This window comes from Opisthocomus hoazin, chromosome 1, assembly GCF_030867145.1.
Source record: "Opisthocomus hoazin isolate bOpiHoa1 chromosome 1, bOpiHoa1.hap1, whole genome shotgun sequence".
In the NCBI taxonomy this organism is placed as follows: Eukaryota; Metazoa; Chordata; class Aves; order Opisthocomiformes; family Opisthocomidae; genus Opisthocomus; species Opisthocomus hoazin.
Genome location: NC_134414.1, coordinates 18,593,144 through 18,737,322, shown reverse-complemented (window position 1 = coordinate 18,737,322; position 144,179 = coordinate 18,593,144). Strand labels below are relative to the sequence as shown.

Below are 144,179 nucleotides of genomic sequence, written 5' to 3'. Positions count from 1 at the left end.
TCTTCCTATGTAATTAGGCATGACGAGTCTTTTGTGTTGCTTATCTCTATTCCATTGGAGATGAAGAGCCAAGGTACACACAGCAGCGACCCAGGGAGCTAATTAGGTTTCCTGGCTATGGGATTTGCAGAGGTGGCACTATAAAGCGGTGACTTGAACATCCCCCAAAGAGCGCAGACAACCCTCCGCTTGGCAGTGGGAAAATGTCAGAAAAGGGCTGGTGTTGTTTTAGCACCACCGAGTGGACAAATCTGGGAAAAAGAGAGTTCATTTTTGAGACTGGATGCAAGGATGTCCTGGGCAGGCGATGGTCCCACCGTGGAGCTGCAGCCCCGAGCAGCACTCCACCTTCACCCCCGTTCTTCATATCGACAAGTATCTTGGGAGGCTTTCCTACACCTCATCACCAAATCAGGCTTTTTTCTCACACTGCACATGGTCCTGGAGTCTGGAAAGCCACTCCAGAAAACATCAGATCTGTAAATACAAACGTATATCTGTAATAAATATAACTGTAACATAAAGCCAAACAAAATCTGTCATTTGTAATACAGAATTTCAGTTGCCTCAGAAATAGATCAAACACTGCTCAGCACTTTCTACCAGTTCTGTGCCTCCCTTGAAATCAATGCCCCATTAGGTAAACGAGTGGGTCAGTCCCTAAATCACAGGGGAAAAAAACTCTTAATGTAATGTTTAAAAATGTTGCTTATACCCCAGCTGTTCTGTGGGGCTTTGGACAGTGAGTCTTGTGGGTGGCTGGACTTGGACAGCTTCTAATGCTGTTCACAGAAGATCTGTGAAGACACGTAGCAGCTGCAGCTATGTAAGAACTGCTTTCCCCTGGCACCAGATAAGATAGTTTGTTGAATTAGATAAAACTGCACTCACCCCTCCACCTATATTCTCTGTACTTTACTGGCATACTTCTGCCTAAAGCTTTGGCCAGCACCGTCTCCCGCGACTTATCTGTTATGGATCTGTTATTTGGATTACACCACAGCCTGGAGAGCCCTTTGTGCTACTCCACAAATGCTCCTGCGGTCTCTGTACCCAAGCATTTACCATCAGCCCAGATAAGCCAGGGAGAAAACGAAAGCACGGCCGCTTCCGCAACAGCTCCGGAGCAGGACTGCGACCGTTGCCTGCGCCGTGCAAGGGGTCTCGGTGTCCTCCCCCACCGAGCGGTAGAAAGCAGGCAGAGGTGGCTCCTGTCCAAGAGGAGATCTGCATGTTGGTGTAGGAGACCAAGACAGGGAGAGGCAACACTCCTGAAATACTTCCTATAAAAGGTTAAAGCTTGGAGGACTGGTGTACCCTTTGGGGTACCTGACCGCACCTCTGCAGCTGACAGAGCTCCCCTGGAACCAGCACCCTGGGCAGACTTCACACACCCCTCCTGCAAATTCCACATTTAACAGAACGTTTGCTGCTTGCTTATCATGTACGGCCTGCTTAAAATAGAAGCATTTGAGAGACAGCTGACATCTCAGGTCCTCTCAGCTTTGAATGAAGGGGAAAAAAAAAACCCCTTCAGAGATTCAGAGGCTACAAATTCTAGTTGTTGCTAACCTTTGTCGCGTGCTTCTCCTCCTTCACCCCACCCCACCCCTCACTCAAGCGAACACTCAGAGCCGGGTCTGGCAGTAAATTTCTCAGCTATTTATAAGACATTGGAGCACCTGAGTCCAAAATAATGCAGCCAAAGACAACTAACTAGTCATGGGTCTATAGAAAGCAAGAAGAAGCCTGACTACTACTTTGCTTGTCATTAGCCTAATATTTCCAGTGTTTATCTTGGAGGCTTGAATTCCAGTCCTTGCCCTCAAGACTATTTGTGTTGTACCTGATGGCTGTTCCTATGTTTGATATTAAGCTGGTTGGGTGGAGGAGAATCCACCTCCTACCTGCCTGCCACTTACATCTTCAGCCCAGAACTCTGAAGTCCTTGGCTGCTTGATAGCCCAAGCACGTACAGGAAGATTGGCAAATCATGGCATTATTCCAAGTTATCTATGACCCGGACATGTTGGTTGTACTGGTTTAACCCTTCAGAATAAGGAGGGAATTCACAACAGGTCCTCCACGTCCTGGGTACAGGAGCTGCGCAGCAGGCTACTAGGTCAGGTGGGCCAGCGTGATGGCCCAGGTGCCAGGGCTGGGTCATCTCCTTCAGCTGATGGCACTGATTCGCAGTCACAAGAGCACAACCTCTTACATGCTCATGGGCACTGCGCAACTCATGGGGCTGGAGACCTGAACACATGGGGACACAGAAATTACTCAAAATCAGCAGGGCTACGGAATAAGTGTGTTTGTTAGATCCCATGCAATATGCCCTATCACAACAACCTCAACCACCTTCTTTCTTCTAAAATAAGCTTGAGCCTTTCTTCCATGAAAGAAATAAACCACAAAGACAACTGGGCTCAAGGGAAGCCTCTGGTCTATGGACCCTCAGTAAAGCAAGGCAATGAAAACCCTGAGAGGCAAAATTTTAATCTATGCTTGTCCCCAGGACTTCTTGCTGGTTTATCCCAAGTAGCTTCCCACAAAACAGCTTCAGGTGGGTCTTGCTCTACATGTTGGCCTTTTGGATCCCTTTGAGATCATCTGAGTCCTCCTAAATGTTGCAGGCAGGGAAGGTGGGTGCCTAACGTGGGGTCCAGCTTCCATTCCACTTGGGGAGCTCCTTAAAGTCCAGCTTTGCAACATTCAATTTGTAAGCTCATAAATCATCTTTTACATCTGGTTCTCAACATCTGGGACATCTGTTACCGAGCTTGTTTAGAAGGTACATTTGACCTCAGTTCTGGCTGGAGCAGAGCGTCTGCATTTCGTCTCTCCTCATTCTGTGTTGCCCAGATGTTTGTGTACCAGCTTTCTGTGTAAACAAACATGCTCCTGCCTGATTCATTCAGCAGTTTCCCAAGCCGGCATCTGTGACCTTGCAATTCCCAGGCCTCCTTGGAACAAGGCTGATTAAAGGAGAGCTTGTACTACCCCACAGCTGTCCCGGTACCTCACAGTAATGGGAAAAGGGATACAGAAACCTAGGACCACGTATGCATTTGAATACAATGAGGATATTGTTCCAGCTTGCCCAGCTGTGGCCATGACATTAAGGAAACCAAAGAGTTTGTGCTATGATTTTCATACTAGGAGTACAAAGGCTTTAAAAGCGCAGATACAGTATATGGTTCGGGTCTCTCTTGCCCCTCCTGCCATGTGAAACAACAACAACCTGGCTGGCTCAAGCCCTCAGGCTGACTTAGCTACTGCAGTGCTTTTCAGAGATGTAGCAGTGCGTTTTGTTTCTAGACTGAACTTAGGTGGAAATACAGCCTAGAGAGATAAACCCAGCTGACTCAGCAGCACCCATCATCTCCCTGCCCCTTCCCTGCCTCTGGGGACCAGCTTGTCACCTTGTCCCCTCCTGACCTTCCCTGGGCTCTGATCCTCCCCAGGAGGCACCAACGAGCCATTAACCATTCTCCTTCACAGCATGTTTCTCACAAGCACCATCCAATAATGACCAGTCTCCATCCTGCAGATTGTATAAATGAATCTATAAATGAGATTCAGTGTCCACAAGCACCATCCAATTCAATAAACAGACGTGGAAAGGAAGCAGGACGAGACCCAGCCGACAGCTCCCCACACCCGTCACATCATCCCACCGAGCCACCAGCTAACCAGTGGTGCCACCTTCCAAAGCACCCGATTACACGTGCCTTCTCCCGAAGACAGTGAATGGAGAAACCGGGAGGGTAAAGCATGTGAAGAGGCTTCTGAATCATAAAACCCAGAAAGAAAAACGTGGATTTCCTGCAGTTCTGATCCTCCTGTCTGTCGCCCTTCCGATGACGCCTGCAAACTTCTCCCGAGCAGGATTCACCAGCTGTGCAAAAGCAAACACCTCCTCAGCGCAGTATACTCTCCCTCTGCTCCAAGTCAGTGGGAAAAGAGATTTTTCACTAATAGAAAACCCAGGTAATTTCATTGATTAATAGATTGTAGATTAGTTTAACAGCAAATTATGTAAACGAGCCAGCTATTGAAATGTCATAGACTATTTTCAAAACAGATGTTCCTTTTTAACATCTGCAGCTGGTGGAACAGTTCTCAGCCCAGAAAGGAAAAAGTTTTCCTGTTGGGTAACAGAGATGCCCATTAGTAGGACCCTGATTAAACTGCTGGTGTGACCTAGCAGCTGCGTAACTCCACCTCACAGGGATTCATCACCATTAAGAAGGAGCCAACTCTTCAGGTAACTTTAAGTGCTCACAAGTTACACCCATAGTAAACCTGAAAGCATTACAGATGCAAAACCTGGGGGCTCGTAACTGGGAAGTGTGTGTGTGTGTGAAGCACCTGGAGCTACCAGAAAATTGTGCCTGCGTGTTGCTTTTTCAAGAACATTCTGGTCTAATTGACTACACATCAAACCAGGGAAGCCCCACCGCCTGTGTTATGCAAGATAACAGATTAGATAACAAACCTGTCTTCTGGATTTACAGCTGTGAAACGGCTGAATCCTTCCTACAACTGACTGGGCAGAACGTTTGACCCCTTGTGAATCCAAGCAAGAGCTGGCTGAGCACGCTGATGTGGACAGTTTATCCTGTGTGGCTGGTGAGGAACATGCTCTCCCAAGTATGTCACTTGTACATATTAGCTTATTTTTAAGCTTCTATCTGGAGATTGTATGAGTGAATCTATAAATGATATTCAGTGTCCACAGATGGGGTTACAGACTATCAATTCTTTTAGTTGGCTTTATCTGAAGCTCATTCCTATGCTAAATTCTAAATGAGTACTTCTTCCTTGCTTCTGATGTGGAGATTTCTTTCAACATCAGGATTTTTTTTTAAATGATTAAAAAATAGGTAGTGAGTGAAAAGAAGTACCTATTAATACTTCTGATTTTGGGACCAGATTAGATTTTACTAAAAGTGTCTTTTTAAGATGGAGCTAATCTAATCTAAGATACCCATGGCTTTTGCCCACTGATTTTTTACCGCCTTCTAATTTAAATAATGGTTCATGGTCAGGAAATAGCTTTACATAAATTGCCCAGTGAAAGTCGGTATCGTAAATGTTAATGTATTCAGGATCAGATGTATTTGTAGATTTGCCTCCTGTTTAGAATTCTTTTTAAAACAAACCTCAGCGATTCTGAGTAAACCATTCCAGAGATAAATATTAGCAGAATAAGGAGAAAAGTAAGAGCAAAAGACAAGGGATCCCAGCTATGTCTTTAATCAAAAGCCGACGTTAGAGAGTTGATAGAAGAATACAAGAACGCTGCTCAGATGGCAGGAACTGCAGAGGAGGCAGAGCATGGCTGCAAGAAGCAACGAAGGGAAGCGAACGATAGGTGAAGCAGGATGAGAAACAGACACTCCGAGGCATGCATCCAGCTCTTCAGGTTACGTAAAATTATCTTCACCATTTATGCACTTCCCTCCTTTTCTGGGTGATGCACATTGCAGATGGAGCTGGTAGCACTGCTTGTAATTACCACCGCCTGACAGTTCTCGTTATGGGATGCTGCTTTCGCTTGCTGGTAAGTTTGTTAGATGTTACTCATCCAGGCTGAAAAGTCTTCTGCCAAGGCTTGGCCTCGGGCTGATTCTTTCACCCTCCATTTTCGTTTAGGAGGAGGAAAGGGGAGGGCAGTTTCAGTAAAAATGGTTCTGTGGTTTTCAGGGCAAGATCAGGCAACCGTTTATTTGAGCAGGAGCTTGAAACTTGCCAAAAGGGAGGGGAAGTCACCCCAATGCCAGAAGATGTAGCCAAGTTATACATGTATTTTTAAAAAGTCTCAGCTCACGTACTTTAGCAGAGACTTGTCAGCTTGGCAGATGCCTTTGCAGAGGGCTGTGTCAGCACAGGGCACACTGCGTCCCCTGCCAGCTTCCAGGCCCTGGCAGGACCGTCCCCGGCAGGCAGCAGAGCCGGACGCTGCCCACAGCCGGTGCCCGGGCAGGGGCAGCTGCCTGTCCCCGGGCACCCAGGCTGTGCCACGCCGGGGTCTCCAGGCTGGAGCTGGGGGTGCGCAGGGAAGCGGGGCTGAGTTAGCAAGGTAAAGAACCCACTTGATCATAAACCCATGAGAATAAAATGGTGGTGACATAGGGAACTGGAAAGGTAAATACTAGTGCCCCAGCCTAGCACAGGGCCTGGGACCTGAAGCAGAGTGACTGGCAGGACAAGAGGAGCAGGGTGGTCAGGAGGAGGAGGAAGAAGAACAGAAGAGAGAGGGAAGAAAAACATCTCTGTGACAACTACCACGTCCTTTCCAGAGCCCAGGGCAGAGCCAAGGTCACCCCCTTCCTCTACTACCAGCAGAAGTCTGGAAGTCAATGGGCACGTGAGGGTCTTTCTGCTTGCAGGGGCTTCCTGCACTGGCTGCAAACCTGTTACTCCTGTTCCTTGGTTAGGTCTAAAGCTTGGATTTTGCACCACGGAGATGCATTAGCACTTCTCCTCGGTGGAGCACCTCAGCTGGGGACCAGGGCAGACTCTGCCATGCACTGTCCCCTGACACTGCAGGGCAGGCGAGAAGTGAGACATGGGGAACAGCCAGACTCGCTGTCTCTCTGCTCCCTTCCTTGCTGCTTGGGGTCAAAGAAGGAGCAGCTGTAGCCAAGCTGGGCTGCACAGAGGTGATAAAAGGCCCTAACACCACGTGTTGCTACAGGCCCCAAAGCATAACATGGAGCAGTTACAGAGGAAGGACTCGAAGAAAGGCGAGAAGCAGTGGGCATTAACCGTACCCTTACTCACATGTCCTAATGGTCTCTTTCTCCCCCAGCCAAGTCAACAGCCAGTCTCTCCTCACACCCCCACCAGCTCATCCCCCAATATTTTCAATCCCCATAAAACTAAACCTCTGCCCCAGTCATACCAGCATGTCCTCCTTCTGCACCTCAGCATCTTCCTAACACCATTGCCCCCAGTGACTGGTATCCCTCAGGCCTCTTAGTCCCAGTATCATCTGAATATCCCAGCATCCTCTCGATAACTCAACCCAAGCAACAGCACCCTGTAGCCCTTCAGGCTCTGCCATTAACCTTGTTATTCTGTACCCTCTATACCCTCATGCCCTGGTCATCTCTGTATCACCAGTGACCCTGCTCACATTCAGATTTATCTGTATCACCCCAAATGACTATTTCTACAAAAACTTTCTCATCCCTGCTGCTGCCTAAGTGTCCAAGGTCTAGTTCCCAGTCTCATCCTGAACCCCTTCTCCAGCTGCTGCCTCATCTCCATGTGAGAGGAGCTGGATGCAGAGACCTCACCAACAAAGAAGCACAATGCCTTCTTGTCTTTTCTAGGCAGAGTTGACTCAGTCCCCAGGTATGGGGTTCCTCCCAGCTGACCTTAGACACCTGCATCCAACCAAGTGGACAACGAGGCTGGTGTAGGGTCTAGAACTGGGGCTGTTTAGTCTGGAGGAGGCTGAGGGGGGACCTTCCTGCTCTCTACAACTACCTGAAAGAAGGTTGTAGTGAGGCAGGTGTTGGTCTCTTCTCCCAGGTAACTAGCGATAGGATGAGAGGCAATGGCCTCAAGCTGCGGGAGGGGAAGTTTAGGTTAGATATTAGGAAAAATTTCTTCACAGAAAGAGTGGTCAGGCATTGGAACAAGCTGCCCAGGGAAGTGGTGGAGTCCCCATGCCTGGAGGTGTTCAAGAAACGTGTAGATGTGGCACTGCGGGATATGGTTTAGTAGGCATGGTGATATTGGGTGGATGGTTGGACTTGATGATCTTAGAGGTCTTTTTCAACCTGTGATTCTATGATAAGTGAGCATCGGTTTCCTTTACAGTTACTGGAGATAACTGGACATTTCTAGGGCACCGCTGATCTAATTCAGTTTAGACATTTACTTTAACTGCCCCAAAAGCACCATTGTCTCTCTAGTAACTGTACCTAGAGAAAACGATTAGCTCAGTTTAGGTATCACAGAATCACAGAATCGTAGGGTTTGGAAGGGACCTCTGTGGGTCATCTAGTCCAAACCTCCTGCCGAAGCAGGGTCGCCTACAGCAGGCTGCACAGGATCTTGTCAGGTGGGTCTTGAGTATCTCCGGAGAAGGAGACTCCACAACCTCCCTGGGCAGCCTGTTTCAGTGCTCCATCACCCTCAGAGGGAAGAAGTTCTTCCTCATATTCAGACAGAACTTCCTGTGCTTCAGTTTGTGCCCGTTGCCCCTTGTGCTGTCGCTGGGCACCACTGAAAAGAGTTTGGCCCCATCCTCCTGACACCCACCCTTCAGATATTTATAAGCATTTATAAGGTCCCCTCTCAGCCTTCTCTTTTTCAGGCTGAACAAGCCCAGATCCCTCAGCCTTTCCTCATAGGAGAGATGTTCCAGTCCCCTCACCATCCTCGTAGCCCTCCGCTGGACTCTCTCCAGTAGCTCCTCATCTTTCTTGAACTGGGGAGCCCAGAATTGGACAGAGTACTCCAGATGGGGCCTCACTAGGGCAGAGGAGAGGGGGAGGAGAACCTCCCTCGACCTGCTGGCCACACTCCTCTTGATGCACCCCAGGATCCCATTGGCCTTCTTGGCAGCCAGGGCACACTGCTGGCTCATGGTTAACCTGTCATCCACCAGCACTCCCAGGTCCCTGTCCACAGAGCTGCTCTCCAGCAGGTCCACCCCAAGCCTGTACTGATGCATAGGGTTGTTCCTCCCCAGGTGCAGGACCCTGCACTTGCCCTTGTTGCATTTCATCAGGTTCTTCTTTCCCCAACTCTCCAGCCTATCCAGGTCACGCTGAATGGCAGCACAGCCTTCTGGTGTATCTACCACACCTCCCAGTTTGGTGTCATCAGCAAACTTGCTGAGGGTACACTGTAACTCTTCATCCAGGTCGCTGATGAAGAAGTTGAACAAGACTGGGCCGAGTACTGACCCCTGGGGGACACCACTAGTTACAGGCCTCCAACTAGACTCAGCGCCGCTGATGACAGCCCTCTGAGTCCCTTCTTGACTTAGTTTGTTGAGATGATTGCACCCCAAACAACATTGCGTATTCACCCTTATTTCTTAATTCTTACTCCATGCCGATCTTTATATTCCTTCAAAACAGCATTTCAAGTCTCCAGGGGAGTCTCCTGCATCGTGAGCTTGCCCAGCGAGGGGTGGCTCAGCAGCAGCGCCCTTGGCTGATCAATGCCATCAGCTCAGAACCACACCACACAACAGTAAGAGCTTGGATCTCAAAGCGTGTGTAGAAAAAAAGTCGTAACACAGTTGCACAGAGAAATGCCAGGGTGGTAAGCGTTACTGAAAAGCAGGAATAAGGGAGAGTGCCAGGAGTGATTTTTCAACCATTTCCATCCTTGCTCCTAGAAAGCACTGTTCTCAGCTAGGCATTGCTTAGAATTTAAGTGACATCTTTTGTTAAGGTCAGCATGTTCCAGTTTGATCCAGTTTCAATCCAGAATGGGTTGAAAGTTATTGAGACTGGAGAACAGAGGAGACACACTGGAGAAATCCAGGGTGGGCTCATGTCTGGAAATCTCTGGGTGGTTTTCTGTACTGAAAATGATAGTGTAGAAGTGGAAAGGCTCTCAGAAGGGCTACAGGGGCATGGAGGTTTGGGACCAATTTCTCACAGGGAGTACGTGAACAAGCTACAGGCTTTCATCTCAAAAGCAGAGAGGACTAAGGAGAGAAAGGTGGAATATAAATACGAAGAAAGTGAACAGGAAACTACTCATCATCCTCTCTTCTGACACAAAAACCAGATGACATCAGATGAAATTAGCAGGGACCAGGTTCAAGACAAGTAAGATGCAATAGCTATTTGCACAACAGTTAATTAGGCAAAGAAGGGTGTAACTCTGCCAGATGATGCAGCGAATACTGAAATACCACGTGTCAGGGGAGAATTCAGGGCTCCTACACCGTAGTCGCGGAGTGCAGTCTGTGGTAACACGTCCGTACTCTGTACTGCCAACGCTGCGCGTCTTCCAGAGCCCGCAGACTCTGCTGTTGGCCACGGCTGGCAATGGCGTTCCTGCCTCAGCCGAGCTTTGCTCCGGGAAGGGAAGCTGTTCCTAGGGAGAAAAAAATAAATGTATTAAAGTATGAAGCAAAATTCAGAAACAAAAACACAGTGTGCAAAGATATGTAGATAAATATATCTAAGGGTTGTTTTAGTTGATCTTCAACAGTTGTATTCAAAGTTTTACAACAGAAAATCTACAAATTGTTTTCATTGTGCAATGAAACAAGAGAATCTGAAGTAACATTGTCTTTCAAAAGAGAATCTTGGCTCCAAGCTCCTTTTACATAGTATAGGTTGGTTGCTCATTCACTGAATATTTTCATTATGTGCTTCTGTAGGGAAGATGATTTGTAGCTCTATTTATTTGAAGACTATATTACAATGAATAAGCATAAATAATGTATCTGAGAAGGCAGGGTAGGATTGCCTAGCAGCCTTCAATCTGTCATTCCCATGACTGCTAATTTGGCAATCTTAACGTAGCTCTTTGTGTGGGACAAATTATAAACCAAATAATCCTGAGGTAAGGCTTTCATTGCCTACACAGTACTGAATGTATTTATTTCTCAATTCCGTTCAAGTCCCGAGTGCTGTCAGAGTGCCAAAGTTTCAGTCAATACGATTTTTCATACTGCAAATCTTCTTTGTTTAGTTTAAAATGGAGCTGTCTCATGTCTCGTGATGACTGGGGCAATGGTATTTACAAAGATACCAAAAATTATTGAAACTTTTCAAGGTCTGCTGAAAATTTCTACAGAGAGACGATCCCGTTGAGGTGCACCGAGACACAGAGCAACAGCCTCTCTGGAAGCTGACAGAGGACCTTGTCTTCTCTCCAGCCTTTCTCTTTCAGCCTGGTGGTTTAGTAGGCAACATGGTGCCCAAGGAGAGCTGCAACAAGCACGTCACGGAGCCCAGAGCCCAGAGCTAACTGTGCCAAGAGCATCACCTGAAAGCAAGGGCTCTGCCCATTCCCCTCAGCGTGCGCCTTCAGCAGCGCCAAGCGTGGTCACTCTTCACGGTGTCTCAGCATCGACTCATTGTGACGGAGGAATATTACTCCTCAAAGCACACCGCCTGCCTTCCGAGGTGCTTTCAAAGGTTTTTTCTCTACTTTGGATGTGGGCAGGCAGTGGTTTGCCTGGGAGCTGGGAGGAGAGCAGGTCTCCTAACGCTCCCCAGGAGTTCATTCCCTCCTTGTTCTTCTTACACAAGTGAACAGGGAGAGTGAAAGAGGAAACTGAGCCCACTTCTGGGCATGCAGCAGCTGAAGATCCAGTTTAAGCTACCAGAGAGATTTCTTCTTTATTTATTACTGCAGAACAAAATACAATTACCAAGGATTTGATTATCACACACACAAAAAAATCGATTGACCTAGCAGGCTGATGCTTTTCTTTGTATCACTATAAATGACACATCCTTTTGCTGTTTCAACACTGGTGGTGTGACAGTTTTAACAATTAAAAAAAAGCTAAAGTAACCACATTACATTTGTGAGTATGCACCACGAACAAAATAAAAATAGCTTAGGATGCTGGAATTGTGCCAAAGCAAACACAACCTAAAAATAATGAAGCTAAAGTTAAATTTAAAAGAAATCAAATATATTATGATCCAGGAAATCTTAAGCTAAAAAAAACCCCGCTTTGCTCTGACTCTAAAAAGTTATTTCAGGATCATAAACACTATTCAGATTTATACTGAGCTGGGATTTTTGGATGCCTTACCTATGTATTTTCTTCTGTTTGAGATTCTGGCCTTCACAAGGGTTTAACATTGGGTATTTATGAAACAATTAAGCATTTAGAAATGGACATTCCCAACTGACTACTAAGGCTAGATTATTTTCTAGGAGGCAAAGGATTGAGGACAAAGGAAATTCCTCAGTTTAAGGCATAATCAGTTCAAAAGTTGAGCACTGCTCTGCATAAGAGAATTTTCATTGAATAATGAAATTTTTAAACAAAACTAAGAGACATATGCTCCCACTTACTTCCCCCTCAGTAAAAATAGCATTGAAGCACACAAGTAAATGTAATCATCAATGAGAATCTCTTCTGGTTTTCAAAGCAGCAGCAAGAGGCTATTCAGGTTGTACAGTTTGGGTCCATGCTGATATACCACCTTTTTAAAATGAGCGTGGCTGCTACCGATACTCCTCCACAAAGCACCAAGGTCTCTGAACTGCTTTTGGGGTGGTCTTACTCACCTGGAGGGCTATGGTTTGGTGGATGCATTAGCTAGCAGTGCTACATAGGATACATTTCCTTTTTCTTTTTTTATGGAAGTAGCTGATACAAACTCCATCTCTCTCAAAATTAAGTAAGTCTCAAGTATTTTCTCCTTTTCTGGGAGACATCTTTTCTTTATCTCATTATTTTCCATGAAGGTGGGTTGAGGGGGCCATTCAGTTTGGGGGAAGGAGGGGAAAGACTAGTGTTTAGGGTAGGACTGGCTGCATCCATTTCAGATCCATTTGGCTTGGAAAAAGCACCAGAGTTAGGCCAGAAGAAAAAATGGTAAGGGCCAAAAAGCTCAAGAAAAAATGGTTATAATTTGTAGACCATTCCATTTATGGTGAACGAGAAGAAGAGATGGATTCCTAACTTTTTCTGTCCATCATTTAGTAACTGAGATTATCCCAGCTCTAACACAGCAAAATTCACCCTGAGCCTGACGCTTAAGAACTCTTCCTGCCTCTCCCCCAACCAGCCATGGACTTACAAGCTGCTGTTCACACAAATGCCACAAAATAACAACAGTCAGCTTCAGCTGGAGAGCAACCGCCCTGATGGCCAATCTCACAGAATGTTTGGGGTTGGAAGGGACCTCTGCGGGTCATCCAGCCCAACCCCCCTGCCAAAGCAGGGTCACCTACAGCAGGCTCCACAGGACAACAGCACTCGTGTCATAAGGACCATCTCACCAGCAGGAGTTCGTTGGTGGCTTCTCCAAACCCATCAAGTCAAATCTCTCTGCGCACACTTTTCAGATCTTCCTAAAGCTATACGGATACCTCAAAAAAAAAAAAATTCCCTTGTGCAGATACAGCACTGCCAGAGAAGACCAACTTGTTGGGGGGATCCCTGTTGTTACTGGAGTTAGTGGGTTAATCCCATCGCCAGAGGATCTTTTGGACGTGTGGGTTTCCGATGCCTTGCTCAGGCAAGGACACTGGGGCCTGGGTCACCGGATCACTGGTGGGGCAGGAGATCCCAGGCTGTTCCACACGGTCCCCTCTGCTGAGAGGAGGAGAACGCCGCAGGGCTGTTGGAGTATCTGGCACCGTGGCAGGAACACGGGTGGCTCAAAGCAGACCAGCATTGTAGCATCCCGGTTGCTTTTCAGTTTCTCCCAGATCTTCTAACGCAAAGGTGGAATTTACACTGCAAAGGGGAGGTTCAAGCTGTGGAAGTATTCATCAAGCAAAACTGGATTCAGTTTGTTGGAGGTCCAGTATGCAGATCTGTGATTTACTTGAGGCTGGGAACAACGTTTAGTGTTCCTTGTCATGGCTCTTAATTACGTTGCACAGAGCTCCAAGCTTATTTAAAGTTGTAGCAGACAAGTATAATTTGCGTGCTTAGGATCAGGGTGATTCACTGCGCCACACAAAAACCCGTGGCCTGCACTGGCAGGGCGACAGCTCGAGGTCTGCTGAGAAGGGGCTCTGTGGGTATCAACTTCAGCTATTCTCTTACAGTATTTAAAGCCAAAAACAAGGAGCAATTTGAAAGTAATAGATGTAAATCAATTACTGCTATAAATCAGGGAAAAAAAACAGTTAAATGGAGAAATCATTTTTAGAGGATGCACCTCATACTCCCCCTCAGCTGTGCTTCACAGTAAACATTTTTTTTCCCCAGACAGAAAATAAAATAGAAGCTAAAACAACAATTGCATTATTAATTTGCAATTTATGGCATAGCAACAGCCATCCAAAAAGATTCTGGATTAGCTGACTCTGTGTTCACTTTTATCTATCCATATTGTGGAAGGATGCACTTTATTCAGTGTTCCTTAAGTTTTAACTACGGTTGTGCTCTGATAATTGAACTAAACCCTGGGAATGGATTTATATGTATATCCGACACCTGGCCATCACACCCTCCCCTGAAGAGTCACTGCAAAGGTAACGTAATGAATTTTTTTGTAAATGATGTAGAGACTCCACACACCTACTGAATGGATGAATCAAGCAACTTACTTTTCAGCAAAAACATTTTCAGGTAGCTTTACGGGATTAGTAAAACTCATGGGAAATAACAGCTGAATGACTGTGCCCTCATTGATGTAATTGTACTGGGCATGACTACAGGCTTGCTTACACCCTCGCAACCGGTTTTTTGTCAGTACTGAGACTGACTACAGATTTCTGTTTACCTCATCTCGCTAGACGAGCATTAACATTAGCTAGAATAGCATTAACAGGTTGTCCTGGTTTCGGCTGGGACAGGTAAATTTTCCTCCTAGTAGCTGGTGTAGTGCTGTGCTTTGTAACTGGGACGAGAACAATGTTGATAACCCACTGGTGTTTTCGTTGTTGCTAAGCAGTGCTCACACTAAGCCAAGGAGTTTTCAGCGTCTCCTGCCCTGCCAGCGAGGAGGCTGGAGGTGCCCCAGCAGCAGGGAGGGGGCACAGCAGGGACAGCTGACCCAAACTGGCCACAGGGAGGTTCCAGACCGTATGACGTCGTGCTGAGCATATGAACTGGGAGGAAGCAGCTGCTGCCCACGGACAGGCTGGGCATCGGTCAGTGGGTGCTGAACAACAGCATTGTGCATCACTTGTTTTGTGTATTCTTTTATTATTATTATTTTCCCTTCCTTTTCTGTCCTGTTAAACTGTCTTTATCTCAGCCCATTAGTTTTACCTTTCTTCCAACTCTCTCCCCCACCCCACCGAGGGGGAGCGGGCGAACGGCTGCGTGCAGCTTGGCCGGGTCACACCACAGCACGGTTTGCATGGATCAGCACGTACAGCTGAAGAACACCCCCAGCAGAATCTTCCCAGGACTGTACTACCTGCGACAATTCACTTCTGCGCCTGCGATTACGACTTAGCGGCATTTTGCTCCTGCTTTTCCTAGAAAAAGCTGCACAGTACCTAAAGCACCCCAGAGTCCAGGCACCCGCCGGTAGCGACAAGAGATGCCAGGCTTGCCGGGCAGTTTTCTGGCAGGCCAGAGTCTTGTGGCAGATGCACGCCTTGCCAAGCCTGCGAAGGTGACACCGCTGGTGAGCGAGGCTCCAGGAGAAGGCACTCGGAATACCTCTGGAGAGCAGCAGGCCAAGTCCACCTCGGTTCCCAAGGAATCCTTTCTGGGCCAGGTTTTTGCGCTATCAGGAATTATTTGGGTAGTTTTTAACCCTACGTTTTAGCATGAATGCCTTTCAAGGGTGGCTTCTTAGCAAAGGGGAAAAGAAATGCTTGAAATGACTTGCTAACACAAGTTACCTTCATGGTGACCAATGAACTATGCCCATCTCACAGGTGAGGCGGGTGAAGGGAGCAGGTCTGCCCGAAGTCTGTGCTGTGTTGCAGTTCAGGGCTTGGCTCATGATCCCCTACCCATCCAGTCATGAGTGACTACTTCACTGCTCAGAAGTATCACATTCTGGTTTTGCCGTTTGCCTTTCCACACAAACTGGAAAATCTTGCTTGTACAAAATGACTATATTTTTAATCTCTCTTTTTCCATATCAAGGGATCAAGAGAAGTGGTGCATTCTGCAGATCAGGCATCCTGATCGCTGGCCTCAGGTGCAGGCTGGGTATCGTCCAGTTCATAACCTCGGAAAGGTGCTGTGCTGTCTTTTGTGCAAGATGGGGGCACATGCGTGCTAAGGGGTTCTCTGCTAACTGGACTCAAATACTACTCCACAGAATCACAGAATGTTCGGGGTTGGAAGGGACCTCTGTGGGTCATCTAGTCCAACCCCCCTGCCGAAGCAGGGTCACCTACAGCAGGCTGCACAGGACCTCGTCCAGGCAGGTCTTGAATATCTCCAGAGAAGGAGACTCCACAACCTCCCTCGGCAGCCTGTTCCAGGGCTCCGTCACCCTCAGAGGGAAGAAGTTCTTCCTCCTGTTCAGACGGAACTTCCTTTGCTTCAGTTTGTGCCTGTTGCCCCTTGTGCTGTCGCTGGGCACCACTGAAAAGAGTCTGGCCCCATTCTCTTGACACCCAGCCTTGATATATTTGTAGGCATTTATAAGGTCCCCTCTCAGCCTTCTCTTCTTCAGGCTAAGAAAGGAACAAAGCGTTCCCATCCCTCTGTCCAAAAATAGAAGAGGGAGAGACAATAATTCTTCAGGCATTTGCCAAAATGATAAGGGAGATGAACAAAACCCACTCCTAGCTCCAAAGCTCTAGTTCAAGCTCACCAAAATGCTGCTTCACCTACTGCAGTGCTGACACTGCTGATCCCAAACTCCCACAAGTCCCATCCCTTCAACACGGGACAGAGCGAAGCAGCAATACTACGTTGTCTGCATTTTAAAATAAAATCATTTGAGCAGGGAAAAAAAACACGCTAGTGAATTTACAAAGCAAGTGACAATCCCTTTGATGGCATCACCTAAACTGGCGTGCCCAGGCTTGAAACCCCACGGCGTGCGTGTTGTTGGCTGTACGTTTAGTTCACCAGAGCAGCTCTTCAGGGAGGGGCTGTGTCCTGCAAGCTGCAGGATCTATTGCTTCCTGCCTCCCTCCTCAGCTCTGCAACAGGGTAAATTTAGAAACAGAAGGGCAGCGCAGCAGCGCTGGCAAATGGGTTCAGTGCACATTGAAACCTGTTTTGGGAAAGTCAGAACAGGTCGTGCGTGTCTCCAGCTCAGGCAGAACTGGCAGGCTCTGAGCAAAGTAATAAATGACTCGTGTACATTTAGGACCTTTCACCCCGAGAGCCCGAAGTACTTCACATAATGGGAGTTATCGCCTCCCCACCCCTGGGACCGGCACCTGGGGAAGGCAGGCTGCGCCAGCCCGACAGGGCACACACGTCGGACAGGGGCACGTGAAGACTGTCATCTCCTCCAGTCAAACACGCAGGAGGAATTCAGGTGGGCACGCCAGTTAGCCAGGTTGGAATTTAGCCAGGAAAACAGCGTATGAAATAGTCCTTGCTTGGCAATAAGGACAGTGAATGATTTAGCAGCCCTGAGCCAAACACGGAGCATTTCATCTTAACTCACTGAAATTGCTCCAGAGTACCAAACAGGTTTATATTCCAGAAAATTCTCTTTCGAGTCTCATGAAGCTTATTTATTCAAAGGGCAGAATTGCAAACAGCAGAAAGTCAACTCCAAGGAAGGCCTTCCTCAATATGAAAAAAAGAAAAAATGTATGATAAAGTTTTGAGGTGAAGGGGGGGCAGGAAATATGCCGCTCCCTTAAGGGAAATATATACCAGTAAACAAATGATGTCTAAGTCTGCAGGCCATCATTTTTACCACAGTGCTCTGCACGGAGAACGTGCAGAAGACTGTTCCATTAGCAAAGACCACACACTTCTGTTGGATTTTTTCCCTTCCTACCCAGTTTGATGCTTTTGTTTTTGCCAAGACTGGTATCTGGGCTTAGCTTCAAGCTCATCAGTAGTTTCCTTAGAGTTTCAGCCAAAAATACATCTTTTCCACAAAGGCTGGATGATTTTCAGGATGATTTTACTTCTCCGCAGGAGGTTTTTCTCCTACTAAGCGGGAGCTGTGCTCAATCTATTGTATCTCGGCCACACTCAGACTCGACTAGCTGGGTGAACTCACAAACAAATTGAACACATGCAGTACATTTCGCTAGAAGACAGACAGCACTGAAGCGCCCTTCACCACAGTGGAAACATTTTCTCCAGTAAGCAGTTCAGCTTCATGAAAGCATGTAAATATTTTCAATAGAAGAAAAGAGCAGGTATTAAAGGACTTCTCAAGCAGAGAAAGCACCTATGTTTGGAAATCAAAACTAGGCAAGTGTAAACAGCAGATAAGTTTTTTTCCATTTTTACACCAGCAATGTGATCATCCATCATGAGGAATTACCAGAGGCAGTGGCAGATCCTGGTAGAGTCAAAACTGCACCTTTCTGAGGTGTTTACCTTAGCTACCAACAAATTAGAGGAGCGCCAGGGGTTACTAGGTGAACTAAAGATGGAAGGGGTCTGCTGATCTGAAGCTCTAGGAACTTGCATTTATGAACTTTGTGCTTGAGCTCTAACAGTGGCCCTAATTCTTTGAGATGGTGCCCGGGAGCAGACCTCAGAGGTCAGCTAGACCACCCAGCCACCCCCTGGCTGGGGCACCTCTATCCCACTTCTGAGAGATGCTCATCTAACTCGTTCTTTGAATTCTCCCATGACGGAGCTACTACAGCCTCCTCAGGCACCTCAACAAGGCATCCAGCAGAGGAAAAGAAGGTTTTGCTAACCTAAGGTTTACCTTACTGCAATGTAACTGATGACTTCTTATCCTGCGATAATACATTCTTAGTAGCAGTTGCTTTTTACATGAAGATCATCTTTAACTATTTGATCAGCTTTTCTCTTGATAAGTGGCCCAACTACTGTAGTCCTCCTCTCTCACTCTTTCCTCATCATCACTGCTCTCCTCTGCACCATCTTCAGTCCGTGTCTTTGTCAGCTGCTGCACCCCAATGGCTGACCAGTGCTCCAGCTGCTCACTCACATGAGCCAGTGCAGAGCTGCTTGGTGTCTGTCGTATCTGCATTTCTGCACCTCCTGAGAGCGTGTGCATTTTTAGAACAGCAAAAAACTGACAGATAAATCAATTTTGTTATGTTCTCTTGAGTCACAAAAGCAATTTTATCTACTGAGCTACCAACTCCTAATCTTCAGTTCCCATAGCTGGCTATTTCTGAGCGCATGCTTGTGTATCTGTCTTTATTGGTTTGCCTCCGTTTTTTCTCCAAACACTTCACTGTCTGATCTTGTCTTGTAGCACATCCAGAGCCCCCCCAAATTCTGTGTCGTTATTCTAAATACAATTCACAGATACATGCAAATGTATTAGTACATATAAATGCATGAATTGCAAACATCCCTGCTGAGATCCGAGTATTTGAACAACACGGAAAGTATATCATGTTTTTACAAATGACACAATGGAAAAAAGAAAAAAAAAAGCCTAAGAGAGTGGCCACCGGAGCCAGTGCTTAGAAGCAGTCAGAGCACTCAAGTTTGCCTATTATGGGATACAAAAGTCTCCTCTTTGTTCCATTAGCAGGCGAGATCCTATGCAAGCACAGCACACAGTGCAAAACGCTGACTGAAAACCTAAGGTCAAAGACTTCTGACTTCAAAAGCAGCACCCTGAAATCAGCTTCAAACAGCTAGGCAGCAGCTTGTCATCTCCTGTTCCAGTGCTCCTGTCCTACCAAAGAAATACCTAGCAACCAGAGTTGTGACACAGAAATAGTTATATTCCAGTATGGAATAAATCCACATGTTAACACATTTTAAAACAGTTTAGGTCCACCCATGGAAGCAGCTTAAATCTTCAAAAGCAAAAGAAACCCCAGCAACTGTCATGGGATGTTGGTGATCGGGAAGAAATTCAAGAACATCTTATCTCTATTTAAAAAGAGTAACTCCAGCAAGTAGCGTAGTATCTGTTGTGTACCAGTGGAGCATGGCACTCAGTTGTATTTGGCACCCATTAGGGGTTTCATCCCAGCTGTGAGTAAACATTTTGCTCCATAAAGTGCCAGTTCTCCTTAGCCACACATACACATCTCTGTCTGTGTATGCACGAATATGTGGTCACAGAATGTGCATACGCTGAGATGCTTAGCTGCGATCACACACTAAACTCGAAGGCAAAGTTCAGTGCAGACAAATCTTCTCTGAAGCCAACTGCCCTTCTGCCCCAGCTTAAAAGCAACGGATGCGCTTTCACAGGAGAGGGGAGTAACTGGTAACCCATCTTCTCTTACCCCAACCCTTTGGTTTTGGCTTTCAGGGTTTTGTGTGCAAGGTGCACTGAAGTCCCCAAAAGCTAAACTAACTTACATATGGGTGCTACAACTACTCCAGACTGGTTTCTTGAGAAATAGCGGAGTAACATGCGCATTCGGATTCTTTCTCATGATTGATTTTGGGTTTGTGATTGAAATGCTCCTATATCACAGTTAAAAACCTGAAGATCTGGAAATAAGCAACCACCATATAGACTTTGCAACTGGGATAGCACTTTCATTGCTCTTTCCGTATAAGCCTAGACCAAATATCATCATGCTCATGAGAACCCAAGTTGTCTTTAGGCAGGAAATCAGTGTTTATATATAGTGTGTCTATATATAGTTACACACACAAATGCATGCAGCATTACTCTGTGTGTATGTATGTATAATGATGCAAGATTTTTCCCTCCTCACACTCATAATTCATCAATATATTTTTACACTTAAGAGATTACTCTGGTTTTCCAGAAAGACCAGATAAAATTCAACAGAAAAGCTGAATCTAAAAAAATAGCTAAAAAACTAAGGACAACTTGGGCACAGAAGTTTCCAGACAAGGAAGAACTGGTGCACTCTGTCTGTGTCAACTGTTTGTGCACTCGGCTGCCAGTAAAGACAAGGTAATTCCAGTTAACTTTGGGGAGCAGCAGAGGAGGGCAAACTCGAATCAGCTCACCCTTCCTGCCGACTGCCCACATGGCAATGAAAACTTTCATATGACATGTACTTACATATTACTTTTCTATAATGTATTTGTGGGTTTAAGTTAGTAGAATCAGATGCATGCCTCATACTATACTACAGGGATTAGACTCTTACTTCTTGGTGATGCCACCCAGAAGGAAACCCCCCCAAAATAGCACGGTTTGAGAATGAACAAGTAGGAAGCACTTAAATAATGCTTTACCCTCAAAGCATTTTGCAGACATTAATATTTCAGTGCTCCCACGACGCCAGTAAACCCACGCCACACAGCTTTCCTGGGAAATGGTAAAATGCCTCACCTAAAGGCTAAGCAGAAAGTCAAATGTGCCACTACAGGGTGGGAGTCCTCTTCATCCAGGACAGTGCATACCCAGCTGGAGCGTACCTGACACTGCTTTTTAAAAACACATCTTTATCTTTGGTTTCAGTTGTCAGCAATACCCTCACTTCAATAACGTGACCATCCGTTGGAATTTAGTGACATTAAAAATAAAATGCAAGCAACTGCGAAGCCAGTTGCCACAAAGAGACAGGTCCACCAGACCCCTTCACTGTTAGGAGCGAGACGTTTTCCAAAAGCAGCCGAGAAACTCTGGCCTGACAGGTCAGTGCCGATCCGCTTCCTTGGTACTGCCCCGAGCCTCTCCAGGCTTCAGGAGGTTATCTGCAAGGTGATGATAACAGCAACATCCACGTATCACAACAGTGAACTCCAGCAGCAGAGATCACAGTTGTGAGGAACCTGAGCCTTACTGCAATCACGGACTTGCCTGTAAACCCAGCTTCTTTCCGAGCCAGGGCCAGTACACGGAGCAGAGGAACTCGTACACCGGTGTTACTGTTGGGCTGACAGGTTTTCTAGCACCCTTGCCACTAAGCTGCAGAGGGAAATTTCTGTTTCTCAGTGATCTGTTGGTGCATATCACATTCACATAATTCTTAGAGGAATCTACATCCGTATAAAGATTAGCAAATTCAATTCATCAAGTGCCTTGAAGGACTGAGTTAAATGCCCATGGGTCAAACTCCTTGCTACTGGAGTAAGAATGCAGAGAATGCCAAGAGGAATGATCTCCGTCTCTCTTGCTATTTTGAACTGGAACCAGGTACATGTTTCAGTGTCTAACAATAAACGTGCTTTTAGGGAAAATTCTGGGCTATTTCTCATTGTAAGCTCAGCTTTCCCTGAACATTACTTCAGGCTCAAAAGGCTGCAAAATCTTGTATTCCAGAAAGACCCTTAAAAAGCTGTTAACAGGAACTAAGCCCTTTTAAAGGAGAGTCATGATTTAAGTGAAAAACCACAATTAAGAAATAAAGGAAGTCACAGTTTTACATACCGGAGTATATTAATCTAAAAGCCAGGGCTTTAAAGCAGTTGTTAGAGTCACCTGAGGGTAGGGATGAAGGTGGTGGCAGGCACAGGCGGCAGCAGCAGCGGAACTTTAGCAAGTCCGGCAGTTGTCACTTTTTGTAGATGCCGAAAATTCTCTCAGCAGCAGTCCGAATCTCTCCTGTACGGGACGTGCAAGGCAGCTACACAGGCTTTGCTTTCGCTAGCAACTTCTTGGACTCAGCAGACATCCATAGCACCTTGCAGAACACAGGCTGAAGGCCCCTGGTCTAGCCAGAAGCCATCTCACTGTTACCGCCATTTGCTGTGAGGTATCACAGAATGGTAGGGGTTGGAAAGGACCTCTGTGGGTCATCCAGTCCAACCCTCCTGCCGAAGCAGGGCCACCTAGAGCTGGCTGCACAGGACCTTGTCCAGGTGGGTCTTGAATATCTCCAGAGAAGGAGAACACCATCTAAACCACGCAGTTTCTTGGAAGCGTGGGTCCAGGATGTTGTCACACAGCCACACAACCAGTATCTTGTTTTAACTGTGGACTTTGAAAGTCCAGAACCCTAGCTGGACCTCTCGGAGGCCTCCAGGTCACACTCTTCACCAGTGGATGATGGGTATGAAAGGATTATATTGCTTGGTGAAGTCTGAAAAGGGTCCCTCGTCAGTCAAGAGAGCCCAGACAATTGTATTTGCATGCCTAACAATGAAACTAGGAGTGAAAGACTGGATAAAACTGTCAGCTTCAAAACAAACAAACAAACAAAATCTCTGTTAGCATCAGGTGGAAGTGCTGGCGCGGGGTCCTCCATCAGGCCCAGTGGCCCCAGCGTGGGGAGGACGCCTGTCCCGGCTGCGACAGCCAGCGTGGAAAGCAGGGTAACACTGGGGGAAAGCTGAACTTTCCCAGTGTCTGGGAAGTCAAACCAGACCAGGAATCCACCATCGTTCAACAAATCGTGCTCGCCATCGTGTAAGAGTGGCTGTGTAGCACGCCTGGAGTCCGACTGCAATTTCTGCGTTATGTGACAGACTTTAAACAGGACGGCAGCTGAATGCTGGAGAGGAGGAACTCTGCTCTCCTCTGGGGGCAAACAGCACCCAGCACTACAGTCCCAGCCTTCCAGTGTCAGACAAACAGAATTCACAGATGGTAAATATGATAAATAATTTAAAAAACACTAGAGTAGCTCAGAAATAACATAAGGGACAAGGAGCAAGGGCATTTCAGGCTAGATACACCACTGTTACGGACCTCTGTTTTGTTGCTGCATAACATCGAAGTAAAAGCCTCTTGGGCTGTTCTTGACTCCCCCCCTCCCTTATTTTTTTAAATCACTTGCTAATAAAAAGACAGGAAAATCTAATAAAATTACTGTGCCTCATGTACTAATATGAGCCAGTTTAATATAGAGAATACTATAATCAGTGACCAACTTCATTCCCATATAGAGAAAGTAATACCAGTCAGTAACAGTCTAACATCTGAAGCATTCACTGTTACAACCTTGGCACTGAAGAGAGAGGAGTATGTCAGGAAAAGTAAAAATCATAAGTTTTGCACACAGCCCATTAGGCAGCTTTGTCAGGTGTATTGGTATGGATGTTTCTTACTCAACACGCTTCCTCAATCCTTTTTCCTTCAAGAAAACCATGGGTTTTTTGTTTGAGAGACATGAAGTACTGGATACAGCAGTTGGTACAAAGCTCCCCCCTATATTCTACAGACAATTTGGTTCTTCGCTTAGTGTTAGTTTTACCGTTTCACGTCAGCCGAGATTTCTGATGCTGTACAGATGTCTTCCTATTTTGATGACATCTAAATTTAGAGGGTGTGGGTAACTATTGTTAGCAATAGTAAGTGGCGAGGACAAGGGTCAAGAAGCACACCTTTACACTTCAACAGGAACACACAAAACTATGGATGCTGATGCTGTAAATCAAATCGATGGCCCCACTTTATCTCCAGATGAACCTCCAGAACAGGAGGTGCTAGACAGATCATAGCCTGTTCTCAAGTAATTATTAATGATCCTAGGTGAAAAATGTTTTGTTTGCTGCTAACTTGCACATTAGCATCGGGAAGACTCCAAGATTCCTTGGAAGCATACTATTTCTGGCTTACCCAAACCAATACTTTTTATTTTTAACTAAGTGTTGAAAATATTTCAGAAAGAATTGCCAAGAGAGCCTGGAATACCTGGACCAGATATCCTGCTTTGCTGTAACGCAGTCTATTTAGGGCTGCCTCAGAAGGTCACTCATACTTCAGCTACTGCAGTATGTCACCACCTCATAAATGGGAGAGAGTGATATCAGCAAGTAAAACCGGAGCCTTGTCATGCCCTGGTGCTGGCTTGCTACTCCCAGGTGCAAGGTGTGATGTTCAGTTCAAAGTTGAAGGACCCAAGTGCCCAAATCTAGCTCTGAACTAAAGACAAACCGATAGAAGCATCAAGCCCTGGACCTTTAACTCAGAAAACACAAAACTGCACCGAGTTTCACAGGGTCGAGGCATTTCCGTGCCCAACAGTAGTAACTCTAAAATGCAAACAGTGCATGACCTCAGCCATCACAAATTGCATTACGTTAAAAAAACACCTTTCAGAGTTTGTTTCACAGAAGGTCAAAATAAATGAATCCTGTCAAGACTTTTTACACTAAAATCTTCAGACACTTTCAAGGTATATCATTACATATTTCACAATTCATAAGTCAAAACTTGGAAATGAAAATAGTGTGTCTTTATTGATAGGCTGCCACAAATTGTTGTATAAACTTCAGTTAGCAAAAAAAAAAAAAAAAAAGTATCTGCAACTGGGAAGACCCTGAACATTGCAATCTGCAAAAAGTGGATGCTTTCTTCCAGCAGATAACAGATGTTCTGTTTCCAGCTCTCACTGTAGGGCCATATGCAATCAAGAGTATTGTTTTACACAAACCGTACGAGGCTCAGCAGAGTCACTGTCTCTTCATTACTGCAAACACACAGAGGTGTATACGTTAATGTTACGCCTTCACCGACTTCAGTGGCACTCCTTCGTCTCTTAGGTGAGCTTGTACACAATGTTTGCAGGACTGGAGTTTATGACTACAAAAGCAGTGACAAGGGGTACGAGAACAGACATACTACAACAGGAATTCCAACAATTCAATGCATCCACCTCACGGAAGGAAAACACTATCTTCACATACTATTGAATGTTAAAAACAAACAAAGATATTTAAGCACAAAGTATATATTTATACCAAATAAAACAACTGAAAAAGTATTACATAAAGAAAAGTAATGTAACAGAATGTACTTAAGTACCTAACTTACAGTCATGCTCATATCTAAAAGTAACATTGGTAACTAATATATATAATTTTTGACAAGGGTGCATTTAAGAGTTCTCTAACATACAACATTCTAAATGTGGAGAGTATTTTTTCCAAGATACAGAAAACAAATTATTTTACACAGGCACACCTGTTAATTTGTATAAAAAAAAACATGCTTGTAAGTGAAAAGGTCACTTTAGTACTAATTTACCAGATGTGTGAAAGCTACGTAGTGTTAATCATGTTGAAATCGTCTCTTCTCCTTTTGCATTGGTGAGCGCCAACACTGAACGGTACAATATTTCATCCATATGGTTTACTGACACTGCAACCTGTTTCCCAGCAGTAGCCCTGCCCGGGTGTTGAACAGCGCAGTCCTGTACAGCCCCATCTGCCTGCATGTAGTGTATGTATACCTAAAAGCTATTACAATTATTAAAATGATTTCTATTTCAATATATACATCAGTATAAAATACTACCCAAAACACTTTCGCATTTCAAACAATTTTAACCACTTCATCAAACAATGCATTTGCAGAATCAAAAAAAATCCAAATTCATGTTGATTGCCAACAGTACAGCATCTCTATGGTATGTTTCCTAATACATGAGAGAATGGAAATGTACTAAAATCAATTAAAATAAGTATCACAAAAGAGAATTAATGTTAGAGCAGTTCAAGGATTCTCAGTTTGTCAGTATCTACCCTAAGCAGTGCTACCCAAAAACAGTATAAGTCATTTAGTGTTTCTACAACAAGAAGAAAACATTCAAATATTAAAGCTGCGACAAACACACAAAAGCAAGGAAAGAAAATTTGTTCTGTACTCCTCCCTGTTGTAGCAAGGTACAGCATGTCAGGAGTCTGCACTCAGTGCATTGTATGTGCTATGTACCTGGATACAACTGCGGAAGACAACTGAAATGGAATCAACTCTGAATTTCCTTGCTGTTGTGGTTTTATGTCAGACCATTCAAGTTATAACAACTTAGTGTCTTTTTTTCCTGAAGGGAAGAAGAGAGAAGAATTCATAATGAAACCGTAAAAATGCTACTAAAAGCCCTATCTTGGACACAATATACTGCTTTAGGAGCTACTGTGTCATTGCACAATATAAGTGGCCTATTAATCGTTGAATTATTGGTGTAGCAGAATATATTTGTCATTGTGGATGTGTTTTGAAAATTGGTATTTCAAAACCTGCTTGTATTCCATCACAAACCACAAACAATTTTGTGTATTTCAAACACTAATATCCTTACATGAAGTAGTAAATGTATATTTATAGTGGCAAATTTTGAATCTCTGCCTCTGCTGCTTCAGTTTTTAAAATGAGACTTAGTTCAGTTTTCATTCTTTACATTACCCTAAAAACGTTATCCTAAAACAGTACTATTTCTGAAGCATAGAAAAATCCAAATGATAACAAAAATACAGGGGTTTTTTTGTTTTGCTGATTCACTCTTAACTTGAAAAATAATCAATGTCTTTAAAAAAACACAAAACAAAAAACCCCCCCCAAAATCTCTCCCCAGGAGAAGTCCCTGCTAGCTGAGATTTTTTTTCAAAACCAAGTTTCACACTTACAGTGTCTTTATAGTCATGTTATACATCCTTGAAAATAAAGGCTCACGTTGACAATGGTCACAGGCCCTTAATTACAGAGGTGTTAACTGGTGACACTCTTTTTCATTGGAAAAAAACAAAAGCCCCACAAAAGTTCATAGCTTATACGGAAAGTTTGATTCATGCTCATTTTGTTCATTTAAAAATACTCTTTGGAAACTGTGTCAACTCCTGCAGACAACTTAGTAATACATCTTTTCCTGTTAAAATAAAGATAATTCATATTCACCTCTACCCCATGCTAAGCTCTACTACTAATATACACTTCATTACCTGCTCATGTCACCATCTAACACATATCTTTACATTCTTCTACATATAGTGTCCAGGGCTTATTTTTCACCAAACAGAATTTGATAACTATTACACTTAGGAGTTTTCTTTAAGGATTTTTTTTTTTGGTGTTCTAGCCTTTTCATTGCAACTTAGAGTGAGATTAATAGTTCAAACTTTTTCCACGCTAACTTAAGAGAAACTTTTATAAAGTTTTTTTCCCCATTAACAATTTTAAAATCTAAACTCACTTAGATATCAAAACTAAAAACCAGAAGAGAGATTAGATGCATCTGTCATTTTAAAATGGTTTCTGCTACTTTAAAATGCATTTAAAAATTGTACATACGATCCCTAGCATTCTAACTTTTACATTGCTGCAATCAAATTCTAATTCAAAATCATGCAAATAAACATGAAAAATAAGCCACTGGTCATGAATTCTAATGATTACATTCAAAGCTAGCCTTTAAAAAAATAAAAAAGTTACAGGCAAAACATACTGGTTTATGTACTCACTAGCTTATCAGGCTATAATAGGCATGTTTTAAGTATAAAAAAGCAGACAATTCAGATTTAAATAAGACTATGTGAAATCAGAAAAAACTCTTAGATTTCACTATTTAAAAAAAAGAACACCTATAATTACTTCCCATCCTACAGCTACAGTTAAACCAACTAACAAAAATAATCAAACTATTTTTGACAAAGTTAGGCTAGAATATGTGGCAACAATCAAAGTTCATATATCTTTCTATGTAGAATGACTCATGATTTACTATAACATATGAACAAGAGCACTTTGTGACTAATGAAAGAGCTACTAATAGAAACACTTAATGCCAGTCTTCAGCCCTCCTTTAAGTCATATCTCCAAATCAGTATTGACTTCTTTTGACCAGATACATCATTTTTGGCTTGTCACCCCAGTATGTCATGTTTTACCACTTGCCACAGGCAGCAGGAGACAACTAGCTGAGCAAACTACAAGCAGTGACATGCAGAAATTAACTCTCAAAACTGAGTAATTAGATAAAATGATATGCAAGTGCACACTAGGACAAAAGGAATGGCATTCGTCATCCAAATAGGCTCATCATCCCTCCCCACCCCCCTTGAACAGTAGTTGCAACAGCAATAGAAAAAGATCAAGAAGATGGCGGTTCTTCAGAGTCAACTGTGGAAAAAAGTCAGCAATATATAACAGCAGCGATGGACAAGGAAGAGCAAAACGAAAGAATCTTGTTGAATATTTGTTCATTTACTTTTTCTGAACACAAGCCAAAGTGTGCCACACTGGCTTGTTCTGAACTTCAGATACAGTTCTCCTTAGATCCTTCACAGATTTAGAATTCAGTCTCCCTGAGGCCCCTATAACCAAGTAAGAAAACTCTCTTTATCTAGCTTGGTGGCTGCCAAGACAGATTCCATGTCATTAAGGATGTCAGAGCTCAAAGCCTCTTGCAGACTTGGCATCAGTTCTTCTCCTTCTATATTCATCCCATCTCCTTCCAGTGTCCCAAGGTCCACATTTGTCCCTGGAATGGCTTCAAGGTAGTCTGGGAAACGGTTCTGATGGGACGGTATGGTACTTTGGCTGATACTGTCACCTAGTTGTAACACAATGCAAGATGGATATTAAAGATACTGAAGTACCAAACCCACAATTCATCAGGACAACCGGTTAAAGGTTAATCCTGTGTCTCTTGCATCATACAAGCAACTGGATTCATAGAAGTCCACCATAAAACCCAAAGATTACTTGACTGCATGCAGATGTACAAAAACCATGCCTTTGTTTCGACCTTCCACCTACTGATCCAAATCTCTACAGATCTTTGATGTCATTTAGCATATTTTAATTTTTACACTTAAAGGAAAAAGACAACACTGAGTCAAATACTGTTTTGGAGCAGTATTAGTAACACTGGATGAGGTACTACTCTTAGCTCTCAACAAACAGTATCACTTTAAAAAGCAAATGGACACTCAGATTCCATATAACAACAGGAGTGATACTGTTTATGAGTGATCCCCCATCCTCCCAATAGAGTTGATTACAAGTATGTTTTTCACAAATCTAACTACAATATTTCTATTACAGAAACAGAAGAAGGTAGAAAAACAATGTGAAAAGTATCACAGCTTCTCAGAATTGCTTCTTTTCATTGCAAATGGACACAAGTATATTTAGAAGACACGCATTAAGGATGTACACAAAAACGGACCTGTATCCATCTCATCAACGCTGTTCAAGAAGTCATCGGGCGTTCTGGGCACACTATAACTGCTCATGCTAAGTCCGCTATCTGTGCTTTCATCTCTGGAGTGATATGTTCCACTGTAACAGAAGAAAAGAAACACAAAAATGAGCGTAGAGTACTGAAGAATTAAAATGAATGCTTGATTTTGAACCAATTCAAGGGCTTTGAAAACATTCTGTCACGAGGAATGCTCTATTCTAATCAAAAACTGAAGCCTTTGTCTGTCTGAGATACCTGGGTTTTATTTTATGCGGACCTTTTCCAATTAAAACCGTATTATTTAGATTCAATTTAACTTGATGAGAACACAGCTTTAAAAAACTGCCTGTGTTCTGCATGGTTTTAAACTTTTCACACCCACCCCCAGCTAAAAACCATTAGCAGCATATCACAGGTAGTCCCTAATGATTATAAAAATAATATTAATGATTGCATATCCTTTCATATTTCTATAAGGATAATAAAAATAATCCCAACTACTAATGTCCCTATGTTTAATCAGCCACTGAAGCGTATTTTTAGGTCACTACTGTTACAAACAGGAGCTACAGTCGGAACTCCTTTAGCAATTCTTCCATTGCTTTCCACTGTTGCATTACTACCAGCTCAGTCACACGTTGTGGCAAGAGCGTGCCCCGGTATAAGTCGCATACTGGCACAGAAGCTACCCTGCAAACAAACCCTGTTCTGAACGATCTTGTTGACACAACAGTTAACAAAACAGCGATGGCACGGGACCTTCCATGCATTCTCTTTCTTACTGCCATCCTACTGCCAGTGGAGCAAGACCAGGAAAGCTGCAGCAGAAAATCTGGGATGGGGGCTGGGGCGGGCAGGCCAAAGTACTGAGTTTACATAGCAAGATTTTCATAGCAGGGGAGCTGAGGGATGGCCTCTATCGAGAAGACACCAGGAGATGACCCCATGTCAGACACAGCCGGTTCCAGCTGGCTCCAAAATGGTCCTACTGCTGCCCAAAGTTGAGCCCATCAGTGACAGCGACGGTACCTTTGTGATAACGTATTTAAGAACGGGTAAAAAAAAAAAACCTGCAGCAGCTGGGAGAGAGGAGTGAGAAAATGTGAGAGAAACAGCCCTGCAGACACCAAGGTCAGTGAAGGAGGAGGAGGAGGTGCTCCAGGTGCTGGAGCATAGGTTCCCCTGCAGCCTGTGGAACGGACCATCGTGAGGCAGGCTGTCCCCCTGCAGCGCACAGAGGACCATGGTGGAGCAGACCTCTACCTGCAGCCTGTGGAGGACCCCACGCCACAGCACGAGGACATGCCCTGAAGGAAGCTGCAGCCCATAGAGAGCCCAAGCAGGAGCAGGCTTCTGGCAGGAACTGTGACCCGCGGAGAAGAGCCCAAGCAGGAATAGGTTTTCTGGCAGGAACTGTGGCCTGCATAAACAGCTGTAGAAATACACCATTACCGCCCTCCCCCTGCACCTCTGAATAGCCAAGCTTCACAAAATATTTTCAAAACCTGTATTTCTTCAGGTTGTGGCGGCATTCACTGAGAATCCTTACTGATTTTCCAGCTTGAATACTAAATGAAGATCAACTTGACTTACTATTCAAATTAGCATTTGAAGACATACTGATCCTTCTCATAATGTGCTCATGAAACTTACAGCATACGCCTTTTTGTCAAGTATGAAGAACAAAACAGATGATGGTCGAACAACTATTCAACATCAGATGCAAGCAGAATGCCAGTAGTCATGAATATATCTATATATTAGATTTCATGAAGACATCTTTGCCGTACAAGAAAGAAACCTAACATTTCTTCATAGTTAAATCATAAATATTTCTCTTTTTTTAGACTAATTTAAAAATAGCATCACCACACATTTGATAACAATCCTAATAATTAAGCTATTTAAAACTTCTATGAAAAAAATGCTGGTTTACTTTGTGGGATAAAATACTAAAAACAGAACTTAGACTACGCTGAACTAAATCACTCTAGCTGAGAAGGCTTTTTGGCTGCTGCTCTCACGCTTGGAATGTCCAGCCCTTCCCTTCAAATCACTCCTTAATACACATTTCCTCTTTCTTCAACAAGAATTTCTTCATCTAGTAGTCACACGACCCAACATTACTGCATGCAACTAAACTGCATTACCCAAAATAGAGTGGATGCTTCTTCAACTAATACTTGTTAAAATATGTGTATACAGAAGAAGAAATCCCAATTTAGCAGTTCAACAGAGAATTACCGTCAGTACCAATATAAATCTTATGGACAAAAATATATAAACAGAGTGGCAAACCAAAAGGTGAAATAGTCTAATAAAGTCTGCATTGCTGGATGTCCCATTCAAAAAATAAAATATACCGCAGTGACAGTAAGTACTGAAGACAGCAGGCAGAAGATTGACTACATAAATGAAAACACTGCTGCACATTTTCTCAAATTGCTCAATGTAGCAATTATTCTCTGAGATTTTTTGGATGTTCTGATTACATAGGCAGTGGAATATTTCAACTACCTAAACTTTGGTACCTAAAGTTGGGAGGCCCATCTCACCAGGAACTTTGTATCTTTGTAGGGTATACATAAAGTAGCACTTCTCTAAGTCTGAACTTTAACATACAGGACATCAAGGAGATCATTAGAGCGCAACTATTGGACTGCTGTATCTAATTCAGAGATAGCAACGCATATCCACAAATGTCCTTTTTAAAAATTCCTTTCCCTTACCCTCGTGCCAGAATTAAGTGCAGTGATGTACATAAAATTACCAAGAAGGGGACAATGCTCAGACCAAAATGCAAATTAAGATATTCTGAACTGAAGCCAGGTATGGGTTTTCAGTATTTTGCATAGGGTAAGTGCTACCAAAAAAAGCCCAGTGAAACATATTTGCAACTAGGCAAGTAGTATCATTTTGCACTTTAGGGTAAATAGTCCTTGCTAATTATCAACCTGCCAAAAAATTACAAACAAAACAAAATTGCCCTTTCTAGCTTTTTTTCCTGTTTCTAATTAAAGGTAAAGGTTCATCATTTTATGTTTCATGTGTGTAGACTCACAATGGATAAACTGCATTAGTCTACTGCCATGGCCATTGGAAACCTGAAGATGTATTTCTTTCGGGTCAGAAAACAGGTTTTGGAAATTTGGGGATTTGATATCATTCAAGAACACATTTCAAAATATACCTGGGCTCAATGTATGATGGCAACAGCCTTCCAGAAATTCCAGCTAGTATGTTAGGGTAACACATCAAGGCCATCTATCTACACAGGCTTCTCACAGGACAGCAGGTCAGTTTTAAGATTTCTTGCCCTTTTTATTCCTTGGGACAGGGCCCGCACAGTTAAGGCTCACACCGAATCCCAGGACGAATTCCATGGAGGACAATCCCTCCCTCTAACAAAAAAAAAAATAAAAAAAATGAAGTTTTCTAATCAGATTTGTCTGCATAGGAGATAAGTCTTCTTGAAGAGCTCACCCAAAACTTGGAAATACTGCTTACTTCCTTAGGGAATTTAAGAATAAAACACCACTACTTTCTTCTCCACTTGCAAGGCTTTTTTATTTTTTTTCTTTACTTTGTTTTCTCCAATATATACAAAGCACTGCGTACCCTGAGACAGAAACTTCTCTCCTGCTCTCACAACAGTACACACAACACTAACACAGACAATACCTCATGCAGTAGGAGAAAAAGCTTAAGGGCAACAGATGTTATTTACATAACCTAAACTATATGAATGACAACAGATTCCACTGGCAAGACAGAGGGTATGTTCTTGAACCAACTCGCTCAACTTTACTAATTTTGAGAATTAGAGTGAGGATAGAGTATACGAGATGATGAAGATGTCTCCTGAAAACGGCAGAAAATGAAACAAACTTCAGCTAAGCTGACAGAGTATCAGCAATTGGAAGAGTTAGGGATAAAGAACCTAAGTATGAGATATTAGCAACATTAAATTATTTAAAAGAATACAGGAAGGGATTTATAATTGCAGCAAAGGTTTACAAAGATTTGAACAGTTTTCAGTATCTAAAATTACAGCAGGTGCTAAGCTTGCCCTACTCCAAAATCGTGCCAGTTCTAATGTGATGTGCACTTCTTACCTTACGAGCAGTTTTGAAACTGTATTGGTGGCAAAACCCATGGAAGTTAAGACTTACATTGAAAGAATCAAGATGAATTTTATGGGGTTTTCCATGAGTATAACAACATACCATTAACGAGAAGGACGAGCAAGTTGTTATACTTCATGAGCGCTTACATTAAGCGTCCTAAAATTAGGCTAACATTTCAAGGTAACGCAGAAAAGAAGTGATGAACTCTCACAGAATATATAATTTTTCTCTTTTACGGTATGGGATACCGAGCTGGTATCAGTTCAGAATGCTGAAAAAATATAGTCCAACGAAGAACTACAAAATTAACTATTCCAGCTTAAGATAAGCTACCTGATACTGCTGATATGTTAGTAGATTTTTACTCCATTAATTAAGAGTTTATGCGGCTTAGAGATTTGACTGGTTTACCATTTTCATCTTTTCTTTCCAGCATGCTAAGCAAAAAATACAGACACGACTTATCTTAAGCTGCAGCACTTTCTCCAAAGTTGTAATGGTTAGCATGAAGCATTTTTTAGCTGTAATTAGAACAGTATTTCCAACAAAACAAACACTCCAACTCTGAGGGATTAAGGAAAAAATTATATAAAAAGACTAGTCTATACTGTGAAATTCTAAATCTTGCATTAAAGACCAACATCAAAATAATACGGCATTTAAAATAAAACATGCCACTCTATTTGCAGACGTAACATTAACAGAGTAAAAATATTGCTAAATTAAATGCCTGGAGAGGAGGGGTGAATGAAGAAACATTAAAACGAACCTCAAGGTGTAGTCCTAAACGTGCCTCACAGTTCATTTGATCTCATAGCAACCTATTCACAAATTCTTCTGAGTCAGTAATTTGAAATGACTGTTAGTCAACAGATTAATGCAGAGGCAAACATGTTATGACTTTGAATAAAAAACCTTCCTACAAGTCTGAACAGACTACTTCCTCCCACAGGAGACAGCTTTTAATCCTCAACTTTTACTAGACTTGCCATATAAGGAAAGATTCATTTACAGCTGTGGCTTTTGGCACAGACAGATGTTCAAAATAAGCTATTACATGTACCAAACAGAATTTTAAATGATTTTTTTTCTCCTCTAGTAGCTACTTCTACTAACCTGTTAAGAAAGGGATCAGAACTATTTGTTGTCATTGTTCTGAGTTCCTGAGACATTCCAGGAGATGACACGGGATTTTGAGATCCACCGTCTTGTTCCATTGTGGGAAGCTGGCTGCGGAGAGCTAATTCCTAGAACAGGGGGAGGGGGGGAAAGAAAGATCACGTTAGGCATCTGAATGCACTTTTCAGATACATAAACACATGACATCACCAGTAATTCATGCTTTTACCATCTCCAGTTATAAGACTTAAATGAAATTAAGTTTCTGAAGACAAGGCAAGAATTTTTACCGCCTTCAGTGATAACGAAAGTTCCATCAGTCAAGCCCCCTATTACAGACACTTCACTGTAAATGTATTTGTGGATGTAAATATCTGTATGCTTACGTAAATCTTTTCTAGTTCACCTCAATATCCTTTTGCTAGGTCTATTTTTAAGATCAAAAAAAGAATTGTTAACACTATCCAACCCCTAAGATATGTCCATCTAGCTCTACCGACTAGCACTTTCCCCCCCATTTCTTTTAAGTTCTGATTTAGTCCCTGGTTTCCTTTTCATCTTGCTTGTTTCATTCAGGAAAGTTTAAAGTCTTTCCCTACAAGTTCCCATTCACTCCTGTTTGAGGTATGCATTTTGACATTTCTGATTAAATCAGTGATTTGTCCCATACATAAAACTTCCAAGCTCTTCGAATCCCTAGAAATTTATTAGCAAAACAAAGATACTGCACTTCTGCAGTTATGAAACTAGATTACATATACATTTTTACGCACCTGACTGCCCATCAACTTGAATCAATCCACCCATTGAACTTGTCATTACTATTTAATGAAAGTAAGTTTTAACATAAAATGCACAAAATTAAAGGTGGCTGGAGATAAGCAGCATTTTATATAATTTCCAGTGCCCCCTTCTCTCCCTTTTTAAGCAGGTAATCCATGAGTTACACATGTGAAAAATATAATCACTTTCTTCAAGCAGCTCTCCTAAAACATCATCAATGGCTCACCAAGTCTGTGCTTTGTTAATGTAGAGACTGGTAAAGAAATCTATTGACTATCTTGTTACCATTATTAGCAGTATGTGATTTCCAGGCTGTGCCTGGGAAGCTAATCTCCGGCAAAACCAATTTTGTCAGTCTTCACAATACTCAATATTTCTCACTTGTAGGATGAGAAGTCTCCATCCATTCTCAATTATGAGCCTAAGGACCACCACAGGCTTTTAATATGTATGCATAAAAAAAATCTCTTCAATTTTTCTTCAAAGTGATTTCTTTCAAAAAAAGTCTAAGGTTATTTTATTTTCCAGTAGATTGTTCCAAATATTGAATGCCTCCCTACCACCTGCTTTTTTTCCTTTTCTAATCTGCATGTGCTTCACTCCCATTCCTGTGGATTATTATTCTACATATTTCTTTAATACCAAGTTTCATGTCATTTACTAGCAGGTTTTCTCATTCCAGTTGATTAGACTTTTGCAGAAAGTGTACAAACATAGCATTGGTTTTTGCGTTTGTCACACCCAAGTGTCTGCTCCAAGTAAATCCAGTCCTCTGCTCACCACCACTTAGTTGGCCACTGTCCTAATAAATAGTAATACTACTCCTCCTCATTTTCAGATCACAGGATGGTAGGCACCTATAATAATTTCTGTAGGCTTATCCATATGATTTTCATTTGCTTATGTAAGAAAACCAAGTGCAAAGTCTATATAATGAGGTCTTACTTCACAGCTAAGTTTACAAACATCTGTCATTCACATCAGCCTTGACACAAGAAGGCTGATATACAGGTGGGACTCCATTCATTTAAAAAAAAAAGAAAAAGAAGAAAGGTTTTCTTTCCTGGAATGCTTCCCAAATGGTGATCTGAAGAAGGCAGGAGGTCTCAGAGCAGCCATCCCAGAGATGGCTCCAGAACTGCTAGCTCACCTCTCAATCTTTATGCCGCTCCTCTGGAGACCAGAATTCTCCAAAATGTCACCTGAGCCTTCCTTTCTCTGAGAAACTGTCTTCATGTGATGTAGCTACTTTTAATTAATTCCATCTCACTATTTGTGCAATGAAAAAGGAGGAAGGGAACATTAAAAAAAAACAAAACACACACACTTGATTCTGCACCACTGCTTCTAGAATCTTTTCAGCCTTGAGTTCATACCAGGAATACAGCACACGTTCCTTCCCCGCTCTGACAGCAGAGTTGCCAATCAATCAGTGCTCTCTCTGTTCCTATGCAGCTACAACTACCTGGCTGTGGCGAGAATGTCCTGTCCTCATCCCCATCCCTCTTGCTTCTGATCTGTGTGTTGCATGGTTATTTCCTTGGGCAGCAGTCCCCAGCTAGGACAAAGAGGAGGGGCCCAAAGGGCCAGCAGCCTGCGGAAGCAGCTTAATCACACACCAGTGCCCCGAACAGTGATGACAAAGCAAAACTAACATGGAGTCATTTCTGTATATAAAGCACTAAAGTGACGTTGTATCTCGTTGTGTGGTAGGCCTGGTCTTTCCACTCACTGCCTCGTGATGCGATAGTTTAAAAAGAAAAAAAAAAAACAAAAAACAAGAGAGCGGGAGAGAACAGGAATCCATACGGGTCCACCTTTTCAAGAGCCACTGACACCAGAAAAGAAAAAAACTACAATTTTCTCTTCTGTACCTTAAGAAAAAACATCAGTACAAAGGAATAAGCAATTTGGAAAAATGTGAAAGTTACCTTTGTATTTTCTAAATCCTTAGAGAGCAGGTGAGTTTGAAGTTTCATCAATTTATGAATTTAAATGGTATGGTAAAAATAAATGTAGCTTAGATACTACCCAGCTAAAACAGAAAAATCACATTTCACTGAAGGCTTGCTAAGAAGAGGTGTATTAAGCCAGGAGAGAGAATTGTATTTTGCCTATTCTTTGGCACGTACAACACAGTGAAATAAGTCTTTTTAATATTATATTTTTATTCTTGTTTTAACAACAACAGTGCTTAAAGTGCAAAACTACCACTTTTTAACTATTTATAATAGGCATTAATGCTACTTATTCAGAAGGCAGAACTACACCACTTCCCCTACAAAGAATGTTATTCCATTACTCATTCAAGTAATAAATTTATGTCAGTCTGGGAGTCTGAAAGAGAAAGGAATTACCAAAAAAGACAAACTATTCAGAAACAAATACGGAGCAATTTTTAATCATTCCGTAACATAAGCAAAGTTTTCTACAAGCCCTAAAGAGTGTACTAAGACTATTTTTCCTAAAACGTGCATACAATGGAAGCTAATGTTGTGCTGCTTGACGAATGATCCTTTTATTTCTTCTTCCTTATAAAACCAATTTTCAACAAAAAAAGTTATGTGTTTCCCATACTTAAAAAAAAAAAACAACAAAAAAACACCATATGGGAGTGTACAAGCCTCTCCCAGCTCCAAACAGAGCAATGTGAACTCTAGGGTTTTAGTTCATGCTTTAAAATACAACCTTTATTAGAAGTATTTAAAGTCTGGAGGCAAAAATAAAACCATGACAAAATCCTGGCTTAGACTGCTATAACTTGATCTCATCCTATTTTTGTAAGTATGTAAAACTTTTTTTTAAGTACCTCTGGGAAAATAAAAGCTTAGCATTCCTATTGTTGACACAAAAGCTGAATTTTGGTTATTGCATAAAAGACTAAAATGATCTGTCATCTCCTTAAGCAAAGTAATTTTAAAAATAAGGTCAGCATTGTGTAATTTATCTGGCTGACCTTATCCAGTTTGGTGTTTTGTTTTTTTTTTTTATAATTGCATACAGATTAAGTTTCACATGAAGTTCCAGGTCATTCACACCTTGTCCAAATTAACTTTATAAAATTACTCTTTCCAGAGCATTTTTATCTTCATCACCCTTTTGAGGAAACAGAAAAGACTCCCTCGTGCAACTCACAAACCATCTTCTTACTACATTAAACATACGATACGCTACTCAACTGGAATTGATATTTCCTTATATCTGTGTGTGGGGGGGGGGGTGTGTGTGTGTGTGTGTAAACTTACTTTAAAAGGGCTAATTGTAACATTTCTGCCCCAAATACTGCTCAGCTACCAAGAAATCCACACGCTTCACTGGGATGGAAGAGAAATGTTAGGGGAAAGAGAAGACCACGATGCTTATGGGCAGACTTTCAGCACCAGTTATTTCTTCAGACTAAGTATTTACGTTCTTGTTTGAGGGCCAGAAAGTTACAGCATATGCACGAAAGAAACAGGGAAAACGCACAGACAACGAAGACAAATGAATTCAGCAATGAGGAGTTATGCAATTAGCGAAGAGTAAGGGGGAAACAAATCATTCAGTGTTGCAATCATGAAAACCAGCATGAAATTTAAGAGGTGATACTGATAGAGTGATAGTTAATTGTGTTGTATACACTTGGAGAAGAACTCAATGCCACATACTATCTTCTGCATAAACATTCTGTGAACAAAAGCTTTTAAGCGATTCCTTTGCAAGCACAGATAGAGCAGCACAACTTGGAATAGACGCTTGTAAATGAAGCCTGGCTTCTTGTCTGTTTTTTCCACAGAATCACAGAATGTTCGGGGTTGGAAGGGACCTCTGGGGGTCATCTAGTCCAACCCCCCTGCCAAAGCAGGGTCACCTACAGCAGGCTGCACAGGACCTTGTCCAGGTGGGTCTTGAGTATCTCCATAGAAGGAGACTCCACAACCTCCCTGCGCAGCCTGTTCCAGGGCTCCGTCACCCTCAAAGTGAAGAAGTTCTTCCTCATGTTCAGATGGAACTTCCTGTGCCTCAGTTTGTATTTGTATTGTTTTGCACAAATCTCTCTGCCACTGCTTCATACTCCTCCTGCTATCTACCTGCCCATGGCTCCGGTACTGCACTTCCCAGCCAGGGTGTCTCAGAGCACGAGTCAGGCAGGTACGTGTCCGCAGGAGTCAGCAGTCATGATGGCCATGCAGAGCTGCATGGCCCCCCTCTAGCAATTTTTGTTTGCTTCCAGCACAAGCTGTTATTCACGGCCATCTCGTACTGAGGTCAACATGACTCACATCTTCTGTTGACCAGTTGCTTTAGCAGTACTTCTGTGATTAGGTTTTGCAACTGCAAGCAGCACCGATGACTCCAGGAAATCCATTGCAGTGAGCTACGCCTCCTATACAGACACAAAATGTGTCCTGAAGCAATTAGGGGGATAAAAAACAGACGAAGGCGACAAACGCAGATCTACAGACTTTTAGACAGTGTATTTATCCATAAAGATCTACATTCACAAGCAAGCAATACAATTATTTTGTTAATCTGTAAAGCTTAGGTGCTGCGAGTGGAATCAGAGCTTCTGAATTTTCAAGTTACTCATGTAATACAAGTAGCTTTCCTACTGTGCAACTTCTAGTTAACAATGCTCAGCATTTCCCACTTAAACCAACAGAGTGTGAAACTCAAATTCTACAGCTCTTGCCACAAAAACTAACAAGGTTTCACTTAGATCTATGGTTTTCAACAAGGAATAAAGCTATACTATTTCAGAAGCTGAGGAACATTTAAAGCACTTAGCTCCCAAGATGGCTGAACAGCAATGTTGCTTTTGCAGTAAAACTAGTGAATTCCACATTTTGTGTATTTTGATGGCAGTCAACATACCCTTCCCCCGACACATCTAGCCATGCAGGACTCCCTTTCAATAATGCCTACCTATTTACGTCCAATCATGCTTGCATTTTCTAGGCAGTCTTTAAAGTAGTACTGCTCACCAGAAACACAAAACACAGAAGTAGTAATTATGTCAAGGAACATCTCCATAATTTCTATAAGACATTCAACTCCAAGATGAAATTCCTGATGCTCTGACAAAACCTTCCGTTTTATTTAATAATGTTTAGAAGAGGAAGCAGAGTTTGTTACTCAGAGCAGTGGAAGACGCGTGCCTTGATCTCTTAATCGCTGCAGGTCACAACCCAGGAGCAATTCCATAGTGACTTTTTACTGATAGTTGCAGCTGGCCTTAGACTGCATGTTCTTAGCCCTCCCTTCAGTCGGAACTAGCATTCATATGGCCAGACACTAGGCCAAGTCAGAAAACCAAACTAGCTGAAAAATAATTTTTCTGATAGATCAGGTGTCTGATCTGTCTTGCTGTGTAGCCACACCAATGCTTCAGCTACCAGATTATGAAAAAACAACGTTAGACACATCCTGTTCTGCTGCCTTATTATTACGGCAATCTCTGGCAGACAGCTGAGTTTGTCTTAAACTGCTGCAGTTCAGTTTGCCAGAACATGTCCACCAGACCTCTCAGTCAGAAGTTACTTTATTAAGAAGCAAATGTTTTGCTTAAAAAAATACCACACAACTCTCCAGCTGCAGTCTTCAGCCCCACTTTGGAATGGCTCTAGACAGTTGGCTAAGTCTTCTCCTGAATTAATTTATAAAGTCATGGCAGGGCATAGATGTGCTGCCTTACCTGTAAGACTCGTGGGTACTCTGTAACAAAGCTCTGTGCAACTGATGCAGAGTAAATGACAGGTACTTGACAGATTATCTGAACTAACCTTTAGCTACTTAAAATACAAGTGCTTTCCTAGAAACAGATGTCTATATAAATAGAGGCAATGCACTAAGATTTGTTATTACATGCTGAATTTACTGCCACAGACTAAAGTAGTCAGTCCATTAATTACAAAGATTTTTGGAAGGTGATGCAGTGAGTAACAATGGTTTGTTACCTAATGAAGTAAAACATTCCTGCTAACAATAACGTAGCAACAGATCAATGAAAACTGAGATAAACGCATACAAAATTCATTTCTGCCTGCTTGGAATCTTCAAGTTACTTATGATATCGTACACGCTGCTCAGCTCCCTTATCTGAGTGACAGTTCTCCAGTAACATTGTTAGTGACTTTGGAGAGTAAGAAATCAGTAAAATTTTCTGTTCATTCCACAAAAGAAACATCTAACAGAAAACTTAAACTATGAGGGACAAAGCAAAACTTGATAGCTCTTTTTATTAGTACTGAGTAAAACACAAGAAAAGGAGGGATACCGTATTTACTTCCAATAAAATGAGAAGTTTCAGGTATTATTTGTGACTCTTGAGTAAAATGTTCAATCGGAAGCAAGATTTTTAAATGGGAAAAAACTTGTTGGAAAGACTCTTCACTGTGTATTAGCTACCGCTCCTCAAAACTTTTCACATAATGGATCTTTTCTTAGAATAAAACACATCACAGACCATTTTCTCTACCAAATATCAAGTAATAAGGGAAATCAAAACCAAAGGACACACAGCTATGAATTTGCTGCGACTTGTTATTTTCTTCCTGCATCATGAAAAATGTATTTTTCAAAAATGTTTCTGTATACCAGTGGTCATATCTTCATGGGTCAAAAAAGCCACGTTCTAAGACCAAATGGCGGGCTTCAGTACCTTATCTCTTGTTAAGAAAAAAACAAAACAACAAAAAAGTGACCAAAACCAAACACCCCCCCACAAGCGAATGCCCTTGATGCAACCAAGAGAAGTCATTTCTCTTGTTAATCTAGGTCAGCTTCAGATAATACAAGGAAGGATGGGAAATGAAAGCTCTGAGACAAAGCTGTTTGGGATTCACTAAGAAACTAAAATAACTATTGCCCACCATTTCCACTAAGATGTGAATACAAGTATATCTTGTTATTGAAAGACATATTACAGGGGAGGGGAAAAAAAAAACCCCAAACTTAAGTCCTCAGTAAAACCTTCAGCTTCGCAAACACCATGGACATTCAAAGGTACAGAATTCAAGACTGTGCTGGTTTTTAATGATGCTTTCCTTACTTTCTAGAAAATGTCACAAATCTGACAGTACCATAGTTTTGTACTGGTGTACATGCAAACTGACTGAAAAATAGTGTCCTAGGGAACCAATACTTTCCTGGAACACTGGAAGTCTTCTCGACTAAGCTGATGAAAGGTGTCAAACACTGGTTATAAATGAACTTTCATTAAAAAAAAAAAATCATAGTAAACTAAAATAGTATTTCAAACCCAGCAACTATTCAGTACTGTAAGTGCTTATATTTTATGCAATAAGATCAAATATGAAAAAAATATGTAACAAAACCCAAGTGATTCACAAAACAGTGACAGACTGGCCATATATCTTTGCAGATTCTTCACCAAGTAGGGGAGTTTCCAGAATGTCACTCAAAAGTTGGCAAGAAGTAAGTCCAGGGCAACAGGACAGAGAATATGAGTGGTACTTCATAAAATAAAAAGGACAAAAGAATGGAGACTATAAACAGAGAGCACATTCCAGGTATGCAGAACTTCCAAGAAAGCAGCACAGAGATAACAGAAAAGCAAGTTGAAAAGCACACCCCAGCAGAGTAGCAAGGAAGCAGGGCTGTATCTGGCTCTCAGACAGGGATCTCTGTTTAGTGCTAGGAAAAAGCAGCAGACAGGAATGAGCAAGCATACACAGAGGGAACTATGATGTAAACGGCTATGCAGGACGCGGATCTTACCAGCAAATACCCTAATATTAGCGGCAGAAAAATACGAAGTCTTCCAGTCTTAGCACAAGAAAGTAGCCTGCACAATGTCCAAGAATAATGCCATCAGCACCTCAACATTATTTGCCTCTATCTCTTTCCATCGTACACTGGAAGGCAAGAAATCTGTTCCCTAACATCTAGCCAATTTTATGATTTCTCTAAAAGCTGACTGAACATCTACTTTAGGTGAGACATTGTTGACAATCAGATGCTAATTGCAGGAAAATGGGAGGAGAGCTACTGGGGATGGAGAGAAAGTCAAGTCACTCAATCTCTTAACTAAGACAGGTAGGCATCTTTAAGGTGTTCACACACATAATTGATGATGATGAGCGTAAGTAACTGCACAGATGCTTAGTGTTTTCAAATTCCCTAGATGTATCAATAGCTCGTGTTTATACACAGTAAATATGGAAGCTACAACTTTTGCTTCAAATACCTTTGACTAATTTTTATTAGTCTTTTATAGTACTTGGTACAGATGACGAGGCTAAGCAATTGTTTAATCTTTCCAGGAGGTATTTAAGTGCTAAGGCCTTCATACGTAAGACTTTGAGTGTTAGTGTTACTACAAGAGACCACAATTTCATGGCAGAGAGATAAGAACTGACAAGGACAAAATGTTTGCCCAGTACCAAAAAAACCTGACCAAAGATATGAATACAACTACAGCACTGTATCCAGGTTATGTGGACAAAAATGTCAAGAAGGAAGAGGAGGTTGTGCTGGATGCAGGATGTTGGACTAGCTGATCTCTGCCACTCCCTTCCAACCTATTTGATTCTGTGATTAAGTAAAGCTCAGAGACCCAGTTAAAAGGAACATTCTCAGGTTTTTTTTTTCCATATAGAAGAGATACTTCATTAAAGGCAAGCTTCAAGAATGCTGGTGTGATATAATTTCTTTACAAAAGAAAGATCTTGACAATCCCTCTCTAAAATAGACTTAAGTCTTCCCAGTATTAAGAGCACTGAACATTTGAAGATTTTATTTTCAGTATTTCTTAAAAGAACACCTACAATTTCGCAAGAGAAGCTATTATTCTTCCCGCAAGCACATCTTTATCATCATGAAAGCAGATAATTCCTCTAAACTTCATTAGTTTTATTCACAAAGGAAAAGATCTGTCAAAAAGAAAAAGCTGACTGAAGAAATGTTCGTTGTTTCTACAGATTTTTCAGATTCTCTAGGTTGAATATGACCTGAATGGATGTACAGATTAGGACTTCAATAATAGCATCATTGGAGAAGACAGACAACATTTGGCTCTATGCTACAAAGCCTCAAGAATCATTTAGAGAACAATTTCCAGAAGCAGTTTACTAAGCGCCTTCTTCCACGCGGCTGCTCGCTACGTTCTTGAAGTGACACATGAAAACACAGAAGATGCATTTAGATGCTACGACATTAATAATGTAGTATTACAGAACTTCCAAGTTCACAGGACTGCCTACTTTTCTATCCACCAGATCACTCAAACATAGCTTGACTCATTAGCAAGTGCCGACTAATAAAACTGATCCCAGGCAAGTGAGCCTGGTATGAAGCCAGTTTAAATGTAACTGAAATACTGACTCTTGCACAAATCCTTTCATCAGTTCCCATCCCAGACAAAGCAGAGTGACCACTACGTATACATTTAACGAATTATCAATAAGGTCCCTTTGAGTTTTTGCAGCTTTTTAGTGTTTCAAGCCAGAATTTCAAGAAGTTCCAAAAATCTGATCTTATTAAGTATGAAGCTGATCCCAAAGTTCTCCATTTGCTGCGCATTTCTGAGTTGGCAACAGGAAGAAGCTACTGGGGAGGAGTGACCAAACGTATGACAGGGCTTCAGCCATACAAGAAAACACAGACTACGCTTCTGGCATTCAGTAAGCAAACCTTCCCTTCTGAATGACCTAATTGTGGCAGAAGATGAGGTGTTTCCAACTGATGTGGAGGAATATGCTGCCCTGCTTATTTCCCTTGTATACCAACTATTCTTCAGTAATTTTCTCCTCCTTCATAATTGGATCTAAGAATGATCAACAAGATCATTATGTGGTTAATGCTCTGTAAATGAATCAAATTATTACATCTCAATTAAAATGCTTCAGTTTTAGAGCTTCACTTACATTGACAAACAACATCTTTTTTCCAGGGTGTCAGTACTATTTCTAAGGTCTGAGGTTTCTGTTTTGAAGATGATCTCAGGAGAACTAGTAATGTATAAACTTCGTGGTACTCTTCAGAATGCAATAGTACACCAGTACTCACGGCTTCCAAACAAAGGATTCTTTTTTTTTTTTTTAGTTCTGTTTTCTTGCCTAGTGTGTATAGTGTTTTTCTTAGAAAAACCAAGTACAATACAAGCCAATATAAATATTGTCCTAAGAATCGGTAGATTATGAATACTGTTAGCAATAGCAAGAAAGAAGCTCTCTGAATATATCCATAAATCCAGCCTTTTCGAGATTCATTCCACGTTCAACTTCTTAACAGCCTGAAAGAAGTCCGCATTAAACTGTTTATTATGATTCACATTTTGACCAATTTTATTTTGGTCTGAGTTTGGCAGGCTTTTCAGAATTGTTGTTTCCTACACAGAAAATGTATCTGTGCAGGAGCCTATTAAATGTCAGAATGGAATAATTACATACTATATCGCCATAGCAATCATTTTGTTAGCCTAATCTATTAAATAATTCTGTTACATTGTACATGCTTAAAAATCATAAATATTTCAAGTGACTTTTTATTAACAGATCACAGATAACCTTCTTTAAGATCACACCTGTTGAAACAAACGATAAGAAAATTCATATGAACAGTACTTAAAAGTCACAAGCTACTACCTTAGATATAATGTGAGGTTTGCTTAAAATACACATCTTGATGACATCAGGACTGGAAAGGCAGTATCCTCAAGAATGCTAAACAAGAAGGTTGTTCTTAATGCAGAAAAACATGCAATGAATTCCTCATTTGCTTTTAAATATTGATATAAAGTTGTGGTAATGCAGCACTCTTAAATTAGGGTCGTGACCAGAGAAGTGGTTCAAAAATGTGTATGGCAGAGCTTGATGGGTTTTTTCGGTTTTGTTTTTCTTTTTTAGAATGCCTTTATGTAGCAAAAAGTTCCTCTGCTAGCCTAATTTAATGGTTTCATTTTTCTAATTACGCTGAAACATCAGTTAAGAGCCTACCTGATGTTTTGGAGAATTTGCTGTGCTGGGATTGATATTCCGCAATGCCTAAGAGTAAAAATAAGATGGATAAAAATTACTTTAGCTGCATGGTTTGACTATGCAGGCTGTCTTATAAACACCATCTTGTAGTATCAAGCCCCCAGGACAGGCCAGATGAGACAGAATAAGGGAGTTAAACTATGAAAACCATGACACAGTGAAACAAAACTCACAGATTTACCAAGGATGCATATTTGACAGATAAGCTTAACAACCAGGGAGAACAACATGGAGGGAACTGGTTGTCACCTGGTCCAAAGTTAGTCAGGTTCTCAATGACAACTGAGGCAAGAAGACAATTAGAAGGCCTACCTAGAAGCATGCTAGCACAGGGTAAAATGTTTGTTGGTGGATTAATAGCAAAGCAGGAACAGCAGAAGCCCAGGTGCTTAAGCAGAGAGAAAGTCCTGATGCCACCCTTGCAATGTATTCTTACCTAGAGTACTATAAAAAGTAACAGCTGTAAAGATGACCCATCTTACACCAAGAGATGCTGAAGATTCCTACAAAACAGGCCTTGACTACAAAGGGGATAACGGGAGTCAGATTCCAGACAGAATACTGCAGGTGACGAAGAAAGAGAAAAGCCGTCTTCGAGGACATGAAGATGTTATCCTCTCCTGATATAAGGCCCATCACCCAAAGTGAAAACAGGGTAAGACTTTAGAAGGTTTTCCTCAAAGAGATGATTAGTGCTTTCTCTGGCAGTGCCAAAACGCCAAAGAATATCCTAAGTATCTAGCACAGATGGTAGTAACTCTTAAAACATTCAGATGGAAAAATTGAAGCAGAAGGCTTAAAGTCAAGAGGAAGTCAAGCCCAAATTAAAAATCCAGAGATTCCAATGTCCTACACTTCAACATTTGCTACAGCTATATTTACAGAGTAGAAAAATACTGAAAGGAATAGCTTGCAGCCTAATTATGAAGTTTGAAATTCTTCAGCATAAGAAAACCACAGGTTCAAAATGCAACACAAGTGATTCAGTTGTTCCATGCTCCACTCCGCTGTAACATAAAGATTTTAGCAGCAAGGTTTCTCCTCTGTGAATATTATATAAATTTTACAAATATTTTGAAATCCTACAGCCAGCCACAGGTTCTAAAAGCGAAAGACTTTCCTCCACTTAAAACGGAGAACTAAAGCAGCTGCGGGAACCAACTTCTCGTCTTTTTGCATGACTCAGAACTCAATGAATAGGAAATATATTCTCAGGAGGAATATCCCATCAGATCAACAGTGCATGATGTCATCCTAATAGTAAAGAAGCCTGTTCTCAGAGAGTTTTATTAGAGAGGAATGAGGGAGGAAAGCAAAATCCTTCAGTCTGAGAAGTCAGATGCTTTCACTACCAACCTGATATCAGTAACAGAATGAATTCAGACCTTTTTAGATCTCAAAGCTTTTCGTGCAGTCACCAATCTTTAAGACTCACTGAAACAACAACTCAGCCAAAACAAAACATAACATACAAAAGAAATAGTGGAAGTAGGTGTCTAACCTGTGGCCTCACCTGCCGAAGCAGTTCTTGATGCTTCAGTCTCAGCCTTTCCTTCTCCATCTGCAGCTGCTGAAGTCTCATCTGTTGTTGCTGATTGGAGCTACTCCCCCCCATCACACCACTCTGGGGACTCTGAGGAGCAAGGGGGGGTGGCTGTTTCACTGGAGCACTCTGGCTGATGCGCTGATTCATGGCTAAGGAACCAAAACAATAAACATTTTAAAATGAAATTCAGACAAATGCAAGGAAACTATTGTCCTTAGAAGGTATATATTAAAAACTTTACAAAATTACAAGCCATGACACTAGAAAGCATGCAGCTACACTGATGCTGAGAGTGTGAAATGTATGCTCACATGTGTTACTGCTGTGAAATCAATGCAAAAGTCTCATGTTTAAGAGTATATACTTGTTCTAAAAGTTTCCGAAAACAGTTAAACGTGCAAGTTGGTGAAAAATTCAAAAGTGGTAACAAAATATTGCAAGTTTGATCAGAAGGATCTCTCTTCTTCCTAATAAACTATTCTCAATTTAGACACCAATAATACAAAATCACTTTTCATATTCATGTGAAATCTTAGAATCATTAAACTCCAGAACATACAGAATGATAAAACAGATCACCTGACTTACATCAAACTACATTTGGTTAAAGGCTACCATTCTTCCCAGTGTGGTGCAGGTCACGCAACAATCATTCGCAACCTTGTCACAACGAATTTTGAGTGTTACAGACTCCATTTAGGGCATCTTGACATGCACAATTAGAGGTGGTACAGAACTGGCAAATGAATTATACAGCCAAAAATAATGCCACCAACATAGGAAACATTTTGCTAGTGCTTCATTTTCTTTTACCCCACAGAAGTACGTGATGCATCTTTTCTGGGGTGTGGAGAAGAAAAAGTGTCATCTTGTATGCCTAATGCACAATTAGGCATACAAGATGACACTTCCCTTCCCCCATAAAAGCAAGACCTAAGAAAATTTTATTTTATAAAATTATGCACGACTGGGATGAACCTACCTCACAGTCCTGATTTTTAACCATACTGGTCTTGTGTTGGGGAAAGTCAACAGAGGCACTGGAGTTCCCATAGTGAAAGAGAGGTCTGGCAAAAGCTGAATGTATTACAAGGGCACTATTTTCAGGGGCTTTCAGTTTTGGAATTAACTCTCCATCATATTGTCTGGAATAGCCTGAATCTGTTAAGTTTCACAATATGCTGCAGAATGTGTTTGCCGAAGCAGTGATGAGAGAGTGGTAGGGATTCTACCCTCCCCCCCCCGCCAGGAAATGAGGATTATGGTTTACGGGAACTAAGAAAGAAGAAGAAAGAAAAAAAAAAAAAAAAAAGGTGCGAGCTTCTTTCAGGAGGACAGGCTGATTTGGTGCAAAGAAACCCATCTGTTGTATTAGTTTGAACTAATGTTTTCATCATATATAGAGGACTTCTGGAACTCTAACACTTCTAAGTATCATAAGAAAGGATAATTATCTCAAAGAATCTGTATTATCTTTTCTCTGAAGAGGCCTTCAATCTCCACTGTCTTTTGAGTGTTTAACTTAAGGTACAGCAGTGCTTTTCTTCTGTTCCAAGAAAGCCGAAATATGTTTATGTCATAATAGCAGTAAAAATGGCTATTGCTTCACAGTCTTGCTCCCTTTTCCCCTTGCCACAGCTCATCTTTCCACGGAGAGGTAACTTATGAAGAAGAAATGCCATATGCCCACTGGAGTGAGAATATAACAGACAACAAAAATCAAAACCAGTTGCAGACTCAATTCTCTAGCCTTCTCTCTACCCTTTCAACTATTTCATAGGTCCAGCACAGAGTCAATAGTCTAATGGACAGGTGGGTCACATTTTCATGAGTCATGTCAAAATAAACTGAAGTGCCAAATAGCTTGAATTAATTTGAAATAATCTTTTATGTAGTTACTTGTAAGAGAGCTTCATACATCTGATCACAAATAAGATAAAACTTCTTGTACAGGTAAGTGAACAGGTGAAGTAGGAATAGAATGAATCCCAATACCAAGTAGAAACAACAGAATGAATACAAAGCGCTGGAGGTTCAACTCCAACCTGCAAGTCCCATCCTGACCCAGCAGGGAAAAAAATAGTGGGAAGATGACATTGCTGTGGATTAAAGCTTAATTTTAAGTGGTTGATCTTACGAGACATCCAGCATCACTTCACTATCAAAACTCAAACTTCAGGAAGGTGGCCAGGATGAGCCAACCAACCAGCTTTGCCACGTGAGCTGTGATCCCATAGCCAGCAACAGGTAGAGATGGGACAGCTTGTTCCTCTGCTGAACAGACACAGAAGGTTCATATTCCCCCAGACACTGTTAAGCACCAACAGCTGTCCTGCAAGGATGTGAGCAGTGAACTGTAACTACAGGCTCCAGGATGTCCACTGGGCAATCTCTGCTGGAAGACTGACAGCAATTAGACTACCTGCATTTACTAAACTCGAGCGAAGCTGAAGCTAAAGAGAGCAATGCAAGAAGAAAGGCAGCCTACCCAGCAGCTCTAGACAAGCTAGACATGATATTAATGAAGTGGGGAATATATGTCCTCCTTTCTCTTTTTACTCAGAATCCTGCTGAGTCTGGAACCAGGACCATGCCTTTTGCTTTTTATACCTTACCCTCTTCCACCTTAAAAGCAGACAATGAAGGGATTAGCACGGGACAACAGAAAACAACAGCCTTCTGCTGTTACCTAATTCTGCAACTCAAGCAGAAGCCTGTGCCACCCTTCAGAAGTTCCAGGATTACAAACCCTGTTATTAAACAAGATAGAAGGTCAATTAGAGTGGAAAGTAAAGAGGGACAAAGGTTAGAAAATTACAATCACCTGAAAGAAGCACATCTAAGTAAAAAGCAATCTAGCTTGTAAAAATTCAGAACCCAAAGCTGAAGAATGTCAGTTTTCCTTAGGTTAAAAAGGCCACCTTCACAGTCTAGTCTCTAATTCTGTAATCGTGGTTTCAGCATCCCTGCCTCACGCAGTTCACAGCCAAGTCATGTTAAAGATAACCTCATATAAATTTAACAGTTTCTAACCTTAGTTAAACACTAAGTGCAATATCACTTCAACATGTTATGAATTTATTTTTCCTGCATGCACCATACAAGGATTACTTCCCTAGATCTCTTTTCCACCAATATGCAGCTTTGGAAATACTTTCCCTCTCTTGCTAAGTTCCTGGTATTTTATATACCTGTATCTTTCTGACAGCTGCTTTCATTATCCCTGTTCTCTCTTATTACAGTTTGCTCCATTCTTCCCATCTACTAACTTAGCAATTACAACTGTAAGAAACAAATCATGTTTGTCTGATGTTTTCCATTTTATTCCATCATCCTAGAGCCCTGAAATGCCTTCTAATGTCCATTTTGAAAGTAATGTTTAACTAAATGTTTATCTAAAACGGGAATATCATAAGATATCGAGACTTCACTGTGTACTTCACATTCATCAATAAGTATTGGGGGAAATTTAATTATATGATTTGATAACTATACAAAAACTGAACCTAAAAATCTAGTTTTCAAGTTCTTATTCAGGAATCAATTAAAGGGATTTTCCTGAGCATTTTATTATTTCAGGAATGCAAGTGCAAAAGACTTCGACAAGACTTTAAACTGTCCTCAGAACAGACCATAGAGATGTTTTTCAGATCAGGAACTACTTTTACCTGTGAAATTAAACTAAAAGTTTGGACATTAAAAGAAGACATTCGTAACTGAGTTTTATTGACTTAACAACATACCCAGCTGAAGAACCAGTGGGAAAAAACCCAACAGAAATAACAATGAATGATTTTCAGCCATCTTGGCTGATTACACAAGTGTGCTATCTTCAAGGAAAACAGAAGAATGCAATTTGCTACAATTTCCAATGCAATATTCCAATGCAATATTTAATGAAAAGAGGGAAAACACATCTTGTTTCAAGTGACAGGAAAAAACAAAGGGGGTTAAAGTGGGGGTATTTTTATTGTTGGGGTGGGTTTTTTTGTTTGTTTTGTGCATGGTTTTTTTTTCTAATTCCCAATTCTCCCTTACTCCCTTACTTACTGAGGACACCACTGCAGAAATCTGCACTCTGAAGGGTATGCTTATCAATGGGATCTCAGATAAGCACATTTTATTTTTTCCACACCTCACAGGTTTGTGATGATCCTGAGACACACAGCTCTTTTTAAGTGCTTTGAATTCAAAGGCAAAGAGCTTCATTTATCTATTAGAAAGGGACTTCTCAGTTTTCTGATGCATCCTGTTCCTTACCTTCCATGGGTATGGAAAGCATTTAAACAAGGGGCTCTGCACCCACACAGTGGAGGCTGCAAAGACCTCACAGGCAGAGAAGGAACAAACAAGTCTTTGTTTCTAGAAGAGGGGGATTTGAGGGAGGAGGAGGAGGGGCAGACAAGCTAAAAAACACGGGAAACTTCAGACAATAAAAAAGATCTTGCCATCCTATAATATGGCTTAACTTCACAATCTGCAGAATTCAGTCTATTGTAATAGCTGCAATATGGTTCTGAGAACAGAGAATTAGTGGTCTTCAAGTGTTACACATTAAATGTTCTACCGTCAACAGCAAAATGCCTGTTCTGTACTGTAGCAGGTACTACTTGACAGTTACTGAAAAAAGTTTAGACTGCTGTCTACATCCTTAATGCAGAAAAATAAGACCCCAAAAACACAAACCAAGAGAGAGAAACAATTACCAGCCATTGGTGCTAGAGAGAAAAGGCCACCAGATTGTTAAGGACTCAAACACAAAAGGCTAATTATCTCCCAAGACCCTAGCCCAATTCAGAGCCCACGTCCCAGGGCACCGACGGACTGCGGTAACACAGTACCTTTCCCCGATGCAGAATTACACGCAAAGCTTGCTGTAGAGCACCCTTAATGATTAACAGACACAGCTGAACGTTTGATGGTTTTTCTTTTGTATTTATCGTTTCACCCTGCAAAACTAAAACTAATTTCAATCTGAAAAGTTAAAGATGTTACTTATTTGAACAAACAACAACAAAGGCTCAGGATCTGAGCATACTGTAACTTACAGTTCTTAATAACAAGAATCAATGTTTCACTAAGGGAACTGAAAAAGAATACTTGTCTCCTTCAGCTTCAGTTGGAAACTAGAGAGTTTCTGTGCATCATTTTTGGTTATGGCCAGGTTTTTGAACAGCGCTAGTTTGCAGCACCAACAAAGGCAAAAATCCTATTTGATTAAATTGAAAGAGCTGTGAAAGGCGAAAAAAAAAAAATCACCACCAGGATTTGAAAGAATGAGTCTCGGAAGTAATAAAAACTTAATCCAAGTGGCTTTTTTTTGAGAGACTTGGTACAACAATTTGTTGTTTAATCAGGATACAAGTCATGTTTCTGGATTACTTACTTTCTCATGCATTGCCATATTTCTTTAAGGAAATCCCAGGTTGCAGTTTCATAATGCTGCTGATATAAAGCAACTTAGAAATTAACACAATAAAATATTCCATTGTTTTCAGTCTCTGTTAATCTGAGAATTGTGGAGCTTAGAGTGAGGGGGGAACCTGAAACAGACTGGTCTCCAGGCTCATTTTACCATCTGAAGTGTACAGACAAATCTTAGCATCTTAGGTCAAAAGAAATATTCACACACTCCTGAGCTGGACTCTTGGTTAAAACAAGATACATCCAGCGAAAATACTATCTATTACAGAATCGCGTCCAAACTACAGATTGAGTACTCTGCATTTATCAATCACTCATATTCATAACAAATTAATGTTTTTCTTTTTGTTATTCTATCACTACAGCACCTGCTGATTAAAACAATATAAATTAAACTGTACTGTGTTTTCTTTGATAAAGCTGCCATTGTTTTCAAAAGTATTTCTGAATCCTAAAATACAGAGGTGCAACAGCTGGATGGACTGACCACCACTAAGGCTCTACAGCGTCCACACACAGACTCTTAACACACTGGTAATCTAACTGGAGCAAAATGCTGATGCAGTTCACAGATCTAACTTTTTTCCCCACAGAAGTCAACAGAAATATTTAGAAAGCACTTTCACTCCGTGTATGCCAGTTTCAGTAGAACTGAAATATTCTGGCCAGCCAGAAAAGCTAAGATTCAGCAGTAAGGTAAATAGCTGTAAGAAACTTCTGCTCAGTGTATGCATATAAAACAAAACATATTGCATTCTTTAAAATGAAATCAATTTTAAGAGAAATGTAAACAATTTAAAAAATACTTTACTTTCTTTTTAAATCTTCATACAGAATGGAACTGTTAAAGTATTAGTACTACAGAAGAACTATGTAGGACGTGCTGCACAGGACAGATTATGAGCAGAAACCTCAACTAATGTCATCTAAGTTTAAATTGTGTGTATGAAACAGTGAGGACTACAGACAGTGCAGAACTCTAAGCTCATGAAGGCCCCACGTCCGTCCACTGAATACCTGGCAAAGTATTTTTAATCAAAGCTAGTCCGCATTTCAGACCACAGTTTAACCAACAAAGAGTCTACATAAGGGTATTAGCTGCAAACAGTTTCACTGCTTAATCCCACATAATACTTCCTCTGTTAATTAGGCCAAAACATAAGATTCCGTATAATTTCTTATAAAATAATATGACAATGTTTTTTTTTTTTAATGCAGGTTTACTTCAGCGTACTTGAGGGGAATAAACCCTAAATATATGCATGTGCACATTGGCATCTTTTTTTTAAAATTTGTCATAAACAAATTAGAAATGATCAAACAGGAATTACAAAATCCAGTAAGAACTACTGTAATAAAAAAAAATAAAATCTACAGTATGCTGTCAAGAAACAGCAAAATTGTTTTTTGTATGTAAGAAATTGAAATCATGTTTCAACATGATTGAATTCAAGGAAGAAAAAAATCTGACGCTTCTTTGAGTTTTAGATTATAAATGATTAGATATAGAGTATATAATTATTGTGTGTATATATATTAGATTACAGATAATGAACGATGTGTTCAAAACTATGCACCTTCAATTTTCAACATAGTATGCTCATCAACAGAGATGTGCAAACTGCAGTATTAGAAGGATATGGTGGAAAAAATTACCTGCTAGGAGTGCAGTTTTCTGTCAGTCATAGCTGTTCTAGCACAACACTGGAAGCATGGATTATTTTTACTGGCATAAAGACACCATTACCAACAAATCTCCTTTCTCAAACAAGATGAAACTATTCTGAAAACAAAATAAAACCCCGAACAGGTAAAATTTATATAAATTTATATAAACGTACTGCCCTGACAAATCCTTAATAAAAGTATATGTGTATGTGTTCCCTTTCTATTAGTATACAAATATTCTACATAAAGTAGATAACTGCATCCTTACACAATACTTGTGGACAGATGTAATGATTTCTTCAGTGCACTCTGTTCAGTAATGAGGCCTAAATACATTCTGCTTTCAAACAAAACAAGATGTAACGTTGAACAAATAATAAGCATTTTTGTCCCTACCATAAAAGGCAGCATCCCCTATTACAATGGGATGCTTACCACTGAAATTGTTATCTGCCTCCGCAGATGGGCAATGAGCTCTCTTTGACACAAGTCTCTGGTTCACTGAAAACTGATGCTGCTCCATCTCTACACATTCTCTGACACACATACCAAAATACAGAAGTCTTTTCCCCATCGTTAAGTGGTCTGCTGAAAATGTTCTTCTGGAAAAACAGAGACAGGGAAGTGAAAAATCTAATACCAACAGACCTTTCAGGTGAGTCAAATCCACTTGGTTTTAGAGACCGTGTAAAGAGAATATACCATTGCATTTCAGTTCAAAACCAACTGTGGGTCACACTCTACTCTCATGCAAAAATGGAAGCCTGATCTGGAACTTACAAAAAATCTGAAAAATCACTGTGACCAGACATAAGGTCTGGGCTTTGTTTTTTTTTTTTTTTTTAATCAAAGGAAAAAAAAAAAAAAAAAAAAAAAAAAAAAAAGAGTTCTCTAGTCTAGGGTTCTAGTTCTATTTTGACCACAAATCCAACTCTAGCAAGGCTCCTACAAACTAATTTGTAGAAACACATATTGAACAAAGTGCTAGACAGGTAAGGGATAAGAAAGCAACAAGTGTGGAACACTTCATTTTAATTTTCGGTACTTAAAAACTAGCAGATGCTCTGAAGCTCAAGCTTTTAAGTGCATTTCAAGTTTGTTGTGTTGTTTTTTTTTTAAATGGAAATGATAAATACACATTTCAGTGAAATCTGCAGGTGCATTTTACTTCCATATTTCTGAACAAGCCCTTTTCATTGCTTCAAAGGTATAATGTTCTTACATTACAAAAAAAGGAAGCAGAAAATCCTGATGTGCATTCTCTCTATACTCCTACTGTTATCGTCACTTTTATTCCTTTTCCTACTTGTGTAGTTCAAGCAGCTACTGCACACAGACCCCTACGGCACTTTCCATAATGACATTAAACACTGTCTTGTCTTGCCTTCTCCCTCATCCAAAATTCACACGGAACTTAAAAAAACATTAACAATCTCTATGTGGGACTGACAAAAATAAAGTCATGGCAATGAATCTGAGATCACATCTTCTGCTTCATACGCCATATGGCAGCTCCAACATTTGAAAGAAGAGAAGGAAAAAGACCGGGCATGTGTATGATCACTAGTAACAAACCTATAAAACTGAAGTCTGGAATGAAATAATATGAAAATTGAAACAGTATCTTGTTGTACTCCAACTCCTGCAGACTTGTCTGACTACTCTAATGGAGTACTACCATTGAAACAGACGACTTACACTAACCCAGTAGAGAGACAGAAATCTGCTGCAAGTTTCTAGTATTCTCCCACTTAAAGTTCACTGTCCTGTCTTTGAATTCAACAAATTAAATATCCTCAAAAGACAAATTATTTTAAGTTGCATTTCAGAAATAAGTCCTATCATCTGCAAACTTTAATAACAGTTAAAACCCCTTTGATGGTATTTGATACAAAAGCCTATTCGTTGAAACTTGTAGCAATAAAGTTGAATGATTCCAAACTTCAACTGGTTCTAGGAAATTTAGTTTTATAGAAAAAGCACATGTTCTTCTATTTCACAAACTCCAGCCACTCAGAATGCAGAGCTGACCTGCTTCCTACCCAGATGTTCTTTGACTATCAGGAAAGCATATTAACTTATCCGGAAGGCTTAAGAAAAAGTAGGATCTGTGAAGAATGACCAATGGAGAACAGCAGAAGTAAATAAAAGACAAAACAGTCAAAAACACAAGCTCAACCTGACAGTCCAATTCTCTTAAACAAGTAACGTTCTAAAAACCACAAAAAAGTAACTTCAAGCTCCTTACTATGAGGCCTGCAAAGGCACTACTAAGAAGGTAGGACAGCATGTTTGTACCAGATGCTCCACTAGACAATCCTGCTGACACAGGCCTAAGGACCCTCCCCTCCCATCCCCACTCCTTTGATCCCATGTCATCTTTTACAATCGCCGGTGCTTGGCATGAGAAGACCCTTCTCTCATACTTAGTTCTTTCCTAGATTTTAAAGTTTGTGTATTCTCCTAACACAAAGCTATTCTGAAGTCAAATACATAGATTTAGAGGATCAACATCTGAGCCACAGTGAGACGTCACTGCCATTTAAGTGGTGTATCTGAAGACCTCAAACCCACTTCTAAGATATTACATCTGAGTCTTGGAACAAACTTCTTACCTTCAACTTGGAGCACTCAGGTTTTAGACCCAGCCTACTCCACAGCCAGCTATTCTAACAGGGACTTTTATCTGATACATTAGTCTTAAAAGCCTGCTCCAAGAAAGAATCCAGATGAACTGCATCCTTTTTTTTTTTTTCTTGTTAAAAAGTATGAATGCAATACCCAAACTGCCCTTACCAAGTAAGTCAGTAGGTGTGTCTGCCTAAAACAACTTCTTCAAACTTATGCTCCTTCCTCTCTCTTTTCTAGCCATGTTAGTGGAAAGATCCCAGCACTACTTAAACAAACAAAAAAGGAGGTACATGCACACCTACTAGAGAAAATAGACTAACGCAAAGCTTCCATCTGATGAGGAACATACAGAGCCATAAGGGCTGTCTCCCTGGAAGCTGCGAATTCAGAAGCAGTAAGGGCAGAGACTCTTCAAATCTTCTGTTTCTGAATACTGCAACAGATGAGTATGTTTGCACATACCATTCAACAGCTTTATCATTTTCAGTGGTTCTTCAGACTGGTGAAAACGTCAGTATCAAGGAAGACATGAATTTCTCCTTCATTTTCAATCAACAGTATTACTGTGAGAATCAAAAGCTTCAACATTACAAAGACCAATTCACCTAGGATTGCTTCTGAAAGTGTTAGTAGTCAAAAAATTGTGAAGAACCATTAGTGAAAACTAAGCCCTTACATTAAAGCACAGCAATAGAAAAGAGTATGGGGGGAAAAAACCCAACAGGATTTTCAACCTACATTAAGCACAGAAAGGTAAACTTCTGAGTCACTCACATGCTATTTAGGGTCACAGCACATATTTTTTGAGGATCTCCACACGATAAATAAATGCAAGACTCAGTAAGTTAGCTCTGTCAAACAGATTTTTTCTTCTTTACTGGAATGACTTAAGGAGGTCACAAGCGAGAACGCAACAGGAATGAGATTTTGTATTTTCTTGGCTCAAATGATAAAAACATAAACCACAATACAATGTGTACAAGTTAGGATTTCAAGGAAAACTCCTTCAGTCAAGCTCAGCAGCAGCTAGCAGCTTGTCTCTATTTGCCGTCACTCTAGATCAGAAGAGCCCACATGCTTTTTTTTTCCTTTCCTGCCCCTTTCAGTTACACTTGAGCTCTTTGACTGAAAAGGTCTGGAACAGATTAAAAGTCCGACCACAAAATAAAGAGCCTTGGCATGTGCTCAAGCCTGTCTGGGATACACATACGCAGTGGGCCCAAAAAGGGAAGCTATGCAGCAAGAAACCCTTATGCAGTCTTTTGGACATTTCTAACGTCTTTCAGTTTAACTGCACAGCCTTAACATTTGATGGAGTTTCAGTATGCACAAGACAAGCAGATTTTGCCCTCACAGTTAGACCATACTATCTACAGGAGTACAAAACAGTTCTGAGAAACAAGATTCATCTCACTCACGACCTCTGTCAATTAAAGCCTTTTCCACACTCCTTTTTAATTCCAGCTCATCAATGGAAACTATGAAGTAATACAAAGAAAAGAAAAATATATAACCTGCAAGATTACTCAATAAATATAATTGACCTGCCTCTTTTAACTGCAAAACGAAACACGGATTTTCAAAATGACTGCTTCCTTTTCAGCCTTATTCACATATTAAGTAATTGTGAAGTTGCAAATTACCCACACGCTCCTCTTGCAACACGCAAACAGGTCTGCAACTCTGGCTGGTGTTAAGGCCAGCATGGACATTTGCCAAAGCTGACAACCTTCAATATACGCCCCACCTTTGGGCTCAAGTTGCACAGTGGTTCAACCTGTCTTAAACTGGTGAGCAGTTTATAAACAAAGTGTGACAAGCTGGTGTTCCCGATAAGAACAAACGGATGTTTAAAGTGAGCACTCAAAGCCTACAAAACAAAAAAGCTGAAATTTCTAACAGCCGTTTCAGAAAAACAGAACAGGAACTGTTGAGTTTTGCAGCTCTGTGTTTATATGGCATTCATGGAGTTAATGCCTCTCCCAAAAGGGGCCCACAGTTGTTGTTAGGTCAACCCCTGTAAAGCTTCAAAGGCTTTGTATCCCCTCAGCCTGACCTACTCAGTGATCTGCACACTGTTTTCATTTAGTTGCACCGAGTCCAAAACTAAAGCCTGAAAACCACAATGATCTCTTCTTTTTTTTACCCCTACTGTTTTTTCCATGGCTCCAGAAAAATAACTAAGATCCAAAGGAGCTGAAAATAGTAAGTTACTGGGAAAACAAATCAAGGGCAAATTAATACAGCTAATGAAGCTTACATGCACAAGTCATGGCTGTATACAAAAACTCAAGTTGTGATACCATCTTCAGTACATCAGAACAATCCCTCGGACAATCTCACAAACTAGTTTAGAGTCTCTTACTGCTATATGCTATTGCTATTCATAGTCATCAGTGCAAATATTTTATTTAAATGCGTGCATCTCTGCTTTTCATACAGATCAAAAACATTACAAAAAATGAGATATCGGTTCTATTTTGTTCAATTTTTATGCCTAGACCTTGTGATCCCTAATGTACTATTTCTATTTCCAATATTACACAGTCTTTACTCCACAAAAAATTATTAAAGTGGAAACAACAAAACTAATAATTTCTCTCCATATTGTTTAAAACAAAGTTTTGTCATATCATCACTGTGACAAGCTGGAATTATAAGCTGGTATATGTTTCAAGTGTATGTAAACAGCATAAATTGTTATTTGACAATGCCCTCTTTAGAATAGCGCAAAGGAAAGTAAATAATTGTTTGGGAATGCAAAAATTCCTCTGTGGTAAAGTTTTGCAATTTTAAAGGGAAGAGTGAGCTTGGCTGAAATTGTTTCTAGGTAAGTAATTTCTGAATGCCACCGATTTTGGGAATGGTATAAATCATATGGCAAAATCCCAACCCCTAGCATTAGAAACTTTGGTGACATACACTCCTACCGGATATATGCTAATCCTTTCTATCTTTTTTCTTTTTTTTAATAATGATTTAAATAAGGTCTCTATATTTTAAATTAAAATATATTTTAATTGTACTATAAAAAGTTTTAAAAATATGTCTGCAAAATTAAAGCTGAGTGAACTGAAGTGAATCAAAAATTCTGAAGTGAGATGAACTTTTACCAAAGCGTGGGTCAAGCCTTGGGTCTAGCCAAGATGTGGTCTTGTTCTTATGGTTTATGTAGTAAATTTCTCCATCCTGGGTCATAGCTTGTTCCCATCCATCGGGGAGTGGGCCTGCAATATAGAAGGAAGGAGTTGATGGCGGGCTCTTGTTTGCTTCAGCTGAAATTGATCTAAAAAAATTCCAACATTTTACATATATAACAGTACATGAAACAGAATAGTTTCAAGCTCATGTTTAACATTACTGGGATAAGGGCAAAGAAGTGGCAGGTGGGAAATCAAAGAACAGAAAGCACTTCTATCATTTTGATTTAGGATTTGGAGTTTAATTTTATAACTTGTTTCCATCCTTCCGTGTGCTTTTGTAACTTCCTTTTGCTATAGCACTATAGTACAAAACCAGCAATAAGTCAAGCCTGCCAGAATGAAACCAGCATGAGCACCAGGAAAAAGAATAAGCATAGAGATATTCTACCTTTCATGGGAAAGTTCATCTAGCAATTAAGGCGCAGCAGCAGCAGCAAGGTAACACTGACGAGCTCCTGAAATACTCCTCTATCTTTCACACACAATTGAAAAAGAGAGACAAAACCAAATTTCCCTTTACCTCATACCACAACCTGCTGTGAAAGCGTTAAAGGCTTAAGCAAGCAAAAACACAAACCTGACGAATGGGAGGCAAACAAGCAACGAAAAAGTAAAGGTAGGAAGACACCAGGAGCAGACAAAGACACAATGCTACGAATAGCAGTGCTACGCCTCTGCAAGCAGGCTGGCACAGGCAGGGAAACCCACAGTTAGGAAATGGTAAAAGGGAGGTAGATGGTGGTGTTCTGGAGTCCAGAGCTAATGCCTGAACACAGAGTCTTGCGGTGTGTTCGCCGTGCGATCCAAATAGCGGCTTTCGAGCAAACCACATTTCATCACTATACAGTTCAGAAACCACCGAATCCCAGCTCTGTATGATCATGTATGTTCAGCTGCATTTTGCTTAGACTGAAAGCTATGCTTAAAGTCACATCCATCTCATCTCATCTGGCAGGTGCTTTACAAATCTATGTCTTATACTTACATAGATACGGGCTTGTAAAAATAACTAAATTAGATACAGGAGGATCTTGCCTGTATTTCTTTAGATTTAAGTACAATCCTAAGATGCTGCAGCAAAAGATCCACTACAAATGTTAAGAATGTAAAAGCAATTACAATAAGACCTGCTGCAGGAAGCCATCATATTTCAACCTTTTCTTCCACTCCTCCTCAGTGTTACACAGTAATACATTAGGAAAAGCCAAGTTTAACAGCCAGGTGGACTAACAGACCTTTAAGTATGCACAAGCACTATAATTTCATACGAGATTCACATCTACACACAAAAAACGTGTGTATCTGATAAATGCCTGAAGTACCTACTATATCCACATTCAAAGTACATTGTCTAAAGCAGGAGGGGGAATACATTTGTTTGCTAATCTCAAAAGCTGTTCATGGAAAAATGTCAAGAAAAGTATAATAGTCATTTGATTGCATTCCAGCAATATTCCAAGGCATAACCAGGACACGAACTTCGTACTGTGGTCTTTGAAGAACCCCCACAAACTCCATTTCTAATTTAAACTCTTTCATTTTGGCTCAGAAAACCATGCTTTTCTCTAGCAACCTCACTACTCCACCATTAGAGCTACAGGTTTTCGAGTGAGGAAAAACACTGATCTAACCATTGGACATTTCCTTCCCACCCTTGACACTCACAAATGCAGCATACAGGTAACAAGAGTACCTCAGCTTTTATCAGAGGCTAGTGAACAGAACAGGCAAGAAAGAGTGACAACACTGCAAACATTCATAAATCCTAACATATTCACGGTATAACAGGACACCAATGCAGAACTGAAAGCTGAAGTGCAAAGAACCCTGTACTTGTTGCCATACCCAAAGACTAGCCAGCTAATCGGTGGGATGTTGTTTATAAAACTGGGGCACAGGAGCACAGTGACATGCCCCACATCATCCAAGTGTAGAACCAGAAATGTTCCTTGACCGCTAAGCCAACACCCTAGCCTTGTGGGCAGACCTTCTCATTACCATTCTCCTCAGAGTCCTCCTAAGCCACACATCCCTCGGAGATGAAACTCAGCAAGAAATTCTCTTTTGAACTGCAAAGCCAAAAAACCCAGCTGGCTTTAGGAGAAACAGAACTAGCCTTGGGGTGTCAGTCCTGCTGAACTTTAAGGAAATCATATACTGGTCCAGCATGTTCCCTTGTAGTAAATAAGAACAAAATGCCTTTGAAGCAGGACGCCAGGAGCTGATCAGTCCACCTACCTGGTGAAAGAATACTGCTTATTAGATTTAGTGATCTGATGAGTACTAGCTTACTAGAGACAAACCTGGGCAAGGTTCTCTTTCTAAATAAAATGCACAACTGTGGACAGGACGGGAAAGGTCTGTCTGCTCACCTGGCTGTCACAGTAGCAAGTCTTCCTTGCTAAGTGTCATTGATGGCTGCAGAAACAGAACTTTTATCTCTAGAAACTTTTGGCATTAATCATGGTCTTCCCTGGCCAGTGAAGGAACTCGTGTGTTTCTGCTGTGATCCCTACATAGTGAAATGGTAGTTCAGATATTGATTAGTACTGCTTTATGTAATTCCTATTTGGTTTTGCGAGCAGTTGTGAAACCAGAAGACTGTCAAGTCCAATTCTGTAACCGGCTGCCTGACTAACTCTGTGTTAGAGGCAAGTACTGGAGGAAAAAATGGAAAACCATAGTGAAGAACAGAACACACATTCACTCTGAGCATCTAGGAAAATTCCTGTGCAATTACATGCCCCTCTTCCCCCAAAAGGTTCAATAGCAACAGAATGCCCAGTATTAGCTTATGTTTTTAAGCAACTTAAGTAATATAAGCTCTATATTACTGCTCATCAGACCTTCTCACTAAAATTCCCGTAGTTACTGTAGCCCACGCTGTACAAAAAACAGTCATGCTGGGCCCAACCAAAAGTTCATTTAGTCCAGGCACCCAGCCTGGCATGATACACAGATCTCACTGCTGAAAGCAGCCCGCTTAGTCACTGTCAGGCTCTATAAGCTTTTAAACAAAGCACTGAATACACACATAGACCCCCAAAATATAGTGGCTATGAGTAGTCACTTGGCCACCAAGTACCTCAGGTGATTTCTTGGGCGAAATTCTGTCTACTTACTAGGTGCCAAAGGATCTCTCTTTCAAGTACTTTTCCAGTCTGCCCTTGAACCTTTGTAAACATTTAGCACCAACACCATCCTTGTGACACAGTCTCTTACTTGTTCTGCTTCATGCCTCATAGGTCAACTGAATACAATCACAACCATAAGCTCACCATTCTATGACATTATTTGCACAGCGAGAAACAACCCTTCTGGGAACTCATAATTTACTGTGGTACTTCTAAAGACAAGGATATCCAAAAATTAGATTCCAATTTCCAAACGTAAGCCATCCTTACAGAACTACTGATAAGGCATACCTCTGCAACTAAATAATTACATAATGCCGTGACTTAACATAAATACACGCAATTTTAAAAGTCTGTGTGCGTATTTCTGGTGCATGTCTCCATTTTTGGTGAGTTTTCACTTTCTCAATATGCCATTTTTGCCATGAAACGCAGAGTCTTGAAGGCAAAGCAGAGCTCACCGCTGGCAGATGGAAAGCAGCAGAAAGAGTAACAAAAGCAAAAATGTAGCATAGATTCAAGCTATGCTGGAATACAAAGTAAATCTTACAAGTCCCCACAGTTTCTGATTAAAAATTGCAAAATGAATGTAAATAAAGCTGTATTTTATCACCAGGTTAATGCATATTAGAGGGCATTTGTATCTAGATATTAAACGAATATGCATGGACAACCTAGGAACTGGATACAAATACAAACACTGATCTCTAAGAACCTTCCTAACCTTTCTTTGTGAAAGCTCGTATTTTTCCCTTCAATCACTGTCACTGCAATTCCAAAACTTTTAAAAGTGATATCAAAGTCTACAAAATTTACCTGAAGTCCACCTTTATTCTGTCAAATCAGTAAAACTTACAAAAATACACTATTAAAAAAAAGAAGCATTTTTTGCAGATGAAGAAAGAAAGGAGCATTACTGTCATGCAGATACTTAGAAACTGGAGTTTCACAACAGATCACACGTAGCGTTGACTGTACACAAAGCAGAATTTGTAGTATGACTGGTTACACAGAAGAGAATTCTGCAACTGAAGTGAGCAAGAACCTAAAAGAAGAGCTAGAACTTGTTTTAGTTACTAGCATATTCCTCCCTATCCTCCAGCTTCCCAAGGAGAGGGAAAAAACCCTCAAGAGTTATGAAATCAAGCGTCCATTTTCCTACCAACTTTTAACGTGGCACTACAGCCTTACCCCAAGAGGCATAGGAATTGCACCAGGTCTACAAACTTTCACCAGGAAGCCCAATTCAAAACTGCAATGTAAGAGAGAAGACAAAACAGGACAAAGACAACTAATCTGCTCCAAAGCTAACCCAGAGCTAATGCCTATGCACAAGCAGAAGAGACTGAAGTAAGCAGTGCTGTCAAGCATGATTCAGGAAGTAAAAGTATCTGAAGAATGGAAGTATATAAATACAATTACTACCCTATCTCTGTTACATCCACTGTCACTGTATAGGAAACAGGCATGTTTACTTTCAAATTTATAACTTTACCTCAAATAGGAGAGGTTTCTCAGAAGAACAACGTACCATTATTACTACTTTTTTTTTCTTTTAATTTTTAAAATCAAGAAGGAACATACTTTTTCCTGTAACACCTTTAGGGGAAAAATGGTTAGAAACACACACAAAATCAGAATAGTCAAGACTAATTTTTATATACATGTTGCATATTTACAAGTAACGGGCTTGTTTTCTATTATTGATGTGAAGATGCAATCCTACTTCACAGAAGATTAACCAACAAATACCTTCTAAGCGAGTACTGTGTTTCTCTGCATACATATGGCCCAAACCATTTGATTACACACAGCAAGATAAAGTTCAGTAAGAATGAGACAAAAAAAAAAAAAAAAAAAAAATCTAAGAACCAAAACAGGCAGGAAAAAAATTCCTCATTTTTCACACACCGATGCCCTCCTGTAAAGGATGTATGCTTACCTACAGTCCTGAAATAGTTCATTCACAAAATCATGTCGGGAACAGATGAAGCTAGTTCAGAAGCCTATTCATTTCCTTAAAGAAATATAACTTGCAGCAAGATACCTGGATTCTCCTCCAGTCTCAGCTGCCTCAAGAGGTGGATTTCTTAAGAAAAACAATGTAAAAATCTCAATATCATGCTAGCCTACATCTTCCCTGCTTTTATTTTAAACACTCTGTTGACTTGCCTTCGTCCTTATCACAACTTTTGGTTTTCCTTTCTTCCCATTTTCCATGAGCTCCACTTGTCCTATTCATCCAGGACAGACAACAGGTTTATCTTCAACACGCAGACAGCAGGTTTCTGAGCTGTGTTCTCTCTCTCCCTGTTCAGTTTGTTTTCTTAATTCTAGCTAATGGCTAGAATTCTAATTCTGGCTAAATGGCTAAAGATCTAATGGCTTTCAAGACAGCTCCTAAAAAATCTTCTCCCACATTTTACTAGAGCAACTTTACTCACAAATGCCTATTGCAGTCTGTACTTAAATCTACTAAAACTTGGACAGTAACTTCTGATTAAAGGCTACAATCAATGAGCACTATACAAGGATGAACCGTACAGAAAGGAAAACATTCTCCCTTGTGGCATTTCAGCTATTTTTTTTTGCAAGTCAGTGACCTCCAGCTGTCACAATACGTACACTTGGTTCTTCCCAGTTATCTTTCACAAAAGGCTCTCAAAGCACTAGGGCATGTTTCATTGCCAGCAATATTTCATAACAGGAAACTTCTGTCTTAATTTTCTCATCTTTATTTCCAGTTCTTGAGGATGAATATACAAATTAGAACATTAAGTAGTCTTCTATTTATGACGTTAGCACTCAGATTTAAGTTCCACTGCGCTGAAGTGGCACACAGTTACTTCATTTTTCCACTTCTTTCAAAGATTCTTTATGAGGCCACCAAGGAAGCGTAAGTTACTTTTTTACTACTGAGTTTGTGGTAACAGAACCAGCTGTTAGCGACTTTAGTAAAAACAAATATGCAGTCATAATTTGTAGTACAGAAAGATTTGCCAAATCAGTTATCAGAAACAGAATCATATCCAATAAATGCAGGTTCAGTACTATTTAATTAAAAACAGACTTTTGTTAAATGCAAGTAAGTTCAGGGTAAGCAGGAGCATCCAAAGAGCCAGTTCCAAGTCACACTACCTCAACTGATATAAGCTTAAAAAAAGCAATGCCATGAAAACACATATCTCAATATACACAGAAGTTGCACTTCATCAAATTCAGAGCACAGGGGGATAAAAGAAAAACTCTACAAGATTTTCAGTTCATATTCAATACAGTATCACCTGTGAAATTAAAAATAAATTTTCAATGAAATTATATTCAAGTAAGTGCTTTCTCAAGTCACAGGACAACTCACTTAAATGTCTCAACTTGTATTTATTGCATGAGCAACAGTATCTATGCAGGATCACTTGCTCACACTTGTATCAGTCAATTACATGTAAACTCTTGATTTTCTTTTAGAAATAATCCTCATGTACTGATTGCTATATTATCTTTTAGATTTTTACCCCCTACAACTAACCAGTTTATTTTTTTGCTAAGGACGCTTCAGTTCTAGGTACATATAATAAATCCTACTTCACTAACAATATTTTTTCCTGTTAATTCTTGGTACAATGGAAGGTTTGAGGAGCTATCTTAAACCACAGAATTTATGTTAATATTCAAATGGCAAGCATCTAGTTTTAGCACAAATAAGATAATCCAAAAGGCAAGAGAGACCAAAGGAATTGTTTCTTTTCTCCTATACTCTGTTCTTGAGAAGTGTCCCTGCAAAAACGTGACAACTTTATTGCTGCACGTTTCCTGGGATATACTTACAGAAAAAATAATCACAGATACTGTATTTTCACATCAGAGCCTGAGACCTTAACTGCTCTGAAGCATTACTTCCTGAACTTGAACAGGACTCTCATGTTTCAGGATAATCCAACCTCCTGGCTGAGCCAGCAAAAAGTTTGATTTGCTTCCCCTTTAACACTCAGTCATGAACAGCACCGTTTGGTCACGCCTGTTAATCTTTTGGTATTGTCTGCAGCCTATGAATTGCAGCATGAAACAAAGCTGTCGTAACAGACAACAAAAAGCAGCACCAAAGAATAACCTTTGTGAAATACAGGAACAGCAGACATACACAAAATACAATCAGACTGTGAGAAAATAAGTAAAACATGAACCTCAGCAACAGACAGAAGGTGACAGAGCATAGGTATGAGAGCAGCAGTCAGACTAGCACAGCACCAAATTTATCTGCTTGCTCTCTGCACCATCAGGATGAGAGAGGTCTGAAAATATACAGCAGATTCTATAGCAAGAACAAGCACACTTTACTGCTGTCTAGCAACGGCCCCCCCAGACTAGCTGAAAAACAATTCTTTATTCCAGGAAATGCTATCAGACTTCCTCAGCTAGAGGAATAATCATCATGATACAGGATTTTGGAAGTGATAGGAAAATATATTTTCCAGGTGTTTGTTTTATTCATTTAGGGAAGACAGGAAAAAATCAGATGTTTATAACAAATGTAGGAATTGTAAATGATTGGGAGTATACCAAGTCTGGGAAGTGAGCAAGGGGAGGCAGAAGAACACTGCAGAAGCACCACAGCTTTAATGCAAATTGATACTAATTTAATGGAAATTCTGATCTTCATAAATTTAACAGCATTTTCAGTCAGAAGAATTCAAGACAAAAAATTTTGCTTCCTTAAATGTTTGAATCATCCATTTGAAAAAATAGAAACACAAGCCAAAGATCTACAGGATACTTTCTGCTGACATCATAAATATTATACAAATTCTCTTACCTCAAGTATCAGCCTCTTGCTTGACGCATCAGGTATCAACAAATTTAAAGTTTAAAACCAGAAGGACAATTATGAGATTTGAACTCCCTCCCCCATGATCAAAACAGCTAGTGCTATCTTCATTTGTATCATCTTTTTCATAAATACCAATTTTGCTTACCCGATGCTGAGTTCATGATGTTCTGCTGCACGGAAGGACTGGTGGGAGCTGTAACATTCATCTGCGAAAGCATGGCCTTCCTAGGATCTTGCCATGTTGTTGTTTGATCAATGTGACTAAGACAAAACAAAGCCAGAGTTAGGACAGTCATGCATTCACAACAAGGACCCGCGAGCACAGAAAGTTTAACAACAAAAGGTTAAGCCTGCCAATAGCAGTCACAGTCAAAACCAAGCACGAACTGCTCGGACTCTTTCCAAGCATCAGGGTATGTCAGATTCTCAAACCCTTACTCTGGCCACCACCATTTTCCCAACAAACAGCCATGGCGATCAGAGCTAGAGCAACGGTAAGATAAGACTCAACATGACCATCCTAAGTTAGACTGTTGTACCATAACTAGATGTTGTACCCATGAACTAAACATTCTCTTCCTTTTCTCTTTGATTAGTCACTTGACATGTTTAAATGTGACTTCAAAGTCTTTCAAACCAAGCCAGTTATGTATGGAATCTCAAGCACAGTCCAGTAACTTGGCATGATGAGTTCACATTCAGTGTCTAGGGAGTTGTAATGAACTGCCTAGTGAGTAATTATTCGTCTTCCCAAACTTTCTGTGCGTAGCCCACATCCTCGGATTCTCTGATGGACTATTCCCCCTCAACACTGACAACTGAACACTCTCTCCGTGGCAATTTGAGTATCCAGTCGCACTAGAGCAGTAATATGGAAGCGATGTGCCTTTCAACTTCACGTGAAGAGATGAGGACAGCTGGACAGCCGAGTAACCCAGCAAGCCCTCTGCAGAACCTAATTACAAAACCTTGGCAGCTTAGATTACTCTGAAAAGACTGGAAAGTACATTCAGCGCTGTCATTCACAAAAGCATTCAATTCAATGAAAATACAGAAGTGTAATGAATGATTACTTCACCTTTTGAGTATGCGATTAGCATGTTTTGTTAATGAATAACGAATGCAGGCTATTCCTAACAAGCATCAACATTATCTTGATACCATTAAGCAACACTACTCCAAGAAGTACATGTGGACAAAAATAAAACTACTAATACACACTGAGCGTTGATAAAAAAGTTTGTTATCGATTCATTTAGAACTGGTATAAAACTCATATTCAAGTAGGATTGTTCTCAGTTAGAATCCAATGCATCGCTACCTTAGTACCATTCTTTCCTTATGTTAACAATCCTTGAAGTTACATTTTTCTGGATTACATGGAATGACCATTTTCATTTACTTCAGCAAAACCACAACATTTAAATCTGCAATATAAGTTCTAAGGGTGATCTGAGTTCAAAACTAGGTACTCCAACTCACACCTCTGCTTTGTACCCATGTCTTGCATTGTGCTCTCAGTATCTTGGTGGATCAATGTGTATTTGTACTGAACGATCAGTCAGGATGTAGATTTTCCATCTTTTTGTTGGGATTAAATAATAATTGTGCAGCAATTGTTCCCAATTCACAGTTTCTCTTATTTTAAAGCATATTCAAGTTCAGGAGCTGGTACTGTATTATTTTAGACATTCTGATGGGATAAATAATTCAGATTTGTCACCTCAACACCAGCATTTTTGTGGACACTGACACCTGACCTTGCCACCTAGCTCTCCACCAATACAAAAGGAACCTACGTAAGCACTGATAGGACATAATTCATTTGATCAATTTAAGGAACATATTGAAGGTGAACCAGTATTTTCTCCTTCAAGAAGAGGACCTAAGTTATCCAGGTCAAATACAGTGACATTAGAAGAGATGAATCCCAAACTTTGTTTATGTGTATGTGTGACCACAACATCCAAAAGCTCTAGTGATAAATGAAGAGCTCATCACAGGTCAAACCGGACGAACAAAACAGAATATTATTTTCTCCCTGCCCTAAGCAACAAATAGCTATGCAACTATTAAATGTTTTTAACAAGTTCTTTGATGTTCAAAAAGCTGGTATTTTCCCCCAAAATACTAAATTTTGTAACTACTTTCATCATTTCAAACAAGGGAGAATGAATAGATACAAATGCAGAAATCACAAAATGGGGTAGTAGTCACCAAACCAATTATGATGTAGAACTATTCATCACATTCTAGTAATTGAAGGCACTTTCTCTTATAAGGTAGAAGGTATCATCAAGTGGCTTTTTAAAAAGTTTTAAGATGTGTATATTTCACCCTCTCTAAACACACACACACACATACAATTCCAGGTCAGAGACTTACAGACACGCTATAGCAGGGTCATTAAATAGGCAGGAATGTTACCTGTACAAAAATGTAACAGTAAACAAAGCTCTGCTTTGTCTACATGTGGCAACTACTGCCAGCTTTCCCTTGTGCACAGGAAACCCCTTGTTACTACAGCATTAAAATGGTATCACTGCCATGTTAGCTTCCACAATACAGCTCATTTAATACAGGTACTGTTACGCACACTGCATCTTTGGTTGCGTATGTTTTCCAACATTCAGCTCCACTGAGAAACATGTCACATGCAGCAAGACTTCTTTATTTCCTTTTTAACTTATTTATTTATACACCAGGGCACAACGTAGTAGACTGCCCTACATATACCGGACTATACAGAAACCTTCATACCAGAGAACATTTTTTCACTTTTCTGCTGGTCAATTTTGCAAAGCAATGAAAGCAGGTAAAAATAATACAGATGTAAAAACACTGCACAGCAATGCTTCACAGACCATGTGTTTAAATTACAGTACCAGCATGTGCTATTCCTCCCCTCTTTGTTACATTTGCTCAACTGAGTTCTGGGAACAGTGGAAACTGGGAAAACACCACTGCACCCATGATTATGCATTCGTTTATTTCCATTTAACTCCTATAAAAATCCACGTAATACTATGAAATCATAAAATGTCTACATAAGTACATATTTTATAGCCTTTGTTTTTACACGCTATTTGAGTGCGGAGTAAGAAACAGGAGGAAAAAAGTTGTCTCGCTGCATTACAGAATGATTTCTGCAGTTAACTGCAGGAACACACGGAAACAACATTCATCAGTTTTTCCAAACATATCCGAATACTGGACAGATGAATGGACTATGGGAGAAGCAGTTTTAAAAGTACCTCCAATTCTGAGCACAAAGACAGCGTTATCGATTCTTCAAGACCACTTAAGCATACCACACAAGGCACAGTTAATGTTAATATGGAGTTGTTAACACGGATAGCTATTTTAGGCAGTAGCAGCTTCCAACTTCTCCCTAGCTGACCATCACCTGAGAAAGTCATCATGTTCCTTACTTTACCAGCTAAACTCCAACCAGCAGCCTTCTTGGAGTGAAGAGCCACAGAAGAACAGTCTCCAAGTAAGCAAGCTGGTTACATTAAAATCATACTAATCATAAGGCTGGCTCAATAAGGCAAACTCTTTGTCGCCTCCCACTCGGCTCTGTGTTTCCTGACCTACAGATCCATTTCCCACCTTACACCTTCCCTCAAATGCTTTCTCTTCAACCTCCACCAAACCACGGTCTTTACATGTACCTTACCTGCTCCATATCCTGAATTTTCGAATGTTATGTACTAGGAAACCACCCAAAACACAACACTACAGATCAGTTTTCTCCACAGCTTCCAGTTTATGCTTATCAACTTACGGAACACAAAGCAGGCAAACCCCCACTTACATGTATGAAATGTTTAAATAAATTCTAGTACTGCAGGAAGGAATACAGGTCTTCATTTGTTCAGTATCTGCAGCATGTGCACCAGGGTAACTTCCTACAAACTCTCTGTATCTCTCCTTATTGAGTTAAGTACGGAAACAGGACATTCTCCACAGGTAAAGATCTTTCCCTCTGTTTTGCAAAGCAGCACAAAAACGGCCTAAATAGATGTAATAACAAGAACTCTGACACCAACACTATGTTATCTTTCCCTGCACTAAACTGTTTTTTTTCCATAGTAGCTGTCTTACGTAACAACTGCCCCAGTCCTTATATTCAGTATCTTCCATTTCACATAACCTGAGCCACATCTTGACAAAGCACTACTGTCAACCTCAAAATGTTTTCAGAAATTTTAGCAAACCAATGAAATGAATCAATGAAACATATAAATCAGCCATTATGTTTAGTTCAGTACTATCAAATTAAACCTAAATTCTACCTACTAATGAACTAGAATCACAGCTCTGTAGTGTGCGAAGAGAACAAAATGAGTAAATATTCTTGGAATTAAACTCAACATCTCTAGGACAACCAAACAATGTAAGACATTTTACTTCATAGAATAAATTGTTAAATCCAACATCTTGCTATCAGAAACTATCTATTACTGTTCATTTGTGCCTAGGTGAAGCAAAATCCTTGTTAAATCAGAAAATGTTGTATAAACTAAGGAAATCAACTTAGACTGTACCATAAACGTAGGTCTATGGTAACAGGCCTTAGAAAAAGAAAGCTAAAACACCCATAACACACTAAAGATCTGTTAGCAAACTTATGTCAACTCTGGTATCAAGCAGAGTGACTGTTCCAAGCCACACCACCCCCCACCAAAAAGCACTTTCAAAGTGTTGTGCATTATTAAAAATATGAAGCTGCCGCTCCCCACTCATCCCCAAGTTTTACAGCCATACCATATACAAATTATTCACATATTGACAAGAACAACTTTAATGAAAAGAAAGATGATCTCATTTTAAGCACACAAAGAGCATTTCTGCAGTTACTAAGAATCGGAATTTCTAATTGAAAGACATCTTTACTGGCATTAAACACTATCACACTGAAGATTTGTCACATTCAATTCCTAACCTAATTTTAAAGAGTTCTTGGTTTGGATTTGGTTTTGGTTTGTGTTTTGTTTGGGTTTCAGGGGGTGGGGGGACTGTGGGATTTTTGGTTTGGTTTGTTTGTTGTCTTTTGGGTTTTTTTTTTTTTTCAAAGAGAACAGAAAAGCAGCAGGAGATCCAGAGACACCTCCTCCCCAAAAATCATATCTGCTACTTTTTATTTACAATAACCTTCAGATGATAAGAGATTAATAAAATAAAACCATTCCTAAAAAGAGAACTGATCTGACTTTGCACAAAGTGTGATATACTTTCACTTTTGGACTCCAGTTGCTGCACTGAAAAGACATGAACTGTGTTATTGCAAGTCACGTCAGAAATGAACTGACACACAAAGGACACAAAAAATTAATTAAATCCTTCAAGAAAGACTTATCTAAGAGGCCTTCAGTTTTGACATTCCATCATATTTATTGCAACTACAGTGAGCCTGTTAGTAGGCACACTTTTCAAGGTATGTTGAGGAACTCATTAATATAACAATTCTCAGTCATTACAAAACCATGATTCTTTTGTCCTCTTTTTTTGCCTTTATTCGGATAAAGTCACCTTATACACAGTGTACATCTTTTGTGTATATACACTGTACATCATTTGCAGTGAGAACTTTCATAAGAAAAGATCGTCTCATAAAAGATATTACTAACCTAAGCAGGTCAGAAATTGCCAGATTATTTTACTAAAATGTATAACAGGAATGTGCCATTAGAAAGAAAAAGCAAAAGACGGTGAACAGACATTTTAATCTTAGCTACCAGAAGAACATACTACATGAAATTTCTGCAACAGCAAAAAAATAAAGAGGTCTAGTCTAGGTATAAAAGAATACAAACAAGGCAGAACAAATCATCCATCGCTTCTCTTTGCATATGGACATGATTCTTCATAAAACGACATTTCAAATAACTAGTCACCAACATTCAGAAAGACAAGTTGTTCTTCAGTATAAAATCGTCACCATAAAAAAAACTACATGAGTATCTCAATAAAACAATGTTTGTGTTTGACAGTGTAGACAAGACTTATACTTTAAGTCTGTGAGAAAATTATTTGAAGTCTCTGTTGAAGTTGAGATGATTAACTTGGATTTTGCTCTTCAGATTTTTGGGACTGTTTTAGGAATTCACTGGAAATCCTGTTTTATTAAAAGTAAAACACAAGCACACACCATTGAACACATCATGACAGACCTACCAAAACTCCTGACTTGGTACTGTGTACTTTCTGTATTGGGAAATAGGACAGGGAAGTCTCTGTGTAACACAAGCAAGTGCACAAATGAAGCTAAACCTAATTATTTTCTATACCTGGTGTGAAATCTCAACTTTTCATTATATCCCAAACATTAACTGCTCCATCAACAAGCGTGTCACCTACTATTCTGGTTTACCTTAAATGACTGAGTTACAGATTCTATTCCTTCGTATTTTTTCCTCTGTCTTCCTAACCAGCTGGTTTCCTCAATCCAGGTAACGCACAATTTCCTGAAAGGTTTTCCCTTTTTATTTCTTTTCAGTGAAAAACTTCAAAGATTACATGAATCATGACCAGACTAAGTGTGTCCTCATAAATGCAATTACTGAATTATATTAGAGCTATCACCAGCACATTTTAGTACATCAGGACTTGATATATATACTGAAAGTTAGTTCTCCTGGTGCCACCAGGAGAAACCGAGTATTTCTGCTCTTGAAACTACGACAAATTGCCTCCAAAAAAAAAAAAAAAAAAAAAAAAAAAAAAAAAAATCAACTTCAAACTAACCCTTTTGCCAAATCTTATACAAATTTGTCCTGTGCATAGGCAGCGTAGGTTACCTGCAAGATATCCCCCTACCTATCATTCTGGCTGGCACAGAAGAAACCAAAATACCTTCTGCAGAGCTCTAACCTCTACCGTAGAATCACAAACATGGTGGTCGACCGTAGGGAAGCCGTGAAAGTGACAGTACCTACTAATTCAAGAGCAGAGCTGGATGCAAATTCCTACGCAGGGCCACAATAGCTATGCCAAGACCAGCCTGACATGGCAGATGGGCTACGGGACCCCACACGGGAATCTTCCGCAGTTGGTTTAGAATGGGATGAAAGAAAAAGTTTAGAGTAGAAACAGCCTCGGCATGAACTGTTCTGATTACCACTCCCAAAACTGGAGTGTAGCGCACAGAGATTTCTGGGTTGCGGCTGACGATGCCCTTAAGATATTACACACAATGGAATAGATTCAGCTTTGCCTGAGGGTAGCAGCTGTGACATTCTTTGTGCACCCTTTTCTCTACCCTACTCAGGGGATTTCAAGAATTGGAAAAGATTAAAACATGAAGCAAAGTCTTCAGCTATATGGGGCACTGTTAGTTAGGCCTTGCTGAGTTAAGAGTGAAGTACATTTCTTTGCAAATGGTGTAACAAAAGTTACAGATTTATACCTTAAGTATCATTAATACATTGTTGGAGATGACACAAATTTCAATTCCAAGCAGCAACAGTAAATAGAAAAGCCTGAAGGGGAAGCGAGACAGCCCTGTTAAGCAATTATCTCTACCCCCAATTCAGTCCTCCATAAACACTTCCCTAAATTTGCAACACTATTATACAAGGAGACACAATTAAAGTGGCCCAAGATCCTTTAAGGACTTTCCAGCTGTCTTTGTAAATAACAAATCCAACAAAAGGAAGAGCTGTTGGTCATACAGCAATGAAAATGTTATCCGCTGAGAGATGATATTCCACTCCTTGCTTTAGGAAAGTACTGTGTTTCCACTTGTCCTCCCTACATTAACTTGCAATATTTCCTTAGGTTTCAGGATTATTACAGCCTAATATATATACAGGCATACAGCAGTAAAATTCCCAACTTCATCATCTGTTTCCCAAAAAAGTCAGAAAAAAACCCTAAAATCCCTAAGACAGTTTCTCTCTTAAGGACAGTAATGTCTCCAGGCATGGCCTAATTGCCTTGAAGAAACAGAGATAAAAGTTTCTGAATATTGCTGCAATACACCATATGGCTGTATTTTTGCATTCTCCATATTCTTTCTTCTGCTTGACGGGTCTTTACATATAAACTAAAGAAAGCTTGTGTTAGACTACTTCATCTATGCTACTGATGATGTCCTCTGACCAAATCATATCACAGGCATACAACGACAGAGAACATACCGGTGATATGACAGTAGACAGCTCTATCCTGCTTCCAGCTTCCAAAGCATACCTTAAAATCAACGCGCGGTTGTTCCGTGTGCAATCGTGTATTGTGCCACAGCTGAGATTTCATTAACTTTGAGACAGAACACAAGCAAAATGTATGAGAATGGTGGGCATTTCAAAAAGGGTAGAAAGGAAGACCCTGGGAACTACCGACCTGTCAGCCTCACCTCTGTGCCTAGAAGATCATGGAACAGATCCTCCTAGAAGATATGCTAAGGCACATGGAGGCCAGGGAGGTGATTCGAGACAGCCAGCATGGCTTCACCAAGGGCAAGTCCTGCCTCACCAACCTAGTGGCTTTCTATGATGGTGTAACAACAAGGGTGGACAAGGGAAAACCAATGGACGTCATCTATCTGGATTTTTGTAAAGCCTTTAACACAGTCCCCCACAACATCCTTCTCTCTAAATTGGAGAGCCATGGATTTGATGGGTGGACCGTTCGGTGGATAAGGAATGGGTTGGATGGTCGCAGCCAAAGGGTAGTGGTCAACGGCTCAATGTCCAGATGGAGACCAGTGACGAGTGGAGTCCCTCAGGGGTCCATACTGAGACCGGTGCTGTTCAATATATTTATCAATGACATGGACAGCGACATCGAGTGTACCCTCAGCAAGTTTGCAGATGACACGAAGCTGAGTGCTACGGTCGAGACACCAGAAGGACGGGATGCCATCCAGTGGGACCTGTACAAGCTGGAGAGGTGGGCCTGTGTGAACCTCATGAGGTTCAACACAGCTAAGTGCAAGGTCCTACACCTGGGTCGGGGTAATTCCCGCTATCAATACAGGCTGGGGGATGAAAGGATTGAGAGCAGCCCTGCTGAGAGGGACTTGGGGGTACTGATAGACGAAAGGCTAGACATGAGCCGGCAATGTGCGCTGGCAGCCCAGAGGGCCAACCGTGTCCTGGGCTGCATCAGGAGAAGCGTGGCCAGCAGGTCGAGAGAGGTGATTCTGCCCCTCTACTCTGCTCTGGTGAGACCCCACGTGGAGTACTGCGTTCAGCTCTGGAGCCCTCAGCACAAGAAAGACATGGAACTGTTGGAGCGGGTCCAAAGGAGGGCTACAAAAATGATCCGAGGGCTGGAGCACCTCTCCTATGAGGACAGACTGAGAGAGTTGGGCTTGTTCAGCCTGGAGAAGAGAAGGCTGCAGGGAGACCTGATTGCAGCCTTTCAGTACTTAAAGGGAGCCTGTAGGAAAGATGGGGACAATCTGTTTAGTAGAGACAACAGTGACAGGACGAGGGGTAATGTTTTTAAACTAAAACAGGGTAGGTTTAGGCTGGATATAAGGAAGAAATTCTTCACAATGAGGGTGGTGAAACACTGGAACGGGTTGCCCAGAGAGGTAGTGGAGGCCCCATCCCTGGAAACATTCAAGCCCAGGTTGGACAGGGCTCTGAGCAACCTGATCTAGTTAGCGGTGTCCCTGCTCTCTGCTGGGGGGTTGGACTAAATGACCTCTAGGGGTCCCTTCCAACTCAAAACTTTCTATGACTCTATGATCCTGTTAACCTGGGAAGAGAACCCGTCAGGGCTCCAGCCCCTTAATCGAAGCATGAAATGGAACCAAATATGCTATCCTATACAATTATAGTCTTAGGCAGCAGAAATTCATTCAGCAAATGGTTTGAATCTGAACTGGAACAAAGCAGTAAAGGGAACTTAAATGCCTTAAATGTCTCTGACAAAAGTCTAATTGGTGCAGCAATAGATTTTGCACACAGTCACTAAGAGTCAGGTGAGTTCTTCACAAATCCCTCTGGAATTTCTTCCTCAAGCGGCTGCAGCTTGCAAGATGGTAAGAACTACCAGAAATTCCTGAAAGCATGGCCCATAAAGCTGTGGACGCTGATACACAAAACAGAGTTTTTACAGATACATCAAATACAGTATTTAACACTCAGATATTCAAAGGCAGCCTTCATTAGCACTGGCCTGCATGCAGACTGTGCACAACACACGCACCAAGGACTTAACACCAAGCTTACTGCTCTGACTATAAACACCTCGTGGTTCTGAAGCTGCAGAACAGCATTGCTCTTCTTAGGAAAGCACTCACAGAAAGGTCCTCACTTCAGAGCGTGTAATGCCAAGAACGGACAGTGGGCAGCAGGCAGTCTAACCATACACGCATCACTAATAGAAGAGATAAAGGCATGATACGATGTTCAAAGGTAGCACCACTTTTATTACAGTGTACTCTTGAAACAACTGCCAAAGCAAAACTGGAAGCAATAACCTGCTTATTTTTGCAGCCACTATTCCGTTTCCTCTTGTCCCTCTTCCCACTCTGCAATCAAAAACCTCATGTAGAAAAATAGGGCTAGCAACACAATGCTTCGAAGTATTTTAAACTGATTCTCAAAAATACGATTCTTGGATTCCTCTGCGGATTTCCCAAATAAAATAAGATTACTTTCTGAGTATCAGAAAAAAAAAAAAAGTCGTATGAAGGCATTTTCATTTCCAGGGTTCTTTCCATTACTTTGAGAACTGGAACAAACAGCAGTACTACGGAGACTCAGAAGAAAAGTCCTTGCACCAGTTCAACCCTTTCCCAAACTCCATAAAGGACTACATAATGTGATCACATTCTGTATCACCACATTTGTTTAATTTTAAACTTGCCCTCTCAGTCCCACAGCAGAAAAAGAGCTTGTATTTAAAGAAATTAACCTCCCCCTTCTCTCCACCCTGCCCCCAAAGTTACAAAGTTTGCTTCCCGTGGCTGTCAGAAATAATCTTTCTTTCTCTCTTTAATTTTAAATGAAAGAGATAAAGATATATCACCAAGGAGGGGCAAATCTAAAGGAAGAACTGTCTCCGTTGCTATTTCAAGTGAAATTACTGGATTTGTTTAACTTCACAGATACCCTCCTACACCTCTGCTCAGCAAAGACAGAGAAGACCTCCTCAAGATGCAACCATTCTGTCTTCTGTAACACTAAAGACAAGATTACACAAACACTAACTTTCACATTATTAAGGGAAGGGCAGATGATTTTCAGAAGTGATGGGCCATAGAATCCTTTTCACTTTCTTGTCCTTTTATCTCTGAGATTCTAATCTCATTTCTCTCTCCCTAGTTAGCTCTTAAAAGTAGACAAAGCAAGAGGGAAATCAAATGCCTCTGCATGAACAAGAGCCAGGCAATTTTACGCCCCTTTCTATATACCCTATTTTTGGTTGCCTGAAGGTTTTCAAGTCAGAGAGGCTTGCCTAAGCATGCTGCAATAAAAGCTGCTATAGCCAGCTGCCTTAGTATCTAAAGGGGGTTCCTAGCAATCCTGTTGAATAACCCTGAGGCTAACTACCACCAAGGAAAACAAAATATTAAGATAAAAAGATTCTTTAGGTTTTTTCCTTATTACTCTAAGTAGGAAGTCTCAGAGGGCAGTTCAAACTGGTTGCTTGAGTGTTCAGACAAAGATCGCTCCCAGATGGCCTTGACAAGATGAGGTGACTCCAAGAAAGCAATAGGTAGGACCTACTGGAAATGAATGCATACCTTTCTGGTACAAAGAATATGTGAATCTGTTTTTCCTACCATTAATATCATTAGTATTGACAATTATTTTGAACGCACCCTTCCAAACTAACACTTCACACCCTAAATCGATGAACTGTTTAGACATCCTCAGTTTTAGTCATACGAATAGTCTTAAGGACCACTTTTTCCCTCTTCTGAGACTGCAGCTTAGCAAAAAAACAACTCCCCTATTTCCTTTCTCTATACTTACGTGTTTTTTATGTGGAGTTTTTTTTTTTTTTCCTCCTTTTTCACTTCCACTTCCTGTATTACAGGGGGTTTTTTATCCCTTTTTGACTCCTCCTTATGACCGTGTCTCAGGGAAAGCTTTTTACTTTTACAATTCAAACACTGCAGGCTGCTGAGGTTGGAGACAATTATTCTTGTTGCTGAAGACTTTGCAGGTTGCCACGTAAAACAAAGAAGAAAATTTTCCAACAGCAAGTTGCTGCCTGAGTCAGTACTTGTGAGCTACCTGCTCAGCCAACTCTAAGCAATCCTGCATACTTTACTTTTCACCAGCAGATTATTCTTTTTCATCCCCCACGCTTCAACCCCCTGGAGACAGATTTCCCAAACTGCAATGCATCAGAAGCAACAGGTTTCTCAGCATCCAGATACAACACATTGTCTAAAGGCTATGCTTTGAAAAGTTATTTTGATTTACCAATTTAACCTAGGGTGGCAAAGACAATACAGAGCAAAAGCATGAGAAGAAAATAAGCTACTTCGATTATATCATTTAAAATGATAGCTATAATTAAATGTATAGTATACTCAAATATAATATTTATTTTTAAAAGTGACCTAAAAGTGTTTTCAACCTGAGGATTTTCAAGTTCCAGGTTCTACACTTCCCTCTACCAGTCACAAAGAGTTTAAAGAGCACCAGTCCAGAAGCCCATTGTTAAATAAATAATGCAAAGTAAAACTAATTTTGAACTCAAATTCGTTGCAAGTTTCAGAAGTCATCAAATGGAAATGTTCATTTTGTTTTATTTTTAAGAATTTGGAGAAGTAACAGAGAAACTTTACACTTGACAGTGAAATCATCATCAGCAAAACTCTACCTTCTTTCTAGAAACAAAAAATAAGATCTTCTAAAGAATACGTGAGTTTGTTTTAATTTATTCCATAAAATCAACATAATAAATACTAATCGCTCAGGTTTTATGTATTTCATTTGCAGTAATTTGATTTGCTTTTGGGTACCTTTTGGTATAGAGGGAACTAAAAATAGTGATTACAAAATGTACACATTTTATGTGTGCACAGGACTTTAAAAAGCACATCACTTAAAGTACAAATTTCATTTAGAGGTATGTAACACTTTAGGCTTTGCCAAAATTAGCAACTACCATATTTTATCAATAAACATAGTAAAGTACTTATTCAGAAACTTCAACCCTGCCCTTAGATGCAAACCAGATCCCAAAATAAAAATCACAGATCTCCAACTTTTAGTAAATTTGTGGGAGATTTATCACAAGAGTTGAAGTTCCAAATAAATCCTAAATAACTTAAAATTATCACCTTAACTTCAGGTAAGTTAATTCCAAATTTGGAATCCCTGTAGTCTTCCTCTACTAGTTATGAGAATCAGCATTCAGCCATTGGGGGGATGAGGGGTGTGCTGCTGCAGCGGGAGAAGGAGGAAGAACATTATGTTCACTTATTGGCACACATTTTTAAAAAACATGTACTCTTGAAGTGCATGTCTAGCATTTAAAATCACGCTTTACTAGTAACAGGCCTCTCTAATACAATAAAGATACGAATACATCCTACCCACATAAGAGATCAGAATACAGGTCACACCAGAAGATAACTGTTTGTCTTTTTTAAGTGGCTAAGAACATAATTATAAAGTTCTCCTTCCAGCATAGCCTATTCTCAGTTTCCAATAGTCCAGTTTAGAGATATCCCCAGCCCAAACTTCATGTTTGAACAGTATGGGGTTTATTTTCCTTTTAGGAAGTGAGGCCAGCTCGTAACACAAGAACTCCCTTCCAGTGTTTGCTGACCGTGAGTCAGCACTTCCCTACGACCCATCCCTTTCCTCCACTCCCTTTCAGGTCCCAATGCCACCATTATCAACTTCCAGCTTTTTCTTTTTTGCCTGAAAAATTCACAAACCATTTTAGAAATTCCCTTGACAGTGAAGATGCCTTTTTCAATCAGTATTAAGTAATTTTAAACTCTTAGACAGAGTTCTTTTATTCTATTGGACAGGCTTTCTACACCTAAAAGTCTTCTCATCGCCATTCTACAGGGCTACTTTTGCCCACCAATCAGGCAACCAAGATTCTTTTAGTTTTTTAAATTCAAACAAAATCGTAAGTGCAAGCTCTGAAGGTTGTTTAGGTTTTGTCTGTTTGCTTGGGTTTGGCTCATTCAGTAGCTAGCACATAAATTTTGGAGACAAAATATTTGTTTCATAACCTGTGTTTGGAAGATACACTGCTACTGACCTGAGAAGTGCCATTATGTACTATCACCTATCAGTAATTTCAACAGCTCAGTAATAGGACACAACTACTCTGAATTTTAAGCAGCAAATTAGAGAACACAGTTAATGGAACAACATTCATCCCAGTCCCATGACAGCTCCTCACAAAGCAAGCCTTTATATAGGCTACCCGACACACACCTGCCAGGACAAGCTGTGTGAACTGCGAACGAGCACACAGCTACAACGTGGCTCCATCAGAGGGACTCACCGTCACTGCAAACTTCAGAATATATCCACTCTTGCTCTTTAAACTCAGTAATCTAGACTGTAATCGTCCGATCAGAAAGTGTAAACCAAGTACCCACAGGCAAAAAAAAAAATATGGAGGATATATCAAGAGGAGAATGAAACCACCAGTATCTTTTTAAATTAATATTCCTTCATAGTCATCCACAATTAGCCTGCTAAAACCTAACACTAAGCTGATATAGACCCTTTGGTCTGCCCCGCTCCAGTAATTTTCAACGTTCTCATAAAATGTCTGATCTGTATTTCTGTATTTAGTAATCTGAACCAATTGCCTCTAGTCACCATGTACCGAAAGCTTTTTAAAAACAGATGTCATTTTTTCCACACCAATTTTGCATTCAGAACTATGGAAGAACAAAACAAACCACTCTGCTCTTCAGCTCCCAGCTTCTCAGTTTTGAACTGAGATGCTTGAATAAACCAAAAAAGTAAACATTCACTTGGCTAATGCTTTCCGAGCTGTGGTTTAACACTTTATAGTTCCAGGTACTCACCCAGCAACTTCCTGACAGAATTTATCACCCGAAGTTCAGTAGCAAACACACACTGTTTAGTGTTATCTTTAAAATTTATTCTACAATCATTTTATATCACTACACAGGTTATAATTTTAAACTTTATCTCCAAACCTTTTAAAAGCAAGCTGTACATTAAAAAGAAATAAATCCATTTCTAGATACCGTGACTCTAGTTCTATAAATTGGCACACTGCACCTTCTAGTCACTCTTCTCCAATACCTTGTTATCCTCTAAATATATTTTCAGAAATCTATTTCTTCACAAAATAGTTACAAAATATTTCTGTTCAAAGGAGAACTGAAAAGCACTGTTACAGATCTGACAGTATCATGTTCCTCTCTACAAGAAATCTACTTGCATTTTCGTGAATATCAAGAAGAACAAAATGTAACAGGATAACAAGGGCAAAAAATACGCTGCAGAAGGTGGACAAAAAAACACCCAGTGTGAAACTCAGAAAGTGGACAAGGCCCTGGAGTTGAGTGGCTTTATTTCAGAGTTCCCATTTCTTTGTGCTCTGTTTCTCCTCATCTCTGACTTGACTGCTTCTGTTCTGAGCTCTTCAGGACTGCACTCTCAACTGATGAAATGGACCTTGCCTGCAGTAGTCCTGTAATCTAGCAGTCTGTCTGGTAACTCACCTGCTCTACTACAGGGACCAGCTGCTTGGACAGCAAGCACCACCCGAGCAGCCAAATACCACCTTCTGTGCTGGAGCATGCGCTGGACACTGCTGCTGCCAACACTGCTTCCACACAACAGAGGAGGAGGAGGGCCTGGAGCAGGAACTGCCCGTTGCTGATTCTGTCAGTGTAATCAATGCAGGAGGTAGCAGGCGGGTGGTGGATTTGTCCCTTAAATGCAGTAACTGCAGGGAGACCATATCACATCACCAGCACACGCAACAGAAATGAATCTGCTGAGTTACACTGCTACAATTTACTTAGAAATTCATTGATGAGGGACTTCATGTGAATCAGTTTCCTGGCTATCATCATCAGATGCTAAGTACATTCTCTGAAAATCACTGTATATGTTGGAGTAACAGATGTCCTGCAGGTGAAAGCTGCAGAAGAACTGTTTGCACAGTCATGTCCGTGGAAAATTAATCTGCATTTTATCCAGAACTGTGCAAGGATCTAATAAACTCTTTTATTACTGAAAACCTGTAGCTCTTTTATGAGACAATGAAACTTAAATTTCTGCACTTTCATAAATCTGAAGGGCACTACACTCCAAAACAATGCAGATCTGAAAACCTGGTTTAACTGGCTCCACAAGTGTGGAGCTGATTAGTTATTTTCAGTCATGTAGGAAAGAAGAAAATCTCTGTGAACCACTTCAGCACAGTGCTAGGGGTGATTAATTAGGGAGTGGCAGAGGAAAGGATGAAACATCAAAAGAAAGTGAATAGTGGAAGTCTAAAAGAAGAAACATGACTTGCAAAGGAATCTGGCAATCTGGTAATATCAACGTCTCCCACAGAGCCAAGCTTCATGAAAAGAAGCTGAAATAGCCAAGGAAGGAGGCTGAAATCTGCAAGTTTACAATCCACAGGAAGAATTCTTGCCGAGAAAGAACAAACTGTCGAGTTCACTGGACAGAAATATATTGGTCTGGGAGATTAAACTGGGAGGCAGACTCTCACTGGAATGGAAGGAAGGGCTGAATAAAAACATTATGAACCCTCTCCTACTCTCAGGCAGAGGAAGAAGATAGCACTTCAGCTCAGGTGGAAGAAATAACTCAAATTTATTGAGCATAAAACTACCACAGAGGAGGAACACAACTTCTCAGAGAGACTAGGAACTGTGACAGAGACTAGCAACCGTAACAGGATACAGCAGCATTTGAAGCTCGGCAGCTGTAGAACAGTAAAAAGAACATAATGGAGGAGAAGAGAAGATAAAAGCTGATGTAAATTTTCCCAATACAAGAACAGATTATATTTGTTTTTAAATCTGTACAAGTCAAAATAAAGCTTCACACATTTGCAAAGTAAAATTACTGTTCCTTCTATTAAGGATCTGAAATGCATTCTAGGCATCAACTGAGAAACAGAAAAACATCAAAAGCTCCAAAGCAGTAAGTTTCACTGTAAAAAATGTCAGCTGCATACAAGAAATGTCCACTTCTCAATGCTAGAATTATTTTTTAATGTGTTGTGAGATTCCTTCTTCTCTTTTGAAAATCTTGCCCCCCAAAAATAAGGAAAGGTTCCCTCACTCTCACCTTGCAAATTATTAGATGAAACACTTCCACTTCACCGTAACTGGTAACAATCAAGATTTCCCCTCAGTTTTGGACTGATGGATTTTCTTAAACTATGCTGCAAATATCCCAAGACCCCACAGAAATGTGCATGCATTCTATGTAAGGTGGTAACACCGTTCTCAGTGCAGAGAAAGCCAGCACTGACTTAGCAGTTTTGTGCACAAAGCTGCCCATTTGCTCCTTGCTCTCCTTGTTTTTGCTTTGCTGATCAAAGGAGTTGCCAAATTTTTTCTTTACCATTACAAGGCAGGAAAAACGGCTCTCCTCGGTGAGGCCCCTTGCGAAGGTCACGAAGGTTAGCTCCACAAGCCCTGGAGTCTGCGCTGATGCTGGAGGGATTGGCTGGCTTCCCCGCAGCTACCCTGCATTTCCCCTCCTTAACAATAGTGCGCTGGTTATGGAAACTAAATATGAAAGAACGTGGTGGGGGAGGAAAGAATTTCTATGTAGACACAAGTCGAAAACACTCAGAAGTTCTGTTTGAGCAGCCTGAAAATCTAGCGTTCTAAAACATTTGATTCTTTCTGGAAAACTCAAATTTCAGCATGCTTTCCCCTCTTAATAACAATTCAAAGTGGAGGAGGCGGGGAAGAGTATGCTTTTTCTTAGAATACAAACAAATGCATACTGGTCTGCTTTGCTTTGGTCTGGAAAATTTATTTCTTAAGATGTTTACTTGCCCCATCCCTGGATTTAATCATCTGGAACCCACAGGTCACACCCTCTTAATGAAGAGTGAAATGAAGCCAACTAATCAGGCTTTAGATTTGTAGCACCTTCCAGCTCCTGAGCAGTACCACACTAGAGGCATTTTTAAAATCTTACAGAATATATGAAAGCTTCTTTATAGGCACCAGACCCCAATCACTTTTAGGTTCTAAAGTTAAGTAATGAAGATATCTTTGAATATCCAGCAAAACAATCATTACATTTCAGCTGGTTGATTAAATACACTCCCCATTTTCTATAAATTCAAACCTACCAATCCACAGGCAGCCACACCTATTTAGGTTTTTCTTAAACATAAAAAATGTAACCTGTAGTGTATACACTGAGAGCTCTAGCCACTTCAAAGCACCTATTCCTAGCAAACAGACTCAAAGTTGGTCAAAGTAGGGGAAAGTAGCATAAATCTTGTATATTGAAGAAGGAGCTTTTTGAGGCTTCCTATTTTGGGGGCACAATTTCATATCGCTTTACAAATAAAATACAAATAAAACTTTGATTCTCAGCATTGCTCAAAAAGCTTTTTTACCACCCTGAAAGTCAAGCCAGGCTCTCTCCTCTCTATATAACTGTAGGTGTCAAGTTCTGCCTCCAGTCCCATCACCCCTCTGTTTGGACAGGTGAAGCTCATTACAACTCTGCCACCAGCATGTTTGATGCTGAACCCTCCTCTGCAGCTGTTTTGAGTTCATTATGTTACCAGCAGTCAAAAGTACTTCCAGAACTAGTCAAGCCATACAGCCCCACTAACTAGGTATTTCAATCTTTCTAAGGACTCTCAAGATTTAACAATATCTAGTAACAGAGAGGCTCACATTCCAGCTTTTTCTTCCTAGGAGGAATCAACAGGCTTCCTCTTCCTACCCAGTCACCTCTGCTCACAAAACATCTAGCAAAACAAACCCTCTGTATTGGGAGACAGCAATAAATGACCAACAATGCCAGAATCCTATGGAAACTAAGCTGAATACAATAAAATACATCAAATTAGAAGGAATATCATAGTTCGTATGAAAGCATAAAATTGTAAGTGGGATTTTGATCCAGTTACTTTGATCTACTCACCTGTAAAAATACATAACAAAAAGTACAGACACCTCAAGGGGTCTCCAGAACCACTTCACCTACAAGTCCAGATCTAAAAGCAGAAGCATCAGGAGAACAGGGAGAAGCCTGTGCAACAGCTATACTGTAACAAAAAGCAAGAGGTGTATATAGGGAAGAGCTACACTGGATCACCGTTAATATTTAATGGAGAAACTTTTTAAGAAGCACCAAAAGACAATACCAAACTCCTATTTTCCTCTTCTGCAGGACAGCTTTTATGACCAACACTTGCTTTTTTTTTTTTTTAGCTGGCGTAATAACAGACAGCACTTCTGCCTGAAAACCTTACCAAACTTCTCGAGCCTCTTTGAGGGTGGTTACAAAGCCCAGCATCTACCAAACCCCAGCCCTCCTCAGCTCCCATACGAATGCCAGGTGCACAAAGTGCTGGCCAGCAGAAGACATGGTCACGAGATTCTCTGAAACATCGACAACGCCAACAGATCACTTATCTTTCAAACTTGCCATGACAATAAAACCCAAGAGGAGAAAGAATTGAGTCAAGAGGCAGTAACACATACTATGTTGCTAGCAGGCACATCTCTGACCACCGCGGTATGGCACAAAAATTCTCATCTTTCTGGCTGATGTTGCTGTGCAGGCAAAACTTCTCCCACGGCAGATGCTGTGCCGAGACTAAGGCACTTCTGGCTCTGCCTTCGCTACCCAGTTGATGAAAGCACAGGGCAAAAACCTTCCTTTTGCCGTCCCCTACCGAACCCACACGAGGGGGCTCTGCTGATGTAATCACGAAGAAGCACCGCCCAGAAAATGGGATAACATTAACCCGCTCCTATCTAAGGAATTAAATTCAGTATCAGGAAAAGATGGAGCAACATCACCTGTATCCTTACAGACACCACAGCTCAGAGGAAGGGAAAAAAACGAAAACAAAACAAAGAATATCCAAGAGTATGAAAACCAACAGAAGACACTAATAAATGAACAAAATAACCCTCCATAAGCAACAGGACCCCACCCAAACCTGTAACATGAGAGAAGGCCAAAGTTTAGGACTATGGTTTTGTAAGTTTTTATGTTAAAGGTTCAGATTGCTGTAATTCTTTAATGATGACACAACTGGGCCAAGGAGCAGACACACTGCAAGCAGCCTCTTCTTTCTGCTGTATGTAACGCAGGAGGAACTTCCAAGAGAGCTTTGGAAAGCAAGTCCCGTCAAAAAGACATTTTAAGAAAATGCAGAGTAATTCCCTGATACAAGACTCAAGCAATACAAGAATCCGTCAAGTGGATGTAGTGCCAAACGCCCTACATCAACCTGAAACTGTACAGAAGATACCCAGAGCTACTGCCTTTTTCACAGGAAAATTAATAAAACCAGCCTTAACATCTACCTTTCTCAAAATTTTAATTGAAAAGAGTTTCATGTACAGCAAAAAGCTTCAACATTTCATCAGGTACCTCAGTTTCTTTTAGTTTTATGACCTATGATCTAAGCAACAGGTCAACAAGCTCATAATTCCAAATGAACAAAAAAATTACATAAGTTGATCACACAGCACATGGAAGGAGAAAAACAAGGATGCAGATCAAAATCATCTGGTTTCTCACTTTCTATTTCAGCAATATGGATGGCTCAACCAATCAAATATCACATCTGACCTCCAAAGTCAGGTTTTTAGCTTAAATTATGATAGCTTCATTTTTTGTATTCAGCCTATGAACACTAGTAAACCTAACATTATGTTGATTAAAAGCGGCCAGTATTTCTTGGAAATTTCAATTGTGCCATCATATAAAAGAGCAACTCCTAAAATTTTTACACCAGAACAACTGAATCAAAGCTGTCTTACCACAATTTAATTGTTTATACCAGACAACCTCACATACACCCACGGAGGTAAATCTGAACAACTAAAACACAAAACTGCAAAATGCTTTGTTCCCAATGCTTTAAAGTTATACAAGAATTTAGAAGATTTTCAAGAGGAAAGGGAAACAGGACAAAGAACCCAACAAAAACACATACGCCAAAATACTTTCTACGAGGTAGCTTAAACCAGTGGTCTCCAGACTTTTTTGGCCATGACCCCATCAGTAAAGATTTTTTGAGTACGCCTATCCCAATATATGCATACTTGTAAGTTACATACATGTACTACATATTACATATGTTATAAAACATATACAAAAATAGGAAGTAAAAAAGGATTAACTAAAGATGAACTAAAAGTATTGTCTTTTATTTAGTTATTAATGGTACAAAATACATTTTCTTCTGGCATCCCAATGGACTATCTTGCACACCACTTGGGATGCATGCACCCCACGTTGGAGACCACTGGATTAGACTGTCTAAAAGGTGAATTCCATCCTTCTGAAATGCACTCAATTTCAGAACCTGGTATATGATTTCCCTTAAAGCAGCCAAAAATACATTTAAATCGTTCTTAAAGTAAATTATGCTGGTTGACCACACTACTCTCCTATGTTTGTTGTTACAACTACTGGAAAGGCCGATGAGAGCTATACTTTAAAACAAGGCTAAAAACATATATGTTTTGTTTGTAACAGACTTTTGTTTTTAACAGGGATCCTATCTGCTACCTTCCACCAAAAGTTGTTGAGACTTCTTCTAGAGATGTAGGGAGGAGACAAGGCAAAGCCGACAGTGTTTAACACTGCAAAATATTATTTTACAGGAGATTACACAGTTTCATCTTTCCAACTGGGAAATCCGTTTAGGCACATTACAAATACTGCCTAAAATTAGGAGTTTCACACTCAAAGCTGCTGGAATTTGTTGCCTTCCCATTTTCATAAATGCAAAGAGAAATCTGACCTGAAGCTCATGCTGAAGGAGATCCAGTCCTAATAATTCTCCACCAAATACAACAGGGTTGGGAGAGGGGGTGAAAGGAAAAAAAAAAAGGTTTTCCTAGCGCAAAGCCAAGTCCAAATCCAGAAGACAAAACAAAAATCATACCCAGCAATTAAGCCAGGCCTGACATAAAAGGCACAAGCTACTGCACAGACAAGGTTTCCCCCATTCACTGCTTGCTGCAGAGAAGGAATCCTTCAGTTCACCACAGTTTTAACATCACCAGCTCACATCTAAAGGGCAATCAGCTAGTCATCGATCACCTTTTGAAAACTACTACCTCACAGGATGCTGACTTTAGGTTGAAGGATGCTCGATTAAGAGAACTATGACAATCTATACAGGTATATACTTCTTCTAAACGTTATTACTTTTTGCTAGATCATACAATTGGGTGTTCAAAATGTATTTGAGCTAACGAGAAGTGGGACAGGTTGGAGATTCAGCGCTACCCTTCAGGATTTTTGAGTCACTGGGCCACAAGGTTCCATTCCTACATATAGATAGATAGAAAAAAAAGCACGTGCCCAGGAGACTGAGACACAACACTTTGAGCAACCGAAGCCTTATTTTGATCCAACACTCCCCAAGCACACAGTAGGAGCACCCCAAGACAGTCATCAGAAAGACTCAAACTCTTCATCAGTACAGCTAACTCAAAAAACAACTTGGTAAAGTAGCAGGAGAAATTATGGCCCACTTACTAAGCCTACATTTGTTATGCAAGAGTGCTATTTATAATGTCACATGCTGGAACTTGTTCCCAAGCTAGCTAAACCTACATGCTTAATTGACTCAATAGACAATGCTGCATTGTCAAGACTAATCTTTTCCTACAGGCTACAGTTTCTAAACCATGAGAGCTTTTCTACATTTTAATTTCCTTAGCAGTTCTGAAGTCAGAAAACTTCAAAATACACGTGCACACACACAGTATGTATCGGGTAGCTACTATATCGACTGCCACTGAAATTCTCATATCCATATGCAAACTGATTCATCAGAAAATCCAAGCATTTTAAAGAACATGAGAGCCAGCAGGTTCTTTAAGTTCCTATTTCAGATATCCCAGACAGAAGAGACTATGGAAGAAAAAGCCTGGAAACAGATTCACGTCACTAATACACACCACGGGATGCACAGAGCAGCACCTCTCACATCACACTAGATTTTAACTCACCCACTTTATAAAGTATTTGTTTCAAGTTACCTCCCAAGAGTAAGGTTCTGGTAAGAAAGAAATCTAGTTCTAATTAGTTTAAAGTCACAGAAGTTGTCAGTTAAGAACTAATTTAAACAAAGATCACCCTGAATGCTGCAGACAGACTGGATTGCCAACACCTGCAGACTACTTTTTATCCATATTGATGAAAAATGCTTTCAGGAAAAAAAACCCCACACATTCAGGGGTGGGAAAAAAAAAAGAGATCACAAGATATGAAGTTTTGCACAGTAAAGAAGTCTCATGAAGTAATTCAACGGTGAAACTGAATTTGAGTTTTTCAACAGTTGTATACCAACTATCAAAATAACTGTTGAATTTTATTAATTGAAAAAACAAAGAATGTAAGACAATTAAAGTACGCCTTCTCAATCTATTGCCAGATGTAAGCGACCAGCAGAACTGAAGCCTTCATAATACCACCAAGCAAACTCTGATGAGGGCATTTGAGTTCTTTAAGAAACTGAAAGTTGATTGTGATCAGCTGGTCTAAACACCCACACAACTAAATACACCAAACAGTTAGCAAAAATACCCAGACCAGAAGTCAAACTACACATTAAATACATCCATGTATGGATTTACATATATTTTTCTGTACATGCTGGCTGTTCAATGAGTTTGTTTCAAATTTTTATAGTTAAAATAATTAATACTGAATTTGACCTCACTCTGTTGTTAGTGTCTTGACAAGACAGCACTCAACAACAAAAACAGTCTTCCCCTTTTAAATGGCAATGCCTCACTGTAAAGACAGCCTTCAAAAGGATGTATTCAAGTACATGCAACATTTCTTGAAAACAGCAGTCATGAATGACACTGCCAAGCATGTTGCATCTGGCACAGTGCTGATAAAACCTGTTTCAGATAGCCTGCTGTATCTCGTGCTTCATTAACTGAGGTTGAAAATTACCTTCTAAAACAAAGGAAGCTTAAATTAACAACCAGCATGTCTTTCCTCAATCATGCATCTCCTTCTGATTTTCAATACCAAGCAGCCGTCAGGTTTACACCGTAGGAGGATAAAACAGCTTTGCAAAAACAATGTATTACTCCTCTTAATAACCTGCTGAAGGGCATCTGGTCCCATTTGTTTCACTTTTTTCTGTTCTTCACAAAAACAACATTAGTCAATCGGACTGCAAGAATTAAAAGAAAAAGTTGGAAATAGGAAACTGCTAAATTACTTAAAGTATAAAAAATGGACTCCAAAAAGCCAAGCCATGTTGGAAAGATGTTCTTTCAATTGCCACAGGGTCTAATGATATTTTGACAAGACTGCAATTATGCTTCTGTTACAAGAACAGATCTTGTTCTCCATGTCTTGCCAGGATAATACTGCTTTTAATTAATGCTTTTGTTGTGAATTGTACCCTCAGGCAGTAATAAGTTTTATAATAATTTCAGTATGTAGCATGTATTTCCCCACACCATTTATTCAAAATCTCTCATCATTCAGCCTCACAGATAATGCCCAAGCCCTTGCTTCCCAGAAATCTTCAAAACATGGCTAAACGCTGTTGTGCCGAGCGAGACACTGTTAAAACATGTCTTTGTGTGATTGTTTTCCTCTGATTCCTTCAGGAAGGAAGGAATTTTACGTGCCCATCAGGATGGCACAACCACAAGAGAACCACATTTCCTTTCAAACATCTGTCCCAGTTTCCCTTTCAGGAATCAGCACACACATCTGCCTTTTTTTAAAATAGCTGACACATGCTTTTAGCGTATTATCTTTTAAATAGAGTTATAACCATTGCCAGAGTGTCATAACATGCTGATGATCTTCAATTACGTTTACTGATCACTAAACTTGGGTTAAAAAAAAAAAAAAAATACAAGTGCGGCTTTTATTCTTCCAATCCACTGCACAGCCCACCTCTCCCACCTGAGAAGTCGTGCTAAAGGCAGTGACAAACCAGAGCTTCAGCAAACAAACAGGCAATTATTGAGGCTGCAGTAACCTAGACACATATTTATCCGAAGCCTGAGACAAGTAAAGTACTGTGTGGGAAATGTTATTAAATCCCTGTCAAGAAAACTAGGCCTCAAATTTATTCCACTGCCTCTCTCTATCACAAACAGCTGTGAAGTAACTAACTCATTTTTTGTTTACATATTAATTAATAAAGCATGAGTGTCTAACTCCACACGAAGGTGGGAAGTTTCAAACCAATTCTTACATACCAATTAAAACTGACTTTATAATCTGTTTGGATAGATTGCATTGACTTTCAAAAGTAAAGTCAATACATAACTGCTGTCTTTATAGACTGCAGGGACGCATTTTTATCTGCCACATGTTCTCTGACCATATTCAAGAAAATAAATTAAAATTTTAAACCTCACTCCCATTGGCGTACTCAAGCTTTTTTTTTTTTTTAATTGAAGTGGTGTCTATATTTTAGTAGACTCAGTTCTCCGAAGTGCTCAAGCACTAAAAGCAACAGTAAGTTTATACCTTCAACAGAGAGAGGAGCTAACATCAAAAATTATTTCCTTTTATTTTCCATTACTTTTTCCTTTCTCTAACAAAACGAATCCAATATTCTGCCTGATCTCTCAAAAGAGAAATTAGTTGCAGAATCCTACCCCCATTTCATGCAGAAACATCCTTTGGTTTCTCCTGCATGGTCTTCTCATGACTTCACTGAAAGCAAACATTTAAATAGAACAGTATTTGGTAAAAATAAATGTACGTATTGCCAACAGTGAAATTAATTGACTACATTATCTGGCCTTTATCAAGAAGGTCAAACTAGGTAACGGCCACATCTACTGTTTCCAAATTCTCTTGCTGTTGCTGGAAGGTGTATCTGTCTAAAAAGGGCACCAACTGAATCTTTTAGCCAGGCTGGATTTGTTCATGCAGCCTAAAATCTGATGAACTAGTAAAAACAACTGCAGGTTGAACTCCAAGTTGTGTCATTTTGGTTTGCAGAAGCAACCACTGGAAGAGTTCTAAGGCTTGCAACATTACAGCAGATGATGTTATTTAGTATGAACTGTATTTAAACAGCTTAACAGACATAAGACCACACACACACAAATCAGAATTGTGTATACGTATTCTTAGAATCAAATCTACCACAACTTTGAGCTGTTGCAATCTTAACTGCCAGTTTCTTCTACACCACTGACATATTTGTCCAGCAAATAACTACTGATGGGCTTAATCAGAAAGGTCAAAGACAAAACAAAAATAAAGATGTTAGGCACACAGGCTTTCCTCATAAGAAGTGGTTGAATTGCCACAATCAATAGAAATCCACTGGTTGCCTCCGAACAGCATGCTGTAAGCACTGATTATAGAAATTATCCTTTTGACCCTTCCCCTTTCTTTAAGAAGCAGCCTGACAGCACTGCTCAGTTCCCAATATGTTTCTCAGAATGAAGCAAAACATCACCTTGGAATGAAAATGGATTCATCAAACAGAAGCAGATTGAATAAAGAATTAAAATACTAGACTTCTGATAAACAATCTCAATACTATTAATACTAAATCATTCACAAAAGAAGAAAGTACTCAGTCTCTAAAAAACTGTAAACTGCTTTCAATTAACTTTACAATCAAAAAACTCCCATCTTGATACAGAACAGTATTAAAAAAGGAAATTAAAGTCATTAATTTTTACTGTCTGTCTCCTGTTGTTACTGAGTGATGTTACCACCAATGGTGTATTTAATGCTACTACAATGAAAAAAATAGGTCACAGCCTAGAGTATAAAAAAAGCACATAACCTGCAACCAAGATTTCTTCCCTCTCTGATTTTTGTCACACTGGCTAAGCTGCATAAAATTACTCTGTAAAGACTACTAAAAACCACATGAAAATTTCAAATACAAAAATTTCCAGAATCAGAACTACAACCTTTGAATCTCAGGCACATCTGGTAATTTCTACTTTGAAAGAACAGAAATTTCATGCTATACAATGTCCTTGACTGGATTTACACAAAATATTTAACACTGCTATACCTTTTCATTCCAAGGATGAGTCAATCACTGAAATTCTATATTGAAAATTTAGAATTTTAATGGTGTTTATTTCTTAAAACTTGTTTGTGTGTTATAATTCTGACTTCTGATTATAATAAAATCATATCTCTTTTCATATACATATTTGATTGTACACATACGGGCGAAAAAAAGGTTCACAGACAAGTTGAATACATCTTTCTGTAAAGAACACATGAAACTATTTGTTCTATCATCATACAGTAGGAAAGTTAATTAAAGCATTCAAAGTTTACTTTAGATTTACACAGCACAGCAGTTAAACCAAGCTGGTCAACCAGAAGAACGAGTCATGAATGCTGTGTGTAGCAAGGAACAGCATCATTTTTTATTCCAGTGAACCATAACTGCAGTAACTATTTACATAAGGAACAGAGAAGAAGGAGATTTTTAAAAAAAAAAAAAGCATTTAACTTTAGAAAGTTTGTAAAATACTACAGTTTATTCACATTTTTAAATGTCTGGTAGAATATATGACGACAGACACTGGTACAGGCTTGAATTCTTCATTAGCATCAGTTCCTCCACGAATAAAACATGACAAATTCCTTTACCAGCAGACCTGCACCTACATGTTTCTTGTTTTCTTGTTTCCCCACATAACTCCTGTTGGTCACACACTCAGCATTCTTCATCATACTGCTTTGCCTATGGCAAACAAAACAGCCACCTGTATTTCCTGAGCAAAAAAACACAGCACAAAACAAGCCCAACCCTCCTCTTTGGATTCTATATCAAGCCTAGGAAAGAACGGGAAAGAAAGCAGCAGCACGCTAGTTTTGTTATTGAAAAGCATAATACATCGTATTGTATAGGCATGCAATTATAATTTCAAACTGTCGTTACTACTTAAAAATAAGCTAAATCATTACCTGTTTTATTGCTTTTGTGGAACAACTTTGCTTCAACACAATGGAGAAATGAAGAAATGTCAATTCTGCATTATTTTTCAGTTCCTTTCTATTTCAGTCTCCCTATAAGTCCTCCCTCACATTATCTGCTGTACAGATTTGTACCTTGCTCTACACTTCAATTTTGCTGGTAGCCAAGCTTCAAGAACTTGCAAGCTGTTTAACATCAACAAAAACACCCCTCCAAAAAAAACTGTGGTGTGGATACAGTTATGAACCAAATTATGCAATTACCTTTTATTAATAAAACTTGCACTTTTTATGATTTATTCTACCGATGTAGATCATCAGAACATATAAGATTTTTGCTTGCACAGTTGTACTTACAAAACTTTTGAGGACAGACAGGTACTTATTCTGATTTTACCTGGACCAATAACGGTCAGTCACAATAGACATACTGCTTAAGAGCTGTGCTGCATAAATACATTAGTTTCAGTGTTAAATATCCTACTTAAAAATAGAACAACTCAGTATATTTATCAATACCCCTCTTTAGATGCAAACCACTCTGCTTTTGTAAAAGCGTGGGGGTTTTTTTCCCCTCCATTTTATTTTTAGCATGTTTTGATGTAATTATCACTAAGAATGGTTTTCGTGGGAATATTAAAAGTCACTCATAGGTCAGCTGAGCTTAGTATGTTTTCCTTGCAGTAACTTTTCAATATCAGGTGTACTAAATTTACACTGCTAATAAACAAAAATTAATATTCTGATCCCTCACTAAAATTTATCTGCATTTAAGATGTTGATTTTGTAAATATTTTAAACCCTGATAAAGGCTTCAACAGGCTGAAACTCTGTTGAGTGCTTGTAGGCTTAAAAATGAAATACTTCTATGCAGTGACAAAAATGCAAGCTGTCTTCCTTCCAACACTCTTCCCAAAAGCCACAGTATTTCAGGTCTTCCAGTTTAGCTAGAGGTTTTTCGCTGTGATAAATTACAAGCAAAAAGAAGATTCTATATAAGGGCAACAAAACTTGGTTTCAAAACAGCTTTATTAGCAGATTATCCATGATAGCATAACCCATCTTACTGGCTAACAGCTCAATTCAATGCCCAAGATAGCTTTTTTTTCCTTAATTAAAAACAAAACAAAAACCTAAAACCCTAAACCAAAAAAAAAAAAAATCCAACCACAAAACCACCACACACACACTGCCACCCTTGCTGATTTCAGCTAAATTTAGTTCTCGCATCGAATTTGTAACTGCAGCACAGCCAAGTTGACACATATTGCCAGAACTTTTTAAAACCAAGCTCAGACCTCAGAGTATCAGCTACAGAATGCATACCAGACCACACCAGGTATTATACTTCTCCAGTGTTAAAGTATGTCTTTTTTCTATTTTGTTGTTGCCTTTCTGTTTTTCTTTTTTTTTGTTAAATTGCTAGACCTAAGTAACCAAGCTGCCTATGGGTGGGACTGGAAGAAACACTGTGTCCACCCTAGTTCAGTTTCTGTGCAACAGGAAGGTGGTAACTCTACACAGATGTCTGCAATAAAACTTCTTCAATTTCAGTTTACAAGCCAAACAAACACCAATGCTTTTCAAATTCTTTTTTTCTCTCCATACGGCTCATTAAGAACTGCTTTTCCCCATGATTTTATTTGCTGTTTTTGAAGTTCCTATTAACGTACATATTAATGCATGGTTTTCCCCCCAAAGCCTCCAACCAAAGCAATGATTTGTTACACAAATTTCTCTGTACTATTTCCATTGTCCCCCACTGATGTACCACATACTCCTCGCAGAAGACTGACATCTTCTGTTAAAGACACTGAAACAGACCATCTTACACTATGTTTCAGATTACTCCATTCAATGAAATCTGTGATTCTATAAACAGCATGGGAACGCGAATTCCACAACAGAAGATGCTGATCACTTATCTACAGGAGCTCAAACACAAGGGTTTTTGTTTTTAATGACAAAATCTCAAAATACAATTTTAAGAGTGCAATTTCATAGACTTTTAAAGCTAATTTTCTTGAGGATTGCAGTCAATCAGCTCTCTGAATTTCAGATGAAGAACAGCTAGTTTTGTCGAGCATCGCCATAGCTGTTAGGATGTTGGTAGAGATTAACTGAAATACCAACAGGACCTCGTTGCAGGAGGTTCATAATAGCAGTTGGATTCAAGGAAGACAAAAATAAATGTTGTGTTATTACCGGCTTACTCTTGGAATGACCGCGGTTAATATTCATAATGAATTTATTTACAACTAGCAACAGAAGAATACTTCTTACAAATTTGAGTCAAGAATTAAAAAGTAACATTTCAATAAAGCTTTTAAAAAATATTTACATTGTCTCTCCTGTAAATGTAGTTTTATTATTCAGCTCAGCCATTATAAGGTTGATCGAAATATTATTTAAGTCACAGGGTAAAAAGAGAATAAGAACATATTTCAGTTAAGTCTTAAATACATTTATTGTAGACAACACACAAGGATCAAAATCCTGTCTGACACTGCTCAGGATAGAGCAATGTAGAATCCACCTGTCTACAGGAAATGGTAACAGTATGATTTTGCACTGCAGAGAATAGTACTGACAGTAATTGTAAAAAATAAGAAAACTAAAAAAAGAAAAAAAACAAATACAAACTCCCAAAAAACACAACCAACAAGCCCCTCCTTTAAACCCGCAAACCCATTCAGTACATCAAAACTGTTTTTTTGGCTCCAAAATTGCATTTGGCCTTCTAGGAAAATATCACTATAAATGTGGAGGGATAAATAAATAATTTTCTTTTTTAAAATTGATCGCATCATTTACTATACTTCTGATAAAAGTCACCAATGCTGTAAAAATTATTTTAAAAGCTCTAAGAACACAAAATATTTGGTTTATTATTATACTGAATTTTAGATTAACAACACTAAAATCCATCAGCAATACTTTACAGAGTAATGGCTTGTTTTGACCAAAAGTAAAAACTGGATTGCTGTGTCAGATGGAATGGTTCCACATACATCTGTTTAGTGGAATCACTGATTTAAGGCTTAAGTTGCTCTCAAGCAGTGCCTATCTCTGCTTCCTCCTCTAAGCAGCCACACCATGAACTGGATCAGAGAACGGATCCAGTTGAAAAAAAAAATCACTACAGAAAAAAAAATGGTATACGGCTTATGACATAACTACACAAGTAACAGCACAGCAACAACTATGAAACTCAGAGAGGCGGCCTCAAAGTCTACAAAGGTTGCTTCCACTCTTCAAACCAAACCTATCCAACACAAGACTGTTCAGCACAGAGTTCTGCTCTCTTCCCATGAGCTTCCTTATTCCCATCCCATGTGCTGTGACAAGTCCTCTAACAGCTGACTTGCAGGGAAAAATTAAGAGTAACTATAGCAATAAGAACCAGGGAGTAGGACCTAAAAGAGACCAAGTACCAATGCTGAGGAAACGACCATATCTGTGTATAAATGTGGCTGCTATAGGCTCACTACTGGAAGCAGCTGTGAAGTTAGCTTTGTAAGACTTTTTTTAAAAATCAGCCTACCTTAAAAATAAAAGACGCACTTTCCCAATGGAAATATGTTTTTCTCTGTTCTATCTAGCTCTCTCTTCTCTGTTCTATCTTGTTCAGAAACCCATACTCACAGAACACCAAGAGTACAAACACGGAGTATGATTTCACAGTCAAGCAGCAATTTCTTCTGTTTTGAATAGGATTCCCTGCTATTATGACTTAACACACAGCGTATAGATCATTTAAGAAGTCATGTCATGTGCTAGCTGAAATGCGATTACTGTATTACACACCCAGTAACCTGTCCAAGCTTCAAGTAAATTAAAAAAAATTGCAAAACTATGATCACAGCAGTAAGAAATAACCTAGAAAACGGACATATATCAACCAGGCACTGCAGGAAGGCAAGTCCCTGTATGAATTACTGAACACATACAAGACTGTAGACTACAGCATAGTCATTTGGACAATTTATTTGATGTAAGATGGGATGTGGGATGTCACCACACATGAGTATCTTATGAATATGAAACAGACTGATCAAGTTTAACTGTGCTTTTTGCTTTTTTTTTAGTCCTAAGAAAATCCTACCCAAAGCATGACATTTCATTTTCTCAGCTAGCAGAGTAACTACAGCCCATTTGAAAAGTCACTAGGTGCAAGCTGTCCATAAAGGAGCTACACTAAATGTTTTGCTCTGCTGCAGAGAACCATTTTCTGCAGGAGCCTATTAACAGGAGGAAGGGAGGCTGTGTGGTCTCCATCCTTGGAGGTTTTCCAGACTTGGCTAAACAGTCACTTCACACCTGATTTAGCTTTCAGCAGAAAGTTGGATGGATGACTAACCTTCACTAAATACTAGGTTGGCTAGATAATAATAAAAACACTAATGGCTGTATTTGTGAACTTTGGAAAAAAACAAACATGTCTAGATCACCTGGTAAATTCATAGCTCTTTGAATGTTCCAGTCAACTTAAGATCCTAAGAATCGTGAAGCTCCTATGCAGAATTAATCAACCTTCACTGCTGGGAAAAGAAAGCGTCCATATGAACCACTCAAGGCTTTTTTAGACTCAGACTATTGTCCCTTATTATCTGATTATTTGCTGATTGCCACATTTGAAACAACATATTCAATATCACAAAATCAACTACAGCTGGGTGACAATCATAAAAAAAAAATCACAAATTTGGAGAGCCAAATACTTTTCGTTTGCTTACTGAACTGTCGTGATACGTAGACATACTGCACAATACAGAAAAACATGGTGTAAGCATCTGGTACTGAGATACCAGGAAGTACAGCATGGTATTAACAGAAGCTATTGTTCAATTAAACTTAAAATTAGCACCCAAAATGATAGTTCCAAAACAAGGTTGAGATCGACATTCTTTCAGCACTGCTGGAACTGAGTATGTGAAAAAACACAACCTTTCTTCCAAATACCCTGGCATTGCTTACTTCTCTCACAACATATGTATGCAGGTTTTTATTTGAATAGATATGTAGTATCAGCCACAAGATATAAAAAAAAAAAATCCAGGTGAGATTCCTTTCTAGAATAATGAGATACACAAGCACCGTTTCATCACACCAGCACACTTCCATTTCGTTCCAACAGCTCCCAGATATCAGGCGGAAGGAAGCACAGACGACCCGTCCCTTCCAAGGTGAATGCACCAACAGAAGTATTTGCATTCCAAAGTTCATAAGGAAGACTAAACTTCTGAAGACACAGCAATCATAGCAGGCATTAAGTTCCACAAACCAACTAGAAGATCTGATTAGGAACAGCAAGTGTTGTTTTTAAAAAACAAAAACAAAACCACAGCTACAGGATAACGACAGGTCCTGATATGACATGAACAAACAATCACCACTAAGAAATTACACACACACCAAAAAAAACCCAGGAGGGAGGTATCAGCAGTGTTTGCAACAGAGGTAGGCCTCTGGTCAACTACCACACAGGCCTACACACGAGCATCTACGCAACAAAAAGAAGAGCAGCAGCATCACAGAGTTTCTGAATGACACTCTTTTACTCACAGACAGCTGCTAACTGCAAAGAACTGGAAAAAAAAAAAAAGGACATAGAGTGAAAAGAAAAGCAGCAGAAGGAATCCACTGAAATTTTAGTTTCTTTTTTCAGATGAAAGGTTCAGAATGGTGGATGTTGTAAAAATTAAAAAAAAAAAAAACGAAACGGACAAGGCTTACAAAAGGGTTGCAGGGATCACTGAAAAAAGCTTCTATCCCAGGAAGATCCAACAGGTTAAGACTCTTCAATTTTCTTTGCAGAGGAAAAGATATCAATCTTGAGCAGAATAAATACGCATCAACTGTTCATTGTCACCTCCAAAATAAGAACTGGGTACCACTGAATGAAGCTGATAGGAGCCAAGCTTAAAACAGAACGAAGGCGTTTCTGCATGCAGTGGACAGACAACCAGTGAGCGTCCTTGCCAAAGCACGCAGCAGATGCTAAAAGTTTCTATGGCCTCAAGGGGAGACAGCAGAAGTCTTGGAGGACAGTTGAAAGCTGGGGGAGTTCTCAGAGAGAGCATCCCATATGCTTGTCCTCCTCTTAGTCTTTCGAAGAAATTTGCTAACCACTAATGGCAACAAGACACTGACCTGGACAGGCACTTGGTTTGAATCAATATGGACAGCTTAAGAAGATGCTGTTAACAAGTTCTTACAAGAGCAAAGCTGGCAGGGCCCAGAAGTTACCAGGTTTATAAAATCGAACATCTTATTGATAACAGCAGATGAAGACTTAGGGAGAACAGTACAGCTACTTCTACTGCCTCCCGACTGCCAGTATTCCTATTTTTTATCTGCACTTCAACCACGCATCACCTTTTGAATTTTTTCCTTCACTCAATCATTGTAAGTAATCTTACAATCACTTGGAATGACACAAAAAGATACCTGTATGACCCAACACAACAGCATCATCCGACTCTGCAGTTCAGCATTGCTCTGTTCGCCAAAAGCCCACGGTACCTAGCCCTCGGTAGGATCCACCAGAGGGGCAACAGCTGGAAAATCCTCAGCTGATCTGTAACACTGGGCAGGAGCATGAGCTGAACAACCAAACAGCTCTGACATAAAAATGCTTTTTCTTTAGCAGAAATACTGCCTCAAATGGTACGCAAGCAATACAGTAACCTAAATGAAAAGCCACTAGTCCTAATGAAGTGCAAATGAAAAGGCTGTTTTATGCAGCACAGTGTGACAGCACCAGTTAGTATGACCCCGCAGTCTGTATATCTTCATTGAACAAAACTATTCTTGTCAGACTCATCAGTTTGATAAAGTAACTGCTTCCAAGAATTTGCATCTTGTTTAATTCTTCTGCAGCTTGCAAAACAGATATAAGATTAATAGCTGGAAGTCAAGAACTGAACAGCATCCTGTACAATAAAAGAACACGTGCATCTGCTTCTTTTACAGAAGGTGTATCGTGCAGTTTGACTAAGTGAAAAAAAGTATATGCTTATCTACCTATGGAAGGTGGGGGTGGAATATTTTAATCAACAGTGGGTATGTAACTGAATGGTTAGTATTCTAAGCTCTCCTAACTTCATATCACAACTGCCAGTAAGGGCGATACAGATCAAATATATTTATCTGTAGAAATTTGATAGAAGCTAGTTGTTTCAGCTATTTTTCAAGTAAAAGCATCACACATCAGCAAAATTGTAAGTTTGCTTGTATCTTTCATATAAAGAATTTTACAAAGTTATAGGAAAATTATGTGCAGATCCTGGCAAAGCAAGAAGTCTCAGCAACAGAAAGCATCTCCTGTATTTCAAATAAATTCCATACAAACGAACTTGTTCTGCATGCACAAAAAACAAGAGCTCCATAGCTTCTTGTGAGGATAGAAGACTTCCTCCCATAAGTTTATTTACATAAAATTCATCCATTACAAAAGCCAGCGTTTTTCACTTTATTGCAACTCCCTCAACTATTTGGTAAGTTAGCTGTTACCTTGGCTTAGAAAGCACTTAAAATTCTCCCCCTCTGGTTTCACAGAGCAAGCATTTGAGGTCATTTTAAACGGGCAAAACTCGGCACAGACCCGGGTCTACGCTCCTACTCCAACAAGATTGCCGAGTGGAGGAATCTATTCAAGCTCACACACTATCTCCAAGATGTTCACCATCACAGCATAAACAGGATTCAAACTGTAGCCCTGAGCAAAAGCCACACAAACAGTTGTACCAGGAGAAAAAAAGTCCCCCTTCTGCTCCCCCCCTTCCCATTCCAATGCAACCTTCAAACCAGAAGTTGGACAATGGGTGCCACAAGCATGAAACTGAATTAAGACTCATTTTTCCTGGAGACACTACCACATACAACTGACATTTAATTCATTAAGAAAACAATGAACTGTCAGAGTTCCTCAACAAATCTCTATGACACAAAGCTGATCGTGTCAAGACCCATCTAACAACATAATAAAAAATGGGCACAAATTTGAATTGCAAACTATTTTTTAAAAGAATGTAATTAAGACTTCCTTTGACCTTGTTAATAGGGATGCTAAAATGTTAATTCTTAACTATGTATGCTAAGGTCTGTTTCACTTTTTCTCTTCCTTATGCCCAGTGACTAAATTATCACGACACTGTGAAACATCCAATAGATGTTTTTCCAGTTATTAGTCATTATGGTTAAAAAAAGAGACAAAACCAATACTCCACAAGCATACTGATTATAACAGTTCTCCTAATACTATAAACCTGGAAGTTCCTAGCCTCTATTACCTAGTAATTATTTGGTCCAAATATCTTAGGTCTGCTTTAGAATAGTTTCAGAGTAAGAATCCCATTAAAAATTGAAAACCTGTTACAAAGGGGAATGCTTACTTCAGTCCAAATATTAAATTATTCTAGCCAGTGAGTTTAAGTGATATACACAGATGGAAATTAAGTGTGCATATGCCTATGGACAGAAGGTAAGAAAATTAAACATGTCTCTACACTGATGATAACATACGTCTAATTATGTCGACAGCACCATAACAAAAATCTACCCATACACAAACTAGAACACAGGCAGTTTTAGCTTCCTTGGGCTCATGTGCACAAAGCCCTGTAACCATGGAATGTGTAGGTGACCCTGCTTCAGCAGGGGGTTTGGACTAGATGACCCACAGAGGTCCCTTCCAACCCCTACTATTCTGTGATTCTGTGATTTACAAGTTTTTGTTTTTAAACAAGTATCATTTGTCCTGACCCAAAGACCTGCACAGAAGTCAACAGACACCTAAACTCCAATTAAAGCACAGCATTATTTTTTTCTACAAACATGATTTTCATACATTTTCATTCATTTATAGGCCAAAAAATGGCCTATAAAGTTGAGCACAGAACATCCTTCCAAGTCCTTTCACCTTTTCTTTTTAACAGCCTTTTATATGTCAGATTACACCTTTTTAAGTGTATCTCATTTCATGCCCTTAACTCGTGCAACACTGGTTACTCTGACAATGAGAAAGGTTTTACAAATAAAAAGAAAAAAATGACCACTGAATTGTATATGCATTAGATATTTAGGTCTACCAACTCTATTAACTATATCATCAACATAGGTAGTAAACATGACAGAAATCTCTCTTTTACTCTGTTTCTCACTATTCTGAAGAGACTATATAAATGTTGGAATGAAGGTCACTGCAGAGGACCTGACAACCAAGCTTTTCAAATAGGAACAACAAGTAAAAAAGGAAAGCGAGACCCTGTGAGAAAATTTACCTGGAAGCTGCGTTTCCTTCCTTTAACCAACGAGATCCATTTTGCCTATACAACCTATCCTTGTTTTCTTTCAGATAATATTTTATTACGTCATAAATGTCTAAATTTATAACATATCCAGAAAAGGCAAAACGTTTACTTAGCATTTCAGTTACAACACGTAATCAGAAAGGGAAAGGCATCCTTAAAGCAGTAACACTATTTAAATAGACTTCTGTAGTGCAGACAGACTTCCAACAAAGCTCTCCATAAATCAGAACCCACTGGAGATAAACTAGAAATAGTAAATGACCTTTACTTGACTTCCCTGTAACACAGTTCAGCAGGAAAAAAAAAGGCTTCATAACCTCAATGAAATAATCAATAACTAAACTTAGCCACTAACATTGATCTAAGTTACCAAACAACACAACAGAGACTCCACAAAAGGGATCTGATCTTTCACTATGATGCAGCAAAGTCTCATTAGTGAAATTAAAGCAAAGTCCAAGACTGTTTTCAAGACAGCTTTGTTTCCTTAGCAACTGGCATGACTGACAGGCAGTATACTGGTAAAAGTCTCACTTTACAAGCCACCTTTACATTATTAAATTGCTGGTTAAGTCAAGCTAGAAAACCTAGCTATACTTGCCTGAAACACAGCCTGAAGTAACTTAGTTAAAAGCCAGATACAACATCAGCAGAGTGAATCCCAGAAAACAGACTCCAAGCAGCACTTTAGGAGGCCATGAAACAGTGACAGCTTAGTCACGCCTTTCAAAAACTCCTGTTCTCCAAACAAAACTCCAGTTTTAACCACCAAAAAACCAGCTATTAGGTACCATTTTCATACTACTGACAAATTTCCCCCATGCTCTAGATTTCTACTTAAATGCTTAACAATAAATATAGATTATCTGGTAAATTTCCCAGTACAGCCTTATATCCGAATGAGGTTTAGCAAGCTGGTTATGAGAGTACATCTTGCCATTACACGACATCTGTCTTAGCATTCCAATACACAGCCTCCTCCCAAGAATTTTCTTTGACATTATGGTAACCCCCAGGCTGTCAAGTTTCCCCTACAGACAACTGTCTTTCTCTTGGGTCAACTACACGGTATCCTGACCACGTACTAGGGCCATCTGTCAGAGGACAGCCACTCACAGAAATCTCCTGTTAATTTCTGCATTCTATCAAGTGAAATTTTCTGCAGAATTTACAAGGGAAGCCGAGTCATTCAAGTATTAGGGTTTACATCATCAAGAACAATTTGTTTGGGGGAAAGAAAATTTAAAAAAAAAAAAAAAAGAAAAAAAAAAAACACCACACCTTAAAAGAGGGGACAATGTTTACATGTACAAACAATAAATGCAAAGATGTAGGAATTTATAAAAACACAAGGACAGAAAATTAATAGGAAAACCGAGTAGCTACCAGTTTCAAAAGGTTAAATGAAATCTAATTACATCATCTGAATTTGTTCCCAGCTATGAAGATAAACACATGCAGTGGTCTGGCCACATATAAAAAGAAGAGACGCATCTCTCATTTTGGCTGACAGCTCTCTATAGCTGTTTACCTCATTTTGGGTTTTTCTTTCGTTGGCTGCAGGGGGAAGTGTCTAGTCTTAAACCAGAACTGAACAGAAACTGCTCGTACTTAATATCAGACTAGTTTTTAACAGTTAATCTTGTATCTCAGCCCTGAGTAACACATCTTGCTCTCCTGGGTGTCATCCAGTAACTGCTTATGTCCAATAAATGAAAAAGTTTCTTTGGAACAAACCAGGAACTCTGCTTTAATTTTACATGTGGCCCAATTTAGGACTCGCTGTTAAGTATTTCAGCATTCCCAGTGGTAACAAGTTACTTTCTCTGGAAGTCTACTGTAAAAATAGATAAACTGAGTGAAAAAAAAACCACTTCGCTTGCTCTGTGTCAGCTTTTAAAAATCTGCAGCTGTTGCACCACAATTGCAGAGGGAAACTGAGCAAACTATAAATGGTGGTTTTATGTTTGGAATTTTAAAGCTACTGATTTTTTTTCATTTCCAGAGATGAAGCTGGTAAAAGTTGGTATGATTTTACCCACATACGCCACTGATCAGTTCAACTGCATTTACCCATTAGAAGTATTATTTGCAAAAACTGGTGGGGTAGCGCCAGTCTTACTTTCATGGGAACTTTCAAATTAACATCCTCTTATTATTCCACTGCTTTCTATCGAGTGGGAATTTCCATGATGTGACTGACGGGTTACACATTACCCTATGCTACAAACCAGATGACTACTAAAAAAAAACATAACTATAATCCTTTGCCATCTTCAACATACACAAGGCGGCAGGCAAAAGGATAAGAGAAGACACTCATCATGATTTATATCAAATTCTTGTTTGTCTTTAGAAGAGGTCAAGACCTGAGAAAACAGAAGTGGTACCATAGCAGCGTAATTGCTCCCACAGAGCTTGATGCTACTACTTTTTGATCAAATACAACCTGACTAAATGTTTAATAAGCAGAATTGCAGAAGCATCATTTTTAAACATGAAATTCTGATTAAATTTGTATCACAAGCCTCCTCTTGTTACTGAGAGGAGACTCTAAGAGTTCTCATTATAAAAGACTAGTAAATAAAGATCTCAGTCACTATCATAGCTTTCAACACAATACAAAGCTTTCAGACCACAGTAAGATAAAACTTCTCTCAAATTTGATTCAGGACATAGGAGACCATTGCTATAAAACAGTACTAGGCATTTAAAGCATATAAACTAAAACTACACTGGTGTTCTCAACAGTTAAATCAGAAGAAATTTTGACCAACTCCATAAGGGAAGTTGAAAGGTTTAGTTTTAATGTTTGCTACTTGAAACAGCCATATTTTTCCTTCTTAATGAACACTGCGTTGCATCAATATAACCTTATTTTTCCAAGTATGCCATTGCTTTCTCTCTCCATTGCAGGTATATTCAGATCCCATTTAGATTTGTAGCAATTATATTCACACTACATTTTCTACAGCTGGTGCATGCTCCCCTCCAGTATTAGAAGCTCTCAGCAGAAGTTAAATCCAGTGTGTTTTAGAGTTTATGCAAAGATTTCCATAGGCACCAAATCAGACACTATAAAGCACAAAGATTATTTTCCTGAGAGATATACTTACAGATCAACAGTTGATTTAAAAAAAAAAGAAAATCCTCAGAGTTCATTTAATTACTAGCTTACAACTAACTGCCACATATCCCGTATTTTTCCCCAACTCTATCTTCTTCTGAAGATAATAGATGCCAATATGTTTTAATAACAGGGATAAAAGAAATAATACAAAGGAAGGAATAATAAAATTAAAGGAAAATACATTAGTGAAAACTACAGAGTATGTTTTTGGTTTACCTGCAATCACACCTATTAAACTGTTTTTGGAATAGTCTTATAAAATTACCTTGTATGGCAGGGTGTTGAATGCATGGATATCATTGTTTGCAATTTTTCTTAAGCAAAACTAAACTAAACACAAGCAAAGCACCGTGTGCCGTGGCTTTCACTGATGCCCACCCACTAAGCTGGCTGCAAGTTCTCTGAATTCAGAAGGCTGAAGATGTATTTTCATCCTCCTCCCAGCTCAGTCTCCATGCTAACACAAACAAGGCAGGTTTGCCCTTATTCTTCCTCCACCCTTTTAAAGATATGGAAACCTTTAGTACGACTCCAAATTTAAAAGTTTGTATCATTGTTCTTTCACAGGACTCTTCAAGTAGGAGGTAAAAGGAAAGATAGACACTTAGTAGTACTAAGACTGTCTTCCAAGACAAAAAATTCTTAAGTTGCCAAAAATGTACCATGGCATGTTTTACTTTAAAAGCGTTTTAACAAGTATTTCTTTCCTCCAGCTATGTTCTGAGACTGACAGTGCCCATTTTCCCCTGCACAAATTTCACGGCTTCTTGTCTTCTTAGATCATCAATCTTAGGAATATTTTCATAAACACTCAGACAGTATCAATATAAAAATGAAATTAATTTGACAAATTACAAATAAACTTTAGCAAACAAAAATCTTCAACTGCTTTTTAGTAAAAAAAGCATGACAAAGTGATAAACCCATCAAAAACACTGGTTGCATTTTTGGTTTCAAACAATACAGCTCTTACAGTGACAAACCAGCCTGAGCTATAGAACCATAGACAAAGGAACTCACATTAACTGGTGAATCTGAAGATGCACTTCCCCCATAAATTAAAGTGTTCAATAACACATGCAACTGTAGCGGCAGTTTTTCCAATAAACATCTTCTGCCCTGGAAGACTAAGATTACTTTGCCAGGGTGGGGAGAAGAGCAGGAGGAAGGCAGCAGATGATATTAGTATAGTGGGTGGTTCCAGTCAGGGGCAAAAATGGGATGCAAGAGAAATTGAACAGCATTGCTGGATATTTTTCCTGTGTGGCATGAGAAAAAAAAAAAAAAAAAAAAAGCATGGCAACGAACTTCCCTGTTATCTTAAAACAATTTGGTTTCATAACATCCAACAGAGGTCCCTTCCAACCCCTAACATACCCCTGTATAGAGCACATAAGAAACATGTAACAGCAATCTATTTTTAAGGTTTCTGCCAGATGGGTAAACACCTCAAACACACCCACAGATACTAATGAAAACCACCTTGGCCTCCTTCAGGAAGTCATTCAACACTTCACAGAAAAAAAAAATAGGAAGTTGTTGATAAACCGCTTGCAAGAACTACTTCCTGTAGGAAAAATAATTACACGACTTGTTTGCTGGACCATCAGTTAACTTCTCCTCACACTGCAAAATGCGAAGATGTATTACACAAGCTCTGTAGAAATTAAAAGCATAACACTAAGTTAAAACGATACAAGAGTAAGTCTAAAATTGAGCGAAACTTATTTTTTCCTTCTGCAAGTTGTTGCCTGCTACTCCCATGGCACGTTATCTTTTGCCCAGAGCGCGATCCCCTATCTTTCTCCGTAGTTCACTGAAATGTCAACCAGCAGCTGGCGAAGAGGAAGTGGTTAAAAAGGAACGCTGCTGACATCGCCGCATAAACCAAGCGAGTCTGTTTTACTGCGTGTTTAAGAATGGGCTAAAGCGTGCCACACAGCAATGCTGAGATGACTAAGACATGACCACTTACTGACCAGGCAAGTCTTAACTTACGAGCTCTATTTAAGTAGCAGTTTCAGTAAAAAATAGTATTAGTTTCACCAGCTGCATAGCAAGCGTGTCTTAACTCACTAGCCAAAGTCATCTGCATTTTCACTAACGGAAAATCATACTCAGGAGTCCTACTCATAACAGTGAGATGAACGCTAATGAGTGGAATTCTGGCAAATCATACGTTGGGCATTCATATATAGAGGGGTCTATTTATCTAGAGGACAGACTGATTTACAGGAGTAGTTCCGGTTCAGTCCCTACACTACCACTCTTACCCTGCTTTAATATGCAGGGATACATGTGTGGTATGTATATAAAATATCTGGCTAAATTACTCTATGTGTGTATCTGCATATACAGACAAGTATTTTCTCCCCCATATGCGCTATTTTTATCTCTCTGCGCAAACTACTACCCTTGCAATGCTTGACCCACTGATTAGTGGAAGCAACTATATTCCAGCCTGTTTTAAGTACAGTACTCAATTTTACATTATTCTGTTTGCATCGTAGTATACTATGGTAACTATAACCATAAGGCTTACCGACATCTGGAAAAAATCTAATACTGTTACCTATTCTGCAAAGATCTTTCTAGGGCCTGATTACCAGGCTGTTCATGGAGTGGCTACAGAACACAGCAAATGGAAACAGAGCGCAATGCAGCCAATCCAACAAAAAAGCTTGGAAGAGACACCGGAACTCTGCATATGGTAGATGGAACCACATCAAATGGATTTAGCATCAGGAATCTTGGTACTCACACTTCATAACTAGACAAGATGTGAGTTTTAATGGGCTTGTAGGTATAAGATAGAACTTATCACTCAACACTGCAAAAGGCTGCTGAAATAGAAACTTGCCACTTAAAAGTAATTCTTACATTTCTTTGGATTTCTTAAACACACAAAGCAAACATTTTGCTAGTATTGAAATGTTTTTTACACATCCTCATGAACTCCAGTGAAGCTGGTGGATCTCACCTGTAGACAGTATTCAACAACCTTTTCAGAACAATAAACGTTCTTCACGTGTAAAACAGAGCCTTCAGAACTGTCCTCATTAGACTCTCCCATACCACAGCATCACCCAAGGAAAGCCAAAAGAAAACAGCCCATTAAGCTGTTTAAAATCTCCCAAGGTCAGCATGTGACCCAGCGGGGAGAGGTTCAAAAAGTACAGCCTTTATTTTTCTTCCTAACAACCTGGTTTGTTTCCACTCCTTTCCCCTTCAAGACACATCCTTCACAGCTAGCAGCTCTTTCAATCATTTACTTTGGATGTCTGCTTGAGAACAAACGATCTTGCTCATGCAGATGAGTTTGCCAGACTTGTGTGTACTTTCCAGTCTCAGGCGCTCTATTGTTCTTGCTGAAACCTGACCCTTTGAAATGGATACCAGGACACCAAGAAAGGGCAAAAAAACTCGCAGAAAAAAAGGAAAAGTTTTTTTGTGGTAATAATGAAACTGCAGAAAAGCTTTCCAGGAATAAATCTTTCCCCCTGATTTCACCTGAATGAGCATAATTTTAAAAAATCAATTACAAGAGCCTGAAGAAATTTTGCATCTCTTAAACCATTCTATTTTCTGTAAAACTGACAGTGTTATCACAAATGAACGCTTGTGACAGTAAAACTTACAAATCAAGTATCTATTTTTTATGCTTCATAAGCTGCTCTTTAAGAGCTCTCCTTAGCACAGTCAAAACAAAGTTTGCTTTTCATTTTGAAACTCAGTCTGTGCTTTCCTCAAGGTCCAATGAGCTACAGTTCTCAAATGGCATAAACTTACACCGTTCCAAAAAAATTCCATTTGTGCCCACTGAAGAGCTCACATTCCAGAATATGCCAATTTGTTAACTTTCACCAAAGAAAATATCGCATCTTCAAGATCTATAGCAAATGCTCATTCTCGCATTCCAAATACAGAATGACTGTTTTCCAAAGCAACCTTCAGACTTAAATCATGTCAGACAACTGCTGTAATCTCTTTTTGGTTCAAAAAAGTGATGCCGATTTCTCTGTGTGGAAACACCGTCACTGTAAGAACAAGAAACAGTTTTAAGAAGTTCTGCAAGTTCCATTTTCATTGCAGACATGTAAACTTGTTTTCAAAGCTACAAACTCAACTACTTCAATCGAATGCATGTATCAATGACAATGTTTTTAGCAAGAAAGGTAGGGATAAAGATGTTTTTCTTGGCTGAAACAAGTTTTACGCAAATAGCACAGTGTGCTGCCCCTCCCCTCTCCCAGCCCCGAAAATGACATATAATGGGTTATTTAGAGACTTGCAGTTAAATAAAATGCTCAAAATATAGTCAAAATATTTGAGGGCAAATTATGCATCTTGGTGGGCATGCTTTCAGAAAGACGGACAAGCTCCTGCTGTTTTGCAAAACTACACGGCACAAAAGAAAACGCTCCCTGATGGATTAGGTGTCAGATGGCCGGCATGTGTAACCTCTCTTCAGTTATAGAAAAGGTGATACTAGTTTCACTGTGTGAAAAAGCTACAGCTGTAGGAACAAGAAAAAAATGTTAGAAGTTCTGCAATTTCCCTTCCACTGCAGGGAACGTAGATGAGTTAAGAGTTACAGACCCAAACGCTCCTATCAAACAGATATATTAATTTCCTCATGAGCAGAGAATAGGCAAAAACCTTTTGATTGCATACTTACACAATTGTCCTTCTTCAAAAAAATAAGATGTTCTGATAAAATCTCACTACAATAGTTTCTAAAGTTACTTTACATTTTTACATCTGTATCACAAAAATGAGGCAAAATGTACTTTGACTTGTATTAGCACTCTGGCAAGATTCACCAAACCCGAAAGTCACATTGTTTAAAATTCGCTATGTGCATTTCACTGATTTTTAGTACAAAATATAATGGATAACATTCTTTAGCTAAGATTAAGACAGGATAAATATTCGGAGTACCACACAGTTTTCAGAAACAGTAGAGAGTTGATACGGGAGATATAGTGAAGTGGTAGGATGTCCTATTTAAAATGAGGAGCACACTTATAAAAATATGTATTTTAAACACAATGAAATTTGCTAAAATTCCAAGACTGTAAAAAAACCAAAACAACCCACCACACACCACCAACAAAAAAAAACACCAGAGATACAGCTAACTGAAAACAAGTTTTACTTACTTAAGGAAGTATCTCTGTCCGGATGGTGTCTTAGCCATCTCCCAACCTGGCGGCAAAGGCACATCATCAGGGATCTCAAAGGAAGATTGGCGGAGATGTTGAGAAGATGGAGCTCCAGGTCCAGTCACTACTCCAGAGGGTGTAAGTGTCCCTGGAGAAACGGCTCCCAGCTGCAGTGATGCTGGAGAGGAATGAGCTCGGACATGCTGAGGGGTCAGGGCGCCTGCTGTCCCTGCATCAGTGCTGGCCTGCCAGGAGTGAAATTATTCCCGTTAAGATTCTTGTATTTCAGCAGAAATGCAGCTGTCAGAAGACACTTCACTTTAAACAAATCTTTCAGAAGAAACTCACAAGTTAGTCATTCTAAAGTCCTACTTATTTTTCCAGTTGTTACTGTTCAAGAGAGCCTCCAAGCAGGCTGGTTAATTAGCATCACAAAAGCCCTTGTGCAAGTCAAGAAATATTAACTATGAGTATGCGCTAAATTGCCCTTTTCTTACTCTGTGGTGCTGGGTTACAAAAAAAAAAAAAACATGCCCGCAGTCAGCAGACCTGATACAGCATATTGCACGGTTCACCACCAGACTGCACCCACCCATTACCATTGCACCCACCTTCTGCTGGAGGAGTTAATTTCCCACTTTCCTTTTGAAACAGGGATGTGGGGGTGCAAGGACACCCACACATACACCCTCTGCAAGGGTTTAAATGATTACACAAGGGAAAAAGCAACAAAGAAATGCCAGCTGACAGCAGTGAGTTCTAACAGAGGAAGACTCCCGAACTCAACCATAAAAAAAACCTTTACAGGAAGACCAAGTACAAAATTTCCTAACTCGCACACAAACCACACTTTAAGAGTACTGGGAGCTTATAAAGAGCTCATCCCATGCTTTTATCCAAAACAAAGCTTCAGCCACTGTTGAACCAGTCAATCAGAAGTGACTCACAAAACCATTTACCAGAGTTACCAGTCATAAGTACACAGTGCTTCTTTGCCAGTAGTAAATACGTGTCCACTGTGAAACAAAAAAGAGCGGCTCTGAAAACTGGATTAAAGCCATATTGACCTCTTTTTATATGTTTATCAATTAATTGGTTTTGTAGGCACACCAGAACAACACGGACACCTGTAATCAGATGCATGCATCGGCCCTTGCCACACCTCTCTACACAAGGTATTGCACCACACGTGAGGCCCCATTTACACACTCTTACAGAGACTGACAGCTCTGTTTCACTGTATCTGTATGCAAGCACGTGAGAAATTTCATATGTTAAACTGGAAACGAATTAGCTTACATTTAAACAAAGTACGCAAGTTGCACATCAACTGAATTTGAGGCTTTTCAATTCTTGAGAAGTGGGGGAAAGAACCGAAACTTACAGAACTCCTGTTAAACAGAGTATTTTTGTGGCACAACTAAACACAAGGGAAAATGGAAACAATCTTATTTTAAAAAACAACGAAGCAAATGATCCTCTGGCTTCAGCTGAATTTCGAGTCGATGTTCTAGGAACCGCCGACCGGCACGAGGAACGGCGATCCAACCAGACGTGCATCACCGGTGAAGAGTAACACACACAAGCAAGATAGCGCCAAGCTCAAAAGCACGAGTTGTACGAACGTCACACGGGTGAAGCACGTGTCCAACGCGGAACTATTTCACCACGCACGGCACCAAGCGTCCGCTGAGCGCAGACCAGGTCTCCTCTGTGCACGGCGGAGCTGCGACGAGGCTCGCACAGCTGAGAGACGACTCCACGCAACGGCCGTGCTCCTCGCTGGACTTCAGCGGGCCGTTAAAGGTCTGCAAGGCAGCAGCCAGCAGAACCACGGAGGCAGCCCAGCCCCACCTCTTTCTATTTTCTCTTCGCTCTTGCGATCTGAAGGCCAGAACTGATTTTTCGAGTATTTGGAAAACGAATTAGCTCCTCGACTGAGGGAGTACCTGCCAAGGTTCAGCCTGGAGCGGACTCCCGAAGCCAAGCTATAAATCCTTCAAAGCAGGAGTTTAACAATGGAAACGCTGACAGACCCCTCACAACGCGGGCACCAGGCGCAGCGTGCAGGGCACGCTCCGCTCCCGCTGGCTACGCAGACCAAGCGGCAACAGCCGACAGTAAAACCCGCTTCACAGCCTGGCAACAAAGTTCACCGCTGAACTCAACACCCGAGCGGGCACAGCCCTCCTTCCGCAGCGCGGGGAGCAGCGGCCGAAACATTCGCCTTCAGCCGCCCCGACGCTCGGCACCGCAGCCGCCCCGCTTCGAGCCCCAGCACGGCCGGCCCGGCCCCGCACCCCGCACGAGCCCGGGGGGCAGGCGGCGGGGGGCGCGCGGGTGGGCCCTGCCCAGCGAGGAAATGGTGGCAGGGCCACATCCATAGTGCTCGGCGGGGCGGGGGGGAAGCCAGGCACCACCTCGTTACCCCCCCTCACAGGACGGGCAGCCCCCCCCACGCGGGAGGATTCCACCCCAAAGCGAGATCCGCCCCGCCTTCCACGCGAAGCGTTCCCACACGGATTTCAGCCCCCCCCCTTCCCGGCCAGGCCGAGCGAGCGGCCGCGGAACCGGCCGAGGAGCGGATGTGGAGCCCGAGGCCCCGCCGGAGACCGGGCCGGGGCCAACGGGCGCCGCGGCGCCGGCTGCCCTCAGTGCCCCGGGGCGCGGGAAGAGAGGGGCCGCGGGGCCCCCGCCCCGGCCAGGAACAAATAAAGGGGGGGGGGGGGGGGAAGACAGCGGGCACCGCGACGGCCCCGGCCGGGCGCCCCCCGCCCCGCTCGGCCCCGCGGCGAGCGGACTCCCCTGCCCCCCACGCCTCCCCCGGGAGGAGCTCGGCGGCGGCGGGGAGGCCGCCCGTCCTCCTCCCTCCCTTCCTCCCTCCCGCGGCGCGGCCCCCCCCCCCCCCCCCTCACCTGGCGGGAGTGGGCCTTGGGCTCGGGCGGCTTGAAGAAGGAGTCGGGCAGCTTCCGCAGCCGCATGGGCAGCGTGTGCGGCACGTTGGCGCCCTTGGGGTTCATCACGGCGTTGAACAGCGCCTCCAGGTCGGTCTCCGAGTCGCCCCGTACATGGACGATCTGGTGCCCTGCAGGAGGGGGCCCCGCGCCCGGGGGCTGCGCCGCGCCGCCCGGGGCCCCCGACACCCCCCCCGGGGGCTGCGGCGCCGGCGGCTGCTGCGAGGCCGGGGGCTGCGCTGCCTGCGGCGGCTGCTGCGGCTGAGGCTGCCCGGGATCCATGGCTCCGTCGGGGGTCCCCGACCCCGCGGCGCTTCCCTGGCGGGGCTCGGCGGCTCAGAGCCCGGATTCGCGGCCCCGCATGCCCCGCTCCCCGGGCCGCGGCTCGTCCTGCTGTCGCCGGCGCTTCTCGCCCCTCGGCGGGGAAACCGACCCGGCCGCAGCAACTGGCAAAACAGCTCTGACCGTGCAGCGCTTCCCCGAGCCCGGCCCAGCCCGGCCGGCGCCTCTGTCCCGGCGGCGGAAACTAACTCGCACAACACGCCAAACAAAAGTTCGCAGTTACGCCCGCCCGAATCGCTCTCTGCCGCCGGCTCCGCCCCTCCTGGGCCCGCCCGCACCGTATCCGACCGAGGCAGCCCCGGCCGCGCAGCCTTCCTGCGCGCGCCCGCCCGCACCGCCTCCCGCTCGGGGGGCGCCCGGCGCGGGGCCGCTGCCCGCCCGCCCCTCCCGGCCCCCCAGCGCGCGGAGCCCGCACTCCCCTCACGCCCGGGCTCGCCCGTCGCCCCCCCGCCCCTCTTTTGCGCGCCCGCCCGCACCTCTCCCGGTTGCCGCCCGCCCGCTCTCGGCTGTCACGGCGCGGTGCCGCCAACCAGAACTTTTTTCCCCTCCCCGAACTTCTCTCCCAGCTTCCAGGCGGCCGCTCCGCTCCGCGCCCCGCCCGCGGGGCCAGGGGGGGGGGGGGGGGGGGGGGCTCGGCCCGGGACCCCCCATCCGCCTCCGGCCACCGCGGCGCCGGGAGGAGGAGGCCGGGCCCGGCCTGGCGGTGTGTGGCCCTCGCCTCACCTGGCGGCGGCGGGGCGGCCGCGGCTCCCGGAGCTGGGCCGGCGAGGGCCGGAGGTCGGGGGGCGCAGGCCTGCGGGCGCGCTTTCTCCCCGTTCCGCGGAGATTCCGCCGATTCCGGAGCCTCCCCCCGCATCCGCGCGTCGCGGGTGTGAGAAGCCGGTTCGTGGCAGCCAGGCAGCTAGGGAAACGCTTTTATTAGCTGAAACGGGTGGGGGAAGCGGGGACGACGCTGCCAGGAGCGCAGAATGCGCCTTTCAAACAGAAAATCTGTGGTCGGCAGCCATGTAGCAACGCCTTGGCGAAGGGAGCGCGCGGCAGCGGAGCACGGCCTTGCTCGGAGGAGAACCGGGCCGTCTCCAGCCGGGTCGGCGCGGAGGGAAGGCCGCTCCCGCCACAGGGTTTGGAGCTAGTCAGCGAAGGAGCTTCCACCGGAGCAGTGGTACAGAGCGTGCACGTGTCGCTTGCAGGGGTCCACTGTCAAGTAGGCAAAACTCTGCTCGTGGCTCTTGCTTGAAGGGTACCGCAGGCCACTGGCATCCTGGGAGGGAGTTAAAAAAACCCAAACCAGTATTAGCGACAACATGGACACCCACCAGAGTTCATAAATTCTGAATGAAACGTACCCTTGTGTTCCAGCGGTAACAGTCTATTTCATCGCAAAATAGAACAAGTACGCCACAGTTTATTTAAGCAGCGTTACATCTCCATGAGGACCCCGGCACTACAAAACGCACAGGAGTTCTGCCTGCATAGTTCAAATAACCCTGAGCTAAATGTAATATTAATACAAAATGTAAAGTGAAACACGTAAGCATGTGCTTACACAATTAGTCTAAAATAGAGATGATTAAATATACAAGGGTCCAGTCATGTTTCCTTTGGAACAAAATATTTAGGGACTCTATGCTAATGCATAACGCTGTTCTATCAGTAATTCTTTTTCACTTAACATTTGCTAATGCATCTGTTCAGTTTCAAACATTTGCATTTAAGGAAAACGCTCATTACAGCTCTTACTAACAACTTTGAACTGTTACTGAAAACATTTGCTGTGCCAACCCTCAGAAAGGGTTTAGAGGGAATCCAGGCACCTAGCTCCAAACTCCTCATTGTGAAAGCACACGTTCGGCTGACAACGAACGCTACAAGAACTGGGCTCTTCAACCGAGCAGCCCACGCCTGCCCGTGTCAATACAAGCGTCAGTGTTAACAGGGCAGCACAGCTTGACACGCGCTTCAGATCCAGTAGGGATCCAGAAACTAGATGGGGGGATTTTTGGAGGGTTGATTTTTTTGTATTATTTATTCAATCTGGTAATTGAACATCTAAAAGATCAACAGATATGTAGCTGACCTCTCCCTCTCCTTTCTAGTAAAACATGTAACAGTTTCCTCCTGCTCCCCAGTGCCTTTGTACAACAGCTGAAGAGATGCAGGTCCTGTTCCACTTTTTTGCCTGAGGGAAATTGCTATATTGCATATATTGTCCATTTTCTCCTGGAAAATTTTAAACTCCCAGACTACAGACTATTACAGATTAGAGGCACATCTCTCACATTCTTTTGTGGAAGCTGTCTTCCTTTGCATGAAATAATCCAACTTATTTTTGGACCAAGGAAATGTGAAAACTGTAACCTTTCTCAGTGGTTAAGGCAGTCATAGGAGGAAAACGTCTGAGTTCCAATTTCTGCTCCAAGGACCATTTGTGAACTTTATCCAGTAGCTGTTACTGGCGCCCCATTTTCTCTCCTGTTATTTCAAAGAGCATGAACCCCCTACTCTATGTTCTGGTGTTTCCCTTGGGGGGATTATTCAAGACCGTAAATCTTAAATTAAGATAAGCACCACCATAAAAGCATTGTTGAAGGCAGGTGGAGATTTGATAATGTTTATTCACAGCATTTTCCGATGGTAGTCAAATGCCGCAAGCTAAAAATAGCATTCTATTTTTAAGCAGCGCAGCATACAAGCTCTGTAGCTCTGACTTTCAGATGCCCAGCTCTCTTCAGGTGTTTTTTAGGGATACATGTGTATCAACCACTAGATTCTCAACTGCAGTAAGGAGAGCAAGCTTTAAGATTGTACCGTACTTAGCATCACAATGCCTTTGGAGTTCAATACAAAAATAACCTAAGCTCACGCACAAAACCAAAAAAAAGCAAGAGAAGACCAACATCAAGATGTGACTGCGAGTTCAACATTTTTCCCACTGCCACTAAAGATCCTGCTCCTGCAGTCCTTATGGAATCGACCCATGCCAGTTGAGATTTTGACTGTTTAAAGGCACTCTTAGCACACTAAAAACTTGTTCAACAGCTCAAGAACAAAAACGAGTTAAGTTCTGGTGATGAGGCATTTCAAGAAACTCCAGAATATACCAAACCTGATATCAGGAAAACAAAAAATACAATCTAATTAAAAGAAAAATGTTCTTAAATTTATTTCAACTAACGAAAGAGGTCATAAAAATGCTAAAATACTTGAGCATAAAGGCTCTGGAATTTACACAGACTTACTCTGTTCTTTAGAGCAATAGGGTGCATGTACATGCATTAAGAATCATACCAATTCCACCTGCAGTGTGGACTTCAGGCATGCAGGAACTGTAATGATCGATTTACCGATGCTAGAGTAGGATCATTTTATTTTTTCTTTCTAGGAACTCAGATAATCAGCTGATGATTTCAGAGTACATATGCACAGCATAAGGCATAGCATCATAAGAGAAATAAACATACTGCTGAACATCTCTCTAAATTGCATCACTTCATTGACAATTTTTTTAAATACTTTTTGAATAAACTTTGCATTACACTGATTTCTAACACTGCCATAGTTTGGGTTCAGGTAAAGAAAGTTCTAAATTACCAGTTAGCATCCACATACTTCAGCTGTAACAACGTTTTATTATATGCAAGCCCCAAAGCTCTCAAGAGTATCTGAAGTTCAGGAGAGGACTTAGTCACAAGATTTAAAATCGTTTCTCTTGTGATGCCCAGGACTATCTAGTTTTGATGCTAAACAGATCTGCAGACGTTTACAGCTACACCTTAATACCTTGAAACATTTACATCTCTAATAGTGTACTTTTTTAGATATTGTTTCCAAAACAAGTGGTTCTTAGCCACAGCTTAAAAACCAAATAAAAAGGAAGGGATGGTCTCAGTATGGTGTTACATAAAGTTTTTAATTCCTGATTCCACTTGTGCAAATATACAAGTATATTTATTTGTCCATTTATGAATCCAGCATGCAAAAATGTGTGTTCATCTAGCTTCTGAGCTGCGCAAGTCACTTTTACCAGAACCACTTTTTTTTTAAATTTATTTATACCAGGCTAAGAGGGTATGTCCATTTCTTTCAAACCAAGAAAACATGGCTTAGAAATTGTCAGCTCAACACCAAGATTATCATAACACACTCTACAGTTGTTTACCAAATGAACTCAGAAACTACATCTACTGCAGAAATGTAGTTCTTTCCTTGAGAGAAACTTTTCATCACAAGCACAAGGCATTCGTGCTCCAGTAGGTGCCCTTCCTGTGATTTGCAAGTAGAGTTTAAAGTGTTTTGATCCACAAAGCCATCAAACAATCCAGACATACCCATTTAAGCCTTTCTCTATTCAGAGAGAATATTCTTCAGGATGTTCTTTAATGCAAACCAGAATCTCAGAATTCTCCTTCACCTTACAAATTTCCAGAATGTGCAGAAAAGCCTAATTTTCCCCCAAGGCTACAGGGAGGATAGCCTGCTCTGTATTTACACTGGATTATCTCTTGTCCACCCACTTTTTTGTTTTCAAAAAGTTGCTGAAGTTTGTCTTTTTTTTCCTTTAGGCATCTGCCTAACCATAGAAATCTGCAAAGTTCTCATCAATACATGTGATTTGGACATAGGGAGGAAACAGTAATAACAGAAGAACATCAAGTTACCAGGTTTTTGCTTTTTTATTTTATTTTCATTACAGTCTGCAGCTTAGTAGAAAGGCACATTTTGATGCTTATTTTCAAAAACCTTTCAAAAGCCTTTTATGAATTACACACAGTACTTAAAAGATGTTGACCCACAGATGAACGACTGGGCTACTGGCAACTCACAGGGAGGTTCGTGCAGTCTGAAATGACATCAGCTAGTTTTTTTGAAATTGGGTACATTATCTGACATTTAATTATTACATATTCTGGTTACTCAAGAAGAATTTGGAGTAGTTCATCCTACTGTAACAATTAAATGACAGATACGCTGAATCAAGTAAAGATGTAACCAGTTCTCAAACTTATCTTGATGGTAAATGTATGATTTTGCAAGAGAAACAGACAGGAATGAGACTTGACAAGGGAGGGGAAAAGAGGTCAGCAGTCATCTCATCACCCAGGCCTTTTTGTATACTAAACTTCCTTGCTGTCTTTACAGAAACAGATGCAATACAAGCAATTCATAAAGCCCTAGCAACGTTTCTAAAAACAGAACGACACAAAGTCAAGTGCGGATTCTTAATCCTTACTGCTATCTAAAGTAAATCTAAAACCAGAATTACTTGGACCTAAAGATACTTCTTTTCATAAATTAGTTTCTGGATGACTATTATGATTTCAAGTGTAATCCAGTCAACCTATTTTTAGTGAGATACCAAATAAAACTCTAGTTGGTGGTTATTGATGAAGAGTTAGTAAAGAGGATGAGAAAGCAGGATGAGATCAGGGAAAGAGTTCATGAATAAAAAATGACAACAACTATGGAAAAATTACACTTTAAAATGGAATATTAAGCTTGTGAATTCATTATTTTCATGCCATGCACATTACTTCCAGTAAAATCACGTATCAAAAAGTTATTTATACTTACATAGGCAGACACTCTGAAAACTGTAGAAATAATATTTATTTCTTTTGTTTCAGGATTCTTTTGAACGCTGAAATACAGGGGAATAATACATTCTTAATACATACAGTAAGCACTGATTATTAAATTCCTTCATGTAATAAATACATTTTTAACATATGCACCATGTTCATGCTTAGATTTGATCAAGTTCAAATTAATGGTTAAAATTCAACTCATGTCACATTGTCCATGAAAAGGCGCACTGACCATTGTTAGAGAACATGAATATTATGACATTCTACTGAAAACTGTTGAACGTATCTAGCCACCTGAGTTAGCCACCATTACCCAGGCCTAGATGACTCCAGTATAAAGTTTGCATTTTGATAGCTCTGAAAAGTTATTCTGCTAAACATTTTGTAAAACTCTTTTCACATGTTCTTTGGAAAAAAAAACTGTGAACTCCATCTTAGTACAGACTACAAGAAGTAGCAGTAGTACTGGTGAAGAAATGCAGACTTTAGCTCATTTTTAATGAATATATAATTATAGTTTATGTTAATTTTTCCTCCTTTTGAATGTTGTATATATAGACAGCTATGCAACTTAGGATGGTATTAATTCTGAAATTTTATATTTCTAGACTGTGTTTGTTATGAAGACTGGCATTTCTTCTGTCATAATTACTAATAACACTAAGATATTACTGCAAAGCATCTCAACATATTTTAAAATCAAATATTTTAAATCTGTGATTTTTTCCGCAGGTGTGCTTTAAGTGATACTTACATTTCTTCATAAATTAGGTCGCATAACTTCTATTAATTTATCTGTTTTCACAGATTCCTATTTATATAAACTCACTATGGAGCAGTCAAGCCTTATAAATTCGATACGTACATGGTTCCAAGAAATGCATAGCTCAAAACCTGCCTTGTCACCGACAGGTTCAGTTCCCGGGAAAGGCCCCAATGTAGCCAAGTTGCTAGCGGATGTGTGTTAAGCACAGTCCAGTTGTACACCGCACTAGCTCCAAGCTGTCTGTGGCAGCAGTCCCCTATTACCACTGTTTTGCAAAGCTTCTTTTTATAAGAACAAACAAACCCCAAATCAATCAACATTGTCTTTGTTGATTCGATCTCTCCAACGAATAAAAGAAATTGACTCTCCAATTAACTGATTTCATCTGTAGAGTAATGACACACATATGAATTAAGCCTATACTGTGAAGTTGATCTTTCCTGTGGTGAGTCAGCGAAGAGGCTTTCTCAGAATTTTTTTTTGCAACTGACATGTTGATATACTCAACAGTGGATTAAGACGGCATTGCTGAAACTGGTACTGGCCCCAGTTGTCTGCCTTACCACCCCTTTAGAGATTACCGCATTCCCAGCAGGGACAGCTCAACTGGTTCGTGACTCAGCTTCTGAACCACCGCAGTTTACAGACCAGCATATAAAGATAAACTAACATGGATGTCAGTTTATGCTAACGTACCAGGCTGTAAACTGCAGCAGTTCAGAAACTCTTTAACCATCCCAGCTGAAAGAGTGGCAGATTTCAGAACAAGGTATAGAGGGTTAGTGGGGTTAGAACTTTCTGCCATATATCACCACTCCCAAAAGCTAGTATTTATGTTACTCTGGCTTCATATTTTCATGTTTGAAAACAATGCTTTCAATTTCTGGTTTCCTAATTGTTATGTTATATATATCTAGGATACCAAAGTAAGGGGCAACAGAGAATAAGTCTTCCTATTTATTCCACTGCCTTGAGAAATTTTCCCCTTGTAGTTAGCTTCCTGCAAGTCATTTTTCAGACTGAGTGTTTATTTCTAGTACTCTGGTTATTTTTTAAGGCAAAATAATATATCTGCCAAAATCATATGAGGTTCTCCCCTTGCTGATTTGAAAGAAACCAGAAGGTTGCCTTTGACAAGCTCATTTGCTCTATTTCTTTTTTTTTTCTAAAAGGTTTTAGAAAAAATCTACCTTGTCTTCTTGAAGAGGATAGTATTTCCTTAAAAATAGCCTTAATACCGCTCTTTGTTCTTTCAAATTATTAACTTCTAACTGAATATGGTAGTTCCCTCATCATTTTAATGTACATCTATTCTCTTTTTATGAAGAGCAAACTTCCTCATCATCTCTCAATTCACTTTGGGTTCTATTTATAGCCCAACCTTACTGGCAATATTTTATCAGGCTTTCCAAACACTAGAAGAACAACTCAATGCTTTCACATAAATTCATTTATTATGAGGGAAAGGACATGGAGATGGCACAGAAGGAAGAAGAGAACAATGACTACAAGATACTACAGCAGCTGTCACCATGGAGAGACACTGCCAGAAAAATCAGGGGTTAAGTACAGAAGACAAGATTTATTGACACAGATTCATAGATTATATTTGAAATAACAAGTTTTTGTCATGTAAATATATTCTTTAACTAAATGAAAAATCCTACAACAAGGTTTTTGAAATTGTTTAGCTTACACAGGATATGACACTTAAAACTAAAATTTTGGATGGATTCAACTGGTCAGACTAATTACTGCTGGATTAGTAACAGACAAGTTGTGCATTAATTCATTAGGAAGCAATTATTACTCTTTGTAAAAAGGAGAAAATGCCTGCCATTTAATAGTTGTATTTGGATGTTCCTAGCTGTGCTTGTAAAATATCTAGAGTGGTTAATTTCAAAAGCTTGTTGCGTTCTCTCATACCAAAGTAATACACATGGAAATGCTTTAATCAAATGAAATCTCAAACCTTTTGACACTATTTTCAATGCTAGTGCCTTGCAGTTAGAACTCAGGAAAGGCCAGGAGAAAGACTGTAAGAAAGAGAAGTGAGGAAGAGCTTGCAGTAGGTCTGCCACTCCCGGCACTCAAGACATTTTTGTGGAATTCTTCACGCCAAGGCTCTTATCCATAACAAAAGCTGTTACAGGACCAAACAGTGGTGGTTTATACCTCCATAAGAATATCATGATTAGTCTAAAGTTCATTTATGGGGGCTAATTTTTCAATGCACGTCAGCTAGCAGCTAATAATTATTGTACTATCCATTTGTTTTTCATCAAGCCTTCTGAGCCCTCAAGACTGAAAAATTAAAGCTTAAGAAGAGTACAGTTTACAGATTTTTTTAATACCATGATAAGTTTTTAATACCACTTTACAAAGAGTAGAAAGTACCCAATGCGACTGCAATCCAAGATGAAAAGAAACCAGCAGGAGTACAGCAGTCTAGAAAAGAAGAATTTAAAGAACAGTTGGTTTTCAACAGGAATTTGAAGGTGAACTGTTTGGGAAACAGAATTTAAGACACCACTACTCTCATTAGCAATTGTCTACTGGAAATAAGAGGCCATAAGAAAGTAACTTCCATTGCTTTATTTTCTGGTGCAAAAATGAAGTAAGTGACACAGTGCACAGCATGGACTAGAGATTAGAAATTAAGTCAAGACTGTGACACAAGTGTCCCTCATCAGAGTTGCACTGCTCCTCCTTTCACTGGCTTTATCTCTCTTCAGATGGTGGTAACAAAACGGCAACATCATTTTGGATAAACTGAGGGCAGGGGGAAATGAAACGAAGCAGGAGACAACCATGATTGTGAAGGGGAGGAAAAGTCTGAAATGTCAAGATCAAACGCTTTACTCATGGGACCAGCAGAGAACTTAATATCAAAGGAGCAAGAAAAAAGATTTAGTTAAATTATTTTTCCTTTTCAACTGCTAGTCGCTCCACTGGCAATGAGAAACCAGCAGTATTTTTCCTTTCCAACTGCTAGTCTGTATTAACACCAGCTCCACTGGCAGTGAGAAACCAGCAGGCTTTTATAGGCACAGAAATGGAGAGACACATAGTAGATAAATATTGAAGATGGGTTACGTCACATGAACTGAGTAGATGTACTTCAAAACTTGGAGGATTGAAAGGAAGCTGCCAGCTGGAAAAAAACCACAACACCTAAGTACCAAAAAAACAGAAGAATGGATCTTGAAAGGTCTTCTTCTGATATTGTATAAAGGACAGAAGTAGCACACTAGAGAAAAAAATACAGAAATATATAAAGGACCAACAGGGAACAGGTTGAGGGTATAGGAAAAGCAAACCGTGAAAGCAGGATGGAATTGTGGGGAAGATCTTGGCAGATGCTTTTTTTTTTCCTAAGTAACAAGAACAAGAATCCTTATTGAATTTTACAGCAGGAAAAGGGAAAAGATGTGGAAAAGGTTTAAGAAGATAGGAAGGTAAAGAAGAGGAGTGGCTTAGAACAAAACTTGAATATGTTTAGGAGAAAACAACTCAACAGCAAAGGGAAGCAATAAAGTGAAGGAACTGCTTGGATCCGTGCTTTGTCCTAGGTCAATTCAATAACACAAGAGCAGCAACAGCTGTAGTCAAGGCAGAATCCACTAAGGCTAAGGATTAGAGTAACACACAGCTTGTTTCAAGTGCAGAGTGAACTATTTAAAAGAAAAGAGAGGGTAAAGCTAAAGCACTGATGGATGCTTTTATGTCATATTCTGTATTTCTGAAGAACCCACTTGATTTCCATCTACACATGATATGAAAATATCAAAACTAATCACACTAATAAGAAAGCTCTGGTGACTAACAACAGTATTCAGATTAACACATGCAGCAATCTAAGTTCATTATTTCTAAAAGGTCTTCTTGGAATACTGATAATGCTCAATTTCTGTTTCAGTGGTTTCTCTAGAAGTATCGATGGTTCTACTGCTATTTTAATAATTCATTTTAGATGACCCTGGGAAGCAGCATGTGACTAAATCAACACGCACCCTGAAAAGTACTGACCATTAGAAAATCTGAAAGCTGTTTAGAAGTTATTAAAGATTTGTAAGCTTCCTTAGCGAAGTATTACAAAAAATCCCCAAATCAGCCAGATATTTTGTTTTAAATATTTTGTTTGGATACATCAATCTATGCACAAGTGCTACAGAAGTGAAGAAATATTCAGGTGATTAAGAATCACTGGGTCTAATCCTTTCACTGTATCTTTGTTCAGACATATAAATTTTACTCTTAAGTTTATCCAAAGACATATTAAGAACAGACTTAATGATGAATACATCTTACATGATTTTTTTCCTAATATGCTTGTGCACAGTCTTAAAATAGAAGATGAAGTAACAATTGGGCATCGCACCGTTCCAAACAGAACTGAGCAGGAAGAAAAATATTAACTCTTACTTTAAGCAATTTGCAGCCTTTGTAGTGTACATTGTAGTGCATTACTTAGTATCCATATTATCAGAGTTCTTGTACTCTCTCTCATTTCAGAGGTCTGCAATTGTTTTCCATTGTTCAGGTTAATATTCTTCTTTATACTATCCCACAAATACTTATTATGAGTGGCATAGTATAATAAAATATAAAGTATAAAATTTTAGTAATATAATTGACAATCTTCATATCCCCATTAGCTTAGCTAGGAATGAGTCTTTGCATAACCAATGGGGATATGAAGAGGAATCTATACTCCATTTCCCACTAATCGGGAAATAAGTAGTCTTGTCAATTGAAGAAGTCAGCATACAGACATATAAAAACAGGCTAAAAAATTGCCTTTTTTTCTGAATTTGAACCTCTGTTCAATCACCTCTAATCTCAGGAAAAAAAACCCATACAATTCCAAATAATTCCATACACCAGACCTGGCAAAAAATGTGTGTTAGTCCACTGTGTCATGTTAACAGCCAGATTATATCACCCTTAGCTGTACGCTGTGAGAAATGTATTTGTGGAATTAGGAATGCCAAAATCCAACTGTATTTAAAAAAAATAAACAACAAACAACAAAAAACCCCAGATGGAATAAAATACATACAGAACTAAAAATGTCAACTGAAGTATTTCAATTTTTAAATCCTAAGCCAAAAGCAGCTTGAAAGTAGTCCAAGTCTATACATCCAAGACTTAATTGTTGATATTTTATCAATGACAGTAGGAACACAATCTCATTCCAATACCGTGCCGTGTTTTTAGTAGATGATTACAGAAACAAAAATCTTTAAAATGGGAGTGAATTATAAAACATCAATGCCTATATATGTAATATAAAAACAATTTTATGTGGGACAGATGCCATTAAAATTGCATATATTTTGCCATTGAACTACTACCATTGTTACATGGTGTTTTGATAGTCGAAGACAAATAAGCTTGCAGATTGATTACATAACAGCCTCATTTTTGAAGCAGTAATGTACAATAAATTTATACAAATTGACACAAAGCATCTATGCACAGCACATACATACACAACTGCATAAAACAGAAAACATTTACCTCACTAAGTCTTTATATAAAGCCTTTGTAGTTTCTAAGTATGGGCCAATTGCATCTTCAAACTGGCAAAGAGTTCCTCCAATGCAAAGATGCTTAAAAAGACAGAACAGAAATTCTTTCCGATCCAATTCACTGAATAAGTCATAATGGTCCGAATCTTCCAGAAGCAAGACCTTGTGGAACAAGAATATAACAAAGAAGTCAAAGAGATGAAAATTTCTTATTTGAGATGAAGTTTATAGACAATACAACTATTTTGCTGTATGTTACACAGAGTTTACGTCCATATAAAATACATGAACCAGGGATGGAAACAAATAAGTACTTTTCTCTAAATCCTTCTTCCAATGATGCAATTATATTCAAGATTTATACATACAATATAAAGCAGAATCACTGTCAGATTTTTGCCCACAAGACATAAGGGAAGATTTATCAAGAGTCTTGTTATTCACTCACTACTTGCTCATCACACTAATGAAACAATTGATAACCTGAAAATAATCTAGTGATACTTGGCAAGTCGATCACTGCCAATGAGTTTGTCTTTTGTAACTTTACCTACATTTGCTTATTTACTCTAAGTTTACACAGTTATCTCATATCCGTAAAGAAATTCCCAGGATGTCCCAGAGGAGATCACTCAAACTCATATCATTCTTTACTGAAGGCTCTAGTGAGCCTTTATCTGTAGCCTGGATTAACCAGACATGCTATCCAGCTGCCTCCATGCATCTCACCTGCCTTTTACTACAATATTAAGTGAACACAGAGGACTTGCTAGATCAGTCCCAACACTGTGCACTGTAAGGGTGGACAGGAATTGTAACTCGGTGTGGCTACAAGACATTTGAGTCACATCGACCAAATTGCAGATGCAAACACAGGAAAACTGGTCAGAGCTAGACGTGAGCATACTGTTCTCTGGCCCTCTACAACATCACTACACAGCCTGAGTAAAAAGGGGTCAGGGCAGCAGCTCTTGTTGACGGCCAGCTCATATGTATCCCAACACTCTTCTTGGTTGAAGCAAGAGACGACGTGGGAGGCAGGAAAGAAAGACGGAGTTTTGCAGCTGAGAGCCCACCTGTGACACCGTGTGACAGACAGTTTGCTGCTTCTAATAGTCTACTGTCCTGGGGCGCTGACTAATTCACTCCCACTCTCAAGTTCTGACGTCATTCCTGGAAGATTCTTAATTCTTTCTGCCATTTTAGGCCTTACGACCAGGAGCGACGTTCATTTCAAACAAATGTGAATCCTTCCACTTGCAAATGCAGACACACACATCCCTTCCAAGGGAAGGAAAAAAGGAAGGAGACTGAAACTCCAATGATTTCTTATTTTAAATGTTGCCTCTGACTTTCCTACATACAACATGGAGAGAGTCCAGCGGAGGGCTACAAGGATGATGAGGGGACTGGAGCATCTCCCCTACGAGGAGAGGCTGAGGGAGCTGGGCTTGTTCAGCCTAAAGAAGAGAAGGCTGCGAGGGGACCTAATATATGCTTATAAATATCTGAAGGGTGGGTGTCAGGAGGATGGGGCCAAGCTCTTTTCAGTGGTGCCCAGTGACAGGACAAGGGGCAATGGGCACAAACTGAGGCACAGGAAGTTCCGTCTGAACATGAGGAAGAACTTCTTCCCTCTGAGGGTGACGGAGCACTGGAACAGGCTGCCCAGGGAGGTTGTGGAGTCTCCTTCTCTGGAGATATTCAAGACCCGCCTGGACAAGGTCCTGTGCGGCCTGCCGTAGGTGACCCTGCTTCGGCAGGAGGGTTGGACTAGATGACCCACAGAGGTCCCTTCCAACCCCTACTATTCTGTGATTCTGTGATTCTGTAACATACTTAATTTTCAGAAAACATTTCACACGTACCCAACTTATAAATAAATACATAGTATTTTGAATTGCTAGGCTACAAATCACATCTGAAATTCAAACATGAGCTTGAGTTCTTTCCTTTTCCCAGAACTTTACAAGACAGACCAGTATTTCAGGCCACATCCTGTAACCAGTGTCACTGGTTCAAATACATTGCCTTCAAAGGATTTGCCAAGTGCAAATGAGTGCAGCTCTATAATTATTAAGTACTTATGTTGATTATATATACAAGGAAGAGCAAAATCCAGTTCTCCCACACTATACTTTGCTAATGCTAAACAAACATAAGTAAAAAAAAAAATGTTTTAGCTTACAAAGTCAAAAGAAACACTTACAGTGAAGACATACATTGATTAAGAAGGTGCCATTGTTAGAGAGATTCTTTTTCAGAATAATCTGCTGACACCTCCACTGGAGTATAACAAACAGTTTTTACCTTGCAGGCCTGTTCAAGAGTTATATTTAGTCCTTATTCAGCGTTACACTGTAAAATAAATTCTCTTTTCATAGTTTCCTCTCCTTTGTTTCAGTGAAAATACATGAAGATGACTTTCTTCAAATGCCTTCACATACAGTATTGTCAGCATTCCTGGCCAGGAATGCTTCAGGATGTTGCTATTGAGTACATGCAGTTTCATCAACTACCTGGAAGGCTGGGTGAACCCACAGCTCTGGGTATCATGGGACCTTTCCATTGGCACCACTTGTTTTCCCCTCCTAGGCAAATGAGTAGCTGCATTTCCCACCCCCACGCCCCCCCAAGCACTGAATACTTGAGACAAGGAGGGGTAGAAGAAGGTTTTACCTTTTTCTCCCACCTAAAAAGGAAAGAGCGCCCACCTGGAAAACAGTCATTGCTTTCACACACGCAGGCACAGCAGTGCCTCGGTCGTTTCTATCACACGGCTATCGATGCCCACTCTTACCATGGAAAGTATGTCAGAAAAAAAAACACTGAAAAACATGACCTTATGATACCTAATAGAGTATGAAAAATCATAAGACGCTATTCATTGCTATACCAACCTTCCTTAATTCATCAGAGATGAGAATATCATCATAATAGTCATCATAACATTTGACAATATCTCCAGTTTCTCTAACAACGCCTTCAGAGTATAGCCGATCAAAAAATGACATGGAAATCTGTGTACAGGGCACCACTGTGGCTTCAATTTTTGTCACTTTGGAACCTGGAATATACAGGAAGGCTTTACTCCAAGTCTCTTGCAATAAATAAAATAGGAGAATTTCCATGTACTAATGGCTTTACAGTAACTCATAACTCGAGTGTGGAGATAATAAACTTCTAAATGGTTGTGTGTGGCATATTGTTTAAAAAAAATACAGACCACATAAGTATGAGTCAATCACACAGTCCCTGAAAAAAAACAAAGAAAGCTGAGAAAGAAACAAGCATAAAGAAAACATTAAATTCATCTGAATGCTACCGTCCATTAAGGCTCATGTGTCTGCTCCCCCTGTTGGTAATACTATCAACCGAAACAAGTAATAGATGAAATACGACGTGAACTCAACATCACATTAGATCACACCATTAGAAAATCACATTCCACAGCTTAAGCCTTAAAGACTCTGAGGACAAATACCAAATTTGGCGTGATGAAGTGCAAAAGTAAATAGCTGCTAACAGCACCCCACAAAGCAAAAACCAAAACGAACACACACCTGACAAACTTTTGGTTTGTTAAGTATTATATCTGAAATTTTCTAAAAGTTATTTTATAGCTACTGTAAACTTTACTAACCAGGTATTTCAGAAGATGAAACAGGTACTATCGGCACTTCCTATATGAATCAGGAGTATTCTCTCTATAATCATTAAGTGCAGAGTACATTTTTCTACAATTTTTATGTTTTCTGTGCTTGCAAGTCATCCAAGGCTTGATCCTGTTGCTCACAGTCATCTAGTGCCATTTGAGATGTCGCACAGTATTTTCCTTAATGAGGTGTCAGTCCATAAGGGCACATACCTTCTCTATATACAGTGTTACGTCTACAAATCTGTATGCGTGGTGTTGGATAACTTATGGCATCTCAAAGAGCATTAGACTCCATGTTTAAGAAGCTTTGGACTCAGTCCAGTTCCATCTACTCTCTATGGTCTAAGTGTTCAGTCCAAATGTCAGAACATATTCTCTACTCATTTCCAAGTCCCCCCGAACACCCTTCAACATGCTTCTGGGTAAGACAGGGGAGGAGGGCATCAGTGAGCATGAGCACGAGTGAGCATGAAACACAAGGGCAGTGTGTCTGGGCAGAGATAATATCCACAGTATTTCAGCTTTCCATGAGTTTACTCTTATCTCCTCTGCAGGTTCGCTTGATGGGAGACTGGTCAACAACATCACAATATCAAAAGGCTTTTGACTGTACAATAAAAGACCAAATTAAGTGGTGTCCTGACAAACTGACCTAAAGGATCACTAAAGACTAGCATTTCAGAAATGTCCAAATTTCACTCCAGATTACAGTATTTCAGGAACAGAAACATGCCAAAAGGGATGTATGAACCATGATGCTTCCAAGGGCACCTATCATTTCATTCTGGTCCTAATCTTTGCAAGTGTAGCATAACCTTAAACTCCTCTTGCCCTCACACTTCCAAAAAGTCCTTGGGATTTTTCCCTTATATTATTACACAGAGATTATTTATTCATAGGTTAAGTAGGACTGGCATTTTGGTATCTAAAGCCAGGTAAACCATACCACCTACGTGATTAACACTAAGAAAAAAAATAAAGAGAAGTTACAACTTGATGGCTTGAAACTGTGTCTACTTCAGCTAAAAATACTGTCATGAGATTTGATTATTTTATTGGGACAATGTGATGTAAAGAAAATCGGCTATAGAGAAAAGCTTGGCATTTAATTGCTTGTCTTCACATCTACAGATACGGTTATGAAAAAGGGTACCTTTTATTAAGGAAAAAAGGTTCAGGACATTCTCCTACCTGTCCACATAGTGACTACCAAAAAATACATAACCAAAATCTGAAGTCAGAAAAGACATGACTTACAGCCTCACAATCTAAGATAAAAATCAAACTGATTTTTATTTATTTATGCTTCCTCCCACCCCTTCACCTCCAGACTTCTTTAACTTCTAAATCTCCAGCTTCCTTTCACAGGGACAGAATTTTTGTTTTATAAATCAGCCTCTAATATAGAAATGATTTTGTAAAGACACATGAATCAAAAACTGAGTCAAGACTAATAAAAATTAGACATTAAATGACTTGAGAAAAAAGAGACAGCTTATATTTTCCCAATTATTGAGCTCAAAGTATAAGAAATTGAGCTATTTATAGGCCTTCAAATTGTTATCGGGGAGGGGGAGGAAGAAAGGAGACGTACTTCTGCTCTGAAACAAGATTTGATGAAAACTTTCATTAGAAAAAGAAAAATCAAGAGCTTTGTAATCTATTCAGTAGTTCAGAAAACCAAACTACAAATGGAAAAGTTTAAATATACTGGAAGCTCCTATTCTCCATTTGAGAGGTGAGATTTGAAATTGGAGATTCAGAATTTCCTGGAAAAGAGTCACCAATTTTAATAACCCTGTAAAAGTGAGCAATAAAATAGGAAGAAGAAATGCCTTGACAACTCTGCAAGTGGAAAACAAAGAGCTGAGAAGTACTGAAGCAGATTAAGCTTCCCATAACAGCTAGCTCTGGAATATCTATAAAGTGCTGCCAATGTAGTTTTAAATGAACACGTTGCATATCTAGTATGGGGCAGATAAACCCCAGATTAGGTTTAAAGTCTCCCAAAGTTTAAGAATGATTTTTACTTCTGGTAAACCTCTTGCAATTTACTGTTTACAAGACATGTAGAACATACTTAATGCAAGTTCAGTCCTCTGTACTGAAAAGATGGTATTTCAAAAGTAAAAGCTGCAGGTTGATAATTTATAGTTTCAAATGACATCTAAATTTTTTGCAAATTATAACCTATATTAGTAGTCTAAAAAATTGATAATTTAAGATCACCTTCCAGATATTAAAACTCCATTTCAAAGACAGCAATCATTAGAGCTTCAAGCAGATACGGCAACTTAAGAATCTTTCTTCGACAAATACTAAATTTTTATTTACATGAAAAGACAGTAACCCTATCCCTTTGAAGATAACTTTTCAAGTGTTAATTGAGCTTAAGCAGATACAGTCCTGCGTCCTCAAGACTGCTGACAGGTGCAAAGCCAGTAATGTGTCCCAGGAAAAGCTACTATTTAGTTTTCATTGTAGCTATTTAAAAATACAAGACTCAAGACACAAGTCGGTACGCATTAAGTTTGTTCCTTTTGCTGCTTCTGTTTTAGAAATATGAGAGCAGCAGATGAAGGAGGGGGTTAAAGCACATGACAGAACTATCAGGTACTTTGCCATACAGCCAGGAAGAGGGGAAGAAATATCCCTACTACAATAGGCAAAAAAGTGTGGTGTGAGAATAGGTAATTAAGTATCCGTCTGATCAATTGAAGCAGGCTAGAAAATAGCCTTGTGTATTGTTTACCTAAAATGTTGTATTTCAAGTAAAGTTAAAGCTGGACTCCTTGAGACAATGTACTATCGTGGGATTCCACCAGGAATCCCCAATGTGTGGGGGAGCTGGGGAGAGAGGTACATGTAGCGTTCCTTGGGGACCCCATGTTTTATGCCACCTTTTTGATCTACCAGATGGAGACTGAGGATATTAAGGTCTGATAATATTAAGGTCAGGGTGAAAAGCAGTCAAAAGGAGATTAGACACAGGAAAAAAAAAAGTAATAAAGAACTTTTAGAAACAGATTTTAGGAAAAGGAGATAGACAAGTAACAGAGCGAAGGTAAAGATAAATACGAAAGTAAACCCACGCCCACTGAATTAACAAGAAAAATAAATTCTCAAAGAGAAGGTGAAAGGGGACCACAGCCTGGAAAAAGCCAAAAAGATTATGCAAATAAAAACTGTTATAAAGTAATATTATATTGATGTTTTATGTAATGCTGAGATCTCACTGCGGGTTCATAAATACTTTCTGCCCAAGCACATGGGGAGGGGAGGGGAGAGAAGGGAGATTTCTAAGAACCTATTTAAACCTCACTTACAGGATGCATCGAAAATACCTCCTCCCTGAAGAAAAACCCTAACATTTTTGTTTGCAAGAGAATAAAAACAGTATTTGAATCCATCTCAAATATGTAATTTTCTTTGGATTCTCTACAAAGCAAAATAAGCCTATTTCCAGTACTTTCTTTCAAGAACAGGAACTTGTTTTTTAAAAGAGTTACTCCACAGTGACAAGTAAATGGTATTTCTGGATTAATATATCAGCTTGTCTGAAGAAGAAAATACTAGAAAATGATTTTTTACTTCCTCCCACTCAAAGTTAGTTCTTACTATATTTTCAAAAAATGCACATTAAGACTAAGTATAGAAAAATGTGCCCACATTCCTCACCAAAAATAGGCAAAGAATGGGAAGATGAAATTTTAAGAGCAAATGGGGTATACCAGCTGTTCAGGATTTAGAAAGGGAACCCTTCCAGTCCTCACAACAAAATGCATTACTTCTGTGCTGAGGAGGACTGAGCAGAATCAGGAGTTAAGCTGGAATACTTGGCAAGTGACCTTCCGCTCTTAACACGAGGTATGTAACCTACTGACCTTCACTACAGGGACTGGCAAGTCACAGGCTAGATAGATAGCCTCAAAAAATTCTTGCCTAAAGCAGGAAAGGTTTTACCCATGGTCTGAAATATATTTGTTTTCTTTCTGCTTGCCAGAGTGAAAAAGAGGTACCTGAAGGGGAACCTGAGACATTTTTTGCATCTTATATACTTCAATTGTTTTAACAGATGGATACAGTGTTTGGAAAATGGATTTTGCTGACAAAAAGGTGGCAATGTCTAGTGTCATTGCATACAGTGGGGAAAACCTATGCCAATTCCAGAGAGCTGAAATGGAAAAATTAGAAAATTCTCAAAGCTCCATTAAATATTTACACACAGTAGCGTATTTGCAGATAAACCAAAAGAACTGAGGATTTCCCACTATCCCCTTTTAAAATATTCCTGTTAAGGAAAATCACTTTGGCGATAGTCACATTATGCATAAAATCTCATTACATTATCACATGCAATTTCCATGAAATTTTGTGTGTCATTCACATAATCAAAAATACAATTTCAAAGTGGCGCCATAAAATCATGTGCTATTTGCTTTCGGTTTTTCTCCTTTAGTGTCTCATCTCCATCTACAAACGTAATCAAGTGTTATAAGCAGTTAACGCTATGGCAACAAACTAGAAGTCTACCTTACGCCATGATTGCACTTAGCACAACCAATCATATCACATGGGTCTCTGTGCCTAGATTGCTTTTGTTGTGCTGATAGCATATTTACACAAGCTCGGGGCTGTGCTCTATCTAATCTTCTCAACTTGGTTTGTAACAGAGCAATAATCTCAGATCTGTCCTAAGTAAAGTGGTTGCATCTATAGAAGAGTCTCTTTCTCCAAATATTATCTGGGTAATAAGTACTATAATTCCACAATTAATGCAGTTGATTATGTCTGGATACACGATCAGGTCAGCTGGATGGCACAGACCATTTAAAAACAATTCTAGTAGCAATTCATGGATCGATGGTGGGGTCAAGGAAAAAAAAACAAGAGTAAAATGTCACAATTTAGTAACAAACTAGGCAATAAACTTTTCTTATTATTTAGTAAAAGAAGTCATTCTTCAAGATATTTCAGGCAGATGAAGATACACATATATGAACTGTTATTATTACAAAATGGTAAATTAGAGGAGAATATTTACAACACAGACTTTTTTATTTAAGATTAATTTATCCTAAATTTACCCAATGTAGTCCATTGTCCTGAAGCTGAGAGCAACTTTAAACTGGAGTTCACATTTGGATCATTAAAAAATGCCTATAATATTCAAATAAGAGAATGCAAGTTAACGAAATGAAACACAAAATCATCATTTATAGTGCTTTGGATAATTTCAAAGCAAATTATAAGGATCCAGTTAGTAAGTAGATTCTGTATGATCTTTCAGTTTAGATATTAAATATCACACCACCAAATACATTTTTTTGTAACTTTGTGTAGCCAGTGTCTTTTACATATTCAAGATATCTTCATGTACATATTTATATACGCAGTATTAAGGTTTTACAGTAAAGCACTTTTAGTCCAAGAACACACAAAAAGGTTGTATAAAATCCTTGGAGGTACAGACAATGGAAGAAAAGATGAAACAATTGTATCTCTGCATGCAATGTTGTTGAAGTAAAAAATGAAATGCTAAGTATGATTGTAAAACATTTTGTAAATTAATTTCAAGCTTGAAGAAGTGTAAAGACACACAAAAATTATTAAACAGATACAGAAGAAATCCATAAGTTATTGAAGGGATGGAGAAGATGTTCTACAGTAAGATTTGAAGTATTCAATCTTAATGATTTATCAATTTAAAAAAAGGAGACATGCATAGTAATGTTGGTAGCTGACAAGTTTAAATTATAGATAAGGCAATTAAGAAAATCCACACTTATGTATATGCATACAAGCAGAGTGAATAATCATTGAAGAAGCTGCTAAGAAAATGATGGATTTTTCAGTCTCTGCATCACCAAATCTCTTTACCACCTCTCTGGGATACAGAGAGATCAGAACATATAATGTAATGGTCTATTTGTTCTCGATTAATTCACAGCTACTCCAAGTTCATAATTTCATACTGATATTTTTACATTTTTAATTCAAAAGAGACAGGCATTAAGAAGGTAAATATGCATTTTGTAAACTTCAATAATTTGAAGTGTTTGTCAGCAGGAAATGAAATATTGGTGTATTTCTGTGTGAATTTCTTTAAAATACAAAGGGGCTGAATTCTTTATCCAGGATAACAATATAAAGTAGACATACAACAAATCAAAGAGTTGTTTTTAAAACAACAGATGTAAAAAACGTGGGTTTTTTGTGTCTGCAAATAGACGAAGAGATTTGACTTTGTGGAGAACAAAAGTGCAGGACACAAAATCAGGAAGAGACTTGCGTCTCAAAAAGCTGAAAGCCCAAAATTGCAGTATAAAGCAATGGTATCCAATAAATTTTAAAATCTTGTGTTTTCAGATACATGGTGCACATACACATCTAATTGCACAGTGTATTTACTACGAAAAAGCAGTAACAGCTGTGACCAAGGGTACCAACTGCATGTACGCTGTTTAAAGTCTCCCCTGGGTGGACTTCCCAACATTAAATGCAGTGGCCAAGATCAGCATCCAGTTCAGATTCCCACTCTTGGGAATCTTGAACGACTAAATTGTTCCCTCTTAAAAGAGAGTAACACTAGTACAAACTAAAATATTTTTACTGGACAATGCAGTCAACCCACAAAGTACGACTCGAGCACCACACTTAAATCACCTGCTCTCAAGGAGACAGTGAGCAGGCGAACAGCATGTTAACACTGCTACAATGTTTGCCATTATGCAATTTTCCAGTAGGTGTAATCTCATGGAAAAAAAATCAACTTCAAATATAAAGGATTTGGAACTACCATAACAAATTCATCCTTCTGATAGGGCTTAAACTGTTGGTCGAAGCTGAACGCTTGTGCCGCGATCCTGCCTTGCATGGACCTGAAACGGAAAAATAAGATGAAACGCTCTGCAGACGTACTAGGTACTTATTCACTCTGCATATTGGCCTAGGTACATTACATAAAGTCCTATTCTGACCAATAATTATACTTTTTTTTCTTTTTTTTCATCCTCACTTATAACTGCGGAGGGGTGGGGGAAGCACAAGCGCTGCTCCACCAGCCTAAGAGCAGCGCTGAGGAGCCGGGACAGGTCCTTGCTAACTCTGGTAGACAGCAATAAACGCCTTGCTCCTCACGACAAGCGTTCTACGCGCCCGAAAAATACTGAGGAGCCTTCCAGCGGTGGGGGGGGGGGGGGGCGGCTCGGACCCGTCGCCACTGCCGAGCGGGAGCCCTGAGGGCGCGGTGACGGCCCCAGCCCTCCGCTCCGCTCCGCCCGCCCCCGCCTCTCCCCGCCACCCCCGGCGGGCTTTCCCCCTCCCACCATTTGAGGAGCCGCTCCTGGGTGTCCCTGTCCTCCAGGCAGCGGAAGGCTTTCTGGGGCAGGGAGCGGAAAACGAAGCCGGCCGCGCCGCGCCGCTGCCCGGCGGACATCTTCCCGCGCCGGCGGCCGCGCGGCGGTTGCCGTGGAAACGGCGCCGCGCAGGCGGTGCTCTGCCGGCTCGCGCCCGCCGCGGGGCCCGTCCCGCTCACAAGCGTTCCGCCGCCCGGCGGGGCCGCCGCTCCCCCCGGAGGGCCGTGGGGCGCGGCCATCCCCCTGCTGACAGGATTTGTTTGATTTTTACCTGCGAAATCCCCTAATTAAACACCGGTCTTCTCCCCCCTCCCCTCTGCTCCTGCCTGTGCACGGGGAAAACTCTTTCAGGCTTGCCAAAGGAGAGCCTGCGCGCGCCAGCAGGCAACGGCGGGAGCGGGACCGCAGTTGCTGGCTTAATCAACACCACTCCCAAAAACATGATGCCAAACCGAATTGTGAAAAGCCCAGAGTTATGAATTATGAAGCTCTAATGAATCAGGGCTGCTTCTTACTTCACAGGGTTGAGCCGTTTGGGAGTTGGGAGGCCGTGCTTTCATGCTCTTCCCAGTGGAATATTTAAGGAAAGTAAATCATTACTTCAGGAAGTTATTTTTAAAAGTCCAGTAAAGCAAGAGACACCTTGCAAAACTTGGGGAATTTCCTGCCCTTTGCAGGGAAAGCAGTGAGAGTTTGAGGTCGCTGCACAGCTCACACTATATCCTTTAGCAATCCACCCCCCCTCCAAAACCAGCTCTCGCTTTGCTTCAGAAATCCCCAAATGTCATTCTCCCACTAATCTGCTGCTCAGGCTAAGCAGCGGACTCGTTTCTAAGAAGTTTAACAGTGGTTTTGTTTGCTTCTAATTAAAAAAAACAAATGAAGCTGCATGGCACTCGATTTGATTAGAAAGCAGAAGAGAAAGGTGTAGCGTGCCGCGACGGTGGGGAGCAGAGCTGGAGCTGCCGACACGCGCTCCCTTGTCTCACCGGCCTCTAAAAGACATCCTAAAGATTTAACTTGTAAGACATGTTAGTCAAACAGGCTTGTACCAAAGGAATCCAGAGGAAACGGGTATCACCAGCCTGTTAGGAAACCCTCCTTCAGCAGAGTTTCGGCAGAACTCCTTGCTCACCACAGACTCGCTACGCTTTGCCAAAGAGCGCTTACGCAGTGGGCTGCAGTGCAGTGGGCCGAGTCGCTGGGCAGCGGGTATGTGACATTTAAGGAGCCGTTCCCCTGTAGCTTCTCCATTCTATTTTCTCCAAGTGTTTTCTCACACACTCGTATTTTTTTTTTCCCAAAAATCATACTTACATCTAACCAATGAAAGAAAACAAAGCTGCGCTATACTTCAAGATGCTTAAAGGGTAGAGACAGTTCAAGACGGGAGAAAGAAAAAGGGTGCCTTTCTTCCTAGTATTTAAATATGCTCTGGCGAGGAGGCACCTGAAATAAATTATTATAACCTTATTCTCAACATGTCCCCACCTACTCCAGCACTACCCCATCTGTTAATTTCCTCTTGCCACTAGTATTACTAGCCAGAGATTAAACAGCCAAAGTGAAAGAACTGGTTTGGGCAGGGAGTGATGCATAGCAACAGCTACCAAACACATAAATTCTCAATTTCGAGTTGTGCAGACTCAAATACAGGATTAAAAAAAAAAAAAGCGTGAAACCTTAGGGCTTTTGGGGCAAAAATTCCTACTGACTTTAGTAAGGATTTGCTCTGATTAGAGTGTTGAATCAACAAGAGTATGCTTAAATCCCACTGAAATCTAGAGTGTTTAAATGCTTTGATGAATCAGGAGTAAGGAAGTGAGTAAGGACTTCAGGACTGGCTCAGGAGGATCTGGACAGGAAGCTCTAAACCATGGAATTAATTTCTTTAATGTTGTGCCATCTACCTATCAGAGTTTTGTAATTCAGCATATCCAGTTTTAAGCAGTTTGTAATAATGAAAGGTAAACTGGGACTTTCAGTTTAAACACTGACCTTATCATCATCTGATGTCATTCACAACAGCCTGAAGTAGAAAGTTAAGCACGGTACTCTTTTAAACACAAATATTTAACTTGTTTTTTAAATAGTTAAGGATTTTATGATCTCATAGAAGATATTCAGAGGATGGAAAATATATTCTTCTGCTGCAGAATGAAGTCTTGCAAGTATATATTATTAAGCAATAGTAGTCCCTCACTTTTGACCAGACTAATTTTCAGCACTGTTTGTTTTTCACATATTTACTTATACGTGATTCTGAAGAGTTTTACAGTCCTGAATAAACTGTGGGCCTTAAGTGCAAAGCAAACAAACCAGCCGTTCCATGACAAACAGAAATTGAATTACAGAGGGCCAGCCCTGCTGCACCTTTGCGAAGTGCATCTGTCTTCAAGGCAAAGGTCGGCCGGTGCCAGAGCCGCAGCCCGTCCTGGCTGGGGAGGCAGCGAAGAACCTGAGCAGCACCTCCTCCCTCCCTCCTGCAGAAGTCTTCGGCATCGCTGAGGGACAGGTAAGCTGCATGAATGAGTCAAACAGAGGAGGAAATGGATAATTATACATCTGTGAAATAAATGAGTCTTTCCAGTGTTACGGTACTGTAGGAAAAGTCTGATGGAGCATAATTAAGGTCCAGATCCTACATCTTGTCTGTAATGAGAACTAGGAACCCCCTCAGAATAGAAACCACTGTGCACTCTAGTCAAGCCCAGCTCCTGCTAAAGATTTACAGGGCATCAGCACCCAATTCTAGGCCCTTCTACCCAACTCCTAGGACTGATAAAAGACTCCAGGCTTAAGTCTGTGAGAGAGACAGAAGGGAAAGAGCTGAATAGGGTGGAAGCCAATTAAAAGTATCTACAAGTTAGCAAATACGAAAGACTGTGGTATACCTGAATTCCCCCTTTCTCCACCCCCGCCCCAAATGTTGCCATTCATTAACCCAAGGCTGCAAGGCAGGAGTGCCTATCTGCTCCAGAGCCAGGCTCTGGATCCTCAGGCAAAGGCAGGCACCAACATCTCTGCTTGCAGAGAACTGCCAGAAGTTTTCTTTTAAAACACAACCAAAGAACTTGTGGTGGCCACCTTCATACCACACACCTAGAGCCCTCACCCAGGAAGAGGAAAATCTTGATTTTAGTCTCTTTCAGCATGAGGATGCTCACAGCCTTTACATCTAAAGTGTCTTGACTGCTAGGGCTGGTGTAATGTCCCCTGAGTTAAACTGCCACTCTCCTAGCAAGCTTATTTCTGGGTTAGGTTGTCGGGGTCCTGCAGAGACTCAGCAACCACTTTTCCCCAGCAACGTGGCTGCCTGCACTCAA

The 144,179-nt window shown here is 40.4% G+C and overlaps 2 protein-coding genes across 6 annotated transcripts; both read right to left on the bottom strand.

The window, feature by feature from the left end:
- Positions 1–25,283: 25,283 nt before the first annotated feature.
- YAP1 (Yes1 associated transcriptional regulator) lies at positions 25,284–118,220 on the bottom strand. 4 transcript variants are annotated; one of them, XM_075417893.1, is made up of 9 exons: positions 117,572–118,220; positions 114,654–114,901; positions 69,114–69,229; positions 60,920–61,033; positions 48,039–48,232; positions 46,496–46,543; positions 34,773–34,903; positions 29,515–29,627; positions 25,284–28,896 (listed from the first exon to the last, which is right to left on the bottom strand). In XM_075417893.1, exons 1-9 carry the CDS (start codon positions 117,890–117,892, stop codon positions 28,658–28,660), a joined length of 1,524 nt encoding a protein of 507 aa, XP_075274008.1. In that variant the 5' UTR covers positions 117,893–118,220; the 3' UTR covers positions 25,284–28,657. The 4 variants fall into 4 exon arrangements, with proteins under 4 accessions (XP_075274008.1, XP_075274014.1, XP_075274021.1 ...); XM_075417899.1 differs by having other exon boundaries at positions 48,051–48,232; positions 117,572–118,219; XM_075417906.1 differs by lacking the exon at positions 46,496–46,543 and having other exon boundaries at positions 48,051–48,232; positions 117,572–118,219.
- Positions 118,221–118,858: 638 nt separating this feature from the next.
- On the bottom strand, positions 118,859–140,948 carry CFAP300 (cilia and flagella associated protein 300). 2 transcript variants are annotated; one of them, XM_075417880.1, is made up of 7 exons: positions 140,824–140,948; positions 140,295–140,376; positions 138,583–138,655; positions 132,738–132,904; positions 129,827–129,999; positions 123,524–123,590; positions 118,859–119,213 (listed from the first exon to the last, which is right to left on the bottom strand). In XM_075417880.1, the coding sequence occupies exons 1-7, from the start codon at positions 140,931–140,933 to the stop codon at positions 119,082–119,084; spliced, it is 804 nt and encodes a 267-aa protein (XP_075273995.1). In that variant the 5' UTR covers positions 140,934–140,948; the 3' UTR covers positions 118,859–119,081. The 2 variants fall into 2 exon arrangements, with proteins under 2 accessions (XP_075273995.1, XP_075274001.1); XM_075417886.1 differs by lacking the exons at positions 118,859–119,213; positions 123,524–123,590 and adding an exon at positions 125,781–127,457.
- Between the last annotated feature and the right edge of the window lie 3,231 nt (positions 140,949–144,179).

Bases quoted from the DNA above. Each gene is read 5' to 3' on its own strand.
- CFAP300 (XM_075417880.1), bottom strand. From the start codon at position 140,933: ATGTCCGCCGGGCAGCGGCGCGGCGCGGCCGGCTTCGTTTTCCGCTCC. The intron at 138,656-140,294 runs GTAGTTCCAAAT...TGAATATTATAG, and splicing joins AGAAGGATGAATTTGTTATG to GCATTTTTTAATGATCCAAA. The intron at 119,214-123,523 runs GTAAGTATAAAT...ACTCCCTCCCAG, and splicing joins TTTTCAGAGTGTCTGCCTAT to GATGCCAGTGGCCTGCGGTA.
- YAP1 (XM_075417893.1), bottom strand. From the start codon at position 117,892: ATGGATCCCGGGCAGCCTCAGCCGCAGCAGCCGCCGCAGGCAGCGCAG. The intron at 114,902-117,571 runs GTGAGGGGGGGG...CACTCCTGGCAG, and splicing joins CCAAGGCCCACTCCCGCCAG to GCCAGCACTGATGCAGGGAC. The intron at 34,904-46,495 runs GTAGGCTCTTAA...CCCCTGTTCTAG, and splicing joins CAAATTCTCCAAAACATCAG to GAATTAGCTCTCCGCAGCCA.